This window comes from Clytia hemisphaerica, unplaced genomic scaffold (assembly GCF_902728285.1).
Source record: "Clytia hemisphaerica strain Z4C2 unplaced genomic scaffold, Clytia hemisphaerica genome assembly, whole genome shotgun sequence".
NCBI lineage: Eukaryota > Metazoa > Cnidaria > Hydrozoa > Leptothecata > Clytiidae > Clytia > Clytia hemisphaerica.
In genome coordinates this window covers 189,562-333,740 of record NW_027104185.1, presented here as the reverse complement: position 1 = coordinate 333,740, position 144,179 = coordinate 189,562, and the positions used below count along the sequence as shown (strand labels likewise).

General features: G+C 34.8%; 8 protein-coding genes across 10 annotated transcripts in view; 3 read left to right on the top strand and 5 right to left on the bottom strand.

The window, feature by feature from the left end:
* Positions 1-19,330, bottom strand: part of LOC136814856 (SCO-spondin-like) — a 24,161-nt gene extending 4,831 nt beyond the window's left edge. The window contains exons 1-14 of the mRNA XM_067071284.1: positions 19,246-19,330; positions 15,463-15,627; positions 14,928-15,221; positions 13,580-13,756; positions 11,316-11,576; positions 10,518-10,697; positions 8,851-9,024; positions 7,970-8,140; positions 6,484-6,666; positions 5,555-5,692; positions 4,575-4,724; positions 3,674-3,826; positions 1,894-2,043; positions 43-192 (exon numbers count right to left, since the gene is read on the bottom strand). Coding sequence (XP_066927385.1) covers positions 43-192; positions 1,894-2,043; positions 3,674-3,826; positions 4,575-4,724; positions 5,555-5,692; positions 6,484-6,666; positions 7,970-8,140; positions 8,851-9,024; positions 10,518-10,697; positions 11,316-11,576; positions 13,580-13,756; positions 14,928-15,221; positions 15,463-15,627; positions 19,246-19,303 — 2,404 coding nt within the window. The 5' untranslated portion in view covers positions 19,304-19,330. The remainder of the gene's footprint in view (positions 1-42; positions 193-1,893; positions 2,044-3,673; positions 3,827-4,574; positions 4,725-5,554; positions 5,693-6,483; positions 6,667-7,969; positions 8,141-8,850; positions 9,025-10,517; positions 10,698-11,315; positions 11,577-13,579; positions 13,757-14,927; positions 15,222-15,462; positions 15,628-19,245) is intronic.
* Positions 19,331-26,419: 7,089 nt separating this feature from the next.
* On the bottom strand, positions 26,420-34,271 carry LOC136814855 (uncharacterized). Its single transcript, XM_067071283.1, has 6 exons — positions 33,629-34,271; positions 32,203-32,375; positions 30,009-30,278; positions 29,357-29,488; positions 27,697-29,075; positions 26,420-26,923 (listed from the first exon to the last, which is right to left on the bottom strand). Exons 1-6 carry the CDS (start codon positions 34,173-34,175, stop codon positions 26,455-26,457), a joined length of 2,970 nt encoding a protein of 989 aa, XP_066927384.1. The 5' UTR covers positions 34,176-34,271; the 3' UTR covers positions 26,420-26,454.
* A 5,442-nt stretch (positions 34,272-39,713) lies between these two features.
* LOC136814854 (uncharacterized) lies at positions 39,714-42,760 on the bottom strand. Its single transcript, XM_067071281.1, has 3 exons — positions 42,606-42,760; positions 40,770-41,111; positions 39,714-40,205 (listed from the first exon to the last, which is right to left on the bottom strand). Exons 1-3 carry the CDS (start codon positions 42,665-42,667, stop codon positions 39,902-39,904), a joined length of 708 nt encoding a protein of 235 aa, XP_066927382.1. The 5' UTR covers positions 42,668-42,760; the 3' UTR covers positions 39,714-39,901.
* Positions 42,761-45,067: 2,307 nt separating this feature from the next.
* LOC136814853 (TAF5-like RNA polymerase II p300/CBP-associated factor-associated factor 65 kDa subunit 5L) lies at positions 45,068-50,179 on the bottom strand. Its single transcript, XM_067071280.1, has 6 exons — positions 49,163-50,179; positions 48,292-48,407; positions 47,636-47,776; positions 46,770-46,963; positions 46,391-46,504; positions 45,068-45,603 (listed from the first exon to the last, which is right to left on the bottom strand). Exons 1-6 carry the CDS (start codon positions 50,146-50,148, stop codon positions 45,235-45,237), a joined length of 1,920 nt encoding a protein of 639 aa, XP_066927381.1. The 5' UTR covers positions 50,149-50,179; the 3' UTR covers positions 45,068-45,234.
* Positions 50,180-66,903: 16,724 nt separating this feature from the next.
* Positions 66,904-87,518, top strand: LOC136814846 (cilia- and flagella-associated protein 99-like). The gene is made up of 24 exons (XM_067071275.1): positions 66,904-67,041; positions 67,662-67,730; positions 67,927-68,002; positions 68,209-68,306; positions 68,736-68,789; positions 68,965-69,023; positions 69,310-69,401; positions 69,532-69,590; positions 69,912-69,938; positions 70,390-70,470; positions 70,714-70,820; positions 75,597-75,642; positions 76,090-76,198; positions 81,206-81,390; positions 81,591-81,649; positions 81,822-81,904; positions 82,287-82,339; positions 82,742-82,822; positions 83,430-83,489; positions 83,678-83,761; positions 84,165-84,244; positions 84,534-84,622; positions 86,654-86,727; positions 87,073-87,518. Exons 1-24 carry the CDS (start codon positions 66,937-66,939, stop codon positions 87,187-87,189), a joined length of 1,947 nt encoding a protein of 648 aa, XP_066927376.1. The 5' UTR covers positions 66,904-66,936; the 3' UTR covers positions 87,190-87,518.
* A 3,724-nt stretch (positions 87,519-91,242) lies between these two features.
* LOC136814845 (uncharacterized) lies at positions 91,243-108,737 on the top strand. Of its 2 annotated transcripts, XM_067071274.1 has the most exons (30): positions 91,243-91,325; positions 91,713-91,790; positions 92,071-92,119; positions 92,344-92,396; positions 92,732-92,875; positions 93,272-93,358; positions 93,797-93,905; positions 94,285-94,337; positions 94,587-94,660; positions 94,907-94,979; positions 95,098-95,184; positions 95,478-95,540; positions 96,096-96,156; positions 96,516-96,568; positions 96,925-96,998; positions 97,718-97,787; positions 98,594-98,680; positions 99,066-99,260; positions 99,721-99,834; positions 100,552-100,625; positions 101,038-101,110; positions 101,312-101,646; positions 101,988-102,057; positions 102,508-102,594; positions 103,132-103,245; positions 103,884-104,007; positions 104,977-105,029; positions 105,473-105,546; positions 105,759-105,918; positions 106,641-108,737. In XM_067071274.1, the coding sequence occupies exons 2-30, from the start codon at positions 91,742-91,744 to the stop codon at positions 106,745-106,747; spliced, it is 2,766 nt and encodes a 921-aa protein (XP_066927375.1). In that variant the 5' UTR covers positions 91,243-91,325; positions 91,713-91,741; the 3' UTR covers positions 106,748-108,737. The 2 variants fall into 2 exon arrangements, with proteins under 2 accessions (XP_066927375.1, XP_066927374.1); XM_067071273.1 differs by lacking the exon at positions 91,243-91,325 and having other exon boundaries at positions 91,630-91,790.
* A 1,830-nt stretch (positions 108,738-110,567) lies between these two features.
* Positions 110,568-130,532, bottom strand: LOC136814852 (uncharacterized). 2 transcript variants are annotated; one of them, XR_010847651.1, is made up of 3 exons: positions 130,432-130,532; positions 112,727-112,781; positions 110,568-112,140 (listed from the first exon to the last, which is right to left on the bottom strand). XR_010847651.1 is itself a non-coding variant. In XM_067071279.1 (3 exons), exons 1-3 carry the CDS (start codon positions 113,775-113,777, stop codon positions 111,659-111,661), a joined length of 855 nt encoding a protein of 284 aa, XP_066927380.1. In that variant the 5' UTR covers positions 113,778-113,843; the 3' UTR covers positions 110,568-111,658. The 2 variants fall into 2 exon arrangements, 1 of the variants encoding a protein (XP_066927380.1); XM_067071279.1 differs by lacking the exon at positions 130,432-130,532 and adding an exon at positions 113,460-113,843.
* Positions 126,803-136,540, top strand: LOC136814850 (uncharacterized). Its single transcript, XM_067071278.1, has 7 exons — positions 126,803-126,950; positions 130,434-130,463; positions 130,855-130,992; positions 131,310-131,365; positions 133,267-133,361; positions 133,692-134,129; positions 136,136-136,540. Exons 1-7 carry the CDS (start codon positions 126,890-126,892, stop codon positions 136,374-136,376), a joined length of 1,059 nt encoding a protein of 352 aa, XP_066927379.1. The 5' UTR covers positions 126,803-126,889; the 3' UTR covers positions 136,377-136,540.
* The last annotated feature ends 7,639 nt before the right edge of the window (positions 136,541-144,179 follow it).

The following is a 144,179-nucleotide window of genomic DNA, read 5'->3' as shown; positions in this document are numbered from 1 at the left end:
TTGGTTAAGACGTTAGTTATAAGACAAACTTAGAAAACTTACGAGTCGTGGTGGCGCACGTTTTAGGGCAAAGGTTTGAAACGTCTAATTTGGTATCTCCACACCTAACCATTTGACCACAATTCTCAATTAGATGAAAACATCGCTTTTTACAAAAATTTTCAGCAACTTCGTTGTTATCTTTGGTCGTATCTAAAATTCAAAAACATTCTTTCCAATAAAAAATGAAATCCTTTTTGCCAATTTTAGTATATATCTATTACACTTTTTTGGCTGATGATCCCAATTAAAAATAGTGTGACATTTTGAAAAATGCCCAAAAACAACTTTTTGTCATAGCTGATGAAGTCTTAATCGATAAGTCTTGAGATTTTACAATTTTTCTCGTTAATTGGGCTAAAAAAGTGGCTCCAACTCAAAATTTGTATCTTTTTTAGAAATGTAAGCCACACAAATTAGATAAGAGGTCTTAGAATGAGTCTTTCTTTACTTGACAGAGGAAAGGTTGAATCTTAAAAAAAATGTTAAATGTTCATACTTTCTAGCTGTTAAATGTACTTTTTTGTGGCTCACTTTTCGATAGTTTTTAATGTGATTTTGTAAGCCACAAAATTGTACACTTACTGGTGCTATACTTTAATGATTGAGTGCTAAAAACTTAAAATTTCACCTATATTTCACCTATTCACCTATTCACCTATATTTTCCTTGTGTAAGCCACATTTTTGCCCACTTAACAAACTTTAAGCCACAAATCAGTGCAGCTAATGAAAAATTTAGCCCTTTGCTGGCAATGTTGAAAAGAAAGTATATTTCTGACTGTTTCCATTATTGGGAACTCAGCCTTCAAAATTTCTTGGTTGGGTAAGCCACATGACCAGTAAGCCACATTTTTTTCCCACACTTCATTTGCTTGTAACTCCCCTTTAACTAAGCTACAAAAATTCGCCCCTTATGGACTTTATGCAATGGATAGCTAATTTCCTCAGCTTAACCATCAAAGCGATTCTAAGTGTAACATAATTTTCCCTAGTTATGGTAAATTTATTGGCTGACAGTAAAAATGTCACAAAACAGGGGTTTATTTTTTATTGGGATCTGATATATAATAGTTATGGCATGGTAATTGGTAACGAGTACAATATCAGATATACCCATTTTTCGAGTTCAGATTTTTCGAGCCTTTAGACGAGAAAAATATATCCCATATTGTAAAAGTATGATACTGTTTTACAACAAACTTTTCTTTCTACTTGAGGGGCCTACTTGTGTCTCTTTTCTTTGTTTTGTTTTTCTCTCTTTCATTTGGATGAAATCAATATCGAAACATTCGAAAAAGAATCGAATGGTCATTAAAAAGGTAACAACATTCTTTTGATTCTAAGTTGCTGTGTATTGCGAGCGAGAAGAAAACTTTTCTATTCGTAAAATTATACAAAATACGGGCTCTCGCTTACAAGACCCCCGGGGGGGTACTAGGATTGCGAACTGACGGGGGGTGCCGCCCAACTTACGACCCTTGGACCTTTACCAGGACTAAAAAGGAGAAAACAAACGAAAATTTTGTGAATTATACGACCCGTAATTTTGATCTTTCCGGGGGTAAAAAGTTGAAATGTTCCTATTTTTCCGACCCTTAGCGGGACCGAAATTTGATTTTCTGATTTTTCTGACCCTTAGCGGGACTTTTGAAATCCAAAAAAGGTACCCTTAAGGGCGGCACATACCGTACCCTCTGTTTGCCTAAGTACCCCCCCCCCTGGATAAGGCCCCTTTCTTTGAACGCGGTCTGGTATTCCGACGGCAGTTATGTACGCGTTTTAAGTCAATAAGATTGCTCATACTTTCCATGTTAACGAAAAATTAGCTAAAATTCAAATTTAGAAAACTTACGACTCGTTGCAGCACATGTTTTAGGGCAGAGGTTTGAAACATCTAATTGGGCTTCTCCACATTTAAGCATTTGACCACATTTCCCTTTCAAATGGACACATTGCATCTTACAAACTTTTTCAGCAACTTCGTTATTGTCTTTAGTCCCAACTAAAATCAAGAAAAATTTTTCAGCTAAAACATAATCCTTCGACATTACAACGGATTAGAATAGGTGGATTAACTTCTCTCGTTGCTCCCAAGAGAGATCCATTGTCTTCTCATTGTTACAAGAAAAATCTGTAAATGACTCTGCGCACTCCTCGTTTAGTTTTTTCATTGTTTTTATAAGAACAATTTTCCAATTTATACAGTTTCGAAAACGAATTTGTCCTATGATTCGATCAATTTTGATGATTTTGCAAATATTTTAAATCCTGCACTTAAGTTTTAGCATCAACAAACGCTAGACCAGTTTTAATGTAAATTTTTAATCTTTTGTCAATGGCAATCTTCAGATAAGTGAAAATTAACGTATGGTCTATAACTAAGAAACTATCGATGGGTCACGAATGGGTTGCATACTGGTGAAAGAAGACTGTATTTAGAATTAGGAAAATAAATTTCAAATTATTTGGCTAATTTCTGCATTGGATAGAAAGGGCTAAAAAAGTGCATTTTCTTATTTAAAATGTACCACGTGATACGTAATGACCAATGAAAATGTTGAAAGTAATGATTTTTTACAACTTTTTTACAACTTATCAAGTTTTAATTGCTAGCAAACTCGTAAAAAAGTTTGATAACCTAACGAGGAGTGTTTTCTATGGGCGCGTTCACACTGGAAAGTTTACTTAATTAAATCTATCAAAGTTACACAAAGAGATTTATGATAGATGAATACACTGGTTTATTACAGTTCTTTGTAGGTTCACGAGATCTATTATAACACGGTGATTGATTTTGCTTAAGGCTTCTCATTGGTTGATTTTTTATTAAGAGTTTCGATTTCACCTGTGATTGGTTGATATTGGTATCCATACATCACTTGAAATCAGCAAACATATTTGTTCTAATGGTTTTACTCAATAACTGCATTCATCTTACACATCAACAACACCGTTTGCACTATTTCTAATTTTTTCCTCAGTTCATTCGTTTTTGAAATCGTAAAACTTTTTGTTCACTGCACGCATTCTTTGTTTATGCTTCCTTAATAAAATCTTTTGTTTTAAGGGAAGCCTCTACCCTACCCTTAAGACAATAGAGCTTACGACTCTTAATTAAGGAAGATCGATTAAAAATTACAATACTACGCGTTCGACTCTTTGTTAAATGCACGTTCTGTATTGTAGTCAACAAAAGATTCTCCTAACTATATTTTTATTAAGGAAGGTCTGTAGTGTGAACACGACCTATGAGTTCTTAATCCACCTATTCTAATCCGTTGGACATTATAAGTAAGAAATACTTTTTGGTTGAAAAGTTACTCCGGGGGGGTACTAGGGTTGGAGAATGAGGGGTATGTGCGGACGGGACCCGAAAACCGACCCTTAGAGAGACTTTTTGATTTTTTTTTTTCGATTTTTTAAAAAGTCATACCCTTAGAGAGACTTTATTACACTTTTTTCTCTGGAAATCAAAAAATTTCCTAAATGTCCTGATTTTTCCGACCCTTAGAGAGACTTTGAAAGGTGAAAAAACCGACCCTTACCGTCCGCACATACCCATCATCCATTTTTGCCTAAGTACCACCCCCCCCCCGGGAAAGTTACTCATGATACAAATTTGGAACACTTACGATTCGTGGTAGCACAGGTTTTAGGACAAAGGTTTGAAATGTACCATTTCGTATTTCTTCTACATTCAAGTAATTGACCACAATTGCTTTTCAGATATACACACTTCACTTTACAATCTTTTTCAGCCCATTGGTTATTATCTTTGGGCCCACCTAAAATCAACAAAATTATTTCAGCTAAGATATAATCCTTCGACCAGTGAGGGGTTCAAGCAGTCAGTATATGACACCCATGACACTTAGTACGGTGCTGGTCCATTGGAATAATGCAGTTAGTATATCCAGTGTACTAACTGCCAAAAATCAAGCTTTTTTGGCAAAATAATTGATATTTTGGAGAGAGAAAATCATTTTCCTTTTCAAAATTCAAAAAAGAAAAATTTCAATCTTAAAAAAGAATAATTTTCAAATTTGAAAAAATAAACATCCAAAATCTTACTCCAAAATTATGTTAATAATTTCTAACATAATTACGTATTTAACATCAAAGATGTTGAAAAGTTTTCCGAAAGGCAAATTTTGAAAAATTCATTGGCCAAAAATGCAATAGCGCACCGCGCTGAATCTAAAAATAGATTTTATTTTTGACATAATCATTCCTCGCGATGTGTTTGTACGAGTTCCAATCCCATCAACCTTTGCGTTAATCTTTTTTGCACGTTAATTGCATCATTTGACAAAATATATATAACAACTTGCACGTATCTTTAATTGAGCCGCATTGAATTGTGGGATTGCAACTCAATCAAAATGTCAAAAAAGGTGAAAAATAATAATTATGACGTATGTGTTGCGGAGCGCTATTTTGGGCTGTATAGGGGGTGGTGTCTTATAAATTTGACCTCAAAATCAGTTAGTACATTACGTGCTAAGTGTTATAATACAAATTTAGAACACTTACGAGTGCCAGCACAGGTTTCAGAACAAAGGTTTGAAACGTCAAATTTGGTTTCTCCACATCCAAGCGTTTGACCACAATTACTTTTCAGATATACACATTTCACTTTACAAAATTTTTCAGCAACTTCGTTGTTGTCTTTGTTGGTGCCGTCTAATATTCAAGAAAATTCGGTTAAAATATACCTTATCGGGGAAAACTTCGTCGGGGAAAAGTGACGAAATTTTGGCCAAGTGAGGAATATTTTTCCCCGACGAAAATTTTTCCCGACGAAGTTTTCCCGGATTAGGTAATGCATACTTTTTGGTATATGTTAGTATGATATGTGACATTTTTTTTATAACAACCAGTAAAATTTTGCTGAGGCTCGGCTGTTCCTATTTTTTTGGCACTTGAGTCTCAAATTGATCTTATCCTATTCTCATTTATAGGGTGTAATTGAGGTATTAGTATGTGTAATCACGTGATAACGCGAGTGTGATTTTCGAACTGCATGAGTTATCATGTGATTACAAGCTAATCACACAATGGGTTTCGCTACTTTTTTCTGTTGTGAAAGAAAATTACACTAAAAGTATTTCTTTTTAGCTGTCTCTCTATGTTTTTCTTTAATTGATGTTCATAGTTTTTCTTTCTCACAGAATGAAATATAAATGAAATTAAAACATTAGAAGAACATTAAACTCTATATTTTGTAAACATTAGCGCTTCATTAAAGAGTGTGATAACGATTAATTGCTCTCTTCAGATAACGATTAATTGTTCTATTTGAAGGCGCACCAAATGGGAAAAATTAACCAATTATAATTATAATTATAGGCGTTATACCCTCTTTTTACTACTTTGACCCCTAAATTGCTTGAAGTTAAATAATTTTAGGCTCAGCATTGTCCTTAAATTGTTCTTAATTTTTGGTGATTTTCAGCCTCGATGTTCTTATAAAAGAAAAAAGTGTAATTATAATGCAGATTTAGAGAACTTACGAGTCGTGGCAGCACAGGTTTCAGGGCAAAGGTTTGAAACGTCTAATTCGATATCTCCACATCTAAGCATCTGACCACAATTCCCTTTCAATTGAGAGCATTGCTTTTTACAAACTTTTTCAGCAACTTTGTTGTTGTCTTAAAATATAAAGTATAAGAAAATTAATCTAAATAAGTTTGCATTTATCGACCCAGTGATATTAATATTGGAAGCCCGGGGGGGGGGGGTACTTAGGCAAATGGAGGGTACGGTATGTGCCGCCCTTAAGAGTACCTTTTTTGGACTTCCAAAGTCCCACTAAGGGTCGGAAAAAACAGAAAATCTAATTTCAGTCCCACTAAGGGTCGGAAAAATAGGAAAATTTCAACTTTTTACCCCCTGAAAGATCAAAATTTGATCAAAATTGGTCAAATTTGTCCCGCTAAGGGTCGTAAAATTCCCAAAATTTTCCTCTGTCTTCTCCTTTTTAGTCCCAGTAAGGGTCCAAAGTTCGAAAGTCGGGCGGCTCCCCCCCGTCAGCTCGCAACCCTAGTACCCCCCCCCCCCCCCGGGATTGGAAGTTTATCGTGGCTTGGATATAAGAAAATTCTCTCCGTTAAAATTAGTATGAACACTTCTGATTTTTGTTTATTTTTGTATCTCTACATTTAAGCAGTCTGGTTTCAAATGAACACATTGATTCTACAAACTTTTTCAGCTAGCTCGTTATTATCTTTGGTTGGATTTCTAATAATCATAATCCTCCGAGCATCCTTCGATTTTTTCAAAATGGCCACCCCTATTATAATCTTAAGATTGAGCACTGTGATGAACTTGAAATTTAGACCAATGATGAATAAAGATGAAGATGAATCTGCCTGGTTAGTGTCTTACAATCCTCTTTAAGATTTCAAACTCAATGGGTCAAAAAAAAGTAGTGGTTGCTTACTTGGACATGTGTTCGTATTGCATTTCTGATTTTCAATATCATTTTTAATGTCTGTACAATCCCTTCCGCCATTCTGAGGTGCAGGGTTGGTACATGTTCTTGTTCTAGTTTTCTGACCACTACCACATGATGCACTGCACTTTCCCCACGAGCCCCATTCCGACCATTTGCCATGGACTACAACTTTATCAAATAACAATATTTACAACTAGGTTATTATGATTCTAGGTTAAAGGAAGTCGCCCAGTTGTCACCGACTGAACTGAGAAGATTTACTACTAAGAAAATTGTAATCGAAGAAATACAAACTGAGAAATTACACAGATCGTGGAGTTCTGAACTGAAAAGACTTCTCTTTTTTATAAAGGGGTGCTCTAGCCCTATATGAAATCTCAAGACCGAGAATAACATACCATGACCTTGAATTCTGACCACTGGTATGATGTGCGAAAACAGGGGTGATCCGCAATATTTTGGTTAGGTCATACCATGAACATATAAACGACTGGACGTCTATCTTTTATTGTCTCTTTGAATCGAGCTTCGTTGCCGCCTGTATTTCAAAATTGGTATGAAAAATCCGACAATATTCCGTCATAATTTTATTTCTTTGAATTATTTAGGTAAAAGGAATGATAGAGCTTGAACATTACTCCTAATGCACAAAAAAATTATTTTCGAATTTTTTCACAAGTTTGCAATATATTTTATCTACATTTTCAACTCTAAAATGCAGAATTTCAACTGCGTGTATACTTTTGAATCCCTTTTGTCACCCCAATAATTTTTTTTATGACTTAAAAAAAATAGCTTGTCAAAGTTGAGAGCCTGTTTCATAAGAATATCGAAATTAGAATGTGACACTCTCTAAAATTATTAGACATTTTCAAGTCAAAATTTAGAAATATTAGTCGGAGTTTTGACAAGCTGACGATGATTTTGCCTCTGTTATCTTTGTTATGATATAGATAAACGACTTGAGAAGAGTAGAACAACAGAGAGACTTTTGTCGAAGTTCTGAGTTGTTAGCAAGGTATTCCCAAGTGGTATATCATCAAAATCTTTTGTTTCATTTTATGCTTTTAACGAGGCGGCAACGAAGCTAGCAGCCTTTTCTACAAAACGACAAAGGAGATGGATGTCCAGTCGTTTATATGTTCATGGTCATACCAGAATATAGCCAATAAGCTTGATAAATTTGAATAGATTTTTTTTGTAAAAACGTCTGTTAAATACACACCCACTTCAAAACTCAGGAGCTATCTGGGGTTTGTCATAAGTTTTCACCGACGATATGTATTGGTCATCAAATATAGTGTGTAAAATTGATCGACCCTGCACATGAGTAATACATTACAGATCTATATGTATTTCACCCATATATTAGTTCTGAAACCTTATAGGTTTGTGCTCGACTGCAGCTATGAACCTGTTTTTTAATTATGAGAGGATCAAAAGGGATCAAATAATAAGTCGCATTACTTACTTGGACAGGACTTTAAATTGCAATTCAAAGTATGAGTATTAGAGTCTCCACACTCCCTTCCGCCATGCCGAGGTGCAGGGTTGGTACATGTTCTTGTTCTAGTTTTCTGACCAGCACCACATGATGCACTGCACTTTCCCCATGAGCCCCATTGCGACCATTTGCCATGAGCTGAAAATTGATCAAGTAAAAATATTATACTGCTTAGTAGGTAATTTTAAGGTCACCCATTGACTGAACTAAGAAGATTTACTGCTAAGAAAGATTATAATCGAAGAAATACAAACTGAGAAATTACACAGATCGTGGAGTTCCGAACTGAAAAGACCTCTCTTTTTTGTAAGGGGGTGCTCTAGCCCTATATGAAATCTCAAGACCGAGAATAACCTACCATGACCTTGAATTCTGACCACTGGTATGATGTGAGAAAACAGGGGTGATCCGCAAAATTTTGGTTAGGTCATACCAGCCCAGCTGGCACACAACGTTGTTTCAACGTTAATCTAATGTTCACAACATCCATATAACGTTAGATGAACGTTGAACCAACGTTGTGTGCCAGCTGGGAGAATACGGCCAATAAGCTTGATAAATTTGAATCGATTTTTTTGTAAAAACGTCTGTTAAATACACACCCATTTCAAAACTCAGGAACTATCTGGGGTTTGTCATAAGTTTTCACCGACGATATGTATTGGTCATCAAATATAGTGTGTAAAATTGATCGACCCTGCACATGAGTAATACATTACAGATCTATATGTATTTTACTCAAGTATTAGTTCTGAAACCTTATAGGTTTGTGCTCGACTGCAGCTATGATCCTATTTTTTAATTATGAGAGGATCAAAAGGGATCAAATAATGAGTCGCATTACTTACTTGGAGGACAGGACTTTAAATTGCAATTCAAAATATGAGGTATAGAGTCTCCACAATCCATTCCACCATGCCGAGGTGCAGGGTTGGTACATGTTCTTGTTCTAGTTTTCTTACCACCACCACATGATGCACTGCACTTTCCCCATGAGCCCCATGCCGACCATTTGCCATGAGCTGAAAATTCATCAAGTAAAAATATTATACTGCTTGGTAGGCAATTTTAAGGTCACCCATATTGACTGAACTAAAAAGATTTACTGCTAAGGAAGATTGTAATCGAAGAAATACAAACTGAGAAATTACACAGATCGTGGAGTTCTGAACTGAAAGACCTCTCTTTTTTGTAAGGGGGTGCTCTAGCCCTATATGAAATCTCATGACCGAGAAAACCTAATGACCTTGAATTCTGACCACTGGTAGGATGTCAGAAAACTGTGATGATCTGCAAAATTTTGGTTAGGTCAGACTAGAATACGGCCAATAAGCTTGATAAATTTGACTTAAAACTTTCATTAGTGATAGATATTGACACTTGAAGACGGCCATAAACGTGGTTGGTCAGTTACAGACTGGTCCTATTTTAGGGAGCGGTCATTAAGTATAGCATATACCGGGGTGGAAGGGATTTTTTGGCAGACTTCTTATTTTCATACCCTACCAAAAGTTCTCAAATAAATTTCATACCCTTCCAAAAACTGGATGAAAATTTTTTTACCCTACCCCTTACCAGATGGCAGCTTTATGGCACTTTAAAATTTCTCAGATTTCAGGGTTCGCAAGAATAATGGAGTTTTAGAATTGACAAAATTGAAATTTTTGTTGAAATAAGATTCTGCTAAAATTATTTTCGTACCCTACTCAAAGCCCTCAAGTTTTTTTCATACACTACCCAAAAGAGGGAAAAAAATTTCTTGCCCTGCCCAAATCCCTTCCACCCGGTATATGCTATACTTAATGACCGCTCCCTTACCCAAAATACTGATTTTAATATTTAAACACGGGTCTGATTTTCGTCAATACATCGCACTTATCAAAATTTCAAGCCATAATATTTTCCAATCCATAATCATGGTCGAAATTTATTCGAAATTTGGAGTTTGGGCGAGAAAGTTGATTTTGGGCCATCTCTCAAATTGTTAAAGCTCGGAGTTAAAGCTACCCTTCCAACCTACTTTAGAGCACTTACAAATCGATTGTGGTTTCAAAACTTCCCAGTGGTTTTCCCTTTTTTCTCAAATATTACGACCATGATTGCAGATAGCTACAGTAATCTAGAACTACTTTAGGCAATAGGCAGACAAGGCAAATTTGGGTTGATCTGTAAAATACACGATGCAGTGGCAAAAAAATTGACCTGAATTCAAAAGAAGAATTCAAGATTGAAAATAAGGAAGGATGGGGGCCCTATTTTCAGCATTTTTAAATAATGATGACATCATCAATGATTATGAGGGTGGGAATCAAAGGGTAAAGGATTTTTGTTGAAATAGGAGGTGTCCTTTCAGTCCCTCTCGGCAAAAAATCTTCCTCTTACGCTCACTTTCTCTCGCGTGATATCGTTCAAGGCCGACTGGTGTGCCAGTCTAGAATACGAATAGACACTTTTCAATAAATATCAATTTGCTGTTGGTTGAGACATTTATTTATATAGGACAAACATTTCTTACTTGGACAAATGCGTGTTTTGCAATTCCGAGTTTGACTGTCATTATCAGATTTTGGACAATCCAATCCACCCGCATTAGGTATGGGATTGGTGCATGTTCTTCTTCTAGTTTGCTTACCACCAGGGCCACATGATACACTGCACTCTCCCCATGCGCCCCATTTTGACCATTTGCCATTAACTGAGGGATAAATTAAATGATAATCAGTTAAACAGTTTCCGATAGATTGAATTCGCTGACCTTTATAATAACCCTGGACAAAGCTACTGTTGTCTGCTTTAATTTTTTGGAAATGTTACCAGCGAGTGGTAACAGCATAAAAGTCTTTGCAGTGTTAATAATTAACGTCTAACGTCACGCTACATCATCAAAAGTATTCGAGGAAAAGTGTTTTTAGCGCTCTGGATGCATTTACACCGCTACTGAGTAGTGCTACTATTAGGGTACCACTTTTTTTAAAAATGGTAGAAAAATCGTTGAATCTTTTAATTAGAAAATGCGTGCAAAATACTATTTTTCTCCTGTGTTGCTATAGAAAATACAATATTTTTCTGAATAGAAAAAGTTAACGTGCAACCATCTCTTTTCATCCAAAAATTATTTAAAAAGTTTGGGCTATTCATCGTTTTATAAAAAGTTACATTACAGTAATCCATTTAGCTTAAGCCGTCAGTGGAAAAACACCCTAAATGCTTGCAATTGTATGAAAGTCTTACAAATAATTATGATGTATGTGACACAAAACACTATTAGAAATCTGGAGTCAACGACCAAAGACAAAAATATAAGACGTCTTACTTTTACATTTTTTAAATACCCAACAAAAAGCTCCATCATCTCCATTTCCTCCTGCCACGGGTTTTGTATGAGTATAGCAATAACCAGTACTTTTGATGAAAGTACAACCTGAACCGTAGTAGAGATCGTCCATACATTTTTCGAGACAATCTTTCTCTTTTCCATGATTTAGCTTCTTACCCATTGTCTGAATGTGTCCACGGCCGCTTTCATCAAGACACTCCTCTTGTTCTTTTTTGCATGATGAATGTAAATCTAAATCTATAAAAAGAGACGGTTCATTATATTGCATGGTTTGAATGCTGAAAAGTTTATGCAGATATCTTGCGTTAAAGCTAAGTTAACGGTGTACATGGATTTATTATAGAGACTCTGGATAAACATTGCATAAAACGGTGAAGAGTGAAGTATTGTATTTCTATTGTTTCAAAAAATAATCGGCTTTGTCCGGAAAGGACAACTTTCATGGAAGCTGTTCTCTATCTTTTTCTTTTTGTTCTTTTACTGGCCAAATGTTTGATACAGTAATAGTAAAAGCTAGAATTACTTCTGTTCTGACAAGACTTGAACATGAGAAATCGACAAAAATAGTTGTTTTTTCAATGTCTATGATAATTCCATAACGGTATTCAAGAGGAGGTCGGAATCGCTTATGAAAAATATGGCTGCGTTTAGACCAACTGGCATTTGTTCAAATCATAGAGGTAATAAAAGTTAGATGGAGTAACAACTTTTCTGTAATAGCCAAATGATTCATAAAACTCTTTAGAAATTTGCATTCGCATAAAATTAAATCGATTTGCTCGGGCCGTCATAGGATGCGTGGGCTAAAGAAAATCGATTCTACTGCGACAGTGGCTTTCTTGCTCCGAACAAAATTCAAGATGGCGCCTAAAATTCACGTTTTAGCTGTTACTCAATGTTTTGATTTGTTTATGGATTTTGAGACTTTTAAAAGAAAGTTCAATAAATGCGGAGCTACACTTAACTTAACTTACACCAACAGAAGTGGCTGTTCATACTTATTGACTTAAAAGCTTTGAAAGACTGTTTTAAAAGTTGCATTTTTTGATACAGATTTTGCTTGGATGTTTTCTCATTTTTGTTCAAACACCAAACAAATTGTTACAGGTCTGTTCTTTTGTGTAATGTGTACTTCTTTCCTACTATCTCCTTGATGATTGACTGGAATCAAGCATTTTTTCAGAATAATTATAACTTAACGTGTGTGAAATATGTGTCAGGTGCTCAATCGACAAAATAATTGATTCAAACCCCAAGAGATTGACTAGTTAAGGCTCTATTTGTATTGTTGTACTCTTTTTGGGTGAAATGATGGTGAAATTTTATATTTGTTGAGCTTTTTTAAGCGGTTTCGATGCTCAATTTTTTGGGCTCTATAATTTTTTGGCTTTTTGCAATCAGACTTCAAAAACCTTTAATGAGAACTTTTTAATAGATTTGGAAGATAAACAAATACCAACTCTAAGTTCTGGAATGTATTTTTGGCTTGAAAAGGTCTAAAAACTCCAATTTAAATGATACTGTTTACAATTTTGTAGCCATGATATTTTCAGGTGCTCAAAGGAAATTTCGGCAGCAAAAAGGTTAGTATTTTTGGCAGGTGAAGATTCAGATTGTTCCATGTACAATTGCCTGTTACCATCTGAACAAATTCTTGGAAAATATTCACTATTTCAAAAGATACAGGGGTTTTTGCTACTAGTTCTTACAAAAAAAATTTTCCTATAAAATGATAGATAAATCTTGAAAACTGCGGGCCAATCGGATACCGGTATCTGGTCACGTGTCATTCACGTTTTTTTTTTATTAGAACCTAGTGTATAAGAACATTGTAAGAACATGCCCAGCCTCAGTTTGGAAAAAATAACAAAAAACTACAATTTTTTCCTCTTTTCAAGCAGTTTTAACTGAATTAGGGATGGATTTTCTAAAATCAAGAGTCAAATATTGTCCGGATTTTACCAATTTTAAGTGCTCTTTATTTTGCATGATATTGTCGATTTAAAGGAGTCTGAAAAATAAGAACGCATTTAAGAACATTTCAGCCTGAAAATTGCTAAAAGAATAAGCACATCCAGCCTCAGCCAAATTTTAGGTGTTCTAATGAAAAAAACGTGTAGTTTTTTCCCCAGACCTCGAACGCGGTTTTGTAAAATTCCGCTGCATAAACTTTTCAGATCATCATATGCCGTAGCAATGGTGATCGGTTATGAGATTAAAGATAAAGTGATTATTTATACCTTTACAACTGTTTGGATTGCACATCCGATGATGACCACTAGACTCTGGGCAACCACGTCCACCCTTCTGAGGTGCTGGATTAGTACATGTCCTTCTCCTAAATTGATCACCATGGAAACATGGTCTGCGACAAACATCCCAAGGGCCCCACTGTGACCAGTCCCCATCGAGCGGTTCTAAAAAAACAAAATACAGATTTTAACCTGACAGCTAATTACATGCACAAATCGATCATTTTGGTATAAAAAGAAAAAAAATGGATATCATTAGGGTAGTCTTTGCAAAACTTATCTTATCAAACTTTGCTAAATATTCTTGCTTAAAGGGACATAACAGACGAAAGCCCAACAAAGAACCTGAGCATTGTACATATCACAAACATAGAAAATACTAAAGTTCTTTCACAACACACAACAGTTCAGTATAAAACAACATTCAAAAAATAACATAGATAAGTAGATAAGTGACGTCACAATACAAATTCACAAGGGACAAGACAAGATAAATATAATACATAAAACAAGACAATAGACGCGCACGAAACATTGAGAAATACGTTACGGAGGAGAACCATATACTCCCGCGTAGAGTGGAGGCCTACTTGCACTCAATGCGGCAACAATATCATCAAAATTTATTGTTTCATCTTATATTTTTAACTTGGCGGCAACGAAGCTAGTAGTGCTTTCTACAAAAATAAAAAGGAGATGGATGTCCAGTCGTTTATATGCTCATGGTTTGTTGCAAAGGGTGGTTTTTTGAATAAAAGAGCATCGATGGATGAATTTGTGAATTTGTGGCCAGTAACTTTTCAATCTAAAGTTAAAGCCTTTTCTGTCTCCGCTGCAGATTATATAGGCCTTTTCATAAATAACGTCACAAGAAAGCGTTTCAGATTGATGGGGTAGAGCATGTTGCATTGCACCAACGCGAAATAAACTTCTCGTGTCCCCAAGCCTTAACTCCCAGGTCCCAGCAGATTTTATTAAAATTACTTTCTATTCGAATAAAAAAATCATTTTTTTCAAGGGGCATAATAGCCATGGTAATTGTTGAGGTGTCCCCAAGCCTTTAATCACCATGGCAATAATTTCAAAACGAGGCAAATGATGTTCGTGACGCAATTTATGAAAAGGTCTATTGGGACACACTTGTAACTCTTCTCTACGCAATGACACAATGATATATCCAAGCTCGATACTCTTTTTTTCAGACAACCTGTAAATGATTATCGATTTTTGAGCAAGTTTTAAAATCATGTACATTACTGACAGCGAAATAAGGGCCGTCAATGACAACACAACACGTTAAGCTAAACAAGGTCAATAAAAAGAAAATACAGCTTACTTCTACAAATGTCCTTTACCCAACAAATATGAGATGGGTCTTTAAAAGATTCTTCGTAACGAGGAAGAAGAGGTTGTGTATGAGCCCAGCATTTAAATTTCCCATACATACAACCTGTCATACCAGGGATTCTTTGACATAATTCAAAACAGTCGGAGAATGATTCCATAACTCCAGAATCTGTTAAATCGTTTATGTAGATAACACCTTTGTTCTGTATACGTCTGCGCAGGCCCGTTAAACAGCGTCCTTCTTCATGTTTACATTTTGATAATGTAAAAGGGGCAGAACCATCTAAAATGTAATCAATGGATGAAATGTTTTTCGTTTTGTGATAAAATTGCAATACAGAACTCTTTACGACGGCTCGGAAAAAACTTTTATACATTAACCTATAGCTGATGATAAACTTCACATCAAGCAAGTATTCTCCAGAGTCTTTTGCGTTTTCAAAAAGATAAAGAAAAAAAAGTTGCCAGAAAATACGGTTGGGATAGGTATTGAAATAGGTATGAGATTAAGTATTTTTTCCTACCTGCTTTCCATTTTGAGCAGCTGCGACCGGCAGCATTACAAAACTGAGTGTCGGTATCATAGTTTTTACATATTCGTGCAGTACACGTTCTTTTTCTAGTTTGATAGCACTGTGGTGTACAAGCACTCCATGAGCCCCATTGCGTCCAGCTCCCATCAGTTGCACCTGAAAATAGTGAAAGTAACATATAACCTGTTAGTCAAGCTTACACATCAACTTGAGCCAGGAAACAGGAAAAGAAAATCTAACATTCCAGATAAGTGAATTTTAGAAATTGTAATAGGTAATGAAAGCAAAAATCCAGTAAAACTTATAGTATAATCGTATTGCAATTTGTATATGTAATCACATGATAACGAGCTAATTGCACAATTGGTTTCGCTACTTTGACTGCGTCTAGACCAACTGGCATTTGTAATTTTGCATTTGCTCATGAGTGATTTGATTTTAATAGCTTTTCCATTGTATTTTCTGTCATGGCATTTAAGGAATCGTCTTTTTAGAGTCATTACTGAAAAGGGGATTCCCTCAAGTTCATCTTTGACAGATCAAACAATGAAAAGCATGGAATTTCTCAAAAACTGCAGTCATTTAGACTGAAACTTTTTGCCGTAGGGCTAGGCTATGGCAAATCTTGCAAATTTCTATAGAAAGAACTGAATAAAAAACGTACAAATACTTTAAAAAATCAAAAATGTCATTTTTTCTCTTTGTTTTGGTTCCTTTGTTTGATTTGAAATGCCAGAAAAGGGGATTCCTTTGCTCAAAATGGCATTTCAAATGCCAACGAAATGCCAACACGCTGGTATCATTAGGCATTTGACAAACCGAACAATTGCGCGAGACAATAGAATTCAAAAGAATACTGCAAGCAATTACAAATACCAGGCTGGTCTAAACGCAGCCTTTATTTCCGTTGTGAAAGAAAATTACAGTGAAAGTATTATTTGACTCTTCTTTTTATGTTTTTATTTATTGTTAAGTTCATAGTTTTTCTTTGAGTCTGCTATAAATCACTCGCCCTACGCGCCTCCGCGTTTTAATATATTCACGCGCCTTCATATATATTCACGCGCTTTCATTTTTCGTGAAGTTTTTTTTCATTTTTGCTTTACTTTGTGAAAAAGCGATGGGATGGCGCATAATACGAACCCATCTACTTTTCTTATAAGCATCTACTTTACAAGAATCAAGTTAAGAGCTCTTGCATGAAGGCAAAACGATGTAATGTAGGACTATTATAGGGATTGTACATTATTCTATAATATATTATACTAGCCATAGCTTTCGTTAAAGTACCACCTCAGCAAAACAGATAGAGTTGAATTTGCTTTCAAAAGGAACGGTATTAGCCCTACAGTAATTTTTGACTTCTCATCTGATCTGAGACAAAATTCAGTCTTCAAATGCTAACAAATGTGTCAAGGGAGTGATTTACAGTTATAGCAAAGATTTATTATACACTGGATAAACGACTCATAAAACGATTAAGAGATCTCTTTTTTCATTGTATTTTCATTGTTTCAGAAAACAATTGATGTTCAAGCTGTGTCCGCAAGAGACAACTGTCATGGCGGCTCGAAGATGTCTGATTTAAAAAAATGTTTATCAGTCTTATTCTAAAAAAGTTCTCTAGCTCTTTCTTTTTGTACATTTGCAAAAAAGGTTTGAAAGTAAGGCTAGCATACCAAGCTGGATACATTTGTGAAATCTGGTGTGAGAAAATCATCATTAGACAAAAAATTCAGACAAAATGCTTATAGTGACACGAAATTTTCAATTGGAAATATCTTTCCAAGACTGTCCCCAGAAGAGCTGAAATTAGCATACATTAGACTTGAGTGTCTTGGCTCCACTGTGGTATGAAAATCCTTTGGAGACACGTGGTGGCAAGGTGGTTTTTTTGAGGTTGAAGTTTGAAAATTTCCGGTGTCAACATTCAATTTCTTATACACAACACGTCTTTTGCGTCTTTCTCGCAGCTTGAAACGTCATAACGACTTATAATTATCAATTAAGTGGAAGAATCTTACTCTCACAGGAAAGTTTTAAGTCCTTTTGGGAATGGATGAGGTTTTCGTACAATAAAAATGCTTCGAAAAAACATTTAATGAGGGAAGGAGAGTGAACAATAATATCATTACTACGGACATAGCTAGTTCACAAGAAATCGGCAAAAATCTGTTACTTGTACAGGGTGTCCCTAATAAAAGTATCGAGTTTGAACATGCGATTGAGTAAAAAAGTTTGTGTGTGTTATCGCTAAAATATAAGAACGTTCTCCATCACATAGGCTCATTACAAAAGGTAGTTACAACGTATAAATTAATCGTAATTACAAAAAAAAAGAGGGAGAGCTTAAAATACAATTTTGTGAATACACACTTAAAACTTTCTACTCGATCGCATGTTCAAACTCGATACTTTTATTAGGGACACCCTGTATATCCAGTGTATAATAAATCCTTGGTTATAGTTTTAAAAATAAAGCCCGTTTTGTTTTAGCGTCTAGTTATAGTTACATACACGCTTTTTTATAAGAACAATTTTATAAAAATACAATGCTGAAATTTGGCCAAAATCTAAGAACAAATTAGTACAGATTTCCATTTTAATTAATATGACAAGAACATTTAAGTCTGAAAAACTCATAGAATTCAGAGCAACCTAGCCAGAGCCATAACTTATTGGTTTTCTATAACAACTGTGTATCTAAGCTAATAACTACTTGTGGTATAAAAAAAGGAACTTCCCAAAAAAGGGAATTTCCTAGATTCGTTAATTCTCTAGGGATAAGAAAAAGACAAACTTAATACCGGGCTACCATTTAACCGGTTAACCATTTAAACGGTTAATCATTTAACCGGTATAAGAAAGTGACAAACAATTTCGCAAAATTGTGAGCTATTTGTGAATTATCCTTAGGCGTGAAGCTATGAATGCCATCCTCGGTCACTTTAGGCTCCCTGTGGTGGCAATTACAAAGAAAGTGGTTTTAGAGCAATGGCACATAAAGCCTGAGCTACACTTTGAAGAGCTGCATTTATAAATTTTCTGTTGCATTGTTGGTCGGTAATCAAATTACACTAATGGAGTACTCCATGGATGAGCTACATGTTTTACGCAATGGCCACTAAAAAATGAGAGCGCGTAAGGGGCGTGATTTAGCAGACTCTTTTTCTTTCTCGTAAAATGAATTTCGAATGAAATAAAAACGTTCAATAAAAAGAAATTGGACCTAGGAGCGCCGCAACATATGCCGCCTTTTTTCTCCGCTAGAATAAAAGACATCAAGTGAAAAAGTTTCTTCTTAGTTCGGTTTGTAGTACTCTGTACCCGAGTGTATCTCACGTTTATCGCCTCGTAGTACACTCCTGCGCATTGTCTGTTTGATAAAAAATTCCCGTACGGAGACCTCTGCAATGAAGTACATTATATAAATAGCAACACTTCTCTCTTTCTTCCCCTCGCTCACCCGCACTTCATTGCAGTGGTCGGTTTGAAAAATTTCAAATCAGAACAGACCCTCTACGGCAATGAATTCTGAAATTAGCCGTAGATATCGGGTCTGTGTACAGACTAGGTTTGTAGACGTGCATTTGAAATCAAAATAAGTTAAGGAATGAAGACAATTATTGATTGAAGTAACCCCTCAAACTTATTTTTCTATAATTCAAAAGAAAGATCAGTTCCCGTCAAGGGGAAACCCTCGCAAAAAATACTCTTTATAATTCCAGCATAAATTAGACTTTAAAATTCAACATCAGATGAAATTTTCTTTACCTGCAAGATGAAGCAAAATGAATAGAACATTGTAAAGAATGGTGAAGCGCATCGCCATACCTCTGTTTATTTTTGAGAGAAAAAAACTAAAAAATAAGAAAAATCATTTTACAACAGTGTTATGAAGAAGAATATTTCTGACGTCAAATTTTTTTTTCGCAAGCATTTACTCTATTATCCATGGCGTTCTAAATCCAGATTTAGAACGCCATGCCACTATCTTAAAAAGGAGCGTGTACTGGGTTCAGCTTCAGTAGCTAGATGGAATTTAATTGGTTTATTGTGGGAAAAAGAGGGAAGACACAACGCCAAGCCAAGATAAAAATGTTTTTAATCTTGAAAAGGTTAATTTGTGTACCAAAACAGGGTGATAGTAGTTGCTTGCCATTTGGAAAACACAATTGTAAAGCTGGGATGATGTGTTTTTAAGATTAGAGAAATCTCAGTTTTGTAAAACCTGGGCGTTAGATTTAAAGAGGACTTTATTTCAAATTCAGGGTGTTGGTTACTTTGTATTTGAAGGCTCAACTGTAAACTTGCGCTCGTTCCCGAGAGAAACTAATTCACGTCGCTAAAAAAGCTACTTGACGTCAATTATTTTAGTTTAGATGTTGTTATTGCTCGAAAGATGGACACATAGCTCACGAAAAGAATGGAAATTCAAAAAATAAAAGGGCTTTCACCTTAATAGAATGCATGCCAAATTTTAGCTCTGTAGAATTATTCTGCCTTTCTAGGTTGCCTCAAAGTTTACGGACATACAGACAAACATTCTTAGATTATTGCTCAACTGAAATTAGAAATAAAGTTGAGAATCATCTGATTATAGCTTCAATATTTGGAAAGAGTAAAACGAAAACTGATCCAAAAATTGAAAGATTTATTAGTTTTATTAATTAGATCGAGCTAATCTGAAGTTCATTTAAGGGGGTGGGGGCGTACGGGGTTTACGATTTCCGAAATGCCGAATAATTTTGCCATAATTTCCGAAATTCCGTAAAAAAATACCTGCAATTCCGATACCGATTTTTTGGATATTTTTCCTTCGTTTTGACTATTTTCTCATCAATTTTGATTTTTGATTTATGAATTCCGGAAAAGGGGGATAAAAACTTTATAATACCGAAATTTCGAAGCAAAAATTCATGATTTCCGATACCGAAGCAATTTCAGAATTCCAAAATACCGAAGGAATTTTCCTCGATTTCCGAAATTCTGAACAAAAAAGGGTCGATTTCCGCAATTCCGAAATACCGTACGCCCCCCACATTTAACTACGACAAAAGGAATTCGGATAAAAACCCTTGATTTAGGGTTTGAAGCTCTACGTATATAGGTCTATAGTATGTAGAAGGAATATTCAAAATACTTTCTATCTAAATGTTTTAAAAATTTTCTAAGAATCGACTAAGAACTAAATCTTACTATACTAAATGATTTTATGAAAAATGTCTGTGTAACGCTAGCCCAGTAACATATGTTAAGGTTTCTAAAATTTGAACGCCGCGGCTGGAAAACCTATCCACCTTCGATACAAAAAGTCTCGCGCTAAGTTTGACAAGCGTAGAAAACTCGGATTAGAGAAGACTCTACACTGCTATTTGTAACCGAAAAAAGTTCTGACGTCAATTTCATGAAAAAGTACTGCGACGTCACAAAGTTTCAAATAAAAAGGTGTGGCATTTTTGTTGCACGATTTCGAATTATTTTATATCAACACACGCAACAAAATCCAACATTGTTGTTTGATGATTAAACTTCGTCTAACATTATTTAAAAAGGTTTCAATGTTGGTTGCATTGCATATGCGCCGGTCTTAAGCTGTCCGCATGCGAAGCCAACAAACGGGAAAACCTTCAGTGCTCAATCGCAAAGCGCGAGCCTCTCCTTCACAACTAAGGCTTTTTCTTTCCTAGAAGCAACCCTCTCACCACCTCAGACACCTTTGGGCGTCTGCAACGACGGGTAGCCTCGATAATTTTGACAGGGTCACTATGGCATTTCATTGAACACAAACTTCCGTTATCTTAAAAAGACATATCATCATGGCTTACAGACACAAAATTTTGACTAATGTAGAAAGTTTAGAAGTATAATTTTTATTTTTGTATTTGGCATTTTAAGCCAAAACGATGTCAGGAATTAACCCACATTATAGTATTTTAAAGGCTTTTGATGTGCAAGCAAAACCGTTAACCGGCGTTTACGACGACGGGAACCGTCTAGTCATATGCTAGATGTTTCATAAATTAAACTTCATGCTCTAAAAATTGTTACCGATTGATAATAATTGTTTTGTGAGAAATTCTTAAAACTGGTTCTTTTTATGAGAAACCAAGCAATTTCAACATAAAATCTGTGTCAAAAAGGTGTACGGTGTTTTTAAGTGAAGAAAAATGAAAAAGAAAAAAATGAACTTCTTGAAGAACGTTGTAGATTACCATTTTCAGAAGAACAAACTTCAACCTTAGATCAGCAACAGTGTATTGCATTACATATCTTTCAAATATGTTAATTTAGGGGCCCATGGGGGGGGTACTAGGTTTGCGAGGTGACGGGTATGTCCGAGCCGAAAATCGAAAATCGACCCTTTGAGAGACAAAATTTTGGTGATTTTGGGACCCTTTGAGAGACTTTTTCCTAAATTTTGGTCCATTTTTTCCAAATTTTGGTTTGATTTTCACCAAATTTTGGTCAAAATTTTTGGAAATCGTGACCCTTTGAGAGAGAAATTTTTGATTTTCGTGATTTTGGGACCCTTTCAGAGACTAACTTTTGAATTTGTACCCCTTTGAGAGACTTTTGAGGAATGAAAAAAGGTACCCTTATGGCTCGCACATACCCGGCACCCATTTTGCCTAAGTACCAATCAGTTGCACTGAATTGAAGCCAGGGGTTTGATGTTTCACGGAACAGTGGATAAATACCGTAGACATTTATTTTAAAACTTGCTGAGGCAGGGGGTGTTTATTTCTGCCTCTGTGCCAAAATGCCAACTTTAGAAAATACCTCCCCAGTTTGTTTCAATTCTGATTAACCCACCACACTACTAAAAACACCCTTCTGAAGCCCGCGATGAAATTCTTACAGTTTGTCTCCACAGCTTAAATTTCAGAGGAAGATAATGGTAAGGCGGTAGTAACCCTCCTCCGGTACTACCTATTCATTTGCTCACGAATTTGTGTACAACATTCTGTGAAAGTTTTTTAAAGCTTTTAATCAGGAAAAGAAATTGCTTTTTTCCTACAGTAACGTAAATTGGCGTAAAGTGTCGCCGGTTTGATATACTGTACACACAGATATACACACACATCACATCTCATATTTCACTTATATCAAAAATAATCTTTGATATATCATTTGATCATTTTATTTGTTACAAGTTTAGAACTTGTATTGTATAGGAACAAGCACGTATGTAAAATGCGTATAACTTGTCCTTTGACCTGTTAAAAATACTTGAAGTATCCTGATAAAATTGGTGTTTGTTTTTAACAAGTTTTAAAGTGTTAAAAGTCCTATTGAAAATATTTACTTTCAAACTTTCTATTAAAGTGGAAATGTTTTTGTTTTGAATTAGAACAGTAAGAGATCCAACTAAGGAGAAACATGGACACAGAAATGATACTACTTTCATTTTAATTTAAATATATCATCAAAATTTTGAACGTTTGAGCACATAGAGTCTTTGATCAATTTCATTAGTAGTTTAAAAAGTACGGACTATAGTTTGGATAAATGGTGAGCTTCTACTACTACATGCAAAAAAGCGACATTTACTGAATACTTGAAAGAATTGTTTACAAAGAGAAAGCATTGACAATTTGCTGCAGACATGAATTATCCTTCAGAGCTGATTCTACCGTTCTGTCTCTTGATCATGCTAATTGTATTATACATAGCTCAAAAACTTTTTGGATGTTCCTGCTTTAAGAAACCCAATAATAATAGAGATTTAGTTGGTGAAAATTACAGAGACCATTACGGGTTGATTTTAGAAGAAAGTAGAAGTTTCAACAATGATTCATCTAAAGACAGCTATCTGGCAAGATTTGATTTCGGTTGTTGCTTTTTCTTAATCACAAATAAACTACATTCTGCTTCACTTATGTATATACCGCATGCGGATAAGTTTGAATACGGAACTGTTGATATTACAGGCGAGCCAAACAATCATACATCAAAACATAGTATAAATGACGTTTGCCCTATATGTTTCGAGACATTTACAATAAAACAAAAGATTGTGCTACTAGACTGTCAACACGCTTTCCATTCTACCTGTATAGCTAAGTGGTTAAAAAAGTGTGTAAAGAAACATAAAGGGACTTGTCCGCTATGTAAAGATTTTATTGATACAGAAATCGTATATACAAATTGTGAAGATGGGGCCTACGCATTTGACGTCCTTAGTACGTACAGTTCACATTCAGACTATGGCCAACAAAGAACAAGAGAATCTTATGCACTGGGCTTTGCGAATGTATGATGACTATTGCCAAAGTATGTATGTGGCAAATAACTGGATATCCAAAGATTTATTACTTTAATTCAAATTGTGAAATTTAGAAATTTATTCTTTAACAGAAATGTTCTTTTTACACCGATAATAATTTTGTTTCTTGTTTTTTTTCTGTCTATTTGAGATTACTCCTCAGAGTTGCTTGGAAAGTGTAACCGTTTTAGTTCCAAGTGTGTACCTTAAAGAAAGAAAATTTGGCGGATTTGGCGGGTTTGGCCAGAATCCGCCAAATTAAGTTCCCGCCAAAATTTCTTTTTTCCGCCATCCGCCAAATTTAATTCCTGCCAAATTAAACTTTTTGAAAATATGATCTCTTTTAAGATGTTTTTGCATTTTTTTGCTGTTTTTACGCCATTTTAAGGATAAATTTTTCAGCAAACACATAATTAAACTCCCGCCAAATTTAGTTTTTTTTCGTCCATCCGCCAAATTATATTCCCTCTAAGATACTTTTTCGGCCATCCGCCAAATTAAATTCCCGCCAAAATTTCTTCCTTTAAGGTAAATTAGAATTCTCATTCGTGAACAAATTATAGGATCTTCTCAAGCCCAATTAGTTTCCATTTGTGCTGTGGTACAGACAGCATGCGGGAGGCTGGGGAGGCTAAGCAAAATAAACTATTTTTCCCAAGCCAAGTTTAACCTATTTCAGCCTCTACCTCCACTTTTACAGACGTTCACCGGCCCTGACATGTACACTAGAAAATAATTATGTTTACTTACACACATTGCGTGCTTAACGTATTCGAGTATGAAATATAAGTGGCTTTCAAGCTAAAATATGAACCACAAGAAAGTCCTCCTTGTAACCACTTAATAGAAAGGAACCCACGACTTTAAATACCGAAAACAATTTATTGTTTGTTTTACATGTAGGTGCACTCAAGTCGCTTAAAGAAGAAATCTAAGAGTATTGATTAGTTAATTGCCGCCCGTAGCGAGCTTGCGAAGCGTAGGGTGGCCTACATAGCTTCACGCAAGGATAACAGGAATCTCGATTTTTGTTTGTTTTGTAATCGGTCTTCCGGTTAATTAGTGTTCCGTAATTATCCGGCAACGTTTATAGCTTACCAAACTAGCAAGTAGCTTTCGCTAAATGCGCGGCGGACGTTTTTCGTTATTTTTCCTTTCGGGGTTTTTTGTTTTTTTCTGTCGTGCATTAATTTGTGGATTAAGTTTTCAAACGCAGGTAATTCTATGCACATCTTCACCGGAAAATCAGCAGAAAATATGATGCGGGCAGGTGATGCGAATATAACAATTTTTCGCCGACCGCCTTACCAGGCACTATTTGGGAAATTATTATCAAAGATTGAAAGAAACTTTTGTGAACTAGTTTTGAGGAAATTTCAGTACACTCGCCATATATCATCTAATTTCATGTTTCTTATTTTCCCTTTAAGCTTTTTATGAATGAGGATTCGTTTACCTTGACAACGCAATATTACCTTGCTACTGCTACTATTACCACGTTACGTCATGATTTTCCATCCTTCTACACGATATTGCTGTTAAACTGCAAGTTAACTGGCATATCTTTTTAATGCAAACAATTTTGTCCATGAGATCCCTTATCATGCTGTTGGAAAAAGTCCTGAATGTACGCTATTTCCTGTTAATACCTACTTCCTACTCATCAATATTGCCTCGTTACTGATACTATTACCATGTTACGTCCTATCATCTTCCATCCTTTACACAACGCTGTTACAGCTTCTAGATTAATGGTAAATCCATTTAATGTAAACAATTTTGGATCACGATATCCTTTGTTAAACCGTTGGAAAAACTCCTAAGTACGTTGTTACCTGTCAATTCTTAGTTTCTGCTCGTTATGTTTCTGGCTCATAGCATTTCTTATGCTGTTGGTTCTACTATGTTTCATTTATATTTCAAATTGGTTGAAATAAATATAGTTGCATGTCTTTTGATTGGTTTAAGATCTATGTAACTGTCTGTTTGATTCTCTGACACTTTTCCTAATGAATGTTTAAGATTCGTATTTATCTTTGTAAAAAGATTCACATTTTAAAAAAAATTTGTTTCATTTATGTTACTTATTCATTGATATCTGAAAGAAAATGCTGTTGAGAAGAATCATTCTAACTATTCCAAATCATTTCCAAACTTTTGTTATAATTATAAAGCATTAAAAAGCCTTAATTAGCATTAATTAATTTTTACAAGCATTTGTACTAGCGGGTGGCAGTTTGTGAAAGCTATGGCTAGTTTAAGGGAAGAAATTTTATCAGACAGAAATTTTGGCGGATTTGGTTAAAAATCCGCCAATTTAAGTTCCCACCAATTTATTTTTTCCCGCTATCCGCCAAATTAAATTTCCTCTGAAAAAACTTTTTCGGTCATACGCTAAATTAAATTCCCGCCAAATTTCTTCCCTTAAGATAGAAAGAAAAAGAGCTTTGGTGCTCTTGAGGGTGCTGGTGAACTATCGTTATTTTTTTCTATTTAACGTCGCCCTCAAATGCGTGCCTTCCTCTAAAGAGCACGGTATTGTTTCTAAAACCAAAAACTTAAGAGTGCCGCACTTTTAATAACTCATTGGCTAAATTAGTAAAAACAGTATTAAATTTATAATTTTGCAAAACAAAATAATTCAAAAACGAAGAGTAAAAAGAATCACTAACCTTTCTGAAGTAAAACATTTTCGCGTGATTTTTCCTATTTTTTTACTTTTTGTAATATTGGTACAAGAACAAGCCCAACAAAATAAAACCAAAAACAAAAGCGGTAAAAGCCTCGACAAGCGATTCAACGGCTTTTGGTAGCGGTGTCCCGTCAACATAGACTAGAAATTCCGTTTCAAAATTACAATACGATACGTTTTTATCAAATACGTCCAATTGAAAATGATATAATCCTGATCCTTTAAGTTCAATGGTGGTATTTGATTTCATATCAACCGCTTCGGCTCCGTTTGAGACTCGAACTGAATTAGTTAGGGTATAATCAGTTCTGGAATTGAGTTCCGATAAACGCATCAACTTATCGAAAGCAGTATTGTTTTTAGCTTTTTGTTGCAAAAGTAATCGAGGGACGAACTTTTCTGGATACAGAAGACGATATACTTTCTTGATGCAATCTGATTGACTAATCTTCGTAGAAATTTCCATAGGTTTTGTACACCCACACATGGTCCTGAAAAAAAAATCATCAAAAGTGAGTAACGTAGGCCGAACTTCACGCAAACGTCCTTTGATCCAAGGAAGATTACACTCTTTACAGTCAGTCTCTTCGATCGAGGGACGGTTCTACTACTACGAGCGGTCCCATTGGATTACAAACATTGTTAACCGGTTACTTTTTCGAAGCGGGCTACATGGCTTTTTTGCGCAATGCAATTGGTTCTTTTCGCATGACGACGGGCCTACATTTTCCAGAGTTGCCCGTCGTTAGGAAAATTCATTGTGACGTCACTTTTTCAAAGGAAAATGAACAATGCGTTGACATCATTTCTCTCATTTTTTATTTCTGACGTCAGAAATTATAGCAATTTTTTATCTCTTTTCGCTTGTTTTTTCTGCTTTATTTCGCTATTTTTCCTGGATAAAGCGCTAAAAATCAATCAAAGTTGAAGGAAACGGTTAACAAATACAATAATGACCGGTTTTTTTCGGGCTGTACTGAAAATATTGCCCTCGGTCAACGCAACAACCTCGCAAGCTCGGTCGTTACTTGACCTCGGGCAATATTTCTCAGTACAGCCCTCACTAACCGGTCATTATTGTATTAATAATGCATTTAACCAAATTTTAAATTTTATATATAATTTCAAGTACATATTTTTTATAAGAACATCCAAGATTTTTGAAGCCTTCGGATGTTCTTAACTTTTTGAGCTTAAACCTAAAAATGTTCCCACCTTGGGCCCCACCTTCACAACTAAATACAAAATAGAGAATATGAATCACCTGTTTCGTTTATCTTTGCATTGTTTAAAGACTGGATCGATTTGATTTGCCAGATATTTTTTATGAAACATTGGTTTGGCCGGGTCTGCATTATATACATGCGGCGTTTGTGGTATACCAATACCTTTAGAAGAAGGTGGTTGATAGTTGGTTGGTAAATGAAAGACCCGAATAATCCCTTCTGAGTCTTGTTTTTGATCATCGTAAGCAAAATCGTTTGGTTGAATGGATTTTGGATATTCGAAGATCACTTTCTTGTTTGGAGGACAAACATTGAGAATCTGAAATTTCAGACTTTGTCCACCACATTTCGGATTATAAATGCTTGATTTGATAGTGACAACATTGATGCTTGACATTGCCAAAGATTGATGGAATTGGAGACGGATTTTCTCAGCTCTCCTCGATTTTTCACGATGTGTTCTTAAGCATACAATTTCATGATTTGAAACTTGTGTTTTGAGCCAATCAAGATCGCTTATATCTTCATGTAACGGTACAATCATATCAATGGTCAGATTGACGGAGATTTCCAAATGTTCATCAATATCTAGATGTATGTAAGATTCGTTGATTCCAGTTACTGTGAACGTTATTGGACAATCAGTTGGATTCTGATAAATATATTCTTGGAAGGTTTTATATTTCTGGTAAAGACAAACTTGGTTTGACGAACTTGGTATTGAAGTTAGCGGATCTTTGAAAGTCCAAGCAACGCTACTGTTTGTTTCCTTTGTCCCAGCATGAAGAGGGGGCGTTGAAAAAAACACGTGATCAATTTCCGTGTCTGGTTTCTTTTGAAAAACAATGGTTGTGGTATTCACATTAAAACTAAGGTGACATTCTACTTTTCTTGCATAAAAGAAATCGACACTAAACCAGCGTCGTTGCTGGATAAAGTCGATAATGTTTGTGAATGTTAAACTACTATTGTAGCAATAAATCTCGACAGTAGCGTTGAAAACAGCCGTGACGCGACATGAGTAGTCACCAAGCTTTACCAAGGAACCAATCCAAATTTCAGGAAACTTCGTCTCATTTGGCGTAAACTCTAACTGGAATCCTTCTGCGGTTTCTGTTACGGCAAAAATGTCTAAATCAAGATAAGGGTTATTGCTTTCCGGAATCTTGTCATTGAGGAGCAACATGTAATTAGAGTTATTCAATGCTGTTTGTGGACGTAAGAAACCAATTTTGGTCCATAAAATATCATAATCCCGATAACTTTCTAGCGGAGTTCCGTAACTTGATGTTATGTTAGATGTCAATTTTAATGTATCGGCAGAATGGAACTCAAAGTCTGCATGGAGGATGTTGTTCCATTGTATAGGTCGTTTCCAATTGCATCCACCATTTGTTGATGTCCAAACAACTATTTCCTAAATGTGGAGTATTTGTATGTAAAAAGTTATTATAGATTTTTTCTTTGTTAAAAATTCTGCATGATAGAATATCTATGGAGAGTGCGATTCTATCGACTTATGGCTGATACGGGGGGTCGGGTGTTTAAAAAAAGTAATAATCTGTTGAGTATTGACTTGGCTCTTTTGAAGTTCAAGTTAGATCACGACTCCATCTAACCCCACCACGTCTTAATTAAACTCTGATTGCTGCATATATATAATTAAAAAATATCATGAAGATTAGAAAATGTACTAACATTTGTGACGATCAACAGAAGGTTGCACTTTACGAGAAGTCTTGATTGGTTTTTAATATGTGTATCCTTCAAAATTACCGGCGCACATTGCAGTGTTCCAGATAACGAGAATGCGTGTACTGTATTTGTAACCTAAAAGGAATAATAATGAACAAATTAAATAGAAGTTGATTGACACTTTGTTGATGAACGTAATCGAACACAATCAATTCGATTGCCGAAAGTAATGAAATCTAAAAAGGGAACGGAAACTAAATTTCAATTTCACGTTTCTGCTCGTTGCTTTGACTGTAGACTGCACGCATCCCCTCTCATGTTGTAATATAGGAGATGCGCAAAGTGTATAGAATTCCTGTCTGAGAGTTACCCTCGTCTTTGTGTTTTTAAGTTTTAGAAACTTGATTAGCTTGATTAGTAAGTTTTATATGAGAGGTCTTTGAATTTGATTTTTAAACTGGAAATTCTTCTATGAACCGAAAATTTCAAAATAGAAGATTTTTTTCAAACTTTTTTTAAACTGGAGATTATATTTCTTTTTTATTGCAGGAGTAACTTCCATATATTTTGGCGAAGTCCCAACTTTAAATTTGGCGAAAAATTAATTTAACGAATTCGAAAAATTGCCAAATTTGACAAAATTTACAGTACTCACCAATAGTACGACAACTTGTCTTTTACCATAATCATATTTCACATCTATAATATCTACACCAGTGATATTTGTCAAAGTCACAGTGTAGAGGGGCGTTGATTCAATGGGCGGTGCGTAAATGTTGAGGAAGGTGTCATTTCCAATTTGATGTACCAAGAGTGCTGTTTCAAAGCCTGCGACTCCAGGGGTATCAGTGATTGGACAGTGAATCGTTGTTGTTAGCAAATGAACTTGGACTCGATTTGAAGATGCTTTGGTAATTCTCACATCCTAGAATTATATAGATTTCAGCAATTAGGTTTACATCCCTGACCTAGACGGAAGCCATACCTACCGAAAAAATGTGTCCCGGTTAGCAAGAAACCATGAATTTCAATTACCCTTGGAAACGTAAAGAGTATTTATTCCAGATACGAAATACCAGTGGATACCCCTTAAAACCTACAACCAAAAAAGGTACCCCCTGTATATCCTGATAGAGAAAACAGTAAGGGCTGAAACTTTCTCTGGTGAGTCTAGGCTACCTATGAATTTCTTCCCTGGGTATGGTATTTTGTAAAAGCTGCTAAGAAAATTTTTATTGTGAAAAAATACAATTTAAGCGATTTACCCCTTAAAACCTACAAAATGGTTTTTTTGAATAACTTTTTATAAAATAGTCCTATTGGTCTAAAATTTTGAACAGTGATTCACTGCAAAGTTACTAATGCTACCATTAGATCATTGGTTTCTAAATATTTAACTGTACGTTAAAATCAAATTACACCTTAAAACCTACACTAATACACCTTAAAACCTACACTAATACACCTTAAAACCTACACTATTACACCTTAAAACCTACAAACATTGATCCCTTACTCACAACTTACTGAAACTGTAAAATTGCAATTCAGGTGCTGAACCGTGATTCAATTGATCAAATACTTGCTAGAAATCCATTCCCAAAACATTTGTATTTTTCAGGATTTCATACCCGTAATGCAATTACGCCTGTTTATTTGTCAAAAAACGGCTTTGAAGGGTCAAAACTTTTATTCACTTCATTTTTGACGTATGTTACTAATGTTTTTCTAAATCTTTATCAAATTTGTGACATTTTGGTACTTTAATCGTAGAAATTTTAGCGAGACTAATTTCGCTAAAATAAGTCTCGCTAAAACACGCCGAATCGACAGATCGCTAAAATCTATCCACGCAAAATTTCTGGTTATATTGCCTCGATACATTTTTATCAATATAGGAAGGGTTTCAGTGCAAAAAATGCTAGAAAACGAATTAAATCAATAATGTAATATGAGTATACGCTAAAATTTATCTACGGATCCACGCAAAAAATTTTGAAATCGTGATTCGCTAAAGTAAATCCAAAAAAATCAAGATTTTCCTGACTCGCTAATAAACGCTAAAATTACTCCCGCTAAAATTTCTACGATTAATATGCAATATGACCATGTTTTGAGAAAGTCGATTTTCAGACTTAATTGGCCGTAGTGGCCATTAATGAGCTTTAAAATAGAACTTTGAGGGCCTTACGATTTCTTTGGGTGTTTCTTTTCGTACTTACCATAAGTATAGGTACCTAAAAAGTATAGGTTTTATGACCTTAAATTCATTTGTGTAATCTCTACAATCAGTGATAAAATACTTGGCACAAAAGGGAAATTCACCGGGGTGTTTTGAAAGCACAATCGATTTGTAAGTGCTCTAAAGTAGGTTCGAAAGGTAGAGTTTTAACTCTGAGTTTTAAAGCTAGATTTAAGACTTAGGACCTTAGGATCTGAGGATCCAAAATTTCAAAAATGGTCCAGTAGGGCTTGAAATATAGCCTAGAAACCAATAAATCCCTCCCAGATCGAAATAATCGATGAAATCAAGTTGAAGGCCTGAAATTGCCAATATATTATGGCACGGATTGTAGGTCCAAAAAACATAAAATTTTCAATAATTTCGAATTTTACGACACTTTACGATAATTAAAATTCTTGAAATTAGGTATTTTATGAAAGTACCTATATTAGAGATTGTAAAGAAGTGACTTATACAATATTAAATTAGGTTTGGTGGTTAAGAGAGCCCGAAACCCAAGTTTGTAGGTTTTTATAAAGGGGTATGTGGTTTTTTAAGGGGTATCCACTGGTTTTCTCACCTGGTTGAAATTAAATTTAATACATTTTGAAAAAAAGTTTCTCACCCCAGATAGTTCTAATGTTCCTTTCCATAGCCACTGGTTATCAACTACCAGAATGATGTGATTATTCATAACAACGAAACGGGTTACCGTTGAATTCTCTGAAATCTTTTGGCTTTCACTCATAAGAATGGGTATCATTAGAAGTGTTTCGTTGCTGATCTTCAAGTGAAGTGCTAAAAAAGGAATCGATAAATGTGTGTGCCAACTATTTTTAATCTTTAACAAGGTCAGAATCGAAAGGGGATGTAAGAATTCTAGAATGTGCGAGAGGAGAGATAAAGAACATTTTAATGCTCTAAAATTTGAGAAAAACGATTGGGTTAAAATCTTGGATGAAACTGAAATAATTTTCTTTACATGACTTTTAGCCCTCGGGTACAAAGCCCTCGGGGGAGGGGGGGGGCACTTAGGCAAAATGGGTTCCGGGTATGTACGAGCCATAAGGGCCCCTTTTTCACACTAGTAGGAGGAAATTTGTGCAATCGCTCGATTCTTTTAGTCAAAGCACTTGTTATACATTTTTGGAAAGCTAATAGGGGAATCAAAATAACTTGGGTGCCAATTGTTTTTCGGACACTTTGGTGTGATTTTTCGACAAATATTCGACAGTCTCAGGCAAAGATTATAGGGTCAGTAAATAATGAAAATTTTAGCTTGAGAAAATAGAGACGTCTGTTGTATATTTTTGGAAAGCTCTGAAAAATTAAGATTAGTGATATATTGGTGATTTCAGTACCTAACTCGAGATATTGAGCTTCCGAAAGCGCAAAAACTGAACAAAATAGCTGTTTCTGGCTGAAAAACAGGGTTAATGTATCGAGTTAGGTACAGAAATCACTTATACTTGCAATATATCTCTAATCTTAATTTTTTGAGAGCTTTCCAAAAATATACAACAGATCTCCATTTTCACAAGCTAAAATTTTCGTTAATTTTTCACCCTTTAATTTTTGCCTTAGACCGTCATATTTGTCCGAAAATCACACCAAAGTGTCCGAAAAAAAATTGGCACCAAAGTTATTTTGATTCCCCTACCCCTTAGCTTTCCAAAAATGTATAACAAGTGTTTTGACTAAAAAAATCGAGTGACCTTAAAAAAAAACGAACAAATTTCCCCCTACTACACCCTTGAAAGTCTCTCAAACTCAAAGGGGTACAAGCACCATTAAAAAGAAAATCGATTCTCTGTAAGGGTCCAAAAATCACGAAATTCAAAAATTCTGAAATTTCCTCTCTAACGGTCGTGAATTTTCAAAATTTTGACAAAAATCGAGTGAAAATCGATAAAATTTTTGAGATTTTTTTAAGGGTCCCAAAACGGGTTCCTCTCAAAGCTTCAATTTTCGATTTTTGGCTCTGACATACCCATCACCTCACAAACTCACCAACCTAGTACCCCCCCCCCGGGACACGAAACAATTCTTACAGTTTTTCGTTTCCGATAACATCTTTGGTATCCAGTAAGAAACAATGCTAGAACATGGACTTTCAGCTACAACATGCTTTGAATCATCCAAACCAAAAGTCCTCTGATATTGACTGAATGATCTATGTGCTGTAACAGCCAAAAATTTTATTATGGTAACATTTTCATGTAAAGCATCGACGTAATATATTTCACAAACCAAAATCTTCATGTTGAAACTCGGTGGGTTATTAGTTTTAAATATATCATGGTCAGAAATGTTTAGGACTTTTTCTGAAGTCCATGTGGAATTAAAGATTAGAGTCACCAAATCAGTGTCACTGCTGGAAACACTCATTTTAAGCTCTTCAACGAAGCCTTGGTTTTGCATTTTCATACACACTAGATTTGATGTTCCATTTTCCTCTAAGTCGAGAAAGATTTTGACGTTGTCAGCAAGTGTTGTCCCATTGTAAGTACATTCAAAATCAAGTTGTAATGTTAAATGAGCTTGCCAAAAAGAAACCAAGCAAACCATATAAACAAATTGGTAATTAAAAAACTCCATTTTTTAAACTAAGTCACTTCATAATTAAAGGATATCAAAAATCCTCGTTGCTTGACTTCAGTGACTTGAGGAACTTGAGCAGCTAGCCACACAAAATAAATCTATTTTCTCACGCCTTTTTTGTTTTGATAGGATTCGAATGAAAACATTCGAACATTCGAATTAAAAAAAGAAAACGTTCGAATGACACACGAACGTTCGAAATAGGGTGTGGCCCGGCGGTGAGGTCCATTAAATGGGCGCGGATGAAGTGAGACAAAGCAAAGGAATTTTAAAGAGGTTGAATATTTCTTTTTTATCACTTACGTTACTAGAATTACTAGAATTAAAAAAGTACAATGATTAAAAATAATTTTTGCAAATTTAAAATGAACCCTTGCGGATACCCTCTATCTGGCCAGCGCCAAAAATTGTATAATAGTTTATAAATCTTGATTGCATGATTTACAATGGTCCTTTATTTCACTGATCAACTTCTGGGCAACATTGACGTAAGTCAATAAAGATGAAAATGGACGTTGACATACAAAGATAGGCGAACCACTACCGCAATAGAACCGTTCAATACAGCTTTCTGAAGGTCTAAAAACAACACATAGTCTTTCGTCGTTGATAATAGCATCGGATGAAGTACACCATGGTCGAAATGTTGTCTGTATTTCTCGATTACAGTATTGAAGTTTCTTTTTGAAGGGATCATACTCGGGTAACTTAATGCATGTCCCAGAATTGCATTAATTTTTCCGCCCCAGTTCCAGTCCCTAAACTATAACAAACTATACATTTTTAGAAGCGTATTTGGATGTAGAATACCGCAATCGGTGTAACTTAAATTCTTTCTCAGTATAATTAGAGATATCTTAAGAAAACCTGATTATGACGTCATAATTGATGACGTCATAAATACAAAAAGTTGAATATTTCGAGAAATGTAAATCAGAACTTTATGAAATTTGGACCAGTGATAAAGTACCTTGAGATGTTTCAAAAATGTTTGAAATTATTTTTCAAAATTAATGACGTCAGCAGAAATTGCAAAAATTCGAATTTTTGCGATAAAATGCTGACATCAGCAAATTTTCAAATTTTTTAAAAAGAATTCTCCTCGTCTTGATGAGTTCTATCATTGGTCCAAATTTCATAAAGCTTTGAGTATTAGTTCTTGAGATATTCAACTTTTAAAATTGTGACGTCATAAATAATGACGTCATAATCACGTTTTCTTAAAAAAACTCAAATTCTGCTGAGAAAGAATTTAAGTTACACCAAATACGGTATTCTACATGCAAATATGCTTCTAAAAATGTATAGTATGTTATGGTTTAGGGACTGGAACTGGGGCGGAAAAATTAATGCATTTTTGGGACATGCATTAAGTTACCCGAGTAAATCATACCTAACCAAACAGTACCAGGATAACTAAATAAACGAGAATAATTATGTTCTATTTGGTAATATTTTTTTGAAAAGGGAATAAAATCCCGGGCACTCGATTTCGAAACAATACGGTATGTGCCGCGCAAAAACTGCCTTTCAAATCGAAAAATTTGTTGAAAAAGTACTCTTTCGGTGCATTTTGTCTTGATTTACCCAACCCTTATAGTGCATTATGTTTTGCAACTTTTTCTCAAATAAAACGGGTAAATATTTAATTATAAAGTTATAAGCCTTGCTGTGAAAAAATTTACGGAAATAACAGTATAAGATTATTTTAACGTGCCGACCAACGCAGAGAAAAGTAACCATGACGACAATCCAAGATCTTAGATTAAAGTTCAAAGTTGATATTTTTATTTGCGTCGTTGAAAACACAATAAGATTATTTTAACTTATCTGCAGTCAAGCAAGTGTTATCATTTAATATTGGCTGAAAACTGGTTAACAATATTGTAAAATGCGATCCTTATAGTGCAATACCACAGAAACACACCCTTCCAGTGCATTTTGGGATGCTAAAAAAACCAACCCTTAAGCGCGGCACATGACGTAGGCCAGATCATATGAGTACCCCCCCCCCTCGGGAATGAAATACAAAGTTAAAAGTGAATCAGGATATCCTGCAATAGCGGTATATAGAAACTTTTGAGAAGTGTGGAAACACCCATATAATAATCAAGGAAGTAGAATTTGACGTAAAGAAAAATCTTACTTATAACCTGCTTCAGTAGCAGCTGCGTTGAAACTTTCCAATTTATCCAAACTTTCAATAGATAGAAGCTCTTTGCCTTTCGTTTCACATGTTTTCTTTGCGGATAGAAATGTATCGGTGTAAAAATCATTTAGTCGAGTCTTAATCTCATATTCGTTATTGGGACCAAAAAAGTTAGATATAAGAGGAACAGGTTGTATTGTGCCGAGTAAGACATAAACACATAGATAATGCTTAGAAATTTCTTCTGAGCATTTCTCCATAGTGTAACCTTCTTGACCAATTTTGTAAATGTAGCATATTTTGTTTGTGCGTTAAAACCAACAGCTTGGGACAATCCATTGCTGAAATACAAAATAATGTAATAAATTAATGGCTTCACTTTGGATGGATGACACTATATTTAGGAAATAACATTTTGAACATTTATGTATATTGATTTATACCGTGAAAAGCACATGCCGAAATCTTATATCGACCTGTGCCGACCATCAACGCAGAGAAAAGTAACCTTGACGACAATCCAAGATCTTGGATGAAGTTCAAAGTTGATATTTTTATTTGCGTCGTTGAAAACTCAAAAATGTCATCAACGCTTTCTAAAAAGAGTCAGCGATAGAGAATCATAACATAAAGGTCTGTCTATCATTTCGATTCCATTGATGTAACATTAACATAATTAATAGTGTATAGTAACTACTACTAAATACTACTATCATACATTTCGGAATTTCTTTTAAAAGAAACTAATTTCAATCACACTTGGTGGTTTCTGGAGAATTCACCAATAATAAACATGCATACTGATACAGTCTGCTAGACATCAATATGGTAATTTTGCTCTTCATCTTTGATTCTTTCTACAGTGATTAGTTTGAAACGTGCGCGATAAAATTTCTCTACTTTGTCTTCAGAGGTTGATATGTTTTTTGAAAACTCAACCTCTGATACTCAGGGTAATATTGGTTTGGTTTGTGCTTCCTTGTGTTAATATACTGTAACACCGCAATACAAGTTAATGGGGCGATTAAAACAAAAGTAGTTTTTTAATTGAAAACAGAAGACCTCTCATTAGTGGTTGGGTCTGAATTTTGATGAAATTCGAATTGAAATGCAATCTATTTTACGTTGAAAAGATATTCATAAGTGGTAGATTATAAAATAAAATAAAAAGATGCTTGTTATGGGAACAAGTGTTAGCATCTGTTGTGAGAGGTAAACATTTAGAAATAAGCTTCCTTACTTTTGCATTAGACCGTTGTATAGTGTTCTTTGGTCATCAGTTAAAGGTAGAGGGCTTAAACGTCCACCGGTTTGATCGCATTTTTGGTAAGCTTCATGGACTGTCGGACCCTCTGTTATGACGTAAAGAAGAGTGAAACCACCTGGAAAGAGGAATAATTGTAAAACTTGGTTACACGATGTAGGCCGGGAGGGGGCAATCGATTTATAAACAACGGTGCATGTGCCGCCAAAAAATGGCTTTCAAAATCGGACAGTGCAGCCCTTAAGCAGTAAAAAGAAGTGCATTTTACCGCACGTTTCTGACCCTTACAGTTTAGTTTGATTTTATATCTTATTTCGGTGAAGCCGAAGTGTAACCAGCTTAAAGAAGACCCTTGTAGTGCACTGTTTCAAAAGTACACCCTTACAGTTCATTTGAAGGGTAACGAAAAACATATCCCTAAGGACGGCACATGCCGAGGGTCGGACCGTATGAGTCCCCTCCCCCCGGATGTAGGCCTCCCAAAAAAAGTTTGAGCTGTGTTACAGACTGGTCCACGGATTGCTTCTGAAATGTCTTACCTTAATATCTTATATGTTAAAGCTAATTATATTTACATTTTTTATCATTTTTTTGATAGTACAGTATTATAGACTTTCCATTATTAAACCAGAAAAATTATAAATTCTTGCCTACATCCAACCAACGATGTAAAAATAATAGATAACCAACTACCTCTAGAAGGCACTTCTCCCAAGAGAACAACCATTGTTTTCCTATTGAAATGAGCACTCCTTTAAATAGCTCTGTGTGCAGTGCGTGTTATGCTTTTAGCTAGATTTTGACACACTTTTTGACATCCACTGAATTGATAGAAAATTTGAATTGTTATTTACTGCAAATTTTGAAATTTTTTTCAAAAGATAAAGGTACTAATCTTTAGACAAATTGACTACGGATCGGCCTGATACCACTTAATCTTCATCTGGATAAATAAACGCTCATAAAATGATGTTATCTGAAAAATATATGTGTGATTTGAAGTGCGATATCTCACGAATGAAAAGTGCATGAAGGTTGCCTGATACAAAATAAACAGATGAATGTTTATAGAACAATAATATCTAATTAAAAAATTCCTTCTGTGAGGCTGCCTATAGGAAAATACACTTTTTCTAACCCAAATTTTGGAAAAATATACATCACGTGATCGATTCTGTCCAATAGAAGGTTGCAAATGAAGCAAGTTTTTACTTAATTGCACTTTTTACGATGCAAAATGTCATTAATATTTTTACAACCGTAACACGGATGTTTTTTGAGAATCAAGGCAAGTTGGTTATCTATTATTTTTACATCGTTAATCCAACTGAAAATTTTTAATTGAAAATGCTGTCTTTATGTTGCTTAATTGATCTTATTTCATAAAAGAGCTCGTACCTGCAATCGGTAAACAGAAATGATCTTCATCTCGGATCCCTTGATCTGCAACAAAAGCGGCCAAATTTGCTGAACATGGTACAGCCTGTGAATTGATTCCTGTAGTAAAACTCAAGAAGAAAAGTATACTAACGAAATTCTTCATCGTTATTTACTTCAACTTCAAATTGTGTATCTCTATGACTAAAACTAATCGAGGTAGAATGAAATTTTTTTTTGCATTCTTTGATTGGCGTAACTAGCAGGATTTGATTAAAATGTTATCACTGTACATGTATCAGGAAAGAAGCTTTTATTCAAGGACAATAATCATTGTGTGTATTATTGAATAATTATGAAAAATCCAACATCCGGCGACCGTTGTTCTTTTAGTGCACGGGAATCGTCTTCATAAATCTTCTTAATCTTATGTCACAAGCAAGAGGGGATAACATGAAGAAATGAAAAATCAGAGAGACAAAGAAAATGTGTAAAGCAAAGATTACCGCCTTGTATAATGTTCCTTAGAAAATGTTTTAACAGACAGGATCTAGAAAATAAACAAAAACAATTACTGTGTACAATGGTAATGAATATTGAGCTACTTAAGGCCGGTCTCCACTTTCGCACAAAATGGGCGAAAACTTTTTGATGTTTCCGTAGGGTCATCGGTCGGTGGAGGAATGAAGCAATTCCATTAGACGAAATTGACGTAAAGGATGAAAAAAGTAGAACTTCTTTCAACTTTTTTTTTGTTCGCACGAAACTTTTTTATGACGTAATCTTTTCTTCGGGCAAAAAAGGGTTAAGAAAAAAACTGTCGCTCATTTCGCGCGAAAGTAGAGACCAGCCATTACGGAGAAATACTTATAGCACTTTTTTAAACGATATTTATAAGCATAGCACTTATAAGAATAACCAGGGTCAATTTCATCAATTTTTCTTGCATGATTTACAATCGCTCTTAATTTCATTGATCAAATTCTGTGCAACTCGAACATAAGTTGATAAAGGCGAAAATTGATGCTGACAAATAATACTGGGTGTGCTCAAGCCACAATAAACTTGTCGAAAGCAACCGCTTATGAAGTCAAGAACTACACATAGTCTTCCTTCGTCATCAAAATCATTTGTGTTGGAACACCATGGTCGAAAAGTTGATTGGATTTCTTTGTTACAGTATCGAAACTTCTTGTCAAATGGATCGTATGTCATTCCTAACCACAAAGTAGGAAGGCTAAACAAAGAAAGGTCAAGAATTGCTGGTACTGTAATACAATGAAGTGAATACAGTCGCTCTCATATTGTTTTCTGACCAGCCACCAGAACCGTTGGAAAACCAACAGATCCAGCGAGACTCGAACTCGCAACCATGTCAATCGCGGGCATTTGCTCTACCATTGAGCTACGGGTCCATGTGGAACCCGATGACTCAATTGCCACTGAGTAGAGCTGCAAGTGAATTCTTGTCTACTGACTGCGGTCAGACACGGTGAATTGGGAGAAATCCTGGTACTGTAATGCAGACATCAAAAAGCGCTCGGCTTCTACTAAAACTTTTTCTACGAAGTGCCTCCTTATACCTCAAAATTCTAACAATATTCGAGAGGTGAGAAATAACTTCCAGTAAGGTGGTTGATTTTATTAACTGGTGAAGGAATTGGCCATTTTAGAATAATATTTAAGGCTAAAAGGCTAGGTAATGATAAGGCGATGATACAAATATTTTTGACATAATATTGTATTGAGAGATACTATCGATAGTGATACCATAACAAAATCTAAATAAAAAATGTCTTACAATGCGCCTGCTTCAGCAAAAAGATCGAAGAAACTTTCGAACTTTGCCAGATTTTCAATCGATAAAACTTCTTTGCCTTTCGCTTCACAAGATTTCTTTGCGGATAGAAATGTATCAGGGTACACTCCCCCATCACTTTGTTGAGTTATTTGCTCGTATTCGTTATTGGGACCAAAAAATAAGGATGAAGCAGGGACGGGTGGTATTGTAAAAAAGTATCTACATAGATAATGCTTGGAAATTTCTTCTGAGCATCTCTCCATTGTATAACCCTCTTGACCAATTTTGTAAATGTAGCATATTTTGTTTGCGCTGAAACCAACAGCTTGAGACAATCCATTGCTGGAAAAAAAAGAAAAAATATTTCTTTTATGATGACAATTATAAATTTAATAGCCTAATACCGTTCAAGCGGCTATACTATAAAGGTAGAGCATCCAGCTACGGTGCGCAAGATTGTAAATTCGATTCTCAGCTGAATCATATCAAAGACGCCCAAAAAGGGACTTAATGCCTCACGAAATGGACCAACACAAGACAAAACATTACTCGTTTATTGGAGAGAACTTTCCTTATCTGCAAAGGAAAATTTTGGGAGTTTTACGACCGCTCGGGTGAGTTAGGGTATGTCTAGATTTTTAAATATCACAAATCCCGAATCCGCGACCAATAGCACCCATTCTCAGGTATTCACTTATAGATTTTTAGATGACCTATACCTTAAGGTGCCATGAACCGTTTGTTACGTAATTAAATATTAACCTAAAAATTAATTATTAAAGAAATTGTGAATTATGACGTCATCAAATTATGACGTCATAAATCGTAAATTAGCTCTAACTATATAAGTACATGTCAAATCGTTGTCAAATTTGGACCAAAGATGCATCTTAATGGTGCCAAACTTTTCAATGAAAAATTTTCAAAAGATTTTGATGACGTCAGCAAAAAATGCAAAAAATCGAAAAACGCAATTTTTTGCTGACATCATCAAATTTTTCCAAAATTTTTTTTTCAAAAAATTACATTTCAGTTAGATACATCTTTGGTTAAAATTTGGGAAAGATTGGACATATATTTTTAATATTATAGCAATTATACGATTCATGACGTCACCAAATTCGATCAAATTATGACGTCACCATTACAATTTCTTTAATAATTAATTTTTGGGTTAATATTTAATTACGTAACACCGGGTCCTGAAACCTTAAGGTATAGAGGTACTTTAGAGCCCTAAGTGGCTCTCTGAATCTGGCTGCTATTGGTAGCGAAAACTTAGGGTAAACTGTTAGGTTTTTGAGACTTGCCCTAAGTCACTCGAGCGTTAGCGGGACAATTTTGACCAATTTTGACCAAATTTCGATCTTTCAGGGGGTAAAAAGTTGAAATAATCCTATTTTTCCGACCCTTAGTGGGCTGAAATTTGATTTTCTGATTTTTCCAACCCTTAGCGGGACTTTGGAAGTCCAAAAAAGGTACCCTTACCCTCCATTTGCCTAAGTACCCCCCCCCCCCGGGGCATCCGACAAGCTAAAGCTCGGAAAGTCGGGAAAACTTTCAACATCTGGAAGGTTTAGATTACGGAAATTTGCAAGACCACGTCAAAGATATTCCAGCGGGAGGTCTGGTAACCCAGCCCTCGTTTTCGTGGATTGGCGGGTTCAACCGAAATATTTTTTAGGTTTACGTGCAAGGGTAGTTGAACCCGACTGGGGATGCGGCACATCAAAGGCCGCCTATCATTCCCCTCCGATGGGAAATTGGCATCTTTATAGCTTTAGCGTGGGCGGCCGCCAATCTGCCATCAAAATAACAGATAAGAAGTTTCCTTACTTTTGCATTAAACCAGCGTATAGTGTTCTTTCCTCATCAGGTAAAGTCTTATAAGTCAACATCCCACTATTTTGCCTGCATTTCTGGAAAGCGTCATGGACTGTCGGGCCCTCTGTGATGACGTAAAGTATGAATGTACCGGCTGAAAGAGAAAATAAAATACTTCCCATATGTCGAATTTGAATAGATGTAAGGATACTTGGCAATTCATTTCTACACGGTTTTTTATAAGAATATACTTTATAAGAATATCTATGATTAAATTTGCTAAAAATATCACCTGCATGGAATCGGCATTAGAACCCAAAAATGTAGTTTTTAGAGCATTTTTAACCGTTGATTATAATTTATCCCATGGGAAAGGCTCAAAACTTTCACAAAAATACTATTTTATGCTTCATTATGCATCACATGCAAAGGCGTAGCGAGATACCCTGCAAAATTTATGGATGAGAGCAGTTTTTACGACATGTTAAATTTAGGTTGAATTTGAAGCCTACACAGATTTTGTACGCAGAAATGATCTTCATCTCGTATCTCTTGATCTGCAACAAAAGCGGCCAAATTTGCTGAACATGGTACAGCCTGTGAATTGATTCCTGTAGTAAAACTCAAGAAGAAAAGTATACCAACGAAATCCTTCATCGTTATTTGCTTCAACTTTATGTTGAGTACAGTATCTTAAATGCTAATTAGGATTTGGCAAAAAGCATCGTTATAAATACCACCTTTTAATCTTGCATTCATTGATTTACGTAATAATCATTACAATTGTACACAATTACGAAGGGGAATCATTGTTTACGTACCACTCTGCATCCGGTATGGATTTTCGGGGAATCATTGTGCATCATTCTTCTTCATCTATTTTTCGCAAGCAAGAGGAAATATCATATAAAAATAGACTAGCGGCTTCACTAGAGACAAGTGGGATAAACATCACCGCTTGGTATAGACTGGAGTCGTTAATAATTCGTGTAATACAATAGTATCGGCGTTATATGATAATACGATAATTGTTACGGGATTTAGTTTGTATGAACGACTGGAAGAATCTAGTGTTCCAGCCTTATAGATACCCCGGCTAGCTACGCAGAAACTTGCGTAGCGAGAAAACAATTTATCAAGCACGCAACAACAAACTCTCAAAACAAAATCAACTCAAATGAAAAACTTTTAACACACAAATCCACCACAGTTTTATGTATCTCTCCTGAAAATTTCACAAAAATTTATCTAGAGGAAAAGAAATTATGATTAAAAAAATATATTACACATTAAATCTTTTTAAAATGCAGAAATTAAACGTTAAAACGACGGGGAATCGAAAACAAACAAACAATAAAAGCTTACCAGTTCCATAATTAAGAGCAATAATTAGTACACCAATTATGTAATGAAGATTTCCACGTTAGTGTTGAATACTTCTTAAAAAATCTAAAGAGAAAAAAAACAACATCAAAGGATTAATTTAAAGGATATTGAGGGTTGAGCGTGAAACATACAATAAAAGAACGGGCTACTGTACACGTTATTCTTTTTATAAGAACATCCAAATTTTTGAAGCCTTCAGATGTTCTTACTTTTCGGGTTACAAACCTAAATAATGTTCTTAATATGTTCTTATTTTCAGCAGTTTTTGAGTTTTTTGTCCATTTTTCTAAGAAATTGGGTGTTCTAGGGTCTACAAAGCCTTAAAATGTTTTTAACAATTTGGCCCTCGAAGCCTTATGTTCTTATATAGTTTGTTCTCGTAAAAAAACGTGCATGCACTTCTGATTATAAAAATAATCATAATACATTTGTATTGAATATGTATGAAAAAAAACGAAACAACAAAGATACATATCGTTCGGCAATTCTTTCAGTTATTTGTGTTTCCTCAAACCAAAAATAGGAAGTATTTTCTGATGAATTTTTGATTTGTTGATATTTTAAGAATCTTAAAAATACAATAAGAAAAAGCAGCGAAGAACAGAAATTTGCACGTTTCCAAAGTTCAAGACTTTTTGAAATATTAGAAAAGTAAACAAGTAAATAGATTTGAGTCGAAATAATAATAATAATAATATTGGGAATAAAATAATATTTGAATGTGTTTCCTCTAATAATATGTGCATGTCAAAATATACAAATAATCTTTTTTTAAATATTATAAAAAATTGACCAAGAGTTTAGCTTGGATTTAACAAAAAAAAATCTTTACAAATACACAATAATAAAGTCTATTTCAGTTTATCAATCGTAATATTAATCTGGACATTAGAAACAAAAGAACTGGTCTCTATTTTAATACCTTGGATTTGATATATTTTTTGCAACTACAGATGCATTCAAATATACATTCGAAACTTATAGCAGAATTCGAAAATAATTTGAAAACAAATACACAAACCGAAAAACGAGAAAAAAAAAACGAAATGAAAAACAATGAGAACGAAAACATTTCATTAAGTTTTAAATCAATTATAGCAAAATACGGTAATAAAACTAATGATATGTATTGGATACATAACAAGAATTAGTCCATCTAGTTTGTAATACCAACAGATATTCAATTTGTTAAAAATCCTTACATACATATATACTGTATACATAAATAAAATTGTTCTTAGAAATAAACCGGATGTTACCTGACACTGTTGGATAGAACACTCGTATATAACAGGTTACCGTCCGAAAATTTCAAGTCCAATATGCTACTGATATTATCAACAGGGTAACTACCAATACATTCGTCTGCCATTTTGAACAATGAAGTTGTTTTTTTACGAAAAATATTTTCACTTTCCCATACTTTGACAGTCTTGTCTAAACCTCCAGAAGCGAACATAGAACCATCGTTACTGAAGCTTAAATTGTATATTGTTTTTGAATGTGCTTTGAACTCGTTTAACAGTTGTCCGTTGGCAAGGTCCCATATTTTGATTTCAGAGTCGTCACCTGCTGAAGTTAAATATTTTCCATCTGGGCTGAATGCTAATGAATAAATTGGTCCCTGCAAAATAGGACGAAAATACGATTCAGTAGATTAAAAGTGAAGAAGAACCGTATTTGGCTTTCCCAGAATAATATATAATACAGTAATATCGAACAGTGGGGTTCAATGATATCTGAATATACAGGGGGTGTCATGTACCCCCTGGATATCTAGGCATTTTGTCTTGCCCGTCACAGATATCCGTGATGGGCAAGACAAAATGCCTGGATATCCAGGGGATGGATATCCTCTCCCCTTCTATCTACTCTATCTTCTTGGACATCCAGGGGTGATTTCCTTTAAACGGATATCCTCAACAGGGGGTACGGAAATTACTGAAATTCTCTAGAAAAGCCCATCCATCTTTTTCTTGATAAAAAACGTATTCTACTATTACTGGCCAAAAGTATTAAAGTCGGGGCGGCCTATCAAGCTTTATGAAGTCAGACTCGAACCATTCAGATAGAAATGATCACCCATCAAAAATCAGAAAAACTATAGTTTGTCGAAAGCAACAACGATGATTAACAATAAAAACACATTCAATACTTTCTTTGCACGTTTCAATTATTTTAGTCCCTAAGGTATCTTCTCTATCATTTACCGCATTGTTTTTAATTGTATTTTTAGCACTATTTTTACTATTTTTGAAAATTTGTTTTTAAAAGATTTCGTTTTTTATTAGATTTTTTACTCTGAAGATGACCTCTTGTAGTGAGCGTCGAATATTTCTTTTTAACAACATCAAAAACATGAAGCTTCTGGTTATTCAAACACAAGCACAAACACAAAGATGAACATTTACCTTATGACCAACAAAGACACGCACAAACTGTCCACTTTGGAGATCCCATAAACGACATGTTTTGTCTGATGAACCTGATGCTATGTAATTGCCATTCGGATGAAAAGCTACACACTAGAACAAGAAAAACAATTAATATCGGAATATTTAATTTTTTTAAACACATTCATTTACGAACAGAAAATCAAGAAAAAGTGCTTGGCTGGCTGGCTGGCTGGCTGGATAGCTGGCCGTTAATTCGGGTAAGTCCAAAAAGCAGAAAGTCACAAAATTGAACTACAGTTCTTTAATTCAAATTTTTACGGCTTTCTTACTTTCATGCGACGATTTGAAGAAGGGGAATATTCTAAAGCAAAAAAGTACTTGCTTTTAGACTTACATCGACACTGTCACCATGACCTGCCAGTATCCTCAACGGACATGCATATTCAGTATTCCACAATCTCAATGTTTTATCCAATGACGCAGACACAAAGTACGTTCCATCCGTATTGACAGAAACATCCCATACAGTGTACGCATGTCCTTTGTAAGCCACTAGATTCTTCTTTTGATGTATGTTCCATAGTCTAACTGTATGAAAAAATATGCATAATAGAATTTACATTTTGATAACATTTTCAATCCTTGAATTCATTGCACATTGGAAAGTAAGATTATCTGTAAAGAAGAAGTAATTAAAATAAAATATGGAACCGAAAAGTCTTATATGTCATGGGCTGTTCCATTAAAAATCCATACTGTATAGTGGGCGAACCAAAATAAGATTCTTGGAAATGTGTAAATACCCCCTTGAAAATGGTAACATTGGCAAAGAAACCCTCGGAGAAACCCTTTTTATACCTACAAGTGAGTGGATGAACGAAAACCAGTCTTTTACCCTCTGGAGATTTTTGAATAACTTTTTACCCCCTTGAAAGATTGAAAAATACTCCTTCGGACCCCCAAGAAATTCTTCTTGGATTACCCCCATTACGTATTAATATAAAATGGAATGGCCCAGTTAACATATCTAAAGAAATGAACGTCTGTCTGTATCTAATTTTTGCTACACCCCTCTGCTTAAAGTATGGATGTCTTCTTTTATGGAAGCATCCACACAAAATATTGCAAAACTTCATCACATTCAAACACCATATAACCCGAGTTATGAAATTCAAAAACAACATTCAATCTTGTTAAGACTCCTCCTGGTAGAGCACATTGTCACTGTAAACAAACAACTTTCACCTTATTTGATATTACCTGATTTATCACGAGAAGCAGAAAGCATAAAATCATCATTTTGGAAGAAAGCGATCTGATAAATAGCACCTTGATGACCACGAAGAACAGTCATGTCACTCGTATGTGACGAGGATGATGAGGTCTCTTTTAATGGTTTTTCTGAGTATAAGAAAAAATAAAAGATTCATTTATTTTGCATTCAAATCTCTGTTTAGAAGAGTGAAAACTCTGCTTCAAAATTGAGAATAACACTTGGTTGGAATCCTAATAAGGGAGTGGTCAGAATTTAATTTAAAAAAATTCGCATCCCCCCTTGCTAACCCCCCCCCCTTGTTTACCCCCCCCCCCCCCCAAACTCTTACTGACTGTTTAATAAGGTACTTACTTTTGGATAAGAGCGACTTGTCACATATAAAATCGGGTTTAACTACAGTAGTTTCCAGATTTAGAGTAATGCTATGAGCCTCAAAATCAGAATGTTGTGCACTCATGTGGGGAGGACTACATTGTTATATAGAAGGCAGCAAGTGGCTTGATTTCAAACGTGCAGGGGCAAAGAATTTAGCGATGAAGGAGGCGAACATTTAAAAGTTTAAGCTAAAGCTAAAAGCAAGCATCACAAGGATATGTGCTCAAAGGTATGGAAGGATAAGAATTTATTAAACATTACAAACCATCGGGTGTTACTTCAATCCTCGTTTGAGAAACTATATTCATCAATCGAATGGAAGCGTCTTCAAACCCAGCTGCTAAATGACTGACTTTTCTTGAAAACTTGCTACAGCAGATTCTAAGAGAAGATAATTTGTTTCAAAACAATAGAAAAGATCACGAAATGTAAAGGCCGGTCTCCACTTGCGCGCGCTGCAAATGCACTTTTTGGCTTCAATCCTTTTTGCTTGGAAAAAAGATTACGTCATAAAAATGTAGCGTGCGCACGAAAAAAAAGTTGAACACATTTCAACTTTTTTCAACCGTTACGTCAGATCGCACCAATGGAGTTGCTTCATTTTTCTTTTGACCAATAGCGTGGAAGCTTTTCTCGAAAAGTGCGATTGAAGCGCGCGCAAGTGGAGACCGGCCTTAATGTCGATCATAATACAGAAACGGAGAGGTGCTTCATGTTTTGTTAATTTACTGAACTCCACCATTGTGGAAATAAACGTTCAATTTGAGTAAGGGATCACCCCAACAGATTTGAACGTTTGCTTCCTAAACAGCCGAAAATAAGTAACTTAACCAAACAGAAAACCTTTATAGGGGATTGGAATAAGCGTGGAAATAAAAAAATGCTTTGATAAAAGGCTAATGTAAATGGATAAGGGCAAAAGCATGAACTTTGAAAACATTTTCACTAAATCCAACGAGCAAGAGTTTTGAAGTGAAAATGTCCTGGATGAAAAATATTCCAAAAATTAATCAAATGGAGATGCTTATTAAGCCACTTTCCTCTGTTTTTTTTTGCAAGAAGTCCACCTTCTTATTGCAATTCGTTGGAAGTCTGACTAGGGAATTAATCAAACTTCACCTTTTCATCTAACTCACCCTTGATGCGCGTTGTGAAAGGAATACACACAAATAGAGGGTTTCAACAATTTCCCACATCTATCCATGTTGCTAATAGATTCTTTCAAACTATCTATTGCATTTTGTTCATTTGACGAACAATAGGGTTCATTCAGTTCTTCCATAACAACATCTGTTTGGTCTTTGTTCTCCTTTTCATTGTCTTTAAAATAATGTCCATAGTTGAAAGAACTACTAGATCTTATGGTAAAATATCTATTCAATGTTTGTAAAACCAAACTGAAATTTCCATGTCTCAAATGTTGTAGAAAATAATTGTAAACATGAAGAGATAGTTTGAGTACTATTTTGCTTTTACGTAATTCATGTATTAGAGGATAATGTGCAATGTGTGAGTTTAATGTGATTTTTGGTAATGTTTGCAACACATCTTTGTGATTCTCCTCATGGTCATTGCGGAACTTCTCTAAAAATGTTTGAGCAGTGGATACGTCAGGTTTCGCAACAAGATCAATATAAAAATGAACATAGACATGAAATAATATAGCTGATAATTCACGCTTGTATGAAGCACTGCAGGCAGCAAGGAAGATTTTGAGACCAAGATATTGTTCTTCGTAAGAAGTCGAGTCCGTCATCATTGACGAAAAAGAAACAGCGTTTTTCTCACCACTGTGGAAATTATGCATTTTGTACCACTGGAAAAATTCTCTGGGTGGGACGCTTTCTATAATAACAGGTTCTGTTTCTGTATTCAAACCAAAATCCTTTGTATCAAGTTGCAAATCCTTTTCAGTTTTAATGACAATATTTGAATCCAAGTTACACTCCCATGGGAGGCTTAATGAATTCAAGTTCAAACCACTGGGACCAGCACCAGATTGTGATTTTTGTTCAATAGATCGTTGCTTCTTGTAAGATGACACCAATTCAGATAATTCTTCAGATGGACCAGAATTTTTGGAAGACTTTGAAGAATGACCAGTGTTTGATAAACCAAGCATTTTTTATTTCACTCTAATTTTAATCTCATCTGTCAAAAAATAATAAGCGATTTATAAGACTTGTTTCCTTCGTAAGATACAAGAGGAAACCCGACGCCCTAATCTGAAGACAATTTTATATTACTAAAAAGTAATAAAGAAAGAGAAGGAAAAGTTATATTTCATCATCCCCAATAGAATAAAATTTATTACTGTAAAGTTGTCTATTGTTCGACATTTCTCATCTAATTCTTACTAATCCTTTCATAGAGATAAAATAATAGGTCAGAGCCACTGATCGGCAAAACATTTTTTCCTTTGCAAAGCAAAGAAATATAGTTTCGATCAGCAATTCTGACCCATAATAGGGAATGTCCGCATAGTACGCACACACTAAAATGTTACAAATCGAGTACCCCCCCCTGTATGCAAGTGTACGCAAATGGTTATACCCCCTAGTAAGTACATAATTTTGCACTCACCCCCCCCCCCTCAGTTGAAGAAAATTTTGAATTCAAATTGTTTGGTTCTGACCTTTATTTCGTACATGAAACTCAATGTTTATCAAGAAACTTTTTCTTTTCCTTGATGCATATAAGAAGCGTAAAAGTCCACAAAAAACATAACATGAAACAATGATTCTCTTTTTAAGTAATACGCACTTGATTTCACACAGATTCTCTTTTTATTCTCTATCAAATGTATCAAAAGATTGTACAAGCAAAAAGGGCTATGAAAATTTTTCTCTGTGTACGTACATTTTCCTTTGACCGTTCCCATCCCCCTGTACGCAAGCATACGCTTTTGAGAAGACCCCCCTCCCCATTAGTGCGTACGTACTATGTGGAAGGCCCAATAGTTTAGCTTTTGAACATCCTATGTTTGCTGATTAAGAAAGAGTGATCTACCTTTTTCAAGAAGTTAGAATATGTACTATTTATTAGGGCTAGTTTTTCCTTTAGATTTTCTATTTTTTGAATAAATATCTAATTTATTAGAAAAATGCTTCTTCTTTCCAAATCTAAAATAATCTTATTCCAAGTACTGTAAGAGCTCAGCTATATCTTACAGCGCATTCCAAAATCTAATGGCGTCTTTCAAAGATGCAAACTGAAATAAAAACGAACCTTCCAATGTAACACAACAAAGATACCAGAATGGCAACAAATGTAAAAATAATGCTTTTTTTCTACAAGCATAACGTTTATAAGCATAAGCAGGCTCAGTTTTGGTTCCTAAACAATGGCACTATTGTTTCAAGAACAATAGAATGCTAAGCATAGTGTGAGCCTGATATAGGGGCAGACAGTTTCTTATAAAATAACATGTATATTTTCTTTATTATTTACAAAACATTGCCCTAAAAACTTAGCCTCATGAAGCCCCAGATTAATAATATAACCACCTGGATGAATCTTTGTATTCTTATCCTATAAATATAACGGAACGGCCTTTCTAAGGAAATTGCTGTCACCTGACTCTTTTCTACCGCGTGATACAAATCGCGCATCTTCATTGGATGTTGGAAATTTTCATTGGAGGCGGGTTGAATCACTAAAAAAGGCGTCCATCGGTGGTTCTTACACCGTCAACAAGCAAACATCAGGAGACCCCAATCAGATAAAAAGTTTTCGCTTGTGAAAATTGTCTGTTTTATACAAAAAAAAAGACTATTTATGACTTGGTTTAATGTCGACATCACTCCTCTAATTTCGACACCCTTTTTATCAGCTGAAATTGATAGAAAGGTTAAAACTGTTGCTTTTTGCTTAGTGGTCAGAGAGGAATAATTATTTTTCAATCAGTGATTCAAGCTTTCATATTATTCTTGTCTCTAAAGAAGGGTGTCGGAATTAGACGAGGGTTGTCGATATTAGACCAACTTACGGTAAGGCTTTTTCACATGCGATTTCTTCTAATTCAAAATTTCTGCGGAGATCTTATTCAATTTTGCTGGGTAAGCCTATCCCCCATCCCAGAAATAAGATTACTTTACATATTATTTTATAATTTATTCTCTAGATATCAACCGTTCGTGCTGATTGAATATTTGTTGGTATCCATCCTACAAGACAAACTTCAAGAGCAGAGAGAGAAGACGGGGAAGAAATTTGACCAGAATGGGGGTTGGGGTTGTTGTCGGTGCAGACTATGTAATGAAGTGTCCTGCAACCAGAGCTCTAATTTTTTCTTTTGAAAAAGCATTCGCAGACTGGTTCCAAAGTTCACGGAAAAATGAAACATTTGGTTTGACGTCAACAAAAGTTGCCTGACTTCCAAGAGCAGCCAATGACTAGAAAATTACAAATTATCTGTTCTGTTCCTCTCCAATGGGAAATTGGCCTGCTCCCTTTAGAGCTTCAACATAGGCGGCCGCCAATCCACCATTGGAACATCAGATAATCAATCTGTCAATCATTTTTTCAAGCGAAGAGTACGCAAAGCGATTCTAGCTTTACAATAGTGCCACGGATCATCAGTGGATAGTATTCAATTATCATTATCCCTTTATTTTCATTCCTAGAACTTTTGCAAAAAAAAGGAAAAATAGAAAAGTTGTATTTTTTACTGCTCTATTCACATACTGAATTTGAAAGATCTTCTATGTGGCATTTTTTTGCCAACTTCCAGAAACTAATTTTTGTCCCGCTTTTGCAGGACTTTAGTGTACGTGCTTGCGTGCAGCATACTGTGAGTGGTCCTAAATCCGACAGCCCAGCCTAAATACGCCGATGGGATCTTTCATATCATAGATACAAACTAAAATAAAAACAAACCTTTCGCTGTGAGGCGGCAATCACAAATATCTTTGTTTCACGTCGCCCGACCGACTCTCAAAAATTGAGTAGAATTGAGTCGGTGAGTCGGTAAATTTGTCGGATTTTTCCTGTCAATGATGTTTCCTTCGTTCAAAAATTATTGCCCATTTTTTGCGAGCGATTTCTAGCGCATTTGCGGCATTTTGACTTTGTTTATCATTACATGCGCCATTTTGGGTAGGAGGTCACAGTGTTCAAAGGTCATAATTTGAAACCACCCATAACACGCGGTTGTTTTGGCTGCTGGCTGGCTGGCAGTTTCCTTCAAGAATACACTCCAAAAATGGATGATGGATGGGTGAAAACCCCGAAAACTTTTACGGCCGACCGACCGACTCACTTTTTAGATATTTGTGATTGCCACCTGACGCAACAAAGATACCAAAGTGTCAACTAAACTGAGAGATTAGATACATTGAACCTATTGAACCAAATAACAATAATTGTTTCTTATACAAAACATAATTTTGTATTGCAATATGCACGATATCATAAATGACAGCAATAATAATATAAAATAACAGCATCGTAAAAAGTAATTATTTTTGTACATTAATTGACATCTTGACAATCTTGTTAGATGTTTTGTTTTGACAGTTCTTGCAATAGTTTATCGTTCAACTTGGAGAGGGAATGTTTGTAAACATAGAATTTTTTTGGGGGTTATTTTGGGGGGTGAAGGCTTCTTCATAAAGACAAAAGACATGTATCTATTTTTCGGATCCAGCATGCGGGAATAGTGTCAGGACCTGCAGGCGACCTGATAGGGTAGGGTATGGGTGTGGTTTGGGTGTGGTTACGTATCAGATTGGCTAGGAATTGGGTTATTATCAGTTAGGGTTAAAGTTGGAGCTTGAAACAAGCACTCTTTTGCGATTTTCTCTTAATACAGTCTGGTCTGTAGTTTGTACAATATAAATAGCTGTCAGAAACACTTTCCTGGCATGAATCCGTGGCGCAGTGGAAGGCAATGGGTTTCATAAGGGGTCACTCACATATCGATTCTTCCCACGACTAACGTCAAATTGACATGAAGGGGTGGGTGGGTTAGAGTCTTTGACGCTAAGAAATTTCACCAGAAATATCGATTATTAATAAACGTTTATTCCGTGACAAATGTTACTTTCCATATTTCTTTTCCTCCTTTCACATACCTAAATATTCCTTTGCTTCGCTATTTTACAGAAACTTTAACCAAAACAAACGGCCCAATATTTACGTCTCGAGTGAATTTCGCCGACGGTCGGTATTTTTTTTGTGAAATGCGGCTTTTCTTTTGATTATGATTATGGAGATAATTAATTCTGGCAACTTTCTGAAAAAAGTTTAGAAATTATCTCCATTATTTTTTAAATGTAAACTGCCTGAGCAAGCCGAAGCGTAATTTAAGATGGCTGACAAAACAACGATGAAAGTGAAAGAGAAAATTTTCATCGATTTTTGATAATATTTGAATTTTGACGTTAAGAGGTGTGGGTGGGGGGGGGGTTTCACATTAGCGTCAATTTGACGTTAGTCGTGGGAAGAATTGATATGTGAGTGACCCCTAACATCGAAACTTTGCATTTAGTGAGTTCGATTCTCACCGGGGTGGCGCGATCTGTCGGTAAGTCATTCAGTAAGTTAGAAAACATGGAAAATAACTCACAAGGAACCAGAAAGTCAGAAAAACTACAAACAAGAGACTGGAAAGTACGAAATAAGTCCAGATCACGTGCGTTTGGTTTGGGAACGCGAAACACGAACACAAACTACCCATGTCTAAACTTTTCAATATATCTCCAGAACTAACAGATTTTTTGAAATTCTGTAAAAAGGTCTAAGTTTCTGAATAGTTTTACTATGTTCTATGAAAAAATCATAAGTATCAGTCAAATACTTCGTTCATCTATTTAAGATTGAAGACAAAAATTTGCGAAGAAAAATAAACCTTCAGCACAAAAAATGCTTTTTTAAACACTTTTTGCCACCGAAAAACAAATAACTTTTACAGACTTACCTTCCCCAAACATTGAAGAAGCCTCTACTAATTAAAGTAAATGAGATAAGATAAGATAAAACCTTAAAATCAACCAGAATTTACAACCTTTCGTCCAAAGCAAAAGACATGCTTTTCTCGCCGCCATTTTGTTTTCGAATAAGAATTCTAGAGAATTCCATTCGTTTCCAGCTCCCGCGGTCTTTTTTCATCCAATCAGATCGTGCGATTTCACTTTCGCTTTCTCTAGTCCAATAAGACTGCGGGATTTGAGTCATGTGACATCTCTATTAAAAAACCCGCGCGAAATACAGGGGGTCACAAATAGAAATACGTAGGGGGTCACACTACTGGCTACAGGAACTGAAAGCAAGCAATTAAGGCCAATATTTTTGGTTTTTCTGAAGGACAAAAGGTATAGGAAGCTTTACTGAAAGAGGGATAAGGCTGGAACAATCTATTTAAAAGATATGGACATAAAAAAGGCACTTTTTTGGGTGATAATTAAGATTTTACTTAGAAACTTTCATTCTCTTACCCCCGTCTCGGGCCCCCCTGATATGAGCAAGGGAACCATGATGGCCACCCCTACTGAAAATTTCAGATCAAAACAAACAAGGAATTAATTCCTGTAACTCGAAGGAAATTGGAAAAAGCTGGTTTTTGACTGTTTCTGATCCTAAAGTGCTACCGTGAGTGGTCCTAAATCCGACAGCCCTGCCTAAATCCGACCCCCCAAATAACTGCTATGAAAAAGATTCTATGTTTACAAACATTCCCTCTCCAAGTTGAACAATAAACTATATTGCAAGAACTCTCGAAACAAAACATCTAACAAGATGACTAAAATGTCAAGATGTCAATTAATGTGATAAAAAAGTGCAAGTTGTAAAAATAATTACCTCTATTATTCTGAAGCCGTTGCTCGTGTTTAAAAGGTTAACAATTTTGTAATAAAAAATTATGTTTTGTTTAAGAAGCGATTAATGTTCTGGTTCAATTGGTTCAGTGTATCCATTCTCTCAGTTTAGTTGACACTTTGGTATCTTCATTGCGTCACAGCAAAAAGTTTGTTTTTATTTTAGTTTGTATCTTTGAAAGACCCCATCGGATTTAGGCAGGGCTGTCGGATTTAGGACCACTCACGGTATTTTTTGGTAAAAGCTATGCAATTTATGTTTGGATTTCTAGAAAGCTCACCCATTCATTGTTAATACATTTTTTATTTGAAAGTAATCTCTTCATGGAATAAAAAGAAATAGTCAAATCTTGTAGGGTCATTTTTCAAATTTTTTTTGCCAAATTCGATTTTCGCATTTCGCCAGTTTTACCCTACGCAAACGCGCATGAGATCTGTCTTTCGTCTTTAATGAAGAAGCCACGACCATTTGGGGGGGGGTCGCAATTAGGCAAGGCTGTCGGATTTAGGACCACTCAAGGTAGGGTACAAAGTCCAAATATGCGTTTCCTGTAATTTTTGTATGAAGAGTGAGGTCTATACTGTCTGGAGTCGCTACCCCAGACCTTTTCTTTTAATAGAGGCAGCCATGTTGAATAATTATGTAGCTACTCAAGTAGCAACTCCAGAAGATTTTTCAAATTTTAATTTTTTTCTCAAAACCTATCCTATCTTGTAGAGCTTGAAAAAGAAAGAAAATGAGGGGTCATAGGCCTCTAGAGGATAAGTGGTTGTAAAGATATTCAAATTTTAGTGTCAAAAATTTGACTAAAAATGTCAAAACAAGGTTAGGAAAATAGCTTGGAAAAATTCGAAAAATGTGTCAAAAAAGAAAAAAAAGAAATTTTCCAGTCATGCTTCTTCAATTTTGCATATCTCTTTTTCTAGTGTAGCTAGAGACCTGAAATTTGGAGGGAGAATTCTTTGATGGTGTTAGAATATTATTATATAAAAATATTTGTAAAATATTTAGTATATTTATCAAAATAATGAAAGATATATCTTTTTTGAAAAAAGAAGACATTGCATTGTTTTATTTTTGTTTTTGAAGAAAAAGAAAATAATTAGCTTGGAAAAGGTTGAAATGAGTCAAAAAAGGTGGTAGGACCCATTTTCAAGGGGCCTCTGGAAATGGAGGAACAAAAACTTATGAATAAAGAATAAGTTTTTCTGAAAGGAGAAACCCCAAATGAAAAGAAAATCCATTTCGGCAGAAATAAAAACTTTTTTTTGGGACATTTCCATGCAAAAGAAGCAAAAAAGTGAAAAAAACTACATGAAAATGAAAGAATTAGAATTAGCGATTGTGATTTTTGAATTCCTCACCCTTTTCTGATAAACATACAAAGTTTCAGCCTTCAAACACATTTTCCTCCGTTTCCAGACACATTTATTCATCGAAAGTTGCAAAATGTTTTTCTCCCGTCGGCAAACAATTTTCAAAATGTTGCAAAACGTTCGGCATTTTACCAATTTGCCGTCTAGCCTGTGTCCACAGTGTTATATACCGCTGGAAAGCTAAGATCACGGGCTTTCATTTAGTAAAAACCGGAACGCTTTAGCATACATAGAAAAGAAGTTCAAAGGGTTCAAAGTTCATGGAAAAATGAAACATTTGGTTTGACGTCAACGAAAGTTGCTCGACTCACGTGCGTTTGCGTAGGGTAAAATGGCGAAATGCGAAAATCGAATTTGGCAAAAAATTTTTGAAAAATGACCCTACAAGATTTGACTATATCTTTTTATTCCATGAAGAGATTACTTTCAAATAAAAAATGTATTAACAATGAATGGGTAAGCTTTCTAGAAATCCAAACATAAATTGTATAGCTTTTACCAAAAAATAGCACTTTAGGATCAGAAACAGTCAAAAACCAGTTTTTTCCAATTTTCTTCGAGTTACAGGAATTAATTCCTTGTTTGTTTTGATCTGAAATTTTCAGTAGGGGTGGCCATCATGGTTTCCTTGCTCATATCAGGGGGGGCCGAGCCGGGGGTAAGAGAATTAAAGTTTCTAAGTATAATCTTAATTATCACCCAAAAAAGTGCCTTTTTTATGTCCATATCTTTTAAATAGATTGTCCCAGCCTTATCCCTCTTTCAGTAAAGCTTCCTATACCTTTTGTCCTTCAGAAAAACCAAATTTATTGGCCTTAATTGCTTGCTTTCAGTTCCTGTAGCCAGTAGTGTGACCCCCTGTATTTCTATTTTTGACCCCCTGTATTTCACGCGGGTTTTTTAATAGAAAAGTCACATGACTCAAATCCCGCCGTCTTATTGGACTAGAGAAAGCGAAAGTGAAATCGCGCGATCTGATTGGATGAAAAAAGACCGCGGGAGCTGGAAACGAATGGAATTCTCTAGAATTCTCATTTTAAATTCAAGATGGCGGCGAGAAAAGCACGTCTTTTGCTTTGGACGAAAGGTTGTAAATTCTGGTTGATTTTAAGGTTTTATCTTATCTTATCTCATTTACTTTAATTAGTAGAGGCTTCTTCAATGTTTGGGGAAGGTAAGTCTGTAAAAGTTATTTGTTTTTCGGTGGAAAAAAGTGTTTAAAAAAGCATTTTTTGTGCTCAAGGTATATTTTTCTTCGCAAATTTTTGTCTTCAATCTTAAATAGATGAACGAGTATTTGACTGATGCTTATGATTTTTCCATAGAACATAGTAAAACTATTCAGGAACTTAGACCTTTTTACAGAATTTCAAAAAATCTGTTAGTTCTGGAGATATATTGAAAAGTTTAGACATGGGTAGTTTGCGTTCGTGTTTCGCGTTCCCAAACCAAACGCACGTGGACTTCTGGAGTCGCTAACTCAAGCATAAAAACAATGATACAGCCATGCATAATTTTTTAAAATATGCACGATACAGTAATTATACATGGCTGTATCATTGTTTTTATGCTGGAGTACATAATTATTCAACATGGCTGCCTCTTTAAAAAAAGGATATAGGTCTATTCAAAAAACACTTTAGACACCTTCCTCTCAACTGTTCCGGATAAACCTCTGCAAAGAGGTAGGAAGTAAATCTAAAAAAAATATCAGGGAAAATTCTACTTTGGTTCTTTCTTTCTCGATACTAACTAACAGCAAATTACCTATGAATAGTGTAAGAATGTAAGAAAAACTGGTAAAAGTTATACCTACAAAATTTCTGGAAGCGCCATTATCGGCCATAGCTGCTTCATGAAAGATATCACGAAATATGTATTCTATCACGAAAAAGTTTATTTTACCGAACAAGAAGATTGTTAGCTCGTTTTGGAAAATTGAAAGTGTTCTGCAAAATACAAAAATAAATGTTTATTGCTTCCCAGAAACAAACACATTTTCCGAATGGCAAATTTTTTGGGCAAATCTGAAAACTGGAATTCGAAAGATCAATCAGTCATACTTTTTTGTCATAATGACAAAATCCTGGTCTTAGTTCTCCAAAATTTATATACTTCAAAAGATCGGTTAGATCTGTGAAATGTTCTAAAGTATAATTTCTAAAAACAATTCACAGATCGTTTTTAGATAATAGACGCACTGTGCTGCCATCCCCTGTCCTGTGAGGTCCTGTGTGCCTGCCAGACCATCCGATCCAGTCATATGGGATGACATGGCATGGGATGGGTTATTCAGCTGGTCATTTTGGACAAATTTAGGCCAAAATAAGCCTAAAAAAGAGTTTTTTTTGGACTTTGTTGTGCAAAATTACATCATTAGTTTTTTCAGATTTTTTGGCAGAAAGTTTTAGCTACCGTGTCAACTCTAACTTGGGACGATTGATATGGTATACTGTCCAGGCGGTGTCAATCGAACTGTTTGATTATCGAACTAATCGAACTTCATCGAACCCTATCGAACGATAGCTGTTCGATTACTGAACCCAATCGAACACCTATCGAACCGGGAAAACTTTCGTAAAGTTCGATGACTGTTCGATTATAATGATTATAGTTCGATCGCAGTTCGATGAATACGATTGAGGTTTGATCAGCTCGATTAAGATCGATGAAGTTTGATTTAAAATCGATTTATTACCTTGCCGCAGAATTTTTTATTTATATTCTGAGGGCGTATTGGCGGCCGTCCACGGGCCATTCTCGCGGGCCATCCTATATCTATCCCATCGGATGGGACAAGCTGGAGCTTTTACAGGCTCTTTGGTCGTTAATTTGTAAAAAAAAGATTTTAATTTTTATTACTTTCTTTAAAGAAAGTGTCATCTCTATTATTTCAAATGAACAATAATAAGTAAAGCATACGGTGCCTGTGTTTTGATTAAACAACCTCGTAATTTTCTGAAAGTTAAAGAAAAGTAGAATCAATCCGACACAATCATCGAACCACATCGAACCACATCGAACTCATCGAACATCAATCGAACTTCATCGAACAAAGAACACTCATCAAACTAAATCGAACTTATCAAGAAATTTTCGTAAAGTTCGATAGCTGTTCGATCGGGTTCGGTAATCGAACAGCTATCGTTCGACTTTGTTCGATTTTGTTCGATTGTTCGATAACGAAAATCAGTTTGATAGGGTACGGTTGACACCGCCTGGTACTGTACTGTGACCTCCGACCCCAAAATGGCGCATGTAATGATAAACAAAGTCAAAATGCTGTGAATGCGCTAGAAATCGCTCGCAAAAAATCGGCAATAATATAATTATAAAATAATATATAATAATAAATAAAATTTTTGAACGAAGGAATGGTCATTGACAGAAAAATTCCGACAAATTTACCGACTCACCGACTCAATTTTACTCAATTTTTGAGAGACGGTCGGGCGACGCGAAACGAAGATATTTGTGATTGCCGCTTCTTCTTTTATTCAATGATTTTTTATGACACTTTGTTGACAATCTAGCTCTCGCGTCAAATTCCTGCTTTCTTCGGTAAATTGAAGATGAGAAAAAACCTAAGCCACGGATCACGGATTGAAACAAATATATGAAGGGTGGGATTTTGAAGCCGCCCGTCGTGCAAGGCACCACTGAGAGGCCACTGGTGCCAAAAGAAGGGCCGTTTGAAAGGCGGCAACCTCATTGGTGGAAGTTTGATAAAAAGCTGCTAAGGAGCGCTAGGAACCAATCAGTAGAAGAGACCTTTCGTTTTTGTTGCAGATTTCGATATAAACTTCTCTCAGGAATTACTTGTCAATGTACATGTACACATGTGTTGTGTCAACTTGTCAGCATTGTATTGTTGTAAAGGAAAAGATAAAAGAAGTTAAGACTTGCCTAGTTTCTAATCCTGATATAGGAGTTAAAGTTTAAAACTTAAAATTTAAGGAAAAATGATTAGACTTTTTAGTCCGCATTTTTTGTTGCCATTTTTCTTATTACATTAGCCTTCAGCTAGGTCCGCCATTCAGCATGCATCGTCAACTTGGGCTCTTCCGGGGGCCAAAAATCACCCTGTCCTGGGGGGTTTTGTTATATCCTCCACACCCCATGTAAAAATTTTTTCTGGAAGAGCCCCTAGGGACGATTGGTTGAAACATGGGACTGTTGATATCTGACCTTTATTTTCATGTACTGTTAAATCTCTATCTAGTGAGGTCGGGTAGCACATAAAAAGGTAAGAATACTTCAGATGGTGATTAAAGCATGAAATTTGGCACAGATGATCCTTAGAGGGTCTAAAACTTAATTTTAAACAGTAACACCAAATTTTGCCACCTGGCCACCTGCCAGATGACGTCATCAGGTGGCTGGGCAAAAAATTATTTTTTTGAAAATATTCAAAATCTGATGGTTCCAGCGGAAAGAGCATGAAATGCTGATAAAAATTGAGGTATAAAACATGCCTTGAAAATCTTCCTATCAAAAGTTATGGAGGTTGAAAGTTTTTTGATGACGTCATCATAAGCCTTTCCAGGCAAAACTTAAAAACCTCGTTATTTTGGTACAAATTGACCAAATTTCATGTTTTATACATGAATTCATATCAAAATTCATTGCTTTTTCCGATTCCGATGTTCAAATTGAATTAAAAGCTTTAAATCCTACAGAATACTAAAACTTAGATTTTGAGCTTTACAAGGCAAATCAACGCAGCGTTCTCCCTTCAGGAGCACAGTGTACAACCAACTAATTTTTTTGGATGTTTTAAGCCTTCCTATGTTGTTTAGACCCAAGCATCAGATGGAACTTCAAATTTTGACATGGATTCATGTATAAAACACTAAATTTGGTCAACTAGTTCCGTTATTACGGGATTTTAGGTTTTGCCTGGAAAGGCTTATGATGACGTCATCACAAAACTTTAAACCTTCATAACTTTTGATAGGAAGATTTTGAAGGCATGTTTTATACCTCAATTTTCATCAGCATTTCATGCTCTTTCCGCTGATACCATCAGATTTTAAATATTTTCAAAAAAATAAATTTTTGCTAAGCCACCTGATGACGTCATCTGGCAGGTGGCCAGGTGGCAAAATTTGGTGTTACTGTTTAAAATTAAGTTTTAGACCCTCTAAGGATCATCTGTGCCAAATTTCATGCTTTAATCACCATCTGAAGTATTTTTGTGCTAACAGACCTCACTAATCACAACAAATTTGTTTTGATAACTCCACCAAGTTTATCAATCATACTTTCTGTCACAACATATCACGATAACTTTCACTGATAGTTATTGCTCTTTTTAACTTTTTTGTTTTCATTCAAAATGACCGGACGCCGATTGGAGAATTAGAATTGCCCGTCGCCTAACCGCCTATCAGCCAACCACAAAAAAGGTATATAAACCTTTGATTTCTTATAACGTCAAACCTAACTTTTGAAAACACCCCACCGTTGCGTTGTCAAATGAATATGGACGGCTCCCCTTACCTTAAAGGAAGATCAAAATTAGAGTTTTTCAGCGTTCCGAAAAAAAACGCATAGCAGAAATTTTTTCATATTCACAGGATCGATTTTCAACAGCAAAATACATCTTTTGGTCAATGGGTTTTTTTCTGACGTTTTTCCTTTGAAGAATATCGATCACTTTCGTTTTCCCCTTGAGCGTGTACGAAAAAAGTTATTAGCTTAAGTTACGCAAGGTAATCATCACAAGCCGTGAAACGAAACGAAAGTGTAAAGAATAAACATTGCCGTAAACGCGTTTCGTTAAAAGTCCTGGGTCGAGTCCTGATTGCATTCAAAAATAGAACCCCAAAAAGTGAGGTTTTCAATCACAACCACTTTTTAGCCCACAGCTTTGACATTCTTGTGGCTGCTGTGTGGTACAAAATTCCATAAAATAAGGAAATTGATGAACTTTCCAAAAATGTGGCCCTGAACTCAAATGAAGTTGAGTGATTCAGTCTTGAATTATAAGATGGCAAAGTGAGGGCAGGTTTTGTGGCTGTATGTCACTGTGGCTCACTCAATGGGTTGGCTTATATGTGCTGTCCTGCTTTAAAACTTCAATATTTTTTAACCGTTTTTCTTGAAATTGGTAGTTTAAAGTCTGATAAAGATACTTTATGGGTTTAATTTGTGGCTGCAGGGTTTTCAATGGGCTCAAAATGTGGCTTCAATCAATCATACTTCAATCACACATTCAATTTACACATTCCAGGTTGGGTTTTGTTTTCGAAACATGAATATTTTCAAAGCCTAATGCAAAACAAACACAATCTGACACAATAAAGAGTGTTATTTTAAGAAAGAGTGTACATTTTGTGGCTGCAAATACCATTTTTTGTAACTATAACCTTCTGAGCTGTTACATATAAGTATTAGTTGGCATTTTTAGGGTTGGCTTATGTGCTGTCCTGCTTTAAGACTTCAATATTTTTTAACCGTTTTTCTTGAAATTGGTAGTTTAAGGTCTTAAGATACTTATGGGTTTAATTTGTGGCTGCAGGGTTTTCAATGGGCTTAAAATGTGGCTTCAATCAAAGCATATATGAAAAAAATTGTCAACTTTGAGCCGCAATTCTAACCCAATGACCCAATAATTTTGGTTCCATTTTTGATATTTTGTGGATAAACCCTTTTGCTACGAGTTTCATCTGAAAAAAATGATTTTTACTCATTGAACAAATTTGTGGCTGCTGTTTTATCAACATAGTGTTTTTTTTTATTTGTGCCGCAATTTTGGCCCACTTTACAAAAAAACTTTTTTCAACCTACTTCAACCTACTTTAGAACCAATTGTGAAGTTTCGTTTGAAAAGAGTTATTTTTAAAAAGGATATTCAAATTTCTTTTTTTTTGCTGTTTTTGAAAACCTCACAGAATTTTTGAATGCCATCTCCTGCATTTGGTTATTCAGCCAATCAGATCACACAATCTTGCTGGTTCCCACCTCCCACTATAAAATCACATTGTAAATATTGAAATAAAATCGGGGATTTAAATATTTATTAAAGGCTTATTTCGCTGAAAGAAAAGAGCTTTAATGAAACCAATTTTGGTTAAATATCTTTGTTATTATATATAAAACCTGAATCTAGATGGTTTTGAGAAGTAAAATATAGTACTGTTTCAAAATAGACAAAGATCGTTTATGACCCCCGTCTCAGATGAGGTTTTCAGACTTTCAGGCTTTATCTAAAGATAGAGAACTAAAACAAGCTTGACCCACAAAACTATATATTCAGCACCAGACTCTCTGACATTCTCAGAAATTATTTGCCTGGGAAGGGCAGCAAATTTGAGCAAAATACTGCTTTTTGCTCTAAAAGTGTATGGTGGAAATGGTGTTTGTTTTCAAACATCGATTCATTTGAAATATTTTGTTTATTTGGATTATTGAAAGGTTAAAGCTTTGTTTTATTTTTATTTTTTGATGATAGCTACCCTCAATCACTTACAATGGGCCTTTGATTGCTCTCGCATGATGCCGTCATTCATGGTGTCTTTTTTTGCATCTGTTAAATGCGAGACTTTGCATTACTAACTTTTTCTTTTGCCAAACACCTGTGTTGCGCAGGTGAATAAAGATGAGTCAGCAATCTTGCGCTGAGGGTGCTACTTAGTTTCCGCCTTATTTTGCGCCCACAATAGAATGGTCCAAATACAGTGTTACAAATGATAATCTTATTTTGTAAGTGTTTAATTTCTGAGAGATACAAATAGTATATTGAATATTATTAACTTATTTATTTAAGTATTTCTGAGCGTAAATTTAAATATATGGCTAAATAAAAAGCAAATGATGGCAACTGCTTCTGTTTTTTCTTTAAACCCCCGGTAAAAGTTTTTTTGCCGACTTAGCTATTTTACAAATCTCGGAAAAGAACTCCCATAGAAATTCCAATACAGTACCTAACCCGATTGGTTAATTTCAGAACGACTTCAAGAAGTCATAATGGCAGATAATTTAAAAGTTTCTTATGAGAAAATATATGGAATTTGTTGATGTTGTTGGCTTGTTGATTCTGTAAAGTGAAAAGAAAACAGGTATAGCTATTTCTAACCATGGAATATCGAAGTTCCAGCTTCACTGACATTCGTGTGTGTTCCACTGCAGATTTTTTCATATTTCGATTTAAAAGCCTACTCAGTGCACAAAATCGTGTACATTTTTAATACGCTGTTCATTAATCTTAAATCAAATGACTTTGGAGATTCGGTGAAATGGTGGCCGAATTGCCGTCCCATGTTTTGTCAGATAGTCTCAAGTTAGAGCAGTCGGCACTACCGTAAATTGGTCTAATGTCGACTCCCTCTTCTAATAGTCCTGACATTCCGACACCCCTCTCCAGCTAGAGATAAATCGAATAATAGGAAGGTCGGGATCACTTCTAGACAAAAAATTTTTCCTCTCTGATTGCTAAGCAAAGGGAAATAGTTTCCATCACGGTGTCAATCGAACAAGTTCAAAAGAAAATTGCATTTCGATTGTCGAACACAATAGAATCTCAATCGAACTGTGGATTCCTGGGTATTAATCGATTATGTTCAATTGAGATTTGATTGTTTGATTTAGCTTAATTATTCCATTACAATAATGCTCAATAAGGTTGATTACAATTAAATTAGCCCACTCCTCTGGAGCTTTAGAAGTTTAGTGTGGGCGGCTACCAATACACCATTGGAAAATTAGATGAGAGCAAGTGCGGAAATACCACACAAGACAAAAGCAATTGATGCGAGCGAAAGCAATTGATGCGAGCGAAAGCTATTGAATCAATTGAACATAATTGAATACAATCAAACGTAATCGAAGCAATCGAACATCAAATCCCCGGAAATATTCGAATGGCAAGTATTCGATTGCGTTCAATTGTGTTCAATTGATTCGGCGTTCAATTGTGTTCAATTGATTCGGCGTTCAATTTGTTCAATTGACACTGTCTGGATATCAGAATATCTTTAAATCTAAAAATCTTTGTGTCTTAATGACATCTATTTATTATGTACTACTTTAAGTTGGTATAATTTCAAGATTCCTCATCTAGTTTCAAAACTCTTTTTAGAGTTGGGAATTATTAGCCTGGTAACAGCAGCTCGTCATAATTTTCATGGAGACATGGTAAACCTCTGAAGAAGGCCTTGAAAATCAACCATGAAGAGAGTTTAACATAGCGCTACAGGCTAAAATTTAGCTATCTACACTTGTTTTTTAGTTGTCCCACACCAAATATATGAATCAATATAAAATATGATATAGATATTTTAACCAAAAGTTGTTATACCCCTTATTTTTACTTAAACCCCCCCCCCAAATATCTCAAACCCCCATTTTTTAGGAAAATCTCTTATCCCCTATAAAGCACTTCTGGAAAAGTTGGATCCTCCACTTCGTTGGCAAAAAGCCAAACAAAGAAAATTCTCCACCAAATCTTCCATTTTGATTAAACCAATAAAAAATGAAACTTTTCCATGTTTCACTTTTTTGTGCCATCCAAATCTTCAAAATGAAAATACTTATGATTTAAAGTTTATATCTTTCTTTTCTTTTTTCTTTTTCAATTTAACTCTCTCATCAAATTCCCTCTTTCATCAGAAAGTTGAAGTTGAGAAAAGGCCCACACCTCTTAGGATCATAGATTGAAGCAAATAAAGATTATTAAACAATTATTAAATATCAAACTGCAGGATATAGAAAAAATGTATAAGAAATTGCTAGAAACAATAATTGATGTGCTGGAATGTTTTGATGCTACAGTTGACGAACCACAAGCTTTCATTGAGGAATACCTACAAACTAAAGACGTAAGAATTAAGATTTTACTAGGGTCTTGATTGTTATAAGAGCTAATCTTCCAAACTTGTTAATTATAGCATGCCCTTTTTTATACCTGCTCTTACTGGCTTTGTTTGGCTTGCAACAACAGATAAAGGGCTTCTTCTGAAAAAAAGATTCAATGGTTAGGCGAGACAAATTTAATTTGTTGTTCTACGGGCAGATCGTAAGCAAAATATGGGTTGGTCGGTCGGTAAAATAAGAATAAATTTTTCATTTATCAGGGTTGGCAAAGTACCAAAAATGTTTTCCAAAAAATATCTAATTCAAAAATTCAGTAGTGTATGGAATGCTTGATTTTCTAAATTTTTCAATTTCTTGAATTAATTTTCAGCTTTATTATAATCTTTATAGTAGTGTGTAAAATATATTGTAGTGGAAATTCAATTCAAAAAAATTTTTATTTTATTTTAGCAAAAATAGGGTCGGATTTTCTACTGTTTTCATTCTATTTGTGTCTTGCATTTGGCTCCCTTGACTGCAAAAATTGATGTGTATAACATCAGCTTAAAATTCCAAAGTAATCAAACAAAATCATTATTCCATTAGATGATCTTTTTAATTTATAAACCAAATTGTTTACTTATAGGCTCAAAGCAACAATGATTTTATTGAAGAGATATTTCTAGGTTGCAATCGATATGATTCAATTCTAAAAGTAAGTTCTGTATTGCTCTCATTCCAAATGTATATTTAAAAATTTAAAAATTTTGTTTACAAAAATACCAGTCTGAAACCAATCCTGTATGGTTAAATTACTGATTAAGTTTGATGTTTGAGATGACAGCTTGAAATAAATGATAATTGTTGTTTGAATTATGTTTGCATTGACTGTTTCTTTGTGTTTATTACAGGTAGTGGTAGATGCGTATTTCAAAAGTGAGGTTGGAAGACATGTTTGTCTGATAAGTGACACTAATTTTTATAAAGGTTCGTTTCATCATAACAAACAAGAGAACACATGTGCTTAATTTAGGAGTATAACCAGGTATAACCCATTCTCCAATAGTGTCTGGTTATATTCTAATTCACGGTAGATATTTTTTGTGGTTTTACAGTATTTTAGGCCAATTCCAATGACAGACAGAAAGTTATACATTCCTGATGACTGAATTATTTATATTTTTACATTCAAGTTCTCTGTTACATCAGCCTGTTTTGTCTGGATGACCTTGGTGCTGTACATTTTCGAAAAATTGTTATTGCCCAACAAAAACATGCCAAGACTTACAGGGTATTCTTAATTATATTTACACCAAATATTTGAAATTTTTGAAGTGTTTTTTTTTGACAATTCTTTAATTTGTTTAATTCATACTTTGCGAGATGTTAATAAGTTACTCTACTGTACAATGGGCTCTTCCAGAAAATTTTGTACATGGGGGGGGGAGAGGTGGAGGATATATTGGATATTTTATCTGGGGGGTATTGAAAAATCTACAAAATTTGCCTTGTTTAGGGGCAAACTTGCTTTGATTAGGGGTGATTTTGAATGCCCAGGGGTCAAAATTCACAATGTCCGGGGGGTAAATTTCCAAAAAATGTTATATCCTCCACACCCCCAATATTCAATTTATTTTCCGTAAGAGCCCATGTTCCAAAGATAAATAATAAAGGTTTCAGTGGTATTTACTCCAGTATCTCTCTCCTCATTCTGTTTCAGTTTCTAAATTATCTGTTTGACGAGACAAAGTTGAAGACATGGTTGTTTGCCGAGGTAAATATATTGCAATTTGCAAGAGAGAATATCATTCTTTGTGCACTAATCTTTTTAAAATGTATGACATCATGTATTTGTAATTGTATTGATTTTGATTGCTTTTTAACAAAAGGTGCGGTACATAAAAACAGGGTGAAAATTTACTGGAAGTTCGGCTTTACTTTCTTTTTAGTGGTGCAAAATCTATGACCACAGTTATGTGCAAATCAATATACTCTCGCCTGTTTTAAGGTATATTATTTTCCTTTGGTATTGTCAAAAGTTCTTTTTGAAGCACTCTAATAAGGAATTTGCGTGAGAAATCGTAATGAATAGCTCTAACTCTTCCAGGCTTTAATAATTATTTTTAAATGGAATATCTAAAATTCACTTTAATAAAAAATCCTGTTCAAATATTTTCATTTTTAAAACCAGTAAATAGGAAGAAGATTTTAGCATTTGAATTTGAATTAAGGAATAATAACTTTGTACCTTTCAATACTCTCTTATCAAATTCATGATTTTCTCATTTTTTTAGGTGGCTTCCAGAGATACACGAGTTTTTAGCTCATCTTAAAGACAGAGAAAATAACAGGCAGAAAGCCAAACGGGATGTACTATCCCCTACAGGTAAATTTTAAAGGTTTTTTGTACCCTCAAGTAAAACATAGTCCACAATTTCTTTACTGACCATTCTCAATTTAGTTACTATTAAAGAGTATTTATAATATCAAACTGTTATTTTACTTTCTATGTTTAGAAGTCAAGCCTTTCAATTTAACTAAAGTCAAACCAAGGAGTGTTCCAATTCCAGAGAAAGTATGAATTATATTTTATGCAGAACTAACAGTACAAAATTATCACATCCTCGTTTTTAAAGCTTGCAATTTTCTTTTTGATCAAGTAAGTCATGACTTAGGAATTAGAGATGTAAAGGAAAGTATTTAATAATTCAATTGAAAGTAAGTGAAGGTTTAATGCTGATTGTTTCAAATTGGTGTGGGGTCAATTATGCAATCTCACAGGTGTCATTCAAAATTTTCATCAAAAAATCTTAATTCTTAGATGGTGTTAATTTTAGACCAATAAAAGTAAACTGATAGACCTCTAAAAACAATAAACCTTGATTTGACTTTTTAGATACCTACTATAAAGAAGCATCGACCAGTAAGTCCCCAATTTTTCCATACGATTTGGTGCACAGAGAATTCCGACTTCCTATACCAGCGGTATCGTCAAGGGGAATCATTGCTCTATATCTTATATTTTTTTAATTTGGTATCTAAAAGAATCTTTTGCGTAAATTCATAAAATACCTTGTGGAAAGCTTCAAGAAACTTAGAGAACAAGTAACTAATTTTTGCAGAACTTATTTTTGCAAAACTAATTTTCGCGGATGTCACCCTTTTTGTTGAAATTCTTTCATAGATAGAGGATTTTTAATAAAAATTGCGTTTCACGGAACTAATTGATTTTCACAGTAGACACCCAAAAACGCAAAAATTAGTTCACACGAAAATTAGTCATGGGAAAATTAGTTCCTGCGAAAATTAGTTCCCTTAAGGTAGTCATAAATTAGCCCAGGCAATTGATATATTTACATTCAATACCATCCTAGGTACCAGAGACCACATACTCGAAACCAAAAGAGATTGATTCTCTGGCAACAGCAAATGATAGAAACAGACAAAATGCCGAGGTAATGTTAGCTTTTGTACCCAGATTCAGAAAAGGATCTTATCAATTATTGTTTGAATAGTTTTTTGATTCCATTTGCTGAGAAACTTTTGGCGAATACCTTTGAAAAAATTTATTAATCAAAAGATCAAGAATTAAAAAGAACAGTTTTGTATATACATTTTTTGAATAATATCACTTACTACCCTCATTCCACATATCTTCATAATAACATTTGTTCATTTAATTTACTATTTGATTTTAGAGGCAACTAATAGATGCATCAATAAATCAATTCTCTTGTGCAACAACCGAAAAATCAGCAAAGACAAAAGAAAGAATGATCAAATATATGAAAGAAGAAGATTCAAAGTACTTACTACTCTTCTTTTGACGGCCTTGATTTTTACTTTGACTCAAATTCATGTTAATTACCTCAGATGCTAAATGCATCGTTAAAGTGTGGGAAGACTGAGTTCTACTCTACCAGGAAGAAATGATGTCGAAATGTCTGAGTTCATTGCATTGACATTCTTAATTCGTAATTTGGATGAGGTTCAAGTATTCTTAAAAGAAAGTACCAAAATTGAGGGTGAAATATTCTTAACGTATTCTTACTTTTTTAGACTTGACTTTTTTACAAACATGAGAAATGATCAATTTGAGAGTTTTGGATTTTTGAGTGAACATTTGTGTTAAAATTACATTTCTTCAAGTTTCAATTTATCTCTAACAAAGGAAGCAGTTTTTCTGTTAACCAAATACAAAATGACTGTATTCTTATCAAATTCTTACGATTTGGCCAATTTTCACCCTGATATTCTTATAGAAGATATTCTTATAAAATAAATAAACATAATAATAAATAAACGTCAAATACAATTGAGTAAGGTCACATCTGATAGCGACAGTCAAATTCAACAAAATCTGAGTTTTTCTGAAAAATCATGAAAAATCGCTACTAGACCCACTCAAATTCATCAAAAACATCAACCAATTCAACTTAAACATCACCATAACCAACCATCATGACGTCCACGAGGAATAGAAATACTCCAAATCCGCTTTGCAGTCCTTCATCCTGTGCTGACGACCAAAACGAAGAAAGTTTAACCTGCTCGAAGTGTAATCGACTAGTGCACTACATTTGTACAAGGCTACCACCCTACATGATTGCAGTCTGTAAAGACGGGAGAAGAACTGCGAACGCATGCAAATACGTGTGTCAAAATTGTGTGAAAGTAACTAAAGATCTTTTGGTCCTCTCCCCTCAACCTGGACCTCAACCATCCCTGCGAACGGCCGCCGAGCTTGCAAAATTAAATGAGACCATTAAAGAAAACGAAAAGACAATTAAGAAATTGAAGTCTAATGAACAACACCTTCTCGAGATTATTGAATCTCAAAAAAAGAGCTCACTAATCTAGAGAAGAAATTGTCTAATGACCCGGCGTTTCATACTGTCGAATATGTAGAGAGTAAACTGGAAAAGAAACTAGAAACCTTCCGAACGGAAATCTTAACATCATTGAAAGAGGAATGTAAAAAATCGTATGCTGCAGCCACTTCTGCCAATGTCCAAGTGCCTAATGACAATATCAAGACCGCCGTTAAAGAGGTCCACGAGGAGGAGGCAGCAGAAGAAAGGGATAAGATCAGAAGATCAAAGAACATCATCATCCATGGTGTTGAGGATCCAACGACAGAGGATGCTACCAAAAAAGATGAAGCATGGGTGAAAACACACTCATCGAAAAGCTCCACGTCAAAATTAACATCAAGTATATCTCAAGAATTGGCAAATCAGTAGACGGGAAAAAGCGTCCCCTCATTGTTACTCTGAACAGTGAGGAAGAGAAAATGAATGTTTTTGGAAATCTCCCAGCGCTAAAAGGAATTGACGCCTATAAGGGGATGAGCATTTGCGAAGATCTAACTCCAGCTCAAAGAAAAAAGTACAAAGAGGCGGCAGAAGATGCTAAGGCACGAAATCAAACCGAAAAAGATGGAGTCTGGAGAGTGCGGGGTTTTGCAAAAAACGGATTCGGTGTAAAGAAGATAAACGCCAAAGATCGGCAATAAACCAAACACGAAAAAAAGACGTAACAAAGAAGAAAGACGAACAAACTAACAAACGAAAAAACCTTAACATACTATATACTAATGCAGACCAACTAACTAAAATAAAGAGAAAAGAACTAAATGAAGTGATTTCAAAAGAACAACCCGATATCATTGCAATTTGTGAAGTAAAACCGAAACATTCGAAAAAAGAACGTCTCATAAAAGACTACCACATTGAAGGCTACTCCGAACCCTACGAAACAAATGCCTTAAATAATGTTGGACGTGGAATCATCGTTTTGACACATAAATCGATCAAAAATGTAGTCGAAGTGACACCCAATAGTGAATTTCAGAAGGTGTGCTTACTGGAAATCAAACTCAAAGGAGCGGATTCTTTGCTTTTTGGATGTATGTATCGAAGTCCAACCAACACGCTAACATCAGCAAAAAACAATACAGCACTTAATCTTCTTCTGAAGGAAATAGCAATGAATAAGAAATACAGTCATAAGTGTATCGTCGGTGACTTCAACTATAAAGATATCAATTGGGAAAACTGGTCAACTCCTCACGATGACACGAAGGAAGACGAACAATTTCTCGAAGCTTTAAGAGACTCCTTCTTTTACCAACACGTCGATGAACCAACAAGAGCTAGAGGTACCGATACGCCATCAATTATTGACCTGATTCTGACAAATGAAGAAAGCCAGGTTAGCAACATAACCTATCTTTCACCACTTCATAAAAGTGATCACAGTGTTCTATCATTTACGTTCGAATGTTACCTTGAAACAGAATGCATTATTGAAAACTATAACTACAATAAGGCAGATTTTGAAGCAATGAAAGGACATCTTGAGACTCTGACTGGGTTACAGGTTTCCATCAAAAAGCAGAAAATGCAAACGTAAATGATTGCTGGAAGATGTTGCGAGATAAATTATTCGAGCTTAGGAATCGGTACGTTTCCTCGTACGAAGGGGAAACTGCCTACGGAAAAAGGGAAGTTTTGCAATCGATCAAGATATTCAACAAAGCTTAAAAGAAAAACGTTCCTTCATCGCAAATGGATAAGATCAATAGGTACAACTTCGGAACAGAGAAATAGAGCTATTTACGCTACTGCGAGAAACAAGGTTACAGGAAAGATCAGACGAGAAAGAAGAACACTAGAAGAACGAATTTGTGGTCAAGCAAAAAGAAGCCCTAAGAAGTTTTGGAAGCATATCCGGAACTCAATGAAGACCAAAACGGAATTTCCCCTCTTCTCCTTGATCCAAATGATAAATCATCACTTCGTTTTACTGATGAGGATAAAGCTGACATCCTACAGGATCAGTTTTGCAGTGTTTTTACGAATGAACCTGCTGGATCACTACCTGAGTTTCCATCACGAACAGACACAGATGTAGCATTCGATCTAACAATCGACATGATCAAAAAGGAACTGAAAGATTTGAATCCTAATAAATCGCTAGGACCTGATGAGATTCACCCAGTCATGCTGAAAAAGCTGGCCTTTTACATAGCCGGTCCTTTACATACTATCATGGCCAAGTCCTTCGTAGAAAGTAAACTACCTGATGATTGGAAGACTGCACATGTGTCCCCGATCTACAAGAAAGGAAAAAAGAACCTTGCAGAAAATTACAGGCCCGTTAGTTTAACATCAGTTGCGTGTAGAGTAATGGAAAGAATCCTAAAGAAACAAATAATGGAACACCTCACGAATGAGAAATTGCTATCAACCAAACAACATGGGTTCATGGGTAAACGATCGACAGTGACACAACTACTTCACTACTTAGACAAATGTGCAGACTCGATATCCAATGATAAGGTTGTTGACGTAATCTATTTCGACTTCGCAAAGGCATTTGACACCGTTCCACATCGCAGATTACTAAGAAAAAACTCGAAGCGTATGGTATCAGAGGAAGGGTACTTGGTTGGATGAAAGCATTTTTGTCCGATCGTTACCAATATGTGAAGGTCAATGGAAAGTTATCTAAGAAATGCCAGGTGCAAAGTGGTGTACCACAAGGAAGTGTCTTAGGTCCACTCCTTTTCGTTATTTACATCAATGATCTAGCTGAAGTTACCAACTCAGAAATGTTTCTCTTTGCCGATGACACAAAGCTTGTTGAAGAAATAAATAACGCTGAAGATGCAATTAGACTTCAGCACGATATCGAGGCAATGGAAAAGTGGTCTGGTGACTGGTTGTTGAAATTCCATCCTGACAAGTGCCACGTGCTGACACTAGGGAAATTCTGGAACATTCAACATGCACATCCTTACGAGATCGCTGGCTCTGTCCTAGAACATGTTGATCAAGAGAAGGATCTTGGAGTGATTATTGATAGTGAATTGAATTTCGAAGAACACATCTACACCAAGATCAAGAAGGCTAACTCGATCGTTGGATTGATTAATAGAAGCTTCGACTTCCTTTGTCCCGAGATGCTCCGCACACTTTTCATTGCATTTGTGAGACCTCACCTTGAGTACGCGCAAGCTGTTTGGTCCCCACGACTGATCAAACACTCTGATGCAATTGAAAGTGTCCAACGTAGGGCCACAAGACTTGTCGATGGTTATAGAAACCATTCATAAGAAGAACGTTTACAAGTCATGAACCTACCCAGCCTCAAGATCCGGCGTAAAATCGGGGACATGGTGGAAGTATATAAACATCTTAATGTCTATGATAAATCTTCCCTATGTCAGAAACTCGTTCTTCGAAATCGACCTCAACGTAAGCACAATCTCGAATTAAAGAGGAATTTCGCTGAAGACGGCATTAGAGGATACCAAACGAATTCACTTTACTATAGAAGCATTGATACTTGGAACAGTTTGGCAACCAATGTTGTAAATGCACCGTCCGTAGGGAAATTCAAACTAGAATTGACAAACGAATGGAAAGATAAGATCTATAAATTGTAAAGATGTAAGATTGTTTCATAGAGGTCAATAGACCTGAGAAATACACTTCTATAAATTAAAAAATAAAGCGTGTATATTGTTGTATATTGAAACTTTAAGTTGTTTATGAATTGCTCCTTTTTTTCCTAGATTGAAATTCAATTCCAGTAAAATGAACCCTCTCCCAGCCAACAATGTAAGTTCAATGTGAATTTATTGAGAAAATAATTCATCCCCATTGATAAATTCGTTTTTGATAGAACTGAAGCCAAACTAATTTATTATATCTTAAGAGGAGAAATTTTGACAACGGAAAGAAAATTTGGGGATTTGAAATTAAGTTCCCGTTAACATTTTTTTCCTTAAGGTATTCCTTCCTGTATATTCAGGATTTCCAACTCTGATTAAATGAGATTCAGGATTCTTTACTTTAATTTAGCAAATAAACTTATTTAACAAAAAAAAATTGACAGTTTAGTCGCTAAGACCCTTGCACCAAAAGCCAAGGTTGAGTTTTCTGAATCGACCTGAATTGATACACTCTATAATACAGAAATTCACCATCATTCAACCCCTGGTAAATTCAGATCCAATGTTAATAGTTGTTGTTGATGTACATCATTTTTATAATCTTATAATTTAGGATGACAACATCCCCATCCGTTTGAATGCAGCAACCATCATGCGTGAAGGAGTTCTGATACAAAAGAAAGAGGAAGAAGAATACAAAAAGCTAGCTGATCTAGCGCAAGGTTTAAAAAATGTTTTCTCTTTCTTTTTGTATAATCCAAACAATTTTGGGCTCATTTTCAAGCATTTTTTTATCACCTAAAAAAAAAACAACCAAAAAAAAGAATCATTTTCAGAATTTCCTACCTTCAATAAACTATACATTAAAGTTTTTTGGCTCAAAAAACGCATGTTTATCCATAAGTATCACTATTAATAAGCATACATCAATGTTCTTAGTCAAATTACTCAATTTTTTTATGAGATAAATGCTTTTTTTGCTCACGAGGGCTTACTTTTGAAGAATATGTGTGTTTAGACATGAAATTTTCGTTGCTTGGCGTGTTTTTATAGAAAAACTGGCCTAATTCGATATTTTTTTATAAGCACATTATCAATTACTTAGGCCCGATTTTCGAAAAAAAAATGTTTTTTTTTTTAAAGAGAAATATGGTTTCAGGCGCTCATTGGGCTTCTTAAACCGATCTTTTACAAAATATTTTCTTAAAATAAAGTTTGTCGCGAGGATTTCCTCGGACTCTGAATACATGATCTTTCTCCGACATCGCTTGATTTATTTCGTTCGCTTTTTTTCGCCACTCTTTAACTTGTTCTCTTTCCATTTTGGTTAGGTCGTCCGTTATGCTAACGTTGTTGTACTTTTGATGTTGTTTTAGTTCCCTCAACTGTTTCATAAATCTGTATTTGGAATGTGTGTCTTTAAACACGACTTTTATTGGGCGCACACCAGATTCTTTTCCTATACGGGAAACGTACGTTGGTTCTGTATTTATATTGACGTCGCTCAGGAGCTTGGCTACGAAGTCTTTCTCATCTTTGTTTACGGCCTCTTTGAGACCATGGATGATGATGTTGGCATCCCTTGATTGTTTCCTCTGTTCCTCGATTTGTTCTTCAACTTTTTCACTCCGGAGAAGCCGTTTTATGTTCGTGATGTTTAAGTCGTTGTTAGTTTTTGTCATCTCAGCGTAACTTTTCGTAGGAATTTCCTCTTGGTCCGTTTTAGTCTTTGCAATTATTGTCTCTTCGATTTTATTTACGAGTTTAGTTTCCAAGACGGAAAATTTTGTTTTGATTATTTCAGTTACTTGGTTCTTCTCCTGTAGATATCTTTGACATCTTGCTTGCAGCTCCTTAACTACACAGCCTAGTCTTTTCTCATTTTCGCTACTATTTTTCTGGTTGTCAACGAAGCCTTTGACACGCAGTGATTGATCGATTATCTTTTTATTCAGTTCTTCATCAATTGAACAGCAATTTATACACTGGTACTTTCGATAACCTTTATTCAGAAACAGCTTTAATTGATATGTTGGGAGTCCAGTACATGCATAATGTATTGTCCTCTTGCAATTTTGACATTCGATTCTCATATTATCATTATCTTTGATTCAGTTCTTTTCTGTGCATCGATCGGTGCCATTTTCACTTTCTTTTTTGGTTGATGTAGCAGTAGGAGAAGCTGTTTGTTGTTGAAATTTGGTTGTTTTTCTCATGTTTTTTTGATTTTTGTTAAAAATTCTCCATTTTTTTAAAGAAACGAAGAGAACGACCTTCCTAATTGACGTCAAATAAATTATGAAAAGTTTTTGGGCAAATTTGGGCCAAAAAACGGCTAAAAAAAGGGCTTTTTGGACTTTGAAATATTGGATCATTGTGTTTTTCTGATTTTTTGCATGGAAGTAGTTAAAAGATAGCTCAAGCAGATTTTTGTAAAAAAAGAATTTTCAGCTCAAAAAACGCATCTTTATCTATAAGAATCACAATTAATAAGCATACAATGTTTAAAAACGCATGTTTATCTATGTCAGTGTTTTTTACACTTTTGGCAAAAACGTGAAAATATGGGCACTTTTTTAAACCAAATTTTAGAGAGCAAGTTTTCGTTCATTATATCAAATTTAGTGGGTCTATTGGAGAGAGAAAAGATTAAAGATTCCATTCCTTTTTAAATGAACTACATAGCGTTATTGTACTAAACGTAACGATCTTTCAAAGTTTGGAGCAGTTAATCATAAATTTATTCCATTGGGAAATGGAAGAAATATTCCATCGGCAATAGCTCATTGAGTTTTTAAGCTTTTGGGCTAAAATTTGGCAGGCAGAAGCCTTTAAGCGTTCGCAATCCATAAAAGGAAGAATTATTCCATTTAGAGCAATTCTAGAGGAGTTATTCCGCTTTTTCGTTGGATAAATCATTAACTTCATTCAAAATTTTATTGGGTAGTATTTGAGAAATCATGTAAAGCAAGCATTTGTTCAATCTCAAGCATCCCTAGAATTGAAAAGTTAACATTTTTTTGGAAATGGAGCATGCAGGGATTCCATATTTCACTTTTTGCATAACCCCTTATCATGGTACTCTTTTTTTATTAGTTTGGTAGAAAAGGTCTCATTTCAGAAGTATCTTTTTGTAAAGAATAATTTTACACCACCTGATAGTAAAAAGCCTGCTTTATCCGTAGGGTAAGATATAAATTCATTTGGAGCTCTCTAGAATGACATATTCCAAATTTACAAAAAATCATGCATGTCACGGATGGAATGATTCATCCTAAATGACTTGCTACATTCGAATGTTTTCATCAAATCCTTTCGAAGAGAAGGTTAGATAATCACTTGATAAAGCGTTACTTGTGATAGAGAGCCTTCTAAGATTGATATATTCCTAGATAGTTCTTGTGTTAAAAAAAATACGAAATAAATTACCCAGAAGCATCTTTACGTTCATGTCAAGTTATAATCCATAATCTGAGCTTCTCGTTCAAAAGTGCTCCTTTTTACAGACTTGTTTCATAGTATGACAAAGAAACTTTTCATCGAAAGTATTGTAGTTTAGAGCGTGCAAAGATTATTTATTCCATGAAACTTTTGAAAAATGCCAGAAAATATAATATATATTTTTGTTGGAATTCGAAATGTTACATTGCTTGGGTGACTGGTAGACTTCGACTTCTTTGCATTAATAGAACTAGGTAACCCTTTAAGGTATGTGTTCACCTTCCTTGACACATTCTCTTTAATTGATCATATCTTTAGAACAACAAATTTTTATACATCAAAAGTATATATTTTCTGAAAGCCAATAATATTCTCTTTCTAATGGTAAAAGTTTCAGCTGAATTTAAAAAACTGGGCAGGATATAATTAAAATCTTAAGAATTTTAACCTTACCTACTTCAAAGAAGTTAAAGTCACCCATAGCTTTTGAAATTTGAAAAAATAATTTCGATACTATGTTCCCAATAGATTGAACCAAAAAAATGTCTTAGGATTTTTTTTTTGGATCGACTTTAACTCGAGAAAACTTAAAAATTGTTAAAATTTGGAAAAAAAAAAATCATTCATTTCTCGAGTTTTTTTCCACTTAACCTGAAATTGTGAAGCTTTAACTCGATTAGAAAAAAAATCCTAAGACATTTTTTTAGTTCAATTCTTTGCCGAAAATATAAAAAAAAAAATAAGTTCATAGCTAAATGCTATGGGTGACTTTAACCTCGTTAAAACTAGTATGGTGTGGTAAAATTTCGTTTTTTTCTACATCAATTTGAAATTTTTAACGAGATGATTGCTGTTAATTTGAGTAATCAGTGAAATGTGTCAAAAATATTACTATTCAATAGAGGTGAGAATAAACATCAGCTGAATTCTCTCTTTTGTCTTTGTTGTTTCCGAAAGAGACAATTATTTGAGTATAAAATAATCCATCATAAGACGAACTTTGTTTTGAAATTTAAATGGTTATAACTCTGGATCTAAAAAAGATTTTAAGATCGCGATTTTACCAAAATGAAATCCAGTAACTTTTCTTCCACTTTGACTGAAAAAAATTTTTTTGACAAAAAATCGGAAAAAGGGTGTACACATACCTTAAAAACGGAATATTTCATCCTTCTGAACTCTAGAAAAATCTTACTTCTACAATTTATCGAGTTCTTGATACTTATTATGTTTTTAAGCTTTTCAAACTGGGAATAGTCCGAAGAAGCTCAAAGAGGTTACTATGGTTAGGTTTTTCTGATATTTCTTGTTGGAATATTAATCTTTCTCAGCTCCTTTAGATTATTTCATTAGTATTCATTGTTAAAATTCGTTAACTTTATCTTGATATGTATTATGAGTTCATGCTAAAAATTCTTTCTTTGTTCGATAATCGATATGGTTAAATAATTTTGCTTCCATATAGTCCAAGTTAAATGGAATTTCAAATACTTATTGACTCTGTAAGGGTTGGAATATCATTCTAAAAACTTTCTAGGGTAATCTTGTACGACTCAGCAGACTTTCCACCAAGTTTAGATGTTATAGGACTCAAAATCATTTGATAAAACCTTAAAAATTTATGTTTAGCTTTAACTGACTATTGTGACGGAATAAGCAATAAAAAAGTGCTCTTCGCTTGTGTTTTTCGAAATCAGGGATGAAGGTGTAAGGAAATCGTATTTAGAACTTTGAAATTTGTATATAACAATTTCAAATGAGAAAAACACAAAATCTAATTTTTTGGAATATCTCATCAAGTATTGCTCGAGGAAAAAATTTCAACAGATTTGAAATTATAATTCTTAACTTATTGGAAGTTTTTATCCCAAAATACTCAAGAATCGTGATTTTAGACTGAAAAAACCGTTTTTGACGAAAATTATAGTTTTCACGTTTTTGCCAAAAGTGTAAAAAACACTGACCTATAAGAATCACTATTAATAAGCATACATCAATGTTCTTAGCCAAATTGCTCAATTTCTTGATGAGATATGTTTTTTTGCTCACGAAGTCTTGAATATAAAAGAATATTTCAAGAGTATGAAATTTTGGTTTCTAAACGTTTTTTTTTTATAAGAAACAAACAACTAATTTTAATAGATCGTCACTATTTGTGTTCTGAATGATTGTTTAACGGTCATGCTTACGTAGATATCAATTATATATGTGTTAAATGCATAACCAGGTAGGTCCATAAAAGTACCACTTGTGTTTGTTATTTTTCACCTTTGCTTTGATCTTTCTAGGTGGTCGAGATGCATCTGAATTTTTGTCATGGCAACAAGATATGAGAAGAAAGGACTTGGAAGAGAAACTGGCAGAGATTGAAGCAAACAGAATTTCTGGTCAATTGAGTTATGAGGAAGCCATTCTTGCCAGACAATCACTGGTTGATGAAAATCGAAAGAAAGTACAGAGTATTAAAAAAGAGGTAATCCATCCTCCTTATAAAATTTGATTTATTTTCATATTTGAGTTATTTTTTAAACTATTTTGAATATTTCACTGTCTCATCACACTGAATTACGTCCCTAAGGTATCATTAAAAAAGGGCTTTTTAAACCAACCTTTAAGCTATCGTTATACAAATTTTCTTATATTAACTCCTTTTTATCGTTTTTATCTCCTTAGACTAGAGAAATGATGGACGAATTTTTGAAACAGAAATTTCAAAAGCAACAAGACATGAGGTGATTTTTTGTGTGCCGATTACTCGTCAAATGACAACAAATTGGTTGATAATTCAATGTATAAAATGAAAGAAGTATGAGAAAAACCTCTTTAATGAATTGTGCATCAGTCCAAGAAAAGTCTTTATCAGGTGTCATTGTACATTATTCAAATTCTTTTCATGGTTTTTAGAATGTTAGTTGAGGATATCATGGAAGGTCACGAGAATGCAAAAGAAGCGAAAGTCAAACTCAAAAAGTACAAACAAAGCATAGGTATGCAATGTTTTTCTGAACTGGCATGAAAAATAACCTGGAAGCCTGTTCTTGTCTGTAAAATACACATACAGGTGCCAATTTTTTTGGGTCTGAGATCTAAATCCATTTTTGACCCCTAAACTACAAATTGTGTAAAGTTTCATACTTTTACGCCTTTGTGCGCAATGTTAATGACTCTTTGCACATCTAGACTGCACTACTCTTTTCGAGTTCTATTTAAAAGATTTGGTTGACTGTTTAATTGATCGCTCACTCTAAGGATGACCTCTGCTATCGGCCTTTTCAAAAAAGGGTGCGCCAATCACCAACTAAATCATCAATCAAAGGACACACAAACCCCATTTATCTGCACTTCCTCATTTTCTTTCTCATTATACAGTTGAACAAGTGACGAACGAAAGTAAAGCACTCATGAGAAAAGCGTTGGAAGAGGTTTGTTTCACTGTTCTTGCAATGACAGTCTTTCTTTCCCAATTCATCTACAAACGTAGATATGTGTTATATTTATTTTATAATATTTACCATGAGGTGTATTCTGAGAAGTTGTCAACAACAATAAGAGTTTATACTTCACTGAACCGTCTCTATGGGTGCTATGAGATGGTGCATGGGTTGTGGTGCTCCTAGGTCGCTACTTGCCGTATCCAGTCAAAAATGTAATGTAACGTATCCCTTCCCTTGGAATGGCCGAACAATGTGATTGTTCATCAGTTCTCAGGAGAAAATCCCAAGAAACAAAGTTGTTTTGAGCGAAATTGACACCATTCAACATGAACATTGGGAATCATCCATATATCATCAAGCTTAATACTTATATTTTCTTCATCTTTGTAGGCTGAGATTGAAATGAGGGAGAAGATTGCATTGATTGCAAAAATTCGAGCCATCGAAAGTGTACCACGTATCAGATGCAAAGTAATCAGAACTTTTTTGCACTTGTTGTCATTTAAATCGAGTCGATTCATTGAATTCTTTTGTGATAATCCAACCTTTCTTTATTGTGCAATATACATTCTTTGGGATTCATGATCACTTCTTTAATTCATGAGAGATCAATCACAATGTTTTTTTTTATAAGCATTGCACTTGTAAGCATATCTAGGCTCATATATGGGGAAAAATTAAGCATATGCTAAGCATTACCTCGAGCATATGAAAAAAGTATAAGCTACTTTGTAGTAATAGCTACTTTATTTTTTTGTGAAGCCATTGCAAAGCAAATCGAAAACTAAACCAAAAATCTGTTTCAATTTTGTTTCCCTCTTTCCCCACTTTCGTTTGTTATATGGGTATTAACTCTACTTAACTTCTATAGGTAAATTTAAGCATATTTTGAGCCTGATTCATTATCTTTTGTAAGCATCCTCGAAAAATTTATGTTAGGATATATACATATATCCCTAAAGCATTTTTTCAGCCTTATTAAGCTTTCGGCTTAAGCATCTTTGAGCCTGTTTTATATGCTTATAAAAAAAACATGTATCTATGATTTAACTATTTTCTTCTCTTTTTCTTTTTCTAGCAAGTTGACCTGACGGAGAGCTCTGGTATCGGTCTCCTTGGAGAAATGTCCGTTGCTGAGGTATTTTAAAATTGACATCTAAAAAACTTGACACATTTGCCTTGGAGAAAGTTGTCATGTCGCTACAAACTTCTAATTCCTGATAAACTTCAAATTTCTATTGAGTAATCTATTTTCGAATTATTTTTTTGCTGGTTTCTTGATCGTCTAATCATTGCTTTATATGCTTTTTTTTCTTTCTTTCAAAGTTACGAGAACGTTTGGGTATTTTGAAAGTTCAAGAAAAAGAAGATGAAGAAAAGAAGAGACAAGAAATTATTCAAAATAAAGTGGTGGGATTTTTTGTATTTGTCTTATGATTCACAGCTTTTGTTATGCACGGCAACGTCCAGTTTATACTGATTTGGATCACTGATTTCCGATTTTCTTAAGTATAACTCCTGAAACTTAAAGTTTTTACAATATTGTAGTTTGTTAATGACTTGAAAGTCTTGAAAGTGAAATAGAGCTCATCAAAATATTCTTCTATAACAATATTTAAAAGAAATCATTTAACGTATATCTTCTACCATTTGCTTACACAGCATTTTCAAACGACCGATAGAACAACCTTTTGTCACTCCGGCGCTGCGTTGATTTTTTAGTCTGCTTTGTCAGCATAATAGATGCGTCTCCTTTCTATATCGTAAAAAATACCTTTGACTAGGATAGACAATTTGTTTATGTAATTGTTAGGACAAGAACCAATATTTGATGGATACTCTTGAATCGATAGCACAACGAAGAGCTCGCAAAGAAAGAGAGGCTGCTATGAAGTAAGAGTTGTGTAAATAATCCATTCAAGTTGGACTTGTAACGCATGTCTTGTCATGTAAAGGTGTAGGCTTAGAATGTCTCAAAAGCCATCGAAACATTACAGTAAAGATATTTGAAAGTGGAAATCTTTCTAACTAAGACTTTAAGAGGGGGGAATCCATCTAAGAATATTTATTATGTTTTAAAAACTTGACAAAGTTTGATTTTTTTAAACTATAATTTGTTTTCTGGATATTTACAGTAATCATCGGTAGTTATATATCTGACTTTCAATTGAAAATTTTATAGACAAGAAGAAAGGCGCTCACCAACAAAACGAGAAATCAAAGATCCCAAAGTTCTGGGTATGCAAGAACGATTGTCTGCAAAAAGGGCAGGTATGTACGAATATCATCATCAAATTTTTGGGAATTATTAGGGCGAGGAAATTCAAAATTAAAAAAAAGTCAACTGAGCCCCAATGTCTGAAAACTTCACTATGTGAAATAAGACAAGGCACGCAAATAACTGGTAGTCGAGATTACGTTCACGCATCATTTTCTTTGCACAAAAAACATACATTGTGTATCTCATCTTTGCACTACATACAGTATATATCAATCGGCTCCCCAATCAGCCTTCAAATGAGTTGGCCCCACTTGTCTTAACTTTGTGTTTAACACACTCATGGCTCTTATAATGTCGATGCACATTCGACAACACACTGTTTCCCTCGTTATGTTTGCTCAATTTGATCTCTCGCTGACAATTCAAGCACTGGAAGTGTTTTATTCCATCCTCTGTCTCAGTGATTGAATAAATCTCTTTGTATCCATTTTTCTGCATCCATTTATCAAGTCTATGAACAATCATTTCTATCGTTTCTTCGGTTTGTTTCCTTCTCTTTGGAGTGGAGGCTGTGCCCGAGAGTTCTTTCCTCTTCCCTTTATTGACGTTGATTGCGTCAGCTCTTTTTCTAAGTAAGAGTTTCTCACATTCTTCTAAGAAAGTAGTAAATATCGTTTCATGGCCTGGCAAAACTTGAACTTTCTCTGGACATTGTTCAAACATCCCAAACATCTTTTCTCTATCGTCTACTTGGTCTATCATGTCCACCGCGAACTGAAACATTTCTCGTCTTTTATCTTTATCTCTTAATTCTAGAATGGCATTTAAATCGTTGAAACCGGCAAATTTCATTATCTCGAAAACATACTGTCCCCGTTCGGGTAATATTCGCCATAACTTTTCTGGAACAGCAATTTTGTTACATTTAGCTAACTTTTCAGTTTTGTTTGTCTTCTTTTCCACTGCGACTATATTCGATGGATTATTTTGCTCAACAATTATGATTTTCTTGTCTTCTAAAAAACTTGGACAATTCACTTGATGTACGATTTCACCATTTGCGAGCTGAATAATTTCTCCACTTTGATTATCATTGTGATTTTGTCTGTAAATTTCAAATGTCTCGTTATTTTGATATTCCATCTTTTTGAAATCTTGGGAAAAAAATCTCAGTCAGAAGCCTTCTTTTTAGTTCTGTTCACTCAAGCCTTCTCTTACGATGTGAATGAAAAAAAAATCGAATCAAATTTCGTTCTGTTTTTCTTTCTCTCTCTTATTTATTCATGATTCTCCTTTTGATTTATGATTTACTTTCTGATTCGTCTTTGAGTTGAATAATAAAGTTGAATTTAAGTTTTTTATAGAGATTTATGTACATGTTTTTTTATAAGAGCATTCTAAATTTTGAAGTTTTCGGAGGATGTTTTTAACTTTTTGAGTTTTCAGCCTAGAAATGTTTCATTAATATTAAAAATTATTATTTTCACCATTTTTGAGGATTTTTGTAAATTTTTGTCTCGTGTTTTATAGTCCGTTAAGCCTTAAAATGCTCTTAACTTGTTCTTGATATTTTGGCCATCGAAACGTTATGCTCTTAGATGCTTTGTTCTTATAAAAAACGTGTAAATTTACTTTAATATTTATTTCCCCCCTTTTTTTCTGATATACGCTGTTTATAAGAACCATTTTAATCTTGCCCAGGAGCTGCTCTCATTTAGACCGTGCTTGTTTACAGCTTGACAAAAGGCCCACCTGCGTCCGTGTACGTGTACACAGGAAGTGGGACATTTGATACCAATGGTACACGTTTTTTTATATAAGAACATCCATAATTTTAAAGCCTTCGGATGTTCTTAAATGTTTGAGTTTAAGCCTAAAAATTTTTTAACGTGCTATTATTTTCGCTACTGAGTATTTTCGTACATTTTAAGAAATCAGTTGTTAGAATCTGCAAAGCCTTGAAATGTTCTTAACTTGCTCTTGATATTTTGGCCATCAAAGCTCTATGTTCTTATATAGTTTGCTACAAAAAAAACGTGTTTGCTGACTAAGCCCTCCAATATGTTCACTTTTCCTTACAGAACGTGAAAAACTTCGTCAAATCAGCCCTCCAAAACCAACAAGAAGCAAGCACATTCAGCTCAACAAACAAAAGGTATGAAATGTCATATGGAACCTCACAACTGCCGAAAATTGAAGTTTTAGATGCATTTAATTTCTTTTATAAGAGCGATGAGGAATTTCTGAATTTAGTAGAATTTCAGGGTTAAAATACTATAATCTGGTGAAGAGCCTAAAATACCTGAATTTTGTCTATAAATAAGAACATGATAAGAACAATTTGAGCCTCAAGGTGCCAAAAAGTAAAAACCAACAAGATTCTACTGGTTCTTATAAAAAGAAGAGTGCAATGTTGAATAAAGTAGAATGTTCCACGAATTTCCATAATTTTAGGCTGTATGAAGAAATGATTCTGGTGAAAATCATCGTATATTTTTAGGAAAAACTGGAAGAGATGCGTTGGAAGGAACTTGAGAAAACACGTGAAAAAGCAGCGCGCCTTCATGCTAAATCCGCCACAAACAGTCAACAGCCGAACAGAGTAAAGTTGACATAGTGTGTTGTATAAAACCATTGAACCATTGGTTTATTGTTGGTAAAGAGCATGTTCTGTTTTTCTTGATAAGGATGATTCTAGATCACCATTAAGGAGTTGAGTAGTGGAGAAAATCTCCAAAATGATTTTTTACACTTTACCTGGCAGCCTGAAGGTGTCTAAGGCCAAAGGAGCTGCTGTGGTTGATTCTTTTGGCTTTAATGATTTCTGCTTGGAAATGAGCTCATAAAAAAGTAATGTGCGTAAAAAAAAGGGGAAAAAGTTGAATTTACCTCTGTAACTTTTAAACGTTACTTCAGGACCACGCTGCGCACGGTTTTGGTGCGCTTTGCGCTCATCTTCTTGGTTAACAGGCAAACATGGGTCAATACTACAGGACTTAAACTTCAATCACTTATTTAAATAAGCCTTCTAAGGGGTTCGTTCAAGTACTGATGAAAAATTTTGAGTGATATGGGAAAATTTTTCGGGAAAACGAGACGCCGTTTTTTTAAAAACTTTATTCATCATCGACCCTGTCAACGCACCAGTTGTACGGTGTTTCTGTCCGATGTCAAAAAGTATTATTAAATTACACCGGACAAAACTGGCCGGTGTTTGTCTGGTGTCTTACAATCGGCGAATTCTTGACATCGGCCTTTTTTCTTTAGTTCTCAACTTCAGTTGAGCTACAATCTGACAATGTCTGTCTGTCTGTCTGTGTGTGTGTCTGTCTGTCACAAAAACTTTAGGGCAGCCTGTAGACTTCAAAAATGCTTGGATTTGGCTGAAATTTTGCACACTTGTTCCTTGGGTGAATATCTGGGGGTGTTTTTTTCTTTTTTTGAAAATTTTGATTTTTGAGGCCTGGGGACGAGTTTTTCGCCAAAACGAGGCTAAAACTTTAGGGCAGCCTGGAGACTTCAAAAATGCTTGGATTGGCTGAATTTTTTGCGCACTTGTTCCTTGGGTGAATATCTGGGGGTGTTTTTTTCTTTTTTTTGAAATTTTGATTTTTGGGGTCTGGGGACGAGTTTTTCGCCAAAACGAGGCTAAACTTTATGGCAGCCTGGGAGACCTTCAAAAAGCTGAAATTTGCACACTTGTTCCTTTGGTCAATATTGGGGGTGTTTTTTTTCTTTTTTGAAAATTTTGATTTTTGGGACCTAGGCACGAGTTTTTCGCCAAAACGAGGCTAAAACTTTAGGGCAGCCTGGAGACTTCAAAAATGCTTGGATTTGGCTGAAATTTTGCACACTTGTTCCTTGGTTGAATATCTGGGGGCGTTTTTTTTTTTTTCTTTTTTTGAAAATTTTGATTTTTGGGGCTTAGGCACGAGTTTTTCGCCAAAACGAGGCTAAAACTTTGGGGCAGCCTGGAGACTTCAAAAATTGTTCGATTTGGCTGAAATTTTGCACACTTGTTCCTTGGGTGAATATCTGGGGGTGCTCTTCGCATTTTTCAAAAATTTTGATTTTTGGGGCCTGGGAACGAGTTTTTTGCCAAAACGAGGCTAAAGCTTTGGAGCAGTCTACAGGCCTCCAAAATGATCGGGTTTGGTTGAAATTTGGCACACTTGTTCATTGGGTGAATATCTGGGGGTCTACAATTGGGCCTATGAATGATTTGAAGCCACTGAAGTTGAGCCCAGTGCGTTGCGCACGTTAGACTATGTTTTATCGCGCACCGGACCGATTTACAACCTTTCCGGTGTTTCGATTGTCCAGTAGTAAAAAGTTTTCTCATTTGACACCGGACATTTCGCGTCCGGTGCTACCGCTGTATTCTCTCCATCGAGAGGAAATGAGGAAAGCGGTATAAAAAGTTGTAGTTTCTCTTTGAATGTTTTTCAAGTTATTATGGTTGTTTACTACCGAGTATTTTTTATAATTTCAAAGTTTAAGCACTGTAAATAGTCGAATAATGTTATAATGAAAATTTGGGATTATTTTTTTTGTATATTTTGAAACAAAGAGTGTGATTTTAATGAAAAATATCAATATTTATTTTATGAATTTGACTTTTTGGTGTTTATTATTTTTGGAAGATATTTACTGTTTTTCCATGTCTTTTACCTTGATGATTTTAGGTGCTGAAGTGTCCGCTAGCTTAAATAATTTTTCGGATTATCATGTAAAACTTTTATATTCTTGACATGGCTATGGCAGCATCTCAGAGCATCTGATACCAAACCACACCATCAGGCTTGCATTATGCTAAGCATTCTATTTTTCTCAAACAATAGAGCCATTGTTTAGGAGCCAAAACTGAGCCTGCATATGCTTTATAAACGCGTTATTCTTTAGGAAAAAACATGTATTAAAATTTCGCGTTGCAACCACATCATGCTGAATAAAAAGTCTTTGTTTGGAATGTTTTATGAAACGTCACAGTGCAGAAGAAGACTGTTGTTTTACTTTTGATTATTTTGTTTAGTTTATTTCCGATTCGATCAAGGGTTACTTCAACATTATTCTTCACACTCTCTTTCTATAACAATGTTGTTTTTCTATTTCATCGTAAAAATTTGGTAAAAATTCGTCTTATAATATTCAAACACATTTTAAGTTTAAAATGTAATGCATACCTCAAGCAAAGAGTCTGCTAAATTGCGTGGGTTGCGTGGGTGCGTGGGTCGATATTTTTGCGTGGGTCATTTTTTTGCGTGGGTGCGTGGGTCAAAATATTTTTTGCGTGGGTCAAAAATTTTGCGTGGGTCAAATTTTTTGCGTGGGTCAAATTTTTTGCGTGGGTCAAATTTTTTGCGTGGGTCATTATTTTTGCGTGGGTCATATCTTTTGCGTGGGTCATATTTTTTGCGTGGGTCATTATTTTTTGCGTGGGTCAAAATTTTTGCGTGGGTCAAAATTCTCTCTGTAATTCGAAAAAATGCCTTCCCTTGAAATTCGAACTGGTCACATCCAAAATGTTGGATGTGTTTTACATAACACGTTTTGGTTTATTTTGCATAGCTGTAGCTGTCTTTTTATAAGAGGAAGCTTTATAGAATCTTTTTAGAAGCTTTAAAGCTTCTTATAGCACGCTTTAATCTTTTGGGTTTCATTTGAGTGTTAAAGAACAAAGCAAATGGCGACAAAGTCTGAAAAGTTTTCTACAAAAGTTATATTCATTAGGCGACCGATTACTAAACAATTTAATCGTTGTCAATTTATTTCGTCCACCCCACTTGTAATTTCTTTGATTTAAGTACATTAAAGGCCAATTTAAAAAATTGGACGAAATAAAGACGCTGTACTTTTATTCAAAGCAACAGAAAAGGGAGGAAAAAATTAAACTTATAGTGTTTATTACCATGACACTGGAATCCTGAAATATAGCATGCTAAAATTCAAAAGTGTGATCCTGAAGTGTGTCTACAAAAATTAGACGGGTGTGTGTTGATTCTGTATAATGTTATAGTAAATAAGTGCAGCTATGTAAAATAAACCACAAGGCGTTACTACATAAAAACTGTGTGCTTTTGTTTAGTTTTCGTAGATATATACACAACACATTCTTGTATAAGATAACTTGAAAATTTTAATTTGACGAAAAAAACGTCTTAGCTAACTCGAAAGTTTTAATTTGGTAAAAAAATCGAGTTAGCTAAAAAATCACCAAAAAAATAGTGACCCACTTAAAAACTTTGACCCACGCAAAAAATAATGACCCATGCAAAAAAATATGACCCACGCAAAAAAATAATGACCCATGCAAAAAATTATGACCCACGCAAAAAATATGACCCACGCAAAATTTTTTACCCACGCAAAACAAATTGACCCACGCAAAAAAATAATGACCCACGCAAAAATTTTGACCCACGCAAAAATTTTGACCCACGCAAAAAATTTGACCCACGCAAAAAATACTTTGACCCACGCACCCACGCAAAAAAATGACCCACGCAAAAATATTAACCCACGCAAAAATATTGACCCACGCACCCACGCAACCCACGCAATTTAGCAGACTCCTCAAGCAAATATATGGTACGAAAGTTGGCATTCATAGGTTCAGTTGCCGATTCTACATTTCTAATTTTTTGGCCAATATTATTATGAATATTCTAATAGAGTACATATTCTTATAAAAGATTTTTTTCCAAAGAAATCGGGTGTTTTAAAGTCCACAATGCCTTAAAATTTTCTTAACTTGTTCTTAACATTTTGGCCATCGAAGTCTTATGTTCTTATCAAAAAACGTGTAGTTTGAAAAAAAAGAAGGGATTTCTGTATGAAAAACACACAGATTAAATATCTGAACGTGCGTTTATTACATACTCTTCCATAAACAGTCTGGCGTGCAGGTTCTTAAACAATAACAAACAAAGAACTCAAACAAAAGATTTCAAACACATCTTCAGAATAAAAGTGCGTTTGTTACGTATGCTCTTCTTCTTCAATATTTTAGGCGCAATTCTTTTTGTTACGTATACAAAGATTTCTTTTGTTACATTTCATACTCATTTGCTTCTTTAGTTCTTGGCTCTTGAAGAAGAAAGACCTCTTCTTCACTTCTTCATTTTCATTTGTACCGGGCAGTTCGTTCTTTCAGGTACACACAGTGAAGAATGTGGGCCCTTTGGTTCTTGTTTTCGATTGTTGCTACATCAGCATCAGGTATGTAGAACTCCTTGTATTTCATACAATTTGATATTGGCTATTCGGACTAATAATTCGGGAAATCTTATTATTTATTCGATATTTCGTGAGATTCGAATTTTTAAAAGTATTTTCAAGGCATTCGAGAACTTATATCTACAAAAGACTATTGTTTTAGGAAAGTCAGATTAATGGAAATCCATTTTATTATGTATCATCATGTTCGTATCTAATTGTATCGGTTACGCTTTCAATTTGGAGATATTATCGTTATAAAATACTGTTCTTATTTTTTCAGAATTGACATGGCTGAAACTTGATGATGCATTATCCCAAGCTAAAGAAAAGTAAGATGAATGTGATGTTTTATCAATTTTAATTTTGTCTTCTCTGACAAAATGTTACATCTTTTTCGATCCTTAGAATGCTGAGTTTGACACTTATATAAAAGTCGTCTGAAGTTCTACACCTGTTAGTTTTTTAGTATTTAGAAGCCTATTAACTTTCTAGTCGGACCATGGTCTGTACTGTACTAAATCATCTGTAACTTATGAATTTCTTTCGGTTTTAGGACGCTTCCAATCTTATTGTTGAGTACTCGTTCTAAATGTAAACCCTGCAAAAGTAAGTCTACCATTGATGTATTGCATTTCTTGAACTGTGACCTCTTTTTAACAAATTCTTTTCTAAAAGATCTTCAAGTAAAAGTTGAAGAGAAAGTTCTCAAAGGTCAAATAAGTCCAGAAATTTGTAAATTTTATTTCCTTTCTCCGTTACGTATGTAGAGGGGTCTGTACCACTCACTCCCTTTATAAAACTACCGCTCACGTTTGGACGATTTCTCTTTTAGCAAAAGGTACCGATCCCCTGAACCGCCTTTTTTCAGCACCCCCGGACAAGGATGGATTTATTAACCCCTTATGATTCTTAATCTTATATATTATCAAATAATTTTTAAGAACTGATCGAAGATTTCGAAGCGTCCAGTGAGTTTGTTGAACAAAGCAAGAAATTCCTACTGGCAAAAGCTGAAGATAAAGAGATTGGCAAATTGGGTGCATATAAAAGCGAAGGAAAATATGTCCCTAAAATCGTATTCATTAGTAAGTATATTCGACCTTTTTATCAAAACTTTTATATTTTCATCTCTTTTCTTTGGTTCGTCTTCTTGGCTGTCAACATTCCTCAGATAGGTTTTGCTTGAACTTAAACTATTCGGGGATCCCTGCATGCTTTTCACTTTACCGCATATACAATTTTTTTTTCAAATCAGCATTTTCAAATATTTGAGATTTAGCCAAGAATTAATTAAAATTACCCTGAATACGCGCCAATTTTCCTCAAACTATGTGTTTTTTATTAATTTCGCGAGTTTTATTTTCGAAAAAAAAAACACGAAAATTTGCGAAAACACAAGATTGAATCTTGTTAAAATTAATCCAAGTAATATAACTCGAACCTCTACATCATATCCTAAGAAATATTAATTATCCCCCTAGATCACAATGGTGTCATGATGCGGGAATTGGACAACAAGAATAAGAAATCCGATAAAACAAAATACTTCTACAAAAAAGTTTCTGATGGTAAGTTCATCTTTTTACTGTTGCGTTGCGATTGCAATAAGATAGAATTTAAGTTTCCGTCGCCAAAAAGTTTTTAGAAAAAATTATTGGTATATTTCAGGAAAATTATATTCAAAGCTATTAAATGCTATCAGTTGTACATCCAGTTTTTGCCCTTTGATGTACGATGCATTGTTACATCCCCTGTCTCAGTAACCCGGTGATCTCTTAGCCAGCCTTAGCGAGGATGAAGTAAAAGCGTTGAATATCAATATGGCTCGTGGAAAATCTCATTTTAATCATCCGATAGTGTCTTTATCAAATGAGATGCTCCAATGCTTTTTCCGTGAAAATTTCATGAATTTTTTGACGTATTTTTCCAGTGGGTAGAGGGCTCCACCAAATCTTTGAGGATGCGATTATATTTTTTGAAACTGCTATTTCTTGTTCTCGATACAGTTTTGATCAGTATGGAAGTATGTTTGGAGCACCAGTTCTTGGATAGTGGTTTCGGTAAAGACTATGTGTGGTATGAGTGGACCTCAGGCTTGGCGGCTGCAAAACAACAGTAAGTTGGTGAAATAGATATAATTTTTTTTTTTTTTTGGGGGGGGGAGGGCGACTTTATTGAAAAACATGCAACTTATTAACGTCGTCGTGAATTACTTCGAAATTCCACAGTAAATCTTTTAATTATCCTATGTCAGTCAGAGCCAGATAGAGATTTTGCCTTGTCGGGGAAAAGCTCGTTTCAGTCGCGTGTTTTTTATTCTCAAAAAGGTTCATGTATCTTTGAAGAAGAGATACGAGTATTTTAAAACAACTGCTTCTTCCAATCAACTTTAAAAAACCTATGTAGAACTTCTAGCTTTGTTTGAGAGCTGTTGAGAGTGTTCTTTCGCAGGTATTTTCTTTTAATCATACCAAAAAATCGATTTTGTTTCCAGGAATAAGCCAATTCTTGCTGTTTTCCATCAAGACTGGTGTGGTGCTTGCCAACGTAAGAAAATCTTACATCTTTCAAAAGATCCCTCTAAATAAACTATTCAGCATTTATATAAGCATTTTGCTAATCTTAAACTTTGGCCTAATTATGGATTATTACCCTCTACCAGAGTCTTCTACTTCACGCATAACGTAGTCGTAGTACAGTGATGAATTTTGATATTTCTGAAGATTTCGGGTGTAGGGAAGATTTAGAAGTTTGTCTTTTATTTATTTATAATCTAATGTTTCTTGTGATTTGTAGGATTGAAACCATCATTCGCAGCTTCAGATGAGATCAAAGAAGTAGCGGACAAGTTCATCATGATTAATACTGACGTATGTATATATCTAACCAGAAATTCCTGGATTTCTTTCAAAAAGGAAACATTAACAAAATTACTTTATTTGTTCATCCCATCATCTCGTTTCTCTCGGTCACGGTATAATGACGTCAATCTATCGGGAAATTACACGCTTTTTGATTAGAACACAAGACTTAAAATATTGAAAAGAAGAGAAAAGCTAATGCTCAGGTTCTTATAGAAAAAACGTATTAACATCGCCTCATCCTCGGTATTTTAGGAAGATGACATTGTGAAAGAAAGTGATAAATACAGAGCTGATGGAGAATACTATCCCAAAATATTATTTATTGGTAAGAAAAAATCGGTTATCTCGTTTGTATTGTATTTTCGAATCTTGTGATATACATAAGAAGGACATTAACTGTTTATTAATCTTAACTGGAAATTTATGCGATCTCTACATTTCAGACAGCGATGGTGATTTGATTGAAGAAGAATTGAATTATGGAACAAAACATAAACATGTTCTTCATTATTATGGTTCAGGAAAAGAAAGTAAGAATTAAAAATGTTTTTAAAATAAAGTTCCATTTAACAGGGCGATTGCCGGTCGCTTTGTAGATGAACGCTAAAAGGCCTTAGATTACTTGGGATATCAACGAAATATCAACTCTATCTACAATGTCTCTCACCAACTCTAATCTTAGACTGTACTCCACTATGTGGGATTAGCGACAAATCTAAAATAATTATTTTGGATAGTTGTCACCCGAAATTGAGTATTGGCATTGTATTTTAGTTTACAAATAAGATTGAAACGTTAACTTTTCAACATTATCTTATAATAGTCCGCGCATCAATGGACCGAGTCATTGGAAATATCACCGAAGCTCAAAACGTCAAAGACAATGGTAAGACAATCTCCTTGGAATTTTATCCATCCAGCATAATACCTTAGGTCAAGGAAGGGAAACAAAGAAATTGCACTACCTTCATATCAGCTTGTCGCATAATCAACTTGGATTCATTTCCCGGTGGGTAGTACTAGGTTTGCCAACTGATGGTATGTTCAACGAAAAATTGGCTTTTAGAATTGCACCTTTACAGTGAAGCAAAAAATCGGAGAAGTTCAAACCCTTAACTGCATTCTTCTCAAATTTTCAAATCTTTCAAGCAAAAATAAATCAGAATTTTCAAGCAAAAATTTGCAATTTTTCCTGGATTTTTGCAGAAATTTCCACCCTTAAAGTGCGTTTATCGAAAATTATACCCTTACAGTGAGTGCATTTATGCTTTCTTGAAAAATATACCCTAAATCGCTGCACATACCCGTCGGTCAATTTGCCTGACTGCTTCCCCCCCCCGGATTCATTTTTTTCACTGGCCTACTGGTAGATATAAGATTTTATCATAATAACGGGGAGCTTTGCTTTTCTAATTGACTTGGATATCTTTTGCTATTTTAGATCTTGGAAAACACATCAAATGGGTTACTTACAAAAAAGGATTACAACTTGTTAAAACTTTGTAAGTTATTCTCGTTTCCAGTCTTTTCCATCACAATCATGTGATAGCTTTTTGAGCAGAACCAATATATACATTTTTAAAATCCAGCGTTTTACTGAAGAACTACTCGGTACCAGAGTGTATCTCACGTTTATCGCTTCGTAGTACCTCTACGGGGATGAATCTTGAAATTAGCCGTAGAAATTGGGTCTGTGTACAGATAACTGAAAAACACGATTGCTTTATGTTTTCAGCGTTCAAGCTTACTTTTTGAGAAACACCCCTGTCTCAGTGACCAATGAGAATGTTCGTTGATATAAAAAACTTCATCTTTTTATGCAGTCCGGTCTTATTTAGGATTTCATTATTTTTCATCATAGGAAGAAGCCAATGATGTTAATCATCACCAAATCTTATTGTGGTGCTTGTAAAGGTATTACAAATCTCCCCCCTTTATAAGCAACAAATATGTCACCAATTATAGTGGAATCTCCATAAATCGAACACACACAGAGAACAAAGAATTTGTTCCAGTTGAGGAAATTACAGTGGAATCTCCAAATTAATTTCGAGATATTGAGTTATAGAGGTTCAAATTATTGAGACTGTACTGTACATGTACAACACTGTGGTCTCTAAGATTTTTCTAACAAGTCAGATTTTCATGGACTGTTTATTTCACAATTCTACAATATGCCTGAATCGTTTGTTCAAACAACAACCCAACACTTAAAAAGCATTGTAATAACATCAAATGAGAAATGGATTTCAAATTTATTACTATTTCAGCTCTCAAACCAAGAATTCAAAGAAGTAAAGAATTTGCTGAGCTCAGCAAGAAATTTGTCATGGTTACTGTTGAAGTAAGTTGATTCTTTCACACAAAAAAATTCTAAACTTGAAACACCACCTTCTCACAAACCTGGTAGGATTTTTCATCCAGTAGGATAAAAATGCTAGACTGAAAGTCAATGAGGATATTCCCATGTTTTTAAGACTGTGGGCTTCTATTCCATTGTTTTCAAGTCAGCAAATTCAGTGGGAATGGAAAAAATAGCACAATTTTTTACAGTGAGGATTTGTTTATTTGAGTATTTTTAGCGGGGACTAACCTATAAATTTCTACTGGGAACGATATTTTGGCTAATTTTTCCAGTAGGAAGGGGTTACATCTGGTCTGTGTGAAGGGGGTTTCTTAAAATAGAGGAATATGTATTTAGCTCTTATTTTATTCAGTCTTTTCAGTTAAACAATCCTTAATCTACCAGTTAGACTCTTAGTAATTATAGTTTAAACCAGAAGATGTGACGGATCGGTATATTATGGAATAAACTTTCGAATTTAAGGGGCGATTTCTTAAACGCAAATCGAATGTTTTCTTTCATTATAGCGGTAGTTAAGTAACTATTAAGGGCTATTAAATTAAGATATGGAATCAAGTCCAAATGTTTCATGTTAAATGAAATCTAGTATCCAATTAGTCTACACAATAGACAGCTCCAGGCTTTTAGGCCTTACTCTTGGTATAGGCAGCCACTAATAACCTAGTACCACATGAAATTTTATTTTCATTTTCTCGCAGGATGATGATGAACCAGATGAAGATCAATTTGATGTTGATGGTGCCTACATTCCAAGAATATTCTTCTTAGGTAATTTAACCCTCAAATAATTCATACGAATGTAGTCTAAGGTCCCAAATAAATAAACGTCCCCACCCGGTTATTAATTTTCTAAAAGTTTTCGGTCCAACCCCTCCCCCGCTTTTTTATTCTAAAAATATTGTCAGCTATCAATAAGCTGAATTGCTCTAAATTGCTTGTTTTTAATTAATCGTAGAAATTTTAGCGTATATTAGCGTCAGGAAAATCTTGATTTTTTTTGGATTTATTTTAGCGAATCACGATTTCAAAAAGTTTTGCGTGGATAAATTTTAGCGAATATTCGTATTACATCATTGACTGAGTTCGTTTTCTAGCATTTCTCTGCACTGAAACCCTTCGTATTGACAAAAATGTATCAAGGCAATAAAACTAGAAATTTCGCGCGGATAAATTTTAGCGATCTGTCGATTCGGCGTGTTTTAGCGAGATTTATTTTAGCGAAAGTAGGGAAAACTCGCTAAAACGCTAAAATTAGTCTCGCTAAAATTTCTACGATTAATTGGAGATACAATTTCGGACAATCTTTTATTCGGATCCCATCTACTAGTCGAGACCTTAAAGTAGCCTAGGAGTGGGCGCCAATTTTTCCCCTGGATTGTCCCCCCTTACTCTTGAGCAAAGAGGCTTAAAATGTGTACAATTCATGAACCAGGGCCACCGTGCTCTAAAAACAACTTTCTGCTGGTCTAAAATTTTAAATGCTTTTGCTTCAAACCAACGAGAAACCGTTATATGGTTTTCAATATAATGAGCACATTTCCTTAATACACACCCCTCCTCTTTATATATTACAGACAGCAATGGTAAAGTTGACGAATCCCTACGCAATGAAGGAAAATCTTTCAAAAAATCACGATACGCTTATGGAAATGTTGACCAATGTAAGAATTTTATTTATCTCCAATACTTACAGTTATAATTAGTTGGGTAACCTAATTGAAGAGATCCGAATTGCCGTTTCTGATTCTTCACCTTACATAAAGGTTCGACTCGATTTTACGAAAATAAATTTCGCGAATCGGAAGAGATCACTGACTTACGAAATTAAATGCAGGCGAAATTTTTAAATCATAAATTTGGGTTTAATGTGTACTATAAGTTTGTTATGGCGAAAATATGCGTTTTGAGGGCGATGCTCAGTTCACTTTTTGGTTGTTTCGCAAATCGACTTGAAACCTAATGTTTTCGAATCTCTCGAAACGAAATGACAATCACCAAACCTATGTCTATATTCAACAATAACCTTATTTTATCTGTTTTTCCCAGTGATGACTAACATGAACAAAGCTTTGGAGATGAAACTTGGTGAACGAACAGAGGATCACCAATACACACAACAACAACAACAACAACAACAACAACAAGATTCTCAGAACACTCAACAAGAATCGCAGAACACTCAACAAGAACAAACACAAACTCAGCAACAACCAAAAGAAGAAGCCAAGCAGAAAACTGATGGTGAGTCTACCTCAAAATTTTGAAAATCGAGTCAAAATTGACAAAAATTTGGGGAAAAGTCTCTCCATTAAGGGTCCTAAATACGTCAATTTTTTCTCTCTCTCAGGGTCTATTTTCGATTTTTAGCTCAGACTTACCCGTAACCTCGCAAACCTAGTACCTCTCAGGCTGTTACCCTCTCTTAGACAGGGATTTGCAGCAGAAAACTGCTGGAACGCAAAATTTATTAGTAACGTTCATCTAACATCAAATGAACGTTTGGCATTGAACATTGTTTCTAAGACATTTTTGCCACATTTTAAAAACCATCATTTTAAGCGTCATAAAAATTATTCTTTATGTCTTTTCTTCTCGCAAACTAAAATGAATAGACAAGGTTAAGTAGGGAAATTCAGGGGAAACAGAAGTGGTATCTTTCCCTACCTACCCTAGTTCATTTATCTTACCAACATTACATTAGGTTTTGGCACCAACATCAGATGGTACAATTATACAGTTGGAGTACAACAAGTGAAGAAGAATCACATGATTGGTCTTGTCGTATTCTACAATAACTATTGTGAATTCGCTCGATGTAAGTTTCTCCATTTATTCACCCCTGTGTCACAGACCCGCTGGGACCCAAGCCAAGCCCCACTGGAAAATTTGGCCAAAGTTTCGTCCCCGGTGGGAAAAATACCCTACAATTTCAGCCTCACTGGAAAACTCCTTATAGGTGTTTTTATTTTTCTAGAACAGCGATGCATCGTGGGATGAGGAATTCCTAAGAGATTTCTATTGTAATACCCCCGAAACAATCCGAAACAATCAAAAACTCTGATAAGATCTATTGACTTTGATTTCATCCCCATTCGAAATTCAATGTCAAAAATTACACTGCCGAAACCATCACCAGAACGATAGAACTTAATATTCCAAGGGGATTTCAATAGAATTTATCCCCGCTTTGGGAAAAAGTTCCACTGGGGCTGTGTGACAGTAGTATATTCATTTGTAATTATGGAATTATAAATAGCTGTAAATAGCATTGATAACTGTATCATAGAAATCTGCTCTCCTAAATGAAGTTTGCGCTCCTTTTGGCTATGATGCTTGTTAGAAAATTTCACTTGAACATAAAAATTTGATACCTTAAGGGAACTTATTTTGGCAGGAACTAATTTTGACGAGCGGCAAAAATCCTGAAAATTTTTAATTTTGGCGAGAACTTATATTGGCGATCGATGAATTTTTTTCATGGTTAAGATGTGAAATTTATATATTAACGCGATTCTTTGTATCATTTTTTTAGACATGAAAGAGCAGCTCAATGAATCACCAGAGATCACTGAACTTTCTAACAAATTTGTTATGATTCGTGTCAGCGTACGTAGAAATTGCTTCTTTATGGAAATCCATTGTCAATTTGTTTTGATTTTTTAGCTAAGAGATTTGTAGAAGTATTACATCACCCTCAGATTCGAAAAATTCCAAAGAATACTTCACCCTCCGCCAAAAAAAACACTATTCTTATAAAAAAGGGTGTATTTGACGGAAAAATGATGAGTATTTCGGTATTGATCGGTCGTATAATATTTCCGGTATTCTGATACTCGTGGTAGCATTTTGACCGGTATTTGAAAACTTTTGTCGGGTACGCTGGTATTCCGGTATTTTGTACCCTCGGAAGCAAGCCCCATCAAAGAATTGATGTCAGGTACTGGTATCGTCCATGATGAAGTAAAAATTTAAGAGTGTTATAAAATATCATTTAGATTTTAAATTGATTTATATTCAGGAAGAGGAAGCGAAAGAAACGAAAGAAAAATATGATGTCGATGGAAAATATTCACCAAGGATGTTCTTTATCGGTAAAATTGATATTTCCGAGCATTTTACTATTAGAAACTTTGGAGTTTGCGAAAACAGGTGTAGTTTTGGTTGATCAGAATATTTTTTCATAAGAATTACCTTTCCAGCGTGCCTCATCTTTGGAAAAGGTCCAAGTTTAAAATTACGGCAGCCGAGAGAAATTTTTTACCCAATATTTCATCTTCCCCTTCACATTTCAGATCCTGATGAGAACGTCCAGGTCAATCTCAACAACAGTTTGATCGACTCACCATACGATTCCACCCTCTTTTACTACGGTACCGATAAAGAGATTCTCAGCATGATGAAAAGCGCCCAACAAACAATGAATATCACCCTCGGGCGGGGATTTGGTGAATACATTGACTGGGTGGCCTATCCAAGGGCGTTGGAGTTATGCAAGGAGAAAAATATGCCAATGATGTTAATTATCCATAAAACGTGGTGTGGTGCATGTAAATCTTTGAAACCAACGATCAAAGATTCGAGACCTATCTGGGAATTGAGCAAATATTTCATCATGGTTAATACTGAGGTTAGTGGAGACAAAAAGATTCGATCGATTGTAGATCTACAACTGAAATCTATGTAGGGTCTATGATAATCTGAATTGCAGATCTTTAGAAAACTGCAGATGCTATATTCATGATGCGCCATTGCAATGTCTTCTGACATTACATCACGGACCCAACAGCTGATTGGTTGTAAGTGACGTAAAATCACTTTTAACAAATCAGGTGTTGGGTCCGTGGAATATATTGCAATGGTGCATATCATGAATAGGGAGAGGATTTTTAGCAACCTGGGCCTATAAATGGTAGCACAAGAAACTTTTGACGTGATGAAGCAAAGTAAATAAATCTTTTCCCATCTTAGGATTCAGAGGAGCCTCATGACGAACAATATTTCATTGATGGTGGATATTATCCAAGAATTTATTTCTTAGGTAAGTGCTTCTTTATACTGGCAATGATCATAAACATTACCGAGTTGGCTTGTGATAACTTCATCAATGATCATTGACCTCATATTTATCATTTTCGCTTTTGTGTAGCTCCGTCGGAAAAATAAGAACAAAGCTATCTACTTAAACTTCAATTAACTCCAGCGTTATTCATGGTCTGGAAGCTAATGAATCGTATTATTTGATTTTCTTCTTCGGAAAGAAAGGAAAGAAATAAGTCCTACCGATGCAGGAGGAGAGACGTCTACCATACGCCTTCTCGCTACACTTACCTCGGAGTGTATTTGTTTCCTAGGGTAATTCCCTCGTGTAGGAATTCTGTCTTCTCAGAAATATCTGGATAATGCATGAGAAAAAAGACTCTTTCGTTTAACCTACTCTGTGACAATCAACCAATACTAACGCTTAACCTTTAATCTTCTTTTCATTTAGATTCTCAAGGCAAAGTACACCATGACCTTCACAACAGAGATCCCGCCTTCTTGAAATACAAATTTTCATTCGCCTATGAAGAACAAAGTAAGTGATACCAAAGTGACAACACTAATTAATGTCGTTGCAGAAATTCTTCCGAAAACAAACAAAAGTTTAGCCTGTAACAGAGTGAACAAATAAAGTTGGTTACCTAAAAAGTATAGGTTTTACGACCTTAAATTCAATTGTGTAACCTCTAGGTCTGAAAATAAACTTGATTTATTGAAGGGATTTTTGATAAAATTTTGAATAAATTTTACGACACTTAGTAAGCACAAGCTAATCATAATTCTTGAAATTAGGTATTTAATGAAAGTACCTATAAAAGTGAATTATACAATATTAAATTATTGTTGGTTAAGAGACCTGTGATTTTAAGGGGTATCCACTTGTACCAGAGGCTTTATATTCTTCATGTTCGAAAAATTTGAAATTTTCAATCCACGCTATAAGAAGATGTTGTTTATGCATTCATAGACGCTCTTGGACGTTATATGGACGTCGAAACAGCGTTTGTTTGTCCATTTTGTTTCTTCATTCACACACAAAACACGTTGTAATTTATCATCTCCACTTTTCTAGTCTTGCAAACGATGAAATTTGCTGTTGGGAAGTTTTATAACACACAAAACACTGCACAACAAAACACACAACAACAAACCACACAACAACAAGAAAAACAACAACAAAAACAGGGTAAATCATATTAATATTTCCATCATGGCGTTCTAAATCTGATTTCTATTTTTTAATCTATTCTTCAATCCGATGCAGAACTTTAGCCTAACAAAGATCTTCTTTTTTCTGTGAGGCACATTGTGGCTCATCGTTTTATAAGCTATAATTATATTAAAAAGTTGCGCCAGTCGTTAATTATTGCAGTCCATCGAACTCAATGCTAAAAATATGGGGAAAATATGGTTAATTCTTTGTGTTTTGCTACACACAAAAATTAAGGACCGGCCCAGTCTCAGCCAAGAATTACTTTATCTGATATTTCGATGACGGGTTGGCGGCCGCCCACGCTAAAGCTCTAAAGGAGCGGGCCAATTTCCCATCGAAGAGGAGTGATCGTCGGCCTATGATGTGCCGCATCACCAGTCGTGTTCAACTACCCTTGTGCATAAAGCTAAAAATATTTCGGTTGGACCCTCCAATTCCCAAAAACGATGACTGGGTTACCAGACCTCCTGCTGCAAAATTCTTGACGCGGTCTTGCAAAATTCCGTAATGTAAACCTTCCAGATGTCGAAATGTTTTCCAACCTTCAGAGCTTTAGCGTGTCGAATGAAAATTTCTACATCTTCGTAATCTGTTTTTTATTTACTTCCCAGAAACTAAAACAGAAGAAGGTAAGAAAGAGAAGAGCACAACATTATCTCCTGGTAAACGATTGTTATCAAACAGTGGTCTCAAATGGAATAACATTAATGCTGCTCTGGAAGAAGCAAAGGAAAGGTAAAGGTTGTTTTTTGAGTACGATATCAAAGTTGCTTTAATCGGATTAAATTTCGCGTGAATTTAATTTCGCGAATAAGCCTGAAAACAGCTGAAAATAGGCATTTTTTTGCCACAAATGGAGACTTTGGATTGGTTTCTCCGCCGGAAATTCGATTTAAAAAGTTTTGCGATAGATTTGATTTCGCGAGTGAGGAATTTTGCGCGTTTTTGCGAGTTTTAATTTTACGAATGGCAAAAACTCGCAACATCGTGAAATTTAATCTCGCGAAAGTTAATCCGGTTAAAGTATACCATATGGAAGTAGTCAAAGAAAGGTTTTTTGTCTGAAACGGAAAACGAATTTTACACAGCAATAAATAAGTGCATATTCTTGAACTTTTGGTGAAGTATGCAGAATTTTGAGACCGAAAATACTTCTTTATATACTTTAATGGGATAAACTTTCGCGGGGATTAAATTTAACGGTTACGCCTATCCGCGAAATTCAAAAACTTCGCGGGGACTTAATTTCGCGGGTGGCACTATTGGGTGTCAATATTTTCACGATTTTGTGACTTTCACTGTCAAATCATACATGTTAGTTGTTGAAATACACATTATTTGCGCCTCTTTGATGCAAGTAACCATTCAAAAAGTATTTATTTGACATATTTTGAGTTTTGTTTAGAAATATTTCGCGGATGAAGCCCTTCCAAATTTCCATTGGGACTTAATTTTGCGGATTTTCGCGGATGACACCAAAATCCGCGAAATCCACGAAATTTAGTCCCCGCGAAAGTTTATCCCATTAAAGTACTTCACTGTGATGGAAATCTGCCTGCCTGAAACGGAAGAACGTGTTGTATGTTCCATTCATGATACTGTATTCATATTGTCATACCGTAGTTTCGTGATATGAAAGCTTTGCCAGTAGTGCACGCTTTGACCTTGACACAAGCCATAATGCTCTCTTTTTTTCTTTTATAGCCAAAAGCCAATTATGTTCTTAGTTCATCGCACAACTTGCCCCGCTTGTAAAGGTATTCAATATTTCGGAATCGCATTTGTAAATTTTTGCATCAATCAACTCTAATTTCTGCCTCATTTACTCAAAATTATTACCAATATCTATATAATGGGCTCTTCCAGAAAATCAGTTCGTTGGGGGTGGAGAATATATTATTTTGTCAATTCAATTACCCCTGGACATTTTCATTTTTCACTCCCATGGGTTGTCATCAATTTAACACCTGGACACCAAAATTTACCCCTGAACATAGCAGATTTACCCCCTGGACAATGCAATTCTTAGGACTGTTTTTGGGACCCCTGGGCAATTCAACCCTCCCCCATGGACGGACTTTTTTCTGGAAGAGCCCAATGCAAATTAATATAATTTAAAGACAAGGACAGAAATCCGAATTTTTACTGAGTTTTCATAAAATTCTTATTGAATGAAAAATGATGATTTTTCTTTTGATAGCTACTATCAAGATGATTGTGAGAGATGAAGAGTTCAAAGAGAAATCTCAAGGATTCATCCTTGCTGACATTGAGGTAAAATTTGTTAAGGGAGATAGTTGAAGCATAATATCAATTAAGAGATATACATGCATATATCCATATAAGGAATTCTGTCATTCAAACCAGAAATTGCAGTGTATCTTTGAACAACTGGACACTGCTTCATTTTGAGGTTAGTTTAAAAAATAGTGGGATAAAGTGGGACCATTTGAAACAATTGTTTTCTCCCTTTTAAAAACCTTAAGGACGACGTTGATGATGAATTAGCTGATTCTTTTGATATCGATGGAACGTATGTACCGAGAATTTATTTCTTGGATCCTGAAGGCAAGATATGGAAAGATTTATGGAACGTGGGTACAAGTTATTTGGACAACAAGTTCTACTTCTTCGAAAGCTCAGCAAGTAAGTTGTCTGTTTAATCTAAATAAGTTTGCATTTATCGACCCAGTGATATTCATATTGGAAGTTTATCGTGGCTTGGATCAAGAGATTTACGTTTGGCTACGTTTCGAGAGATTCTTCTCTCATCATAAGTTGTCTGTGTAGAATTTGATAATGTTGTCTGTGTTTTCACCATAGTATAAGAAGTATAACTATGTTTTCACCCCCTACTAGAAAACTACCGTATGTGCATACAAAATTGAACCCTTAGAGAATATCTGGTCAAACAGGGTCAAATATAAATAAATTTGGGCAAAAAATCGACCCTTACAGTGCATTTTCTTCAAACATTTATTTGTCAATCTTCAGGTATATGGCCAGATTTTTCAAAATTTTGCACAAAAATAAATGGTTTTTCTCACATTTGACACTCTTACAATGCACTTTGAGAAGTCTGAAATAAACTTCCAATAAGTGGGCCGATAAACTTAAACTTTAGCTTTAATTTCTTTTTGGACCTATCTCGGAGGTCTAAATTAATAATCTAGTCTTAAATTAATACATTTAAAACTATTTTTCCAACGGGGTATCGTGATTTGTCCTTCAAGAGTTATGTATCAAAATGTACAGACTTGAAATATTATTGGAACAAACTTTAGTATTGGAAAGACTTGAGTCTAATGAAATTCGAGGGTTTTGATTGTTATTGCTAGTGTTATCAACTATTTCAATTTTCTTTTTAGTCTATCGAGCAATGGAAAAAGCCAAGGAAAAGATGTCAGCGTGGAAACCAGGGGACCAGTCTGAAGAGACTAATCGAGTTGTCAAAAAACCAAAAGATGAATTATAGTTTTAAATTTCTATTTCTAATTTAAGTTAATTTTTGTACTTTTATTTCCTGATTTTATTTATTTTTCTTTTTTTTTTTATTTCAACCATGATCATGTTTTTTTGTTCTGGTTTTGTTTTTGATGTTTCTGAATCTGCTTTTTGAGGTTTTTTTGATTTCTTTGTTTCTTCTTTATTTTTTCTTCCCTTTAATTAAACTTTCCTTTCAGCTCATTTTTCTTTTTATTATTTTTTGTTCATTTGTTTTGTTTTACATTTTTCTGTTTTCTTATTGTTTTTAAAACTTTTTTCATGTTTATTTTTAGTTTTCCCTTTGTTAACTTTTTGTTAAACCGTATGAAACTCTTTCCCTTTGTTTTAATTTTTCGTGGAATCTTTTATTTTATTCTATTTTATTGTTTTATTTTTGTGAAGTTTTTGTCTCTTCCCTTTCCATTTGTGTTGTTTTTCGTTTCTTTTCACTTTTTGTTTGACTGTTATTTTTTGTTTACTTTTCTTTATAGATTTGTTTTAGTGAAACTTCTCTTTTCAAATTGTTTTTTATATCTCTCTTCGTTTGTTTTATTTTTTGTGTTGTTCTGTTATTTTTATTTACGTTGATTGCTTGCTTGTTTGTTTGTATAAACTTCTCTTTGCCCCTTCCCTTTGTTCTTCTGTGGTTCTTTTTCTTTGTTTTTTTTTTCGTTGAATTGTTGTTTTCGTTCATTTTCCTTGAGTGTTTTTTGTGAAACTACCCTTTGTCTGTTCCTTTTCTTGAGTGTTTTTCTTTTCTCGTTCGTTTTTGATTTTCGTTGAGCTGACGTTTTCTTTTACTTTTCTTGACAACTTTTCCCTTTGTGAAACTTTTCTTTTGCTTTGCTTTTGTGTTGTTTTTTCGTTCGTTTTCATTTTTCGTTTACTTTTCTCGACTTTTTTCTTTTTGTGAAACTTCTCTTTGTCTTTTTCCTTTGCTTTTGTGTTTTTTTTTCTCGTTCGTTTTCAATTTTCGTTTACTTTTCTCGACTGTTTTCCTTTTGTGAAACTTCTCTTTTGCTTTGCTTTTGTGTTTTTTTTTTCGTTCGTTTTCATTTTTTGTCTTGTTTTCGTTTAACTTTTTCGTCGACGTTTTTTCTCGACTTTTTTCTTTTTTGAAACTTCTTTGGTTTTTTGTTTTTTTTTTCTTTTCTTCCTTTTCAATTTTCGTTTACTTTTTCGACTGTTTTCCTTTTGTGAAACTTCTCTTTTGCTTTGCTTTTGTGTTTTTTTTTCGTTCGTTTTCATTTTTTGTTTACTTTTCCTAACTGTTTTCTTTTTGTGAAACTTCTCTTTTGCTTTGCTTTTGTTTTTTTTCTCGTTCGTTTTCAATTTTCGTTTACTTTTCTCGACTTATTTCTTCATGTGAAACTTTTTTTTGTCTTTTTCTTTTGCTTTTGTGTTGTTTTTTTTCTCATTCGTTTTTATTTTTTGTTGAATTGTTGTTTTCGTTAATTTTTCTTGACTGTTTTCTTTTAATGAAACTTCTCTTTTGCTTTTGTGTTTTTTTCTCGTTTGTTTTCATTTTTCGTTTACTTTTCTTGACTTTTTGTGAACATCTCTTTTGTCTTTTGTCTCTTGCTTTTCGAATTTTTCGTTGAACTGTTACTGCTGTTTACTTATTTTTTGGTTTTGTAAACTTGTCTTTGTCTCTTCCTTTCAGTTTTTTGTGTCCCCTCGTTTGATTTTTGTTTTTCGTTTACTCCCTGTTTACTTTGTAGTTTTCTTTGTACAACTTGTTCTTGTTATTCTATCTATCCTGTATTTAACTTTCAATTTCTTGTGTTTTCCACGTTTTTCCTTTTCCTGGTCTATTTTGCCCACCTCTTCCAATGAAAAAAAATCATAAATTTCTCAACTTATCAGAACTTATAGTTCATTTATTTTGTTTTTCATTTTGTTTAATTGTTATTTTAATTTTTCGATATAGTAACTCAAAATTTAAATCAGAATAAACAAACAAACCATGAACAATTCAACTCAAACTGTCGAAAATTTCCTACATTAAAGGAAGAAATTCTGGCGGATTTAGTCAAAATCCGCCAAATTTAATTTTTTCCGTCATCCGCCAAATTCCCGCCAAATTTAAGTTCCTCTATTTATTCCATCTATATATCTATTTCAGGCTTTAAAACAGGTTTTTCTTTTTTAATGTGTTTTTTTTGGACAACAATTTTCAAGTTAACCGCCAATTTAAAATCCCTCTGAAAAAACTTTTTCGGTCATCCGCCAAAATTTCTTTCTTTAATGTATTAAGAAAGCCTTTTTTTAAATCACTTGAAAGCCTTTTTTTAAATCGCTTGTCAAGCAGACAAATACTAACAAGAAGCCGGAGCTGCGTGAAGGTCCAGCTGACGTGGCAATAACCGAATATCGTTCGTACCGGGTTCCTTAAGTGACGCAAAAAGATTTCCTTCCCATCCTCCACTCTGAGCTTCTATTCTTTGACACTTTCTTTGTATTGCTACTCTTAGGTGCCAAATAAACGGCCCCCCCCCCGCTTGTTAATTTTTCGATTTTTTCCAAACCCCCCCCCCCCCCCCCGGACGTTATTAGGACCCCACGTTTATTAATTTTTGAAAAATTCCCAGCTCCCAAAAGGAAAGTTTCTTGTTTTACTCTAAAAAGTCTAAATTTAGTCCATTTTGACCCTTTTCCTTTTTAGGGTTTTTAAAAGTCCATTTTCCAACCCCCCCAGTAATTAGGTCCCCCCGTTTATTTGATTTGAAAATTTTTCCAATCCCCCCCCCCCCCGTTTATTTCGAACCTCCCCCCCGTTTATTTGGCACCTAAGAGTAAGTATTGAAAGTTTTTGATGCATTTCCCGAAATTTCGAAACATTTGCCGCAGATGGGATTCGAACCTACTATATACAAAGCACCTATTATTAGAACGTCAGCGCCTTAACCACTCGGCCATCGAGTCACAACTGCATTAAGGAGTTCAAAGTTCCTTATAAACATAGTATTTACTCCAAACTCTACCCGGGAGCTAAAACCCTAACCAGGGGTTAACTCCCATCCCAAACCCTAGCCCTGGCCCTACCTGAAACAACCCTTTAATCGAACCGAGAAATTTGACTCTACTACCAATTCAATCCAAAACATAGGTCAAACATCGCGCGGGTCGGCCGGACAAAAATTCTAGATCGGCGGTTGGTTTAGCCTGGACTTGTTAATTTATTGCGCGCACAGGTCCCGACAAAGACAAAATCTTTTCAAAGGTCCATTCTGCTGCGCGCTGGACCAATAAATTTTGATTGAGTTGGAGTTAGATTGCATTTTTTCTAGTTGAAAAGATAATTGCGAGTGGTACATTAACATGCGAACATTTTTTCGGGAAAAAAGAAAATTATGATAATTGTGAAAGTCTTCATTTAAATATATTTTCAAAACACGATAAAAATGACACAAAAATCTATATGTTAAACTACATCATTCATTATATTCATAATAAGCACGTATTCAACATTCAAAACACGATACAACAGTCAAGAACACCAACAAATTAGCCTATCATAGGGTAATTAGACTATTTTATATAGTCTAATTAGCCGAAAATCGACAAAAATGTCGATTGCTGAGGTGTGTCTATTTTTCACTTTTGTTTCATTGCCTAAAGTCAAAGGAAACTTTTTCATCTAATCTGATATAACATCGGCAACAGTAAGTTCCTCTTATTTTGCATATTTATGTTTATACATATTCTGCTGAATCGACGGGACGAGATGGAGTTTTTACAAGCTCTTATTTGATTTGGTTGGTCGCTAACCAGTAATAAAATAATTTTGTTACTTTTTCTGAAGAACGCGTCATTTTTATTACTTCAAATGGCCAATTATTAAAGTATGTTATAAAAACTCCATCTCATCTGGAATCGACATAAAAGCCCGATAGTCTGACTCTCTGCGCACGCGTACGCATGTGAAGTAGCAAAAAGTGGAGTATATCCTCAACAAAAAGATGACCCAAAGTCAAAATTTAGCATATACATTCCTCTGAAAAAGGAAAAGCAGATATTTCTTAAAGAAGACGCGACTATTGATATTCCGTCAGCAAACGACATTTTTGTTAGATTAGAGTATATAAGATAGTCTTTCCTCTGTTCTCTCAAAGGACGAAACAAAGGCTTTAGAAAAAAGTTCGAAGTTTATTTTATCCTAAATATTCAATAAATTACGGTTTGAACAGTATACACGCATTTTTTTATAAGAATAGTATACTTTGGATGAGGGTCAAATGTTCTTAAGAAAGTGCCAAAGTTGAGGGTGAAATATTCTTAAAGTATTCTTACTTTTTTAGACTTGACTTTTAACAAGCATGAGAAATAATCAATTTGAAAACTTTGGACTTTGAGTGAATATTTGGGTTAAAATTACATTTCTTCCTTAAAGCTTCATTCTATCTCTAACAAATGCAGTTTTTTCTGTTAGCCAAATACAAAATGACTGTATTCTTATCAAATTTTTTGAAATTCAACCTAGAGGGTATTTTTAGGGTATTCTTACGATTTGGCCAATTTTCACCCTGATATTCTTATAGAAGATATTCTTATAAAAAAAGCGTGTATGTGATTTGAAAAATAAATTTATACTGAAAATATGTCAATTTTTACAACATACACCTTTCATTCAGAAATGACAATATGCTGACAAGGCGTGTCAATTTTTTTTTATTTTGAAGCTAAATAAAATAGAAATTCATGCCAAAAGATCTATCATGTTAGGAGCTATAAGCATTTGTTTCCCCGCTAAACAGAAGAAGCCATCCCCCAGTACGAATAGGGTTAAATAGAGTAAATAGATAAAAGAATGCACCAACAAACCCGATAAGCGACGCAGAATTTAAGCACAATTGTGATATACTTTTATCAAAAACGTCCCAATAGGGTTTGAAAATATTTATTGACCTTCCGGTTTGAATTTGAAGTCTTCGATGACGGCATACGATGGTGTATGGCCAGGGTCGCCGACATAGCATTTTAGATTCTGAAATTCTGGCACGTCACTGACTGTGGTAGAGGTCTCTATGACTCCATCCACTTTAAAAATGAACTTGTATTTTCCAGAGGTAGAATCGTAAGTTGATGAAACCAGCATGTTGTATTTTTGGTTTGGTTCGCGTACCTTATTTTTTGCAATAAGTGTTTTAGTTGGCTTAGTTTGCTCAACATCATAAGACACTTCAAATTGAACTAATCCGCCTGGCATGATCCAAATAGCAGGATATCTTTCCGTCCAAGCAGAAAACGTTGTACACAATAAAGCGCACGAGTATTCTACAGAGCTGTCAGTAGTGAAGTAAGTGAAGTTGAATTCGAATGTGAATTCTTTGCCAATGAATGGAATGATGTGTACCAAATTGTTCTTCTTTGCCCTGAACGCTGTAGAGAAAAGACATTTCTTACCCAGCTGGCACACAACGTTGTTTTAACGTTCTTCTAACGTTATATGGACGTTGAAATAACGTTGTGTGCCGGCTGGTTACCTTCTTGTACGACAGGATGTTTATAAACTAATATATACCCTAATATATACCCACCAATGTTGAGCGCAAACCTTTTATCTTTACATAAGTGCTCCCGTTTCATATCAGACACATATATTTCATATCAGGACAGTGTCTGCCTATTGTTATACTATTTTGATACAAGCAAAAAAATGTTTTTCTTTTCCTCTTTTTGACTAATCTTGCTCCACATCCGTGTCAATTCAATGTGCAAAAGCTTGTGAATTAAAATTGATGAGTAAACAAATGATATCACTCTTACTTAAAAACAAAACCTTTAAAGAATGAGTAGATTTTCAAATTATTTGAAAGATTTTCGAACGCTAACACATATCTGGTCAAATCATCTGGTACCTGGTACCCCTCCCCCGCACGAAAACAGCAAAACAGTTAATCAAAGATTTTACGCTTCACTTTGAGTATTTTAGCTTCACTTCAACATCAAATTAAATAAGACTTACCAACACCAGTGTAATCAAACTTGCTGCTCGTTTTGGCTACAATTGGTTCAGTGTCCTAAAGAAAGAAAGCAGTGGCGTAGACAAGGGGGGGGGCGTGAAATCTCTGTAGAAGGGCAGATTTTTATGACACAGTAATTATCCTAAAATCATTATAATTATCATAAAATTCTGCTCTCCTACACAAATTTTGCTCCCACCTTGTCTTTGCTCTACTGAAAAGTATATGTAACAAAGATGATTTCCCTTGTGTCACCGATTAGGTGAAGTTTTGAGGCTAATTTATCGTAGCCTGGAGACCCATGCTATGATTTCTTATTCTATATACTGATGTCGAAATATATAGCATGGTATGGGCTGAGAGTTTGAATTTCCCAGATCCTAATAACGGTTGAAAACATAACCAATCAAATTTTGTTATTCTTTTACTGGTCACACTTTCTTAGAGAAAGCACAAGTTCCGAAATTTGATTTTTATTTTAGTAAGTGAAGACAGCGCTAAATTTGAATTTCCCACTGTAAATTTTTTGAGGCAGAAATCTGTCTCACAGGTCGTAAACATCCTGTATACATCAGATTATAAAAATACAGGACGGGTCTCCTGTCTAAATTTATCACCGATCAAACAAGATTCACTATGGGTATAAGGACTCCATTTTAGTGGCATAGCCTGCATCCAAAGCATAAAAGAATTGAGTCTAGCTTAGCAGCAGATATCACAGTGGCATAAACTTACTTCACTTTTCTCATAATAAACCCAACCATCTTCAACTTCCAAATTTTCTTCAACATTATTCCCAACCACCTCAAAATTCAACATGCATTCTGTATTTTCCTGGTGATAATTTACCGAATGACATTTTTTATCACCAGAACACAACATCGCGCATTTCCCTCCAGAACGCACATCACTTTGAAACAAATGTTTGAAACCGCTAAGTTTGCGATTTTTTAGCGTTTTAGTAAATTTAAAACCCCCATAAACGCCTTGTGCGGGGTAAAACAATAAAAATTGGACAACAATAGACCATAAGAGCATAATTGAAAGATTCATTCAAAGATTTTCCTTGAAAGTAAGTAATCTTCTCAAAAGTCTGATTTGTGTGTTAACGTGACTATGAAAGTGTAGAAAAAGTATGTAGATATAAAAAAGTGATTTTTTAACTTGTCTTAGGTTGTTAATAAACTGTTTCATTCTTATTATGACATCTTTATGGCAACACACTTAGTTTTGCTATTCAATGAATTGAATTTTCCCATGATCTGATTTAAGGAAACGTCTAAATAAATGATTTGGAAAATCTAACCAAAACTGAATCACTGAAAATCACTTTCCTGATTAATAATCCATGTTTTAATAAACATGATTTTACCATTCTTTCCATGACAGAAATGATTGCCATAGCAACCAATGAGAATTCCTATAAAAAACAGAAACCGCGTCAACCTCGATTTTCTGTCAGGCAAACTAAATTCATTTAGGTGGTCATCGTTATCAATAATCTCTCAAAAATTGAATAAAAAATAAAAATTTTAAAAAGTTGATTAATTTACGCGAGAATTAATGCTCGTGAATATTTGTTGTATCTTTGGGTTCGCGAAATTTGCGAAATTCGCGAAATATAAACCCAGGGTTCCCAGCACTTAAGAGAACTATTTTTCCCTGACTTTTTCCAAAAAAAAGACCTTTTTCCATGACTTTTAGATTGACCAAGGTGCCTTTTTCCCTGACCAGAGCAGAATATTGGGCCTATTTCCCTGACCGTTCGCCCTAACAGTATTTTGAAAAACACCATATTGAGATAAAAAAATAAAACTTAACACAATTTCAATACATATTTTTTTAAAAAAGCGAGTCTACTAAAACCCCACTAAAACCAGGATACAAAAGGGGTACCGTCGTATGTAAAGATGAACGTGCTATCATTTGAATGAAAACTTTCCTCTTTCTAAAAAGATTTTCTTCAATATGCATCATTGCTGATAATCCTTTCTTCATTCCAAGATAATAAACATTACTTTTGTCAATTTACATTCATTTCAAGAAAATAGCTCCTAATTTAGTCACTCATTTTATTCACAACTCATTATAAATATTATTAGACACGTGCAATTTATATCATCACGTAGCAAATTTCAAAACTAGGATGAATGGGAAAACATTTTAGGTTTGCTAGATTCAAAAACTTTATCTTATAGGCTCTACCTATACACAGGCCGAAAAAACTATATCCTGCAATATCAAAACTAAAACCATATCATACAGCTATATGAGCTAAAAATATAATCCAACAGTTGAATTTCTAACTTAAAAAGTGAATAATAGTACGTTTAAGTTCGCTCAAAAAATATTCTGAGATATACTTAAGTTTTTGGCGTTTTGCTTCTATTTGTGTATGCAAGTCATCAAGGTCCTCATTGAGTTCATTCTGTCTTCTTTTTAAAGCATTAGCCTTAGTAATCAAAGAGACCATTTTGGGCGTTTTTCTGCCTCACTGACTAAATTGACGAAATCACTGTCGAGTGACTGGCAAGTCTTTTTGATTTTAGATTCCTTTGCAACAAGCTCATCAATCTCTCTTTGAAGAAGTTCTCTTTTTTCTTTCAAGGCATCCTTTGCTTCACTGTCAGCCTTTTCCTGTAAACTTGGTTTGTAACGTGTATGGGCTGATTTGCAAGACAACACTAGTTTAGATGGTGAAGAATAGTTGGAAATGTCGATCTTGTTAGAAAGCAAACTATCTTCTTTGCAACAATCGATTCCTCTGAAATGTTAATTCTCATTGATGCTTTACCTACGCTAAAACCCCTCTCAACAGCAGCTTGACCATGACTGAGTGTCAGAACAACCTTCAAAACAAAGCTAAATGATTTGCATTTTTCTACTGCAGCTCCCAAAACATTGAAATAGAAATGATCCAATCTCATTTTGGTTCGGTCAAAGAGAGATAGGTCATTTAGATGGGAGCTTCTTATTTCTTCGATGAATTCGGTGTACTCTTTAAGCGCCTCATCCCCTTTTTTCGATGTCAAGAGTTCTAAAGTTTGGAGATGAGAAATAATCAGCTTCATTTTTTCTTTCAAAGCTGTCATATCTGTCTGGGCAATAACCTTAGGATTGAGTGAGTCAGTATTTCTCACAACAACAGAGCTTAGGGGACTTCTTGCAAACAATTTAAGAATTGTTGTTTTGACGTAATGAATACATTCGTTGTAAAAATCAGCAAGTTGTTTGTTAGAAGCAAGGTCATCTTTCTTGAGTTTTTTTTATACACTTTTAGCAGCAAATCCGATGGTGAGATTTTTGTCCTTGAGGTAGTTAGTTAAAACAAAACTGTCAGAACTGTGGACTAAATAAATATCACAGAGCTTACAATACACCAATACTTACTGGCTGATAAAATACCTGCAAAAATGAAAGATGAAAAGGATAATATCATTTCAATTATCATTTGTAATTTGGAGTTGACTGATTTTGGAATTCCCTGACTTTCCCTGACTATTCCAAAAAAAGTTCCCTGACTTTTCCCTGACTTTCACTACTTTTTCTAAATTTTCCCTGACTTTTCCAGGTTTTCCCTGACTTTTTCCAAAAAAGCTACCTTTTCCAGGTTTTCCAGGTTTTCCCTGACCGCTGGGAACCCTGAAACCTTACATAAAATTTAAATTTTTTTGTCTTAAACCCTTAGGAAAGTGAACGAAATTAAATAAAAAAGAGGCTGATTTGCGAAATTTTATCCCCGCGAATGTTTTCATTTCCAGTGCTCACGCAAAGTAAGTCCCGCAAGATAAGGAGTTCCGGGTTGATAAATAATTTTATTTGAAATAAAACGCTGCAAAGTTTTGAATATCGCCATAGAGAACCTTATTCAGTAAAGAAAAAATCAAAAACGTTATTGAAAAAATGTCAAGGTAATACGTAATACTTTACAGACCAGAAAAGTTTGTTTTTCGGAAAAGAATTCTGAAACTTTTTTATCCAGTACTCACTCATACGCATCCATGGTCAAAAACACAGAAGAAACTAAGAATGAAATCTCAAAAAATCATTTTGTTTAGTTACGTTTCTGGATCTGGCGACCGGAAATATTTCTCCAAAAATCTGGCTTTGCTACATTATGGAAATTACCATTTTGCATCCTATTGTAAAAAATCAGCAAAATCGAATGCATTAAACTCACCAAACTGTTTCATTTAGAAGAGATATATTGTCTACAAAGTCAAGATCTGCTAATTTCTTGGTGTGATGTTGTCTACTTCTGCGTTTTTCAATAGTGAATCCATCTTCAGAAGTAATGGCTGTCCTCAGAGCATAATCGAGCACAATAATAAAGAGGTACATGCATAACGCTTATAAGCATATGAAGGCTCAGATTTGCAGAATTCTTAAGCATAACATGAGCATATATGTCAGCCTAAAATATTTTTCAAGTGGTCATTTTTATCTGTTTAAAAAAGGTTTGGTAGAGGTCAAGTAAAAAATGAGACATTCCACGGCTAGCTACATTCCACTGCTCCCAAAATCTGAACAAATTTTTACAAAATTTCTGAAATTTCATTAAAAACTTGGCTCGGGGTGAATCATATGCATGATTCTTAAGCATATAATAAGCATAAACTATGCCTGGATGCTTTGAGAACTTAAGCATACACGAGCCTGACCAAGGGGCATACACTTGCTTATAAAAAAAACATGTACGGTGATAATGGATCACTTTGAAAGGTGCTAATGGACCACCTTGAAGCACACCAGTTACAGCCTCAAAGAATTCGGTTTCTCCTTCAGATGCCATTACATTGGATCTGTTGTTGGTATACATAATCTGGATTGCATTAACAAGCTTATCTGGAATGCCATAGGCTAGGAGGATTTTGAACATTGACTTTCTGTTAACACTATCAAACACCTTTTTGAAGTCGATGAATGTTAATACAGCTTCAACGTTATGGTTCTTGACTTCTTATACCAGGCGGCGAAGGGCAAGAACTTGTGATGATGTCGATCAGGACGGACGAAAACCATTTTGATTGAAACGAAGCTTTTGATCAATCTCAGGGCGAATTCTGTTTAATGTTAGTCTGTTGTAAAATTTGGCAGCACTTGAGTTAGACTAATACCTCAATAGTCATCACCTTTGGTTAAATAACCCTTTTTGGGCACAGGTATAATACAGGATAGGCAGATGCAGCTTTTTCTTCCCGCTTAACTCCTTGATGAGTTTCCAAGCATTTCTTAAACCATCAGTAGATTCTGATTTGTTTGCCTGGTTGAGTATATGAGTTATCCTTCTTTCTTCTTCTCCGACATAAACGTTTTTCAGATTGGTCTGGTTCCTCTGAAGGTCTGTAATATTGGACTGTAAGACCTGTCTGCGTGCGTTTGTTATTGCTATGGGTTCACTGTCCTTGATCTTTTTCTTGATTGGTAGGTGGTTCATACAACCAATTTCCGAGAAGTGTTTATAATCTTTTGTGATACATTCAGTCCATTTGGTTTGAATTTCATTTTCAACAACTGTGGCAACATGGCGGGATTTTCTAGCATATTCCAGTCGAGTCTATTGACAGGTTTCTTTTTGGTAGAGCGAAGGCTCAATTTGTATTTGCTAACGACAATGCGATGATCGGATCCAACGGGATCGGATGATGAGTGGGCTTGGCAGTCGTGGATGCTATTTCTCCAGCACTTTCGGCATAGAATATATTCAATTTGTGATAACTGGTTGGAAGGTGATTTCCATGTCCAGAGGCTGGTTTTTCTCTTTTGAAAGAGAAGTTTCTTATATTAGTCGATTTAATCACCTGTCCGCCAGGCCTTCAAGACCTAGCTCAAGATAAATTTTTTCTCTTGATGTTGCTCTGAAACATCCAGTTATCGCAAGACAAGCATCATATTGAACTGATTCTAGTTTTTCGAAAAAGGAGGAATTACCGGGACGATCATATACAACATTTCCATGACCTAACGTATGTGTTTTTAATATCGTGACTAGTGAATCCCTAGGTAGGAACGCACGAAGCTGACGATAATAAGACCATGATTGGCTTTCTTAATTTTTTTCATCAAGATGACGATCAAAAGTTAGCTCTTAATCAAGTATGAGACCAAGATATTTTGGATAATCTTATCGAGCAATGGCTGCGTTGTTAAAATAAATTTCTGGAGAATCAGGTGGATTTATCCTCCTACACTTCAACAGCCTGTTTAGAAGGATCAGGGTTGAAGATCATTGTCCATTGATGAGCCTCTCACTAACCTTCTGCATGTCACTGTTCAATTCGTTTGAACAGCGAATATGATCTAGGATAAGGGAGAATATTGACGAGTCATTAGCAATAGCTTGACCAGGGAAATAATTCCTTCAGGGAGGTCGCTAATATTTATCAGAAAGAAGAGGGGTACTAGATTAGAGCCTTGAGGTACATAAGCCAAGACTTCCGTCCGTCCATTTGGAAACTTGACCATCAAGAACCACCCGCTGCAATCTGCCAGAGAGAAAATTTTGGAGTAGTGAGAGAAGGGGCCCGGACACACCATATGACTTGAGTTTGAAAATCAGTCCATCGTGCCAAACTCTGTCAAAAGCTTTGGAAATATCAAGAAATACTCCACGAGTATCTAGAGGCGGATTTGCATCAAAACCTACCAGGATGTCGTGCGTTATGGACAAAAGCTGAGACGCACAGGAGTCGCCCTTGCGGAAACCAGACTGAGAATTAGTGAAGAGATTGTTATTTTCAAAATAGATGTAGACAGAGTCAAAGATGCCTTTTTCAAAGATTTTACCAAAAATAGGTAGAAGAGACACTGACCTGTAGTTTTTTACCACACTCCTGTCCCCTTTGTTTTTATAAACAGGGACAAAATTTGCTTTTTTCCAATTCGATGGAAAAACACAAGAATATAGGGAAAGTTGATAAACTTTCATAAGCGAGGTTTAACCAAGGATTCATCACAGATCTCAATCATCTACATGTAAGTGCGCGTATAAGGGCTAACATTTCGGTTTCATCAAGAGCGATATTGTTTATTTCAATATTTGTAGCAAAACTTTGTTGTAGGAAAAAAAACTATCAGTGTCTACGAGAGAGCACTGATTAGAAAAAAATTTATCAAATATTTTTTTTTTTGTCGGAACATCAGCAATGAGATTATTGATAGAGTCTCGAACAGGGGGATCCTTGGTGACTTCCTCTTATGAAGAAATTGATTTAAAATGGACCAGTATTTTTTTGTTCCCAGATTTGGATAACTAAGTTTAGTCGCTAAACGAGAGAAATAAGAATTTTCAGTATCCCTGACTGCCCTTCTGTCCTTCTAGAGTTAGACTGATGTTCATGGAGCGTTTACCACATCCTTGTTCCTGACGGTTATGACTTTATTTGGCACGAAATTTGACATGGCGTTAACTATAGTTTCAGTCATAAGAGAAACCTTCCCGTCGACATCAAGACCCTCAAAAAATTTACTTAAAAATAAAAAGGTTATCTGGTGATGGCATTTAGGATGCGAAGATTGGAGGATACCAGTCATACCGGGTGACCCACGAAAAAGTTCGGACCTTTCCCGGCGTCTTGAGGCCGAACAAATGTCCCAAAGTGCTCGGGATTTTGGTATTTAAAAAGTAGATATCCTAACTTAAAATTTGAGCTATCACTTTTTAAATTTGACCAACTAGTTCTCTACTTATGACCTTTTAAACTCAAAATTCACTTTTCGGAAAGTGTAAAAAACACGTAAAAAAGAGGTATTAAATTAATGCAATCAATTAGAAAATCCCTTATAAATTGACTCATTTAACGAGTTTTATGACATTAATAATTATTAAAAACACTTTTGAAAGTAGTTTTTGTTTAAAACAAGACTAGTTTTTATCAAAATTGGCACTTTCAAGGAATTTTCTCAAAAACTGTATATCAAAAACGTCTAGAAATACCTAATTTGATACCCCTTTTTTACCTGTTTTTTACACTTTCCGAAAAGTGAATTTTGAGTTTAAAAGCTTATAACTAGGGAACTTGTGCGTCAAATTTAAAAAGTAATGGCTCGGATTTTAAGTTAGGATATCTACTTTCTAAATAATAAAACTCCAAGCACTTTGGGACATTTGTTCGGCCTCAAGACGCCGAGAAACGTCCGAACTTTTTCGTGGGTCACCCGGTAGATTTATAAAAAGCTAGATGGAGTGCTTTAAGCTCTTCCAAGCAAAAAAAGTGAATATCACAAAAAATATTGCTGATGCTATTGTTTTCGAAAACCCGCAGAGCTTCTGATTGGTCAAACGCTGAAATTCTATTGTAATGTCACGTGACTTAGGATGGATTTCCTACCTAGACTCGATATCTAGCCCTTCGGGCTTTTACAAATCTATGATACCAGTATCCAGAATCAAATGATCTGCTGAAAATTAGATCGATGCAAGAAGAAGAATTTTGAGGGAGGAGAGTAGCAGGTCCATCAATTAATTGACGCAAACCATACTGGGTAGCTAGATTTTGAATATCTCTACCTCACTGATCCTGAAGTGAAGTCACCGCCCCACCAGTCAGAATTCTTGACATTGAAATCCCCAAGAAAAATTGTAGCAGCCAGAGAAAAATGATTAATGTTTATAATGGTCTCCTCCCATTTACGAGAGAAAATCTCAAACTCATCAGAAGTCTGACTGGGGGAGCGATAACAAAGAGTAAGAAAAAACCAGTTTGTACCGGTTTTCATCTCAGCTACAAGACATTTGTCTAATGTAATGAGTTGTGGTTTCACCTCGAGACCTAGATGATCTCGATAATAGATACAAACACCACATCTCTTATTATTAGAGGGATGGTTGCATCTTTTGATCTCATAATTATCAATAGCCAGTCTAGGATCGTCATCTTTTATCACAGAATTCAAAAATGTTTCACCCAAACAAACGATGTCACATTTGTAAATGTTCAAAAATACAGAGAGTTGCTTATTCTTAAAAATCTCCCACAGAATCTTCAACCCTAACACTTTCAGATTCGACAAAAACACTTAGCATAGTTTCTTTTTCCGACCCAGGGCATTTTTCAGCTGTCAAAGGAAAGAATCATTTATTATGTTCAAATAGTCAGTTTTTAGTCTATAATTACATTAATTTGGGGGTATTTAGTGATACAATTCTCAACCCCTTTCCGTTTATTAGGAATACGAGAGTAACTTTGGAAACCAAAATAGGCACGCATAATTATCAAACTCATCATCAAGCTTTAGAAACTTTCAAAACCATTAAAACCGATATCAAAACCAAGCCACATACTGAACCGTGAAATCGCATGTTTGGTTTTCTTTGAAATGCAAGCTGTAATATAAATTCTCTTGCGCTGACTGTCAGCAATAACGAACAGTTTATGACATAATTACGAGAAAATATATTCATAGTAGTAAGTTTACGACCGCAGTCGAGAGCGACCCGGAAGTTTCGTTTTTCTTTAGCCACTATTCTCCCTGGATTTCTCAACTTATCCGTCTCTTTGGTTATGCGGAGCATTAATCAAAGAGGTATTTACCCTTCGAGCATCTTCTTATTTTTGACTGGGGAAGCATCTGGGGGAGGGGAGGCTCGAGGGCCCCCTTAAAATCTCAAGATTGACAAGTGCTATGACCTTCAAATTTGGCTGTGGTTATTTACATAATCAAAGATGAATTGAAAAATTTTAGTTCGGCCACCTGTCTGGTTGGTATTTTACAGACCAGAATATAAACTTGACCAAAATCATGTATAGACTGATTGACTCGTATTATTTGATTAGAATTTGTTTCTGATGGCTGATTTGTCAAATAAGAGTCAAGTAACAGAAAAAATTCGTTCCTATGAGTATTTGGCAATTTGTAGACCGGTCTGTAAAAAAAATACACGTTGACCCGGATGTTGTTCCAATAACAATCAAATTATTGCCCTTGACTTTTTTTCAGCAAAAAAAAATGTTTTCAGATTATTTCTCTTAAAAAAATAAGTTTTGATTTGGAACTGATCAGGGTTACAAAGTAGTGGGTATGAAATTCCCCATTTTAAGCTAACAGTTTAAGAACATTTAAGCCTGAAAATTTTGAAAAATTAAGAAAAACTGGTTTTTATATAAGAAAATGATAATACTATACTTTTTCCTTTCATTTCTTACCTACTTACACACATTATCAGTTGATTAATCTTTTAATTAATCTTCAATCAATGGAGTTTAATAGATTATAGTGCTTTACTGTAATTGGCAAAAAAGCGCCCAAGGTTCTATGGAGGTTTGTCATGTTTTATTAAGCTACGTAATTTTAGCAATTATGGAAGCATGATGGAAGCAAACATTCGATTTGCTAAGGCATTAGTCTATATAACACTTATTATAAACGACTCAAGTCTAAAAGTTGTAGGTATGTAATTTAGTTGTTTGGAGACAGAGTAGAAATGTTTGAAGTTAAAAATCGGTACATCGGTACATTTGATCCTTTGCTCTTGATGAGAAAGATCATTGAAAGTAAAATCTTGTTGAAAAGACGTGGATTGAATTAGTTTAGAAGAATTTTACTTAAAAGTTTGAAAATTAAGAAAAAACGAAGAGAACATTTAGCCTAGTTAACTAAGCCCGTATTCACATAGCTATGACACACGGCTGATGGCAATATAGCGTTTTCGGCGCTTTAAAGATTTTTTACATTTACGGATTTTAAGTTTTCCTTGGAATACTAGTTATTCAGTCACAACTTACCACCAGATTTATCCTGGTGACTGAATCAAACTGGCTTAGATTTCTAGGCTAGAAATAGTTATGACGTGAGAGACGCATAGCGCTATTTTATATTGTGTAATTAACGTGCAAGAGTAATTAACACAAAGGATCATGGAATCGAATTTCGTATAAACAGACAAATTTGCGACGAGAGCTGAATACCTTAATGAAACTTATTTTGGCGGGAACTAATTTTGGCGGATTTGGTGAATTTAGACGAAATTCGCCAAAATTAGTTCCAAAGGATGATGGAATCGAATTTCGTATAAACAGACAAATTTGCGACGAGAGCGACGAATACCTTAAGGGAACTTATTTTGGCGGGAACTTATTTTGGCGGATTTGGCGAATTTAGACAAAATTCGCCAAAATTAGTTCCCGCCAAAATTAAATTTTTTGTTTCCTTGCCTAAATAACCCCTGAAATTCATCAAAATTGCTCAAAATAAGGCAAAATAGAACAGATCACTATTCGCCAAAATAAGTTCCCGCAAAATTAAATTTTTTTAGGATATTTGCTGCCCGCCAAAATTAGTTCACTTCATTTTCTGAATAATATATGAAGTATCAGCCAAGGACTATAATTTTGAGTTGAACATTGTTGAATAGTTATTTTTCAACATAGAAAAGCTTTTAACTATTATCTTTTTTCATTTCAAACCATCTAATACAAAATCTTTGTAGAAGTGTTAAATTTTGCGGCAAAGGAATGGAAAGTGCCCATGTCGGCAAATCCCGACATCGGAAAAGAAATGGAAAGTGCCCATGTCGGCAAATCCCGACATCGGAAAAGAAATGGAAAGTGCCCATGTCGGCAAATCCCGACATCGGCAAAGAAATCGAAAATCCCGACATCGGCAGTTAAAGGGCTAGACACCATCGTTACCACCAGCAGATCTAAACTAATCACACAAGATTATACGAAAAACCAACAAACAGATCAGCTTATCTCCATAGCCAATCCTACCGCCCGAATAACCATTTAAAGAAGAACATACTTTTCGGTCAAACCCTAAGACTCAAAAGAATCCGCTAAGATGTATGACGACTATCAAAAAGCTACTAGAGAAATGCATGGCGCTTTTCTTAAATAAGGTTACCGACAACAACATCTCACGGGATATGTGTACACCAAAGCATCAAGTATAGACAGATCTGATTTTCTTAAATACAAAAACAAATCCAATCGAGACAACAACCAAACACTCTTTATAACCACCTTCAACAAAAACCTACCCAACATTGATGCAATCAATAAACACTACTGGGACATACAAAAAATAAATGACGAACTAGCAGATACTTTTAACGAACAACCCAAGATCGTTTATAGAAGAAACCAAAACCTTCGTGACCTAATAGGTCAAACAACAATACAATAACAAAGTTTTTAGAAAATCCCATACACCGAGAGAAGGCAAATGTCGCCCATGTCTCAAAAACCCCAAAAATTTGATAAAAAAGAATTTTTTTCAACTCCAGAAATCTTTTCGTTAAGTAACTACAACCTCCACGTTCGTATCACAACAAACAAAACGCTAGTTCAAGATATTTCACAATGTCAACTGTAAAAGCAAATACGTCATCTACCTATAGAATGCCAAATCTGCAAGATCCAATACGTCGGTAAAACTGAAACACCCTTCAACGTCCGTTTAAACAACCACAGAAGCAATGCACTTCATTCAAAAGAGGACACCATTGCAGCGTGCAAACACTTTAATAAGGAAGAACATAATTTCAATCTATGGTCATTGAACAGCTAAGAAACATCGAAGGAAATGAAAACTCCAATGGAAACTCCAAACCTAAAAACCCAAGGGTTCAAACCAAGAACTCAGCTTAAAAGCGCCCCAAGTCTGTGTTTACACGTCCATTACACGTCTTAGGAAATATGCTATGTGTCTCTAGTCTCTTTTTAGTTTAAAGTTAATTTTTCAGATAGAGAATTTTTGACGACCTGTTATAAAGCAATTGCAAAATGGAGACAAATCATGTCATATTCAAAGGGCTATAATTAGAATATCTTTTTACAAGCTAATAAAGCTTTATACTGTACTCATTTTTGTATCATCAAATTTCCGGTATGACTGACAAGTTCCGGCTCTTTGAGTAGTTAGATGACTTTGCTTTTTATGAGCGTTTTATTGCTCAAGATAGCGCACAATAGACAATAGATTTGGATAAACGCTTTCTTTATAAGAACTAAAGTATAAGAGTCAAACTGGAATGATCTTGACTTTGGTTATTGCCAATACACTTAATCCCCTTACTATCTCCTGACCATATGTCCAATTCTAAATCTTGGGGTGGCGCACGCTTTGTCGGTATTACCCTTTTTTGTGTCGGTGCTTGATAAAAAATGGTGTTTATCAACCTACCATCGTAGTGCAGTGATAGAGCATCCAGCTACGGTGCGCAAGGTTGTGGGTTCAACCCCCAGCCGGGTCATGCCAAAGATTCTCAAAATGGTACTTGATGCCTCTCTGCTTGATGCTCAGCAATTAAGGGAAGGATCGAGGCTAAGTGGAGCAATCCAGGGAGAAAGAGTGGCGCCCTCCCCTGCCTTCGGGTAGATAGCTATCGAAAGAGGAGCCTTCGGGTCGCCTCTGACTGCGGTCGCAGACTTACTTACTTACCATCGTGCAGTGACAAAATAAGAATTTTTAGAGGATTCACAGACGGTGACTCAAAATTAATCAGTCAGTCCTGGTAACCCCTGTACACCCCTTACAGCCATCAAGAATTATTCTTAATTTATTCTCAAAGCATACACGTTTTTTTATAAGAACATCCTAAATTTTTGAAGCCTTCGGATGTTCTCAACTTTTTGAGTTTTAGACCTAAAAATGTTCTTAACATGTTGTTATTTTGACCATTTTGTGAGTATTTTTGACTATTTTCTTAAGAATGTTAAGAAATAAGGTGTTTTTGAGTCTACAAAGCCTCAAAATGTTCTTAACTTGTTCTTAACATTTATGCACTTATATAGTTTGTTCTTATAAAAAACATGTAGCTAAATCACAGCCTCAATATTATAATACATATCATTGTTCTTATAAAAAAAGCGTGTATTTTGTTTCATTGTAACAGAAAAGAGAGACATTCTATTGGCCAGCATTCAATTAGCTAATAGACTGTATGTTATTATTGGCATTAAATTAATTAACATAATGAGTCTTTTGCATTATATAAGAGGAAATGGATTAAAACGAAACAGAATTACTTTATTATATTTGTTTTCACCAGCCAGAAGTCGAAAGAAGAATCGCTGTCTGCGTTTAATACTGTATTACTCCACATTTTTTTGGATAACTGTTTCAACTGTTTATACTGAAATTTTGATGTTCAAATTTTAATTTTTTTTTGCATTGAGTGATATTGGGGTATTTACCGAAAACGGAATTTTGTGCTGTCAAAGATGTCAACTCAATTTTTATTCACAAGTTTTCTTCAAGTTCTTCTGCTGTTACAAATTCAAGGTAAGAAAAAAAAATTGAATCGAGTGTCGTTAAAATGCTCCTGACTCAATGTCGGTGTAAATGTTAGTAAGTAGTATCTTTAAAACACAGCCAAACAAATTCTGTTATTATTTCACTGGTCAAACTTTCTTAGAAAAACGCATCTTTCTTAAGTTGTTTTGATTCTTGTAAGTGAGGACAGCGCTAAATTTGAATCCCCAACTGTAAATTTTTTTAGGCAGAGATTTCTAGGGTCGATTTAGCTCTTTTTCGGTCCGTTTTAAACCAATTGTAGACAGGAGACCCGTCCTGTATTTTTATAAACTGATGTATACAGGACGGGTCTCCTGTCTACAATTGGTTTAAAACGGACCGAAAAAGAGCTAAATCGACCCTACTTTTACAGAATGCGATGCCTTTTAAACCACTTTCCAAATATCTTAACTACTTGATCACTTCTTCACTTTTTATAAAATTTTTCTTTTAAATTTATGAGAAGGATTGTTTGATTTGCCACGTTTGAATATATCTTTCCAACTACAAAAACTTTTTTAGTATTCAAGGGTTAAGGTTGGATCATGCGGTATTTGCAGAAGCCAACAAAATGACCGTTTTAACGGTCGTAACCCTTCGAACAAAATATGTAGGAGATAAATTCAATCAAAAATAATTGTCATTTTCTAACTTTAATTATTTTCGAAAACATGACTTTTGATTTCATTACAATCTTACTTGAAATTTCAAATTTCCAAATTTTGTCATATTTTTTACAGCATCATCAAATAGAGGAAAGTTAAGATTTAAAGCAAGCTTAAAATCACCGAAAAGTACATCATAAAAAGTAATATTTTTCGTTATGAAGGCAAATACTTTAGACAAATTAGAGTTTAGTTTTTAGAGTTGAAAAGACGTTGGCAGCTTCCGTTCGAGCTAAAATTTCAATAAACTAACACAATTTGGCATCCTAATATTATAAGCATAATGGTACTACTCACTTCCTTATTTCTGCCATAGTTATCTTGCAAATTTTCTACAATTAAGTTTAATGAAAACAAAACTAATTTGCTAGAAAGTACACAATTTACTGGTTTAATTGACCACGCTGAGCAATATCGTGTATTCTGGCAAGATGACTAAGTTTATGCGTAATTTCACGAACTTCGTTTTTTTTGTTATAAGCGGCAAATGAACTAATCAATAGGGTCATTCAGTTCTAAGTTGCATAATTCTTGCTAACACCGTCAAAGGTAATGCATTCTTCGCTCACTAAGCGACTTTTTCGTCACTTTTGTCCAGCGACTTTTCCGCTAATAAGGTATATTAGGTCTAAAGTAGCCTGGAAATCCAATCTATTTAACGATTTCACCAAATATCAAATCAGACGTTTCTCATTGAGACTAGGGTATTTATGACACGCTGAATTTTCTTGAATTGTTTTAAATTTCATGCAAAGAATTTCGGTTGCTAAAGACAGCCAATAAAATTTTGAGTTTCTGTGATTTCTACAGCCTTCATAAATACTCGGCTTCTGTTGATTGATACTTAACTGTTCTACAGAACTTCTACAGAAGCTTGTATCACTTATTGTTCAAAGAGGGTCACTGTTAATGATGGCGAAATTTTGAGCATAGGGAGGGGTGTTACAACGTGATTAGTGCTATATAAGTGACAAATTAAAGCTTGCACTTTTAGCTGTTTAGAAACCAAGATAATTACATTTTATTGATCTCATAAAAATATAATTCGATGCAGATGAGTCGTGTGTTAAAGCTTCATTTGTTGATCAGGTTATTACAGCTCAATCGGGTGATTATTGATGCTTGAAAAGCATATACAGTGTTCTATTCATAGAAATTTGCTTAAATAATGATAAAAATAGAATTCGATTCCAGGCTTTTTTCGGACACACTGTAAAGACACGTTTTCTTTGCCAAAATAAGAAAATTAGCAGAAAACTTTAGTATTTTAATATAAAAAATTCAACGTTTATTACTGCAATCTATTCTACTAGCCTCAACCCCTCGATTGAATTATACAACCTCGCTAAACTTGCTGACCCGTAAAACGGCCCTTGCTATTGCCCCTTTGAATTTGATACGTCGCATTTAAAAATTAGACATCGAAAAATTAAATCTATGACGTAACTGATGTATTCTTTCACGTAAAGCCATTATAACTGTAGGCGCGCGGAAATGTGGGTCTGTCGGCATTAGCTCTGACTATGTACGTGTTTCGGTGTTCGAAAACAAATGCTATTGTTTCGGTGTTAGGCAAGCCAAGTTTTTAAATTTTATGTTCATTTAATAAAAACGTTTCGTTATTTCAGTGTTGGTCTCACACGCCCTAAGTAAAATACCGGATGAATATCTTTTTTGACTGTTTACCAATCCCCTACCCTGAGTATCAGAGGTTAAGTTTTCAAAGAAAATAGTAACCTTTGAAGACAAATAATAGAAATTTTATCGCGCATGTGTCAATCTAATCACTGTAGAAAAAATCAAAGATGAAGAGCAAATATTACCATATTAATGTCTAGCAGACTATATCAGTATGCAGTTTACTATTTACGAATTCCCCAGAAACCACCAAGTGTAGTTGAAATGAGTTTATTTCGAAAGAAATCTTTTACATGATCCCCAAATGTATAACAGTAATTACTAAACTTTTAATTATGGAAATGTCACTTTAATTGAATCGAAATAATAGACAGACTTTATGTTATGATTCTCTATCACTGACTCTTTTTACAAAGCATTGATGACTTTTCGTAAGTTGTGTTTTCAACGACGGGAATAAAAATATCGACTATGGCGCTCATCCAAGATCTTGGATGGTCGTCATGGTTACTTTTGTCTTCGCTGATTGCGCGATGAATAGAATCTCGATTCGTCGACACAGCGTAAATAGATTTTGAGCTGTGTTTTTCACGGTACCAATCCCCCTCTAATTTATAATGCTGATATTTACGTCCTTTTGGAACCCTGACAAGCCGGGGTCTGGAACTATCTATCATTGTTTCCAACAATTTATTTTTTATCTCCTTTCTTTGAAAGGTAATGTAACAATGAAAACCTTTCGAATAACTCGAAAAAAAGGCTGGAAAATAAATCGATTTAGAATATGTTAAATTCGAAATAAATAAAGCGAGCTCGAAATAAATAGAAATTAGCGGCTTCCTTTGAAAATTAGCATTAAATATAAAAGCTTTTGTGCACTGTGCGATAGTGGCTATCGAACATCGTTTTGTGAGTTAAGAAAAGTATCACTTGCAATCGCAAAGCCCTATTGAACAGTGCGATAGTTGGTGGAAACCACCCTTTAGAGAATAATGCCAATTATGATGCGAGATTCAGAAAAACTTCAAAAAATTAATCGGAAGACAATTCGGACAAAAAATAACTCTGGAATTCCAAGCCTCTGTTAGTACCGTAGCCTCCAAAGGGTATTTCGAGAAATTCAGTGATTTCACGAAAATAATAATTCAATAACTTTATTTACTTACAGGTCCGCAAACTTCAGATGCGTACAGGACAGGTATGAAATGTTATTTTCTACCCGCCAGTAATGGGTGCCTGCATGGAAATATTGTTGGTAACGTTAATATCTTTCTTCCAAAATTTTTTGGATTGTGCAATCTTCTAAAAAATCAAAACAAAAAGCAATGTGTATGTCTCGTTGGTCCATCTGATCCCATTAAGTTTGAAGCCCCGAAGGAGCTAGAGAGGAACCTTCAACCTTTCTCGATCAAGAAAAGTGAAGCCTTAATTTTGCCCCGCACTTAGAAGTTGTGTTTGAAAAACACGCGGGTCACATATCCTGGATAGATCGTTCATATCTAGAGAGAAGAGATTGGACAGGAATGTAGAGGCATAAAACATAGTCTTTTTTGCATTCAATCCAAAAATTATTTTATTTTCTATCTCAGCTCGATGTATAGAGGAAGTTTGTTCGAGCACGCTAAAATGCGATGTTGCATTTTCATACAAGCCAAGTTTGAAGGGTCACAGATATTGCATTGGCGATGATAAATATATACAATGCCGTGATTGTCGCCTGGAAGAAGGTACGTTGCTCAATCATGTACACGTACACGTTTTTAATTAAAAAAAATTCGTTAAGAACATATAACGCTTAATAGCCAAAATATTAAGAACAAATTAAGAACATTTTAAAGCTTTACGGGCTTTAAAAGATTGTAGAAAAATACTCCCAAAATGGTGAATATAAGAACATTTGTTAAGAATATTTTTAGGGTTAATCCTTAAAAAGTTAAGAAAATCTGAAGGTTACTAAAATTTGGAGTATTCTTATAGAAAAACCTGTATTTGTTATATTTTTCTCATCACTCTTTACCTCGTATGTTTACCTCTTATTTCTTAGAAACTATATCAGTGAGTGTGCACATTAGTGGTATACAAGATCACACCAAATTACAGGTTGGTCATACACTTCAAATACATTTCCATCTTAAAATTCTTATCCGTACCAATGGATGAATGTTAAATGTTAAAATTTTCTTAGTGGATTTATCTTTTATCACTGGCGAGACATTGGTCACTCTTTGGCTCAAATTGCTAATAATCACTGAATTTCAAAAAATTCTATCTAACAAGATTCTTACCACTTCTCAAAAAGATTTTATATCTGGCAGCATTCAAATTTTGCCCTGTTAGGGACGATCTTTCATAGTCAGAATTTCATCTGTCCCAGAAAATTCTTCTTAAAAATTTATAAGGTCCATTTTCCAAACTCCAGCCGCACGCCCCTGTCCGACTATCAGTTCCTCTGAAGGAAATTAAAGTTTAGCCCAAAACAATAGACGATATCGGCTTAACGTGAAATCACAGATTTGACCTCCGAAAATTGCCCACAATGCTTTGCGCAGAAAAAAGTTCACGGTGAAATTTTTTCCGCACAAAGCATTGTGGGGAATTCTCGGGGGTCAAATAGGAGTTTTCATGGAAAGCCGATATCGTCTATTAACCTATTGTCGTAATATCTTCGATATCTGGAGTTGGGATACAATTCTTTTAGGCCTTCCCTTATAGACTTTCTTGCCTTACTTTACTATTCTAACAGCTAAACATGGTTATGATGTAACCTACCATAAAGAATTTCATGTTGTGCTATTTTAAATTCTAACTTCCATAAATCCCTGACACCGATGACATAAACCCCAGAATAGTCCCCTTCTATCAATGACAGTTCCGTCAGCGCTCACTGACATTTGGTTGACCATAAGCTTGCTCAGTGTCGACCACCTGTTGTTGTTGGTTCTGTCCAAATTCCATCCCCGTTCCTACACCCCTTACTTGCCTCCCCTTTTGTTAGGCCTCAGCTATTTTCTTTGTGTGTATTGTTATTAATACTTATTATGAATTGTATGTAGGAGTGATATAAGATTTTAAAAATATAGGAAAATTATTCAGAGAGTGTAAAAAGTTTAATTAAGAAGCATCGTAAATTTTACACGAAGTTGGAACTTTCGTTAGCGTTTTATCAACTGAGCAACGAACAGAAAGCAAGAATTGTTCCCTTGAGACTCAAAGAAAGAGCCTGCCCTTCATCTTATATTAGCTCAGAAGTAGTTTCATCAGTTGATATAATAGAATAAGAATTTCAGTTACTTTAACCTATGGTAGTTGTCCTTATTTTAATGTAGACTAAGTCATGAGGAGGCTCACAGAGAGAAACAATAAACAGAACACAATTTCTTGATTTTACAAGAATGAAACTTTACCCTATATTTTGGGCTTCTCTTAAAACAATTTTAAAAATACACTTACATCGTTATATCTTTGCTTCGTGTAAAATTTACGATGCTTCTTAATTAAACTTTTTACACTCTCTGAATAATTTTCCTATATTTCTAAAATCTTATATCACTCCTACATACAATTCATAATAAGTATTAATAACAATACACACAAAGAAAATAGCTGAGGCCTAACAAAAGGGGAGGCAAGTAAGGGGTGTAGGAACGGGGATGGAATTTGGACAGAACCAACAACAACAGGTGGTCGACACTAAGCAAGCTTATGGTCAACCAAATGTCAGTGAGCGCTGACGGAACTGTCATTGATAGAAGGGGACTATTCTGGGGTTTATGTCATCGGTGTCAGGGATTTATGGAAGTTAGAATTTAAAATAGCACAACATGAAATTCTTTATGGTAGGTTACATCATAACCATGTTTAGCTGTTAGAATAGTAAAGTAAGGCAAGAAAGTCTATAAGGGAAGGCCTAAAAGAATTGTATCCCAACTCCAGATATCGAAGATATTACGACACTATACATTCGCAAATGACAGTTACTTGATTACTTAATCTTCATCTAGGGATATTCCAGGACGCTCTTGCAATTTGTTAATCAGTGGTGTCCGAAAATTGGATGCAATGTTTTATATTTTAAAAATGTTCCAAAACTTTCTAGGTATGTATATTTCTTCCAACACAAAAACTTTAATAAGAAATAACAGGATGTAAAGGTTTTAGTTATAAAAATGTAAGTGAAGTACCGTGAAAAGCACAGGTCGAAATCATATATCGACGCTGTGCCGACCAATCCAGATTCTATTTTTTGTCTCCTGTATTTCCGTATGACTCAAATTGAAAAATCTTTTTCTATAAAGCCTGAGATTTAGAGCTTTTTTCTCATTTTAGCAGATATCATTCTTGCTTGCTTTATTCCTGACCCATTTCAAAGATTTCAAAATTTCTTAATAAACTCACCTACTCAATGAAATAATTTTTCAATTTTCAGATTTAATTTCTTCACATACCCTGGTGTATGGGACATGGCGACAACAACTCTAATAGCAGATAACATTCATACAAAACTTTATTTCATCAAATATATCGGTGGTCGGCCTATCGGGGCCGTAGACCCAATCGACATTGCTCGTCTCTTATCCACAGAAATCTTACGAAAAACATTGTTACAGCGATACGGCGTTACCATAAAAACAGACATTATAGATATAAACTACAAACGTATTATAGACGCTGAGATCAACAAAGACTTAACTATAATAGACGATAAGAATCCTGAACCCGTGGAAGATGATGAAAAAACAAATGAGAAGGATAATAGCTTTTCATCAGAAAGTTCATTAAAAGCAAGGATTATGATTTTGATTTTATTTGGCGTCCTCCTTGTCACAGTCTTCATCAGTATCGTATTGTTCAGAGCGAAGCCAAGGTATGAAATTTATCAGAAGAATTTTTTTGCTTTATGCCAAATCCGCGAAACACGAATATTCTTAAGATTTAAAAAAATCACCACTAAAATTGGTAAAATAGGGTATAAATGAGGTCATATTGAAAACAAAAATTCTCTCAACAGCGACATTAAATTCCACGAGACTTCCGAATTTTCAGCTGTGAATTCCGGGAAAATTTCTTTCCTTAAAGGTAAATCAGCATTCTTTAATAAGCGAATACTATCGCATCGAGAAGACCCGTTGCCTGGAAACAGACCTGATATTTACGGAAATTTCCGAATTCATTACTGTAGATTGAAACTCCGGTAGAGAGTAGAAGTGAAATTGTATCAATTTTCTGGCTTTAGGCGAGGCCAATTTAATTTATTGTTTTATGGGCCATGCTACTCAAAAAAAGGTCGGTCGGCCGGTGAAAAAATAAAAATAAAAGTAGAATTTCACCTATAAAATCTCCTTGAAAGGTAGACAAAAATGCAAAAGCTCGAATTGATGGATAAAATGAAAAATAAGACTCTTAAAACCTTGGAAAAACTACCAAAATTTTGTAAATTTGGGAGTCTGTAAAGCAATGAAAATAAATTTTATTTTTATTTCGATTTTTGGAATTTAAGGGTCGGTCGTGCTTGTAAAACAACTAATCAAATTGGTCTCGCCTTACACTCGGACGATATCTTACACCTGGGACGTACAAAAAGTCTTCCAAAACAACGTAATTTTTGGCAATATTGGTCAGATTACACGTTTTTTTTTTTTAAAGAAACTAGTTTTACCAAGCAGCCTCAATGTGTCTTAAGAAATCGGCCTTTTGAGCCTTAAATGTTTCTTACATGTTTCTAAACTTTTTGACATAATTAGCCTTGATTGGAAGGTTCTTATAAAAAACCAAATTAAAAAATGTTATTTTCTCATTCTCAGCCTCAGCATGTTTCTTAGATGTTTCTTAGTTTTTAGGCATTCTGAGCCTCATGTTTCTTAAAAGTGTGTTTCTTAAAAAAAAAAAGACGTGTAATTACAATTGTAACTTTGACGGTCTTTCTTCAGACAACAGGAAAAGTGTCTTTAGTGTAAAGAGAAATACCGATGGCAGACTATTAAATAAATTGCCAAAATTATTTGTCTGTCTATCAAACGTAATCATCTTTTGGCTTTCTTCTGTAGATCGTAAGATCGATACATGTTACCTCACGGATTTTGGATTTAACACAGGTTAAATCGCGGTTTAACTTTTATTTGATAAGCGTCACATACAGTATTCGAATGGCTGGGTGGCCGCCCTCCGCCAACTGAGTCTACTTTGCTAATAGTTACGTGACGTCATGTTCATAATGGCCATCGCATCTCCCTGTTCAAGTCGACGCTCTAACTGAAAGCTGACAGGATGAAATATTTTTACCTCGCTCCCTCCCTGCAGTTATGGTTTTAGGCGATCTTCACTTATTTATACTAATATTGTATTTATCGGGAAAAATTTTCCCCAAAACTTAATATTCGAGGATTAGCCATAAATTTATGCCAAACTCATATCTATCGACTCACACTTACTTCTCAGCCGTCCGAATACTTGATTGGTTTCTACCCCTAATCTAAGCCATAGGCAAATGGAAAGTTAAACTACACGTTAAGAACATCCGTAAGCTTCAAAATCTTTGGACATTCGTACAAAAAAGTGTTGTAAAATCACCAACATGTCTTTGCCGGCAAAGTAAAAGAGTCAGAGGTCTAAAAGTCTAAATAGATAATTCTTATAAGGAAAATACTACAGGAAAATACTCGACTCACAATAATACTAGTTCTTTCATGGTATTTCCCATCGATGGTATTTCCACATCACAACTTGGTCCCTATCCAAAATACATGAATGGTAAAGAAAGGGTAGACCATACTTCTTGCCGAGCCATGTCCTTAAAAATCATGGGGTGAGAGTTTCTTTTAAATCCCCCATGTAAAAGATGAAATTAGTTAATTTTCATTTAATTACCTACAGGTGTTTACGCCACTTTCATACATTACAACGTACGTCAAGTACACAAGACGTTATTCAAGACACGGCAAACAACGATTTAGATAACCAACCCTCTTCATCAACTAATCAAAATGGAGTCGATGGCTTCCTGGAACCACCGCCTTATTCAGAAGATGATAGATACAGAAAAGATAATCCTCCGCCCAAATACGATGAACTTTTTATGGAGGAAAACCGACATACTACAACTGCAGAGCTATAATGGATTTATTCTGACTTTTATAATACCGCATTATCATTTGTGGTTCTTGCATTTTTGGGGCCTTATAGAAAGATATACGTTTTTCATTGGGAAAAATGTGAGAACTTGATCGGACATAGAATGCATTTCTAGTTGATTTTTTATCAAGCTGGGGAAAATCACCAATAGAGAAAGGGTTCATCATTTTGGGGGAAAGAAAATACTGCTAATTAGGTCCATTGATATAGAAATGGTTTGATGAAAGATACATACATTTAATAGATAGTATGAACGGTACTGCCAAGCAGTCATTAGGTAGATTTAAAAAGAGGGGTGTACTGCTGGACATTGCACCTTTTATTCCAAGTTCCCAGAAGATCAAAAATATTAGTTCCTCTTGGACCCAACACCCCTATTTTGGTACACAGGTAGTAAAAATCAAAATCGATTTTGGACCCAACACCCCAATTATAGTACACAGGCAGTACATGACAAATTTTTTTCTCAAACACCCACCCACCCCAGGATACATGCCACCTTCTGGTACACTGCCCCCCCGGCCGCAGTTGAACATTTCAGCTTATTTGAATCCTACATATATTGGGGTTTTGGCTGATAAAAAACCTTTCTAGACTTCCCAAGACCTTTTCTGAAACAGTTTCAAAAGCTTTTGTAATTACCATATCATTAAAATATTATTTAAATTCTGTTTGTAATATAGTACCCTATTTTATGTTGTTTTGTACAGAAAAACAGAAACTATCCGTACTTTTTAGTCTTATCAAACCTTGTTTCACCATCGTCGATGGTTTCATACTTGGAGCGTTAAAGAAATAAAAAATTTGACTTCTCAGAGCGTTTTTTATAAGAACAAACTGCATAAGAACATAAGGCTTCGATGACACAAATATCGAGAACAAGTTAAGAACAATTTAACGCCTGACGAACACTAAAACACCAAATTTATGAGGAAATCGTACAAAGATACACACAAGATGGTGAAAATAAGAACATTTAGGCTGAAAACTCAAACAGCTAAGAAAATTCTAGGCTTGAATTTGAATATTCTTATAAAAAAATATGTATTTCATTGAAATGATTCATTATAAAGACAGAGTAATGATTGTTCGAAGATAGAAAAGTACAATTTGAAAAAGACCCAAAGTATTTGCCGATAGGGTTGTGAGATGATCTATTCCATGGTCCCAACGGTTTTTGCGAATGAGCTTTTTTAGTTGCATGAATGCTTGTTGAAAAAAGGTTCCTTGAAGATCTCTCAAATATTCGCCGGTTCTCCTCAAATTTCTACCGACTTCCCCAAAACTCTAATTTGAGCGGGTTTTGAAAAAAAAGAATCCTTTAATCTTGAAAAAGTTGGTTGCCTAAAATGATGGAAGCCCAAAAGCGATGAAATTACATTAAATTTTAACTTTCGACACTTTGGGGGCTCTAGGTACTTCGAACTAACTGGTTTTCTGAGTTTACTCAAAGATAATCGTTATATCTCAACTATGGAAAATGTATAGGGACACAAAAACATTGTTTTGTTTAAAACATATGAGAGAAACATTTTGGGAGGTTTCGTTTAAAACATAAGGCCTTAAATCTTCAAAGTTTGTAAAACCACTGAATATTTTGATTTATCTTTTTCTTCATGCGGTAAAGGTGAATACCATATGGTGTATAGGGAAAGGTCCCATTTTTGATTTGACTCAAAGTTTTCATTTAAAACATTTTAAAAATCAGAAAAATTTGGAGAGATAAATGGTTGAATTATGAAGAAGCTGGAAAACTGGAAACTGCATGGGCATACCTCCAGTCTTTTCATTGGATGGTATATACCTTATATTTTCAGAAAAAAGGCTGGGGCAGTAATGATTTGTCAAATTTTAAAGGGGCGAACAGATCATTAAGTCAAGGGGTAGAGCAAATCTACAGTCAACTTCTTCGCAAATTTTCAAAATTTTATCCAAATCCAAGTCAAAAGAGTCTCAAGTGACTAGCTTTTTAACCAATAATGTTTTAACTAACCCAGTGTAGGTTGATATCCAGAAAAACCGACTTTTCCCTTGTGAAGTTATGCAGAAAGTCCATATATCCTATTGACATTTCAACTGGCATGGAAAATTAGAGTACTTCCAAAATTAATAGTTGTTTTTTCCTCGATGGTTATATCGGTTATATCCAATGTAATGGGATGTTATGGGGAGTAAAATGGGCTTTTTTAAATAGTCTGAATCCCCTACTCTGAACCGTTATCAAGGTACAAAGCAAGCTGGGGAATCCCTCAAGGCGTAGCCTTTAGAAACCTAAACCCTCAGTATCAAGACAGATGAAACAAGCCGGACCGCTGATTTGACCTACCTGATGATTTAAGTTGTAGCATTTTAAGCCGGGCTGCCGGGAAGATATTTTTTCGAAAATCGCGCTCCCTTGCATTTTAGGTATAGTCATTTTGTACCGGTCGGAAAAAACTAATAATGAAATCTTGAGAAAATGCCAAAAACTGGTTTTTCCGCTCCGGTATATTTTTTTTCGAAAATCGAGCTCTGTCACATTCCAGGGCATTACTATTTAGCACCTTTTATGCCAAAAATCAGACTAATGAGCCGATCCCGAGAAAAGCTGGTAACAGACAAACGGACGGACATGGGTTAATTTATAGGACCTCCGAGGTAGGTCCAAAAAGAATGAGCATTCTCTCTACTGGCTCAAAAATCATTGCGTCAGACTTTTTGCAATATTTAAAACCTTGCTCATTTCAAATCTGTCGTACTTATCATTGTTGGGTAAAAAGTTATAGCCATTTGAAGTAATCGTAAAACAGACCAAAATGACCAAAACCAACAAAAAAACAAGAAGCCGCATCGGCGTGAAGGCCCAGCTGACGTGGCAATAACTGAATGTTCATTCGTACCGAGTACCGGCAATGTTGGCGGGACTAATTTATGCGCTTTGGGTTTTGCGAAATAGTACCAAATTTATACTCTCGAAGCGCAAAAATGAAAAGCCAAAAATGTTCCAAACTTTGCCGAACAAAATATCAAAACAAAAGAAAGCAGATGCGTTAAAAAGTCAGAAATGGTAAATGAATGCGAGTTAAGTGTGAAATGATGGATGTGACCAGAAGAGTATTTTAATAAAACAAAAAAAGCTATGCTATTGCATGCCTACATTATGTACAAAATAAATTCATTTTATATTTTTGATACTACCGTCAAAGTGCAAAAAATTTGCAAAGAAAAAAAAGAGTGCAAAAATTACTGGCGCTTTTCTGTAATCGTTCTGCTATTTTCCACGGGTATACCGGCAATCATATTGCTAGAAATCGCCCAGAAAAAAGCAAGATGCTTCTGTATGACCATCCAACTTTCTAAATTTCCTTCTTTGGCTATCCAAATTTTTTTATCTTTTTTTCGTTTTCAAGTGGCAAGTGGAATTATTATAGTCCAGGAACCGGAATCTTATACACTTTGACGGTAATATGAAAGAAAAAATTGGTCAATAACTTCCCATGTCACTGACCTTGAAAATGATCAATAAAGGATCATCATTTTCACACGCTAGAATCATGAAAAATGTTTCAACCTTATTCAATTTAAGACATGAGCTGCATTGTAGTATCCATTAATAAATTCCTGAATCAGTTTACTTAGAAAAATTCTGTGTCGAGCTTAAAAAATCCAGTCACCGAACGTTAAATGTAACAGATCTAGAAATGACGATTTTCACGCATAGCACCATGAAAAATATTCCGATCTTTTTCAAATTTACACATGAGCTGCATTGTAGTATCCATTAACAAATTCCAGAATCAGTTTACTTAGAAAAATTCTGTGTCAAGTTTGAAAAATCCAGCCACCGGCCGTTAAATACGACAGATCCAGAAATGACGATTTTCACGCATAGCACCATGACAAATATTCCGATATTTTTCAAATTTACACATGAGCTGCAGTATCCATTAAGAAATTCCAGAATCAGTTTACTTGGGAAAATTCTGTGTCAAGTTTGTAATAAAAATTTCAATCCATCTTGAAAATAACCATTTTCTCACTTCATCTCGCAACCAAAAATAAAAGAAATTTGACTCTGTTACTAAACTCCATACCATATGAGATAGGCTGAATATCATGCGGGTAGACGAGACAAAAAATGGGCGGTTGGGCGGTTGGGCGTTGTTTAGCCTGGATTCGCTAACTTATTGCGCGCACAGGCCCCGACAAAACCAAAATCTTTTCGTTCAGTTGCTTTGTAAAGGCCCACTTGCGCTGCGCGGCTGGGCCAATTACCTACTTAACAATGCTGTAATTTATTAACGCCCATAAATCGCCCAAACTTTCAGTTTATTTTTGTTACTTTCTGTCCAACACTTCGTCGAACAATAAATTTGGAAATGTCGAATTCACAGGCTTCCAGAGAAGACAAATACTAAGACGGTAGTTTTTTTCAGGGGTAGCTGTTGTCTGTATAGTAACTCATCACTCCCACCCGTACCATAATTTTCCGGCGTGCCATTAAAAAGCTTTACGGACGATAGCCTCGTCTAAAGAAAAGACTGACTTCTCAATGATTTTCATTCGTGAGCTTTTCGAGTTTTCATGGATACATGTGAGGAAAGTCGTTACACAATCTTTAATCCTTCAGATGCTCAAAAAATAAGTATTTCATAATTTTGCGCGTTTCAGTATGGAAAGTTCCGCTTAAATAGTGTCCCGCTAGCATTCTCAGTTTAACTGTATTTCTATTGTTTTATCATCATTTAAAACACTTTTCCGGATTTGTTTTGATCTAATTACCCATTTTAAAGCTTTGTTTGTCTTGTCTTTTTATTTTGGATGGAATTAAAAGAGGCTTATACACGCTTTTTCTTTTACAAGAATATACTTTATAAACATATTCATCATGAAATTGGCCAAAAAATTAAGAATATGCTTAGAATATCATCATCATGAAGTTTGGCAGAAAGAGCCTAAGAATGCTAATTTTAGAGCCTTTTTACTGTAAGTTGCAATCATCCCCCATAAAGGTTCGAAGTTTTCACAAAAATGCCACTTTATGATTTAACTATGTACTACGATACTACATGTCAAATTTAGATTAGATATTGATTCTAACCTAAAGAATACCGTATAAAACAGTTTAGGATGATTTTTCACAAAAAGTTAAGAATATTTATGATGAAATGGAAAAACATCATTCTTATAAAAAATAGTGTTATTGTGTATTGTAAATGAAGTGATTTAATTAGTGAGAGCATCAGATCATAGAGGTATAAAGAAAACAGGAGTTGAATGTGTCGGTAATTGGTCGTTAAAGTCTTTTGATTTCTTTTATAAAATGTATCAAAAGAAATTCTAAGCTCGCCCGATGAAATAAGACTTTTTAGTAGAACTCAAGTTTGCTCTGAACATTCTAATAATCAGTATTGAAGATTCTAGCCTTTTAATATACGAAAATTAGATAAAACTTCGTCCACGAAACAAACTTATGTTCCATTTCGCTATCCGTTCAATTTTGTTTTGAAAAGATATTTTCTCAAGCCAGAAAATGAAAAGTTCTTTATAAGCACACACGATTTCAGACTCAATTTGTAGACATAAAGTCGCTGGAGAATTTTGGAGGAAAGTATCAAGCAATAGAGTTCACCTGAAAGAAAACATTGATCGAAAAATCTTATCATTTGATGAAGGATTGCCAAGTTTACAGGCCTTTTTTTAGTCCAAATATTTTCTTACACTGATGTCAGAAACAATGAATCTCGTCTCATCTAATTTCTAAAGCTTAAATGAGCCAATAAGATTTAACCTATGGATAAAAGAGCTCATTAAAAATGCACGATATATGAGATTATGAGCATGCATACATCGTAACTTTTTTAATCGTAGGGCGAGCTTGGTTACAATAGCATACTTCTCCTGTCTTTCTTTATACCTCCATGATCAGATTCATCATCACTTGAGCGAAGTTATCAATGGAGAAAAGAAAGTACTTGATTGGCAAAAAAATGTCGATCAAAAATATGCTCATCCTGATTTTACTTTTTACAGTGGTCGAGTTTTGTATTTGCAGTAATGATATTACCATGCCTCACAGGCAAACTGATTTCTCAATGCTCAGCTGCACGGAGATGAGAAATATCACACTCGTATTGAATATTGGATTCTTTGTTGATGTTTATGATACCAATAATCATAAGTTTGTCCAGTATTTAAACGATTTCATAACGAACGAGTATTGTTTTTACGTCAACGTGTACGATAACAGTGAGGATCGCATGGTTCGCGTACGGAATAGTAACGATTTGTCGAACATCATTGAAAGAAATAGTTATCATTTAGAAGTGGGTAAACTGGTGGAACTGGTAGACCGTTTATACGAAGAGAAAATATTTGGTGATGCCGATGGTATGAAACAATCATTTATCGTGATAAACTTTCATATTAACTATTATATAGGATTATTTTATTTAAGTCTAAGCAAGATGCAGAATGACAGGAAATGGGATATTATCATTATGTTACCGGATCTGGTTGACGAATATAATTTATGGCTAAACTGGCTTCCACTTCATCGATATATTCAGATGAACCTTTTAATTGATATTAATCTCATTAATCTAATTGACGTTATAAAAAACCCAGATTATGACAGGTATGAAGCAGCGTATCGGTGGATTTCGTCCAGAAACGACTTGTTTAATTCTTCGTGTTTCGGTAAGATCAACAAAATAACCTTTTTGGTAAAATATTTTAGAGAAGCTTTCTTTCCCATGACATTAGCGGTGTTAAGAAAAGAAAATGATCGTCGAGAGCGAGAAAAACTGAAACCTTTGAAGATGGTTTTCTACAGTTTCAGGTATATCTCACCAATAATTGATTTGAAACGCAAGGCAGGTGGTGAATATGTGGAGTTTGTAAACGGATGGAATAACCATCATCTTCACAATAATTATGACTACACGAAAAACGAAAAAGAAGTTTTTATTAATGTGATAGATTGGAATGGATTGAATTGGCTTTGTGTGGAATACAATAAGCCAATACTTTTACTAAACCAAGATTATCATTACCGTGAGTTCAAAGAAACTAATGAAAATTGTTACATTCAAGAAAACATCAAAACGTTTGGAAGCATGAGCTCTGGGAGCACATCAATCACGACATCTGCAGCTCAACAACATAAAAGTTTGTCTCAAGAAGGAAATAATTTGCAGTCCGTAAAAAACGCATATATATTATATTCATAAAAAAAATTGAAAAAATTTTCATGATGACAATACTCTTATGATATTCTTAATTTTTGCATTTTTGGTCATTTTTATCATGGACATTCTTATAAAGTGTATTCTTTTAAAAAAAGCGTGTAATGATTACACATTATGGAGTAAATTTATTTTTGTTATCAATTTTTGCATTTCTGATATTACCAGAACAAAATATATACGAAATTTAGTATATTTACTTTTGTTCTATGCTTTTTTGCATAGACTTATTTTTTGTATTTTTTCTGAGCTTCTTACTAAACCGTAATTTATTGAATATTTAGGATAAAATAAGCTTTTAAAACTCAGGCAACTTTTTTTTAAAGCCTTTGTTAGAATACAATAGGTATTTATAAGAACAAAGGAAATTTTCGGTTTTTGCTCACTTTGGGCATGATGAGTGACGTCATCAAAAAAGTTTTTTGTCAAAAGCTACCTTAATGTGACAAGGATCTTGTGTGCCAAATTTCATCAAAAAAGACCCACAAGATCAAAAGTTAAGGGGGTGGTACAGGAAAAGCCCCCCCTAGTTTTGAACCGCCCCTAAAAGCCTAGTATGA

Coding starts and splice junctions, on each gene's coding strand:
- LOC136814855 (XM_067071283.1), bottom strand. CDS start 34,175: ATGGAGTTTTTTAATTACCAATTTGTTTATATGGTTTGCTTGGTTTCT. Junction 30,279..32,202: donor GAACATTAGAACTATCTGGG/GTGAGAAACTTT, acceptor ATATAATTCTAG/GATGTGAGAATTACCAAAGC. Junction 29,489..30,008: donor GACAAGTTGTCGTACTATTG/GTGAGTACTGTA, acceptor TATTCCTTTTAG/GTTACAAATACAGTACACGC.
- LOC136814854 (XM_067071281.1), bottom strand. CDS start 42,667: ATGTTGACTTATAAGACTTTACCTGATGAGGAAAGAACACTATACGCT. Junction 41,112..42,605: donor TACGCTGGTTTAATGCAAAA/GTAAGGAAACTT, acceptor TTTTTTTTCCAG/CAATGGATTGTCTCAAGCTG. Junction 40,206..40,769: donor TTTGCTGAAGCAGGCGCATT/GTAAGACATTTT, acceptor TTCTTTGTTTAG/CCTTCCTACTTTGTGGTTAG.
- LOC136814853 (XM_067071280.1), bottom strand. CDS start 50,148: ATGCTTGGTTTATCAAACACTGGTCATTCTTCAAAGTCTTCCAAAAAT. Junction 46,505..46,769: donor GTCATGGTGACAGTGTCGAT/GTAAGTCTAAAA, acceptor TTCTTGTTCTAG/TGTGTAGCTTTTCATCCGAA. Junction 45,604..46,390: donor GTGTCTTTGTTGGTCATAAG/GTAAATGTTCAT, acceptor CCTATTTTGCAG/GGACCAATTTATTCATTAGC.
- LOC136814846 (XM_067071275.1), top strand. CDS start 66,937: ATGTATAAGAAATTGCTAGAAACAATAATTGATGTGCTGGAATGTTTT. Junction 69,024..69,309: donor ATACTCTCGCCTGTTTTAAG/GTATATTATTTT, acceptor TCATTTTTTTAG/GTGGCTTCCAGAGATACACG. Junction 69,402..69,531: donor GGATGTACTATCCCCTACAG/GTAAATTTTAAA, acceptor TTCTATGTTTAG/AAGTCAAGCCTTTCAATTTA.
- LOC136814845 (XM_067071274.1), top strand. CDS start 91,742: ATGTGGGCCCTTTGGTTCTTGTTTTCGATTGTTGCTACATCAGCATCA. Junction 94,661..94,906: donor TCATCATGATTAATACTGAC/GTATGTATATAT, acceptor TCGGTATTTTAG/GAAGATGACATTGTGAAAGA. Junction 104,008..104,976: donor CTGGAAGAAGCAAAGGAAAG/GTAAAGGTTGTT, acceptor TTTCTTTTATAG/CCAAAAGCCAATTATGTTCT.
- LOC136814852 (XM_067071279.1), bottom strand. CDS start 113,777: ATGAATCTTTCAATTATGCTCTTATGGTCTATTGTTGTCCAATTTTTA. Junction 112,782..113,459: donor TTTATTATGAGAAAAGTGAA/GTAAGTTTATGC, acceptor TTCTTTCTTTAG/GACACTGAACCAATTGTAGC. Junction 112,141..112,726: donor GTTTGATTACACTGGTGTTG/GTAAGTCTTATT, acceptor TTTTCTCTACAG/CGTTCAGGGCAAAGAAGAAC.
- LOC136814850 (XM_067071278.1), top strand. CDS start 126,890: ATGTCAACTCAATTTTTATTCACAAGTTTTCTTCAAGTTCTTCTGCTG. Junction 130,464..130,854: donor TTCAGATGCGTACAGGACAG/GTATGAAATGTT, acceptor TTTCTATCTCAG/CTCGATGTATAGAGGAAGTT. Junction 130,993..131,309: donor TGATTGTCGCCTGGAAGAAG/GTACGTTGCTCA, acceptor CTTATTTCTTAG/AAACTATATCAGTGAGTGTG.